Source organism: Copidosoma floridanum, unplaced genomic scaffold (genome assembly GCF_036245765.1).
Source record: "Copidosoma floridanum isolate Cflo_tuat_1 unplaced genomic scaffold, Cflo_Japanese_pri ptg000025l, whole genome shotgun sequence".
NCBI lineage: Eukaryota > Metazoa > Arthropoda > Insecta > Hymenoptera > Encyrtidae > Copidosoma > Copidosoma floridanum.
The window spans coordinates 883,818-1,027,996 of NW_028321902.1; the positions used below are offsets into that span (position 1 = coordinate 883,818).

General features: G+C 32.1%; 12 protein-coding genes, 1 long non-coding RNA gene and 2 pseudogenes across 16 annotated transcripts; 7 read left to right on the top strand and 8 right to left on the bottom strand.

Moving 5' to 3' along the window:
* Positions 1-8,980: 8,980 nt before the first annotated feature.
* LOC106645436 (mRNA cap guanine-N(7) methyltransferase-like) lies at positions 8,981-10,753 on the top strand. The gene is made up of 6 exons (XM_089595403.1): positions 8,981-9,299; positions 9,358-9,653; positions 9,762-9,943; positions 10,025-10,234; positions 10,458-10,609; positions 10,684-10,753. Exons 1-6 carry the CDS (start codon positions 9,110-9,112, stop codon positions 10,722-10,724), a joined length of 1,071 nt encoding a protein of 356 aa, XP_089451529.1. The 5' UTR covers positions 8,981-9,109; the 3' UTR covers positions 10,725-10,753.
* Positions 10,754-11,617: 864 nt separating this feature from the next.
* LOC149373886 (protein-lysine N-methyltransferase SMYD4-like) lies at positions 11,618-13,755 on the bottom strand (annotated as a pseudogene).
* Positions 13,756-15,259: 1,504 nt separating this feature from the next.
* LOC106645435 (uncharacterized) lies at positions 15,260-17,567 on the top strand. Its single transcript, XM_023391418.2, has 6 exons — positions 15,260-15,312; positions 15,755-16,088; positions 16,162-16,346; positions 16,752-17,087; positions 17,267-17,403; positions 17,473-17,567. The coding sequence occupies exons 1-6, from the start codon at positions 15,260-15,262 to the stop codon at positions 17,565-17,567; spliced, it is 1,140 nt and encodes a 379-aa protein (XP_023247186.2).
* Positions 17,568-27,066: 9,499 nt separating this feature from the next.
* Positions 27,067-29,044, bottom strand: LOC106645433 (glucose dehydrogenase [FAD, quinone]-like). The gene is made up of 3 exons (XM_089595437.1): positions 28,817-29,044; positions 28,437-28,754; positions 27,067-28,335 (listed from the first exon to the last, which is right to left on the bottom strand). The coding sequence occupies exons 1-3, from the start codon at positions 29,042-29,044 to the stop codon at positions 27,067-27,069; spliced, it is 1,815 nt and encodes a 604-aa protein (XP_089451563.1).
* Positions 29,045-36,517: 7,473 nt separating this feature from the next.
* On the top strand, positions 36,518-38,495 carry LOC106645434 (glucose dehydrogenase [FAD, quinone] pseudogene; annotated as a pseudogene).
* Positions 38,496-45,394: 6,899 nt separating this feature from the next.
* Positions 45,395-47,372, top strand: LOC149373887 (glucose dehydrogenase [FAD, quinone]-like). The gene is made up of 3 exons (XM_089595438.1): positions 45,395-45,622; positions 45,685-46,002; positions 46,104-47,372. Exons 1-3 carry the CDS (start codon positions 45,395-45,397, stop codon positions 47,370-47,372), a joined length of 1,815 nt encoding a protein of 604 aa, XP_089451564.1.
* A 2,552-nt stretch (positions 47,373-49,924) lies between these two features.
* Positions 49,925-56,317, bottom strand: LOC106645432 (uncharacterized). Of its 4 annotated transcripts, none has more exons than XM_014361292.2 (2): positions 56,185-56,317; positions 49,925-51,323 (listed from the first exon to the last, which is right to left on the bottom strand). In XM_014361292.2, the coding sequence occupies exon 2, from the start codon at positions 51,189-51,191 to the stop codon at positions 50,046-50,048; it is 1,146 nt and encodes a 381-aa protein (XP_014216778.2). In that variant the 5' UTR covers positions 51,192-51,323; positions 56,185-56,317; the 3' UTR covers positions 49,925-50,045. The 4 variants fall into 4 exon arrangements, with proteins under 4 accessions (XP_014216778.2, XP_089451436.1, XP_089451437.1 ...); XM_089595310.1 differs by lacking the exon at positions 56,185-56,317 and adding an exon at positions 55,853-55,942; XM_089595311.1 differs by lacking the exon at positions 56,185-56,317 and adding an exon at positions 53,398-53,468.
* A 2,218-nt stretch (positions 56,318-58,535) lies between these two features.
* Positions 58,536-62,000, bottom strand: LOC149373888 (uncharacterized). The gene is made up of 2 exons (XM_089595400.1): positions 61,969-62,000; positions 58,536-59,557 (listed from the first exon to the last, which is right to left on the bottom strand). The coding sequence occupies exon 2, from the start codon at positions 59,410-59,412 to the stop codon at positions 58,570-58,572; it is 843 nt and encodes a 280-aa protein (XP_089451526.1). The 5' UTR covers positions 59,413-59,557; positions 61,969-62,000; the 3' UTR covers positions 58,536-58,569.
* Positions 62,001-65,377: 3,377 nt separating this feature from the next.
* LOC149373889 (uncharacterized) lies at positions 65,378-71,198 on the bottom strand. Its single transcript, XM_089595320.1, has 2 exons — positions 71,057-71,198; positions 65,378-67,291 (listed from the first exon to the last, which is right to left on the bottom strand). The coding sequence occupies exon 2, from the start codon at positions 67,178-67,180 to the stop codon at positions 65,735-65,737; it is 1,446 nt and encodes a 481-aa protein (XP_089451446.1). The 5' UTR covers positions 67,181-67,291; positions 71,057-71,198; the 3' UTR covers positions 65,378-65,734.
* Positions 71,199-73,923: 2,725 nt separating this feature from the next.
* Positions 73,924-77,383, top strand: LOC106645430 (antichymotrypsin-2). Its single transcript, XM_089595439.1, has 7 exons — positions 73,924-74,046; positions 74,586-74,768; positions 75,613-75,823; positions 75,898-76,109; positions 76,192-76,371; positions 76,447-76,624; positions 77,241-77,383. The coding sequence occupies exons 1-7, from the start codon at positions 73,972-73,974 to the stop codon at positions 77,381-77,383; spliced, it is 1,182 nt and encodes a 393-aa protein (XP_089451565.1). The 5' UTR covers positions 73,924-73,971.
* Positions 77,384-85,291: 7,908 nt separating this feature from the next.
* LOC149373890 (uncharacterized) lies at positions 85,292-87,113 on the bottom strand. Its single transcript, XR_016293242.1, has 4 exons — positions 87,052-87,113; positions 86,883-86,980; positions 85,519-85,720; positions 85,292-85,433 (listed from the first exon to the last, which is right to left on the bottom strand). It is a non-coding gene; the product is annotated as an uncharacterized LOC149373890 (long non-coding RNA).
* A 1,748-nt stretch (positions 87,114-88,861) lies between these two features.
* On the top strand, positions 88,862-92,459 carry LOC106645429 (alaserpin). Its single transcript, XM_089595139.1, has 7 exons — positions 88,862-88,973; positions 89,608-89,799; positions 90,677-90,887; positions 90,952-91,169; positions 91,251-91,430; positions 91,511-91,646; positions 92,264-92,459. Exons 1-7 carry the CDS (start codon positions 88,914-88,916, stop codon positions 92,395-92,397), a joined length of 1,131 nt encoding a protein of 376 aa, XP_089451265.1. The 5' UTR covers positions 88,862-88,913; the 3' UTR covers positions 92,398-92,459.
* A 3,243-nt stretch (positions 92,460-95,702) lies between these two features.
* LOC106645428 (alaserpin-like) lies at positions 95,703-101,731 on the top strand. The gene is made up of 6 exons (XM_089595440.1): positions 95,703-95,819; positions 96,560-96,770; positions 96,854-97,047; positions 97,153-97,335; positions 97,412-97,547; positions 101,595-101,731. The coding sequence occupies exons 1-6, from the start codon at positions 95,703-95,705 to the stop codon at positions 101,729-101,731; spliced, it is 978 nt and encodes a 325-aa protein (XP_089451566.1).
* A 1,861-nt stretch (positions 101,732-103,592) lies between these two features.
* On the bottom strand, positions 103,593-108,565 carry LOC106645427 (glucose dehydrogenase [FAD, quinone]). Its single transcript, XM_089595441.1, has 6 exons — positions 108,354-108,565; positions 108,217-108,273; positions 107,797-107,950; positions 105,143-105,466; positions 103,804-105,077; positions 103,593-103,730 (listed from the first exon to the last, which is right to left on the bottom strand). Exons 1-6 carry the CDS (start codon positions 108,540-108,542, stop codon positions 103,593-103,595), a joined length of 2,136 nt encoding a protein of 711 aa, XP_089451567.1. The 5' UTR covers positions 108,543-108,565.
* Positions 108,566-111,358: 2,793 nt separating this feature from the next.
* Positions 111,359-114,730, bottom strand: LOC149373891 (uncharacterized). The gene is made up of 9 exons (XM_089595442.1): positions 114,644-114,730; positions 114,244-114,493; positions 113,974-114,169; positions 113,444-113,544; positions 112,868-113,368; positions 112,358-112,822; positions 112,211-112,293; positions 111,796-112,141; positions 111,359-111,603 (listed from the first exon to the last, which is right to left on the bottom strand). The coding sequence occupies exons 1-9, from the start codon at positions 114,728-114,730 to the stop codon at positions 111,359-111,361; spliced, it is 2,274 nt and encodes a 757-aa protein (XP_089451568.1).
* Between the last annotated feature and the right edge of the window lie 29,449 nt (positions 114,731-144,179).

Genomic DNA, 144,179 nt, shown 5'->3' on the forward strand with positions numbered 1-144,179 from the left:
CCTTGGCATTAAATACTTTTTTACGCATGTTAAGCGAGTTTTTAAGCATACAAATTGACGTTAAAGGCGTATGGCCCAACTGAGGAACACCACAGGTGTGACATTATCAGTGGGTAATAAAAACATGGTATATCATGGCTTCTTTTTTTTTAAGGAAATATGGTCCTGATTTGTTTAGTGTAGTTATATTAAAAAAAAAAACTTCTCTCCAGCTGGTTGGGGAAAACAAGCCTTGACGCATGCTTTTTTAAATTTTGCACGTTAGGTGTATTATTTGCAAAATATTTTATAGGTTTAGCTCTTTCTGGTTCTTATATTTTTGTAAAATTTCCTAATCTAACATTTTTTAAAAATATATATTAATTTATTTGTAAAAGTAGCGACACATGTTGGTAGTACATCATGAATAATTTTTTCCTCGATATCTCACACAAAGACGTAATACATCGAATAGTGACAACAAATTTTATTTTTCTTGATACATCGTCAGCCTCACAAAGTTGTCGGATAACAATTCAAAATCGGTCAAGTTTTTTCTCGTTTTTTAGGCGCAACATATACAGTTTGTATGGCACTCGAAGTTGTATATTGTCTTATACTCATACATAAAAAAGTTACTTACCAATAATGATTTAGCCAAGTACTACGTAAGAAATATACATTAAATAGATAAAAAAAATTACCTCACGTTTTTAGGCATGACTGATTCACACAAGTGCCCTGTATTTTTGCCAGAGTAAAAAATGTAACCGCCACTTATAAAGACATGTAAATCAACTATCTGAAAAGATGGTGCTTAGATTTGGTTTGTAGTTTCGTGTTCATACCAAAACCCGACAGTTTAAAATTTCGTCGAAGGGAAAAATGTTACCAGCCCCAGGATTTGCACAATTCTGATAAATTAAAGTTATTTTTTTTCTGAACTATCTTCATGTTTGAAAAATTAAAAACATTGAAAAACATTAATTAAATCATTTTTTTGCTATATCTTTTAGTTTGTATTAATGGTGTGTGTTACTGTATAAGTAGTAAGAAAAAATGCAAGTCTCATCGAAGTATAACTTTTTTATATCTTTAACTTTTATTCAAATTACAATCCTGATGTATACGTACAGGCAATAAATATTTGAAAATAATTTGAAAATTTATTTCTGGAGAGTATAGTAAAAAGTTGACATAATTACATCAAGTTGTAAATACAGCAGTTGTATATCTCAAAAAAATACAAACTTTTGATATTTTTGTATATTTTTTAAAAACTATTTTAATGCTCTGAAAAATGAAGGAAGTACTTTAGCAGGTCAAAAAATCAGTATTTTTGGCCACAGCTTATGTTTTAGATTTATGTATGGCCGCGGAAAATTTAAGATCCTGTGTTACATTTCGCAGAATACATATTTGAATTCAAAATGTGATTGTTACGGTCTGGACATTAATAATTCACACAAATAGCCAAAAACCGAAGTAATAGTGCTCATATTGAATAAAAAAAAAAATTTGTTTAAACTTTTACGATTATGATTATACTTTTCGTTTAGGTAAGAGTTTTTTTTTTAATGCACTACGTGGTACGGTTACATGGTATACTTAAGCTTATAGAACTTCTCCGCCTCGTACACATAGACGGCGGCGTGGTCAGAGTTAAAAGCTCGCACGTCGCCTTGTGTTTTGTCTTTTCGTTCAAACCTCTTGTGTAGCAGTTCGCTTTTTTTTTTTTTTTTTTTTTTCTATAGATAATGTGGTTTCAAGTAAATATTAAAAAGTTAGTATCAAACAAAACTTTTTGTTTAACGCTAATTAAAATTTAAGATTAAAAATGACTATAACAGAGAAACTATGCAATAATTATACAATCCCAATATATCATTGATTAACTGTCGTTATTTTTAATATTAAATTTAAAAAAATATCAGTTACTATAAATACACAAATTATTGCACAGTTAACTAGTTGCAAGTGCATACTAAAAAATGTGATCAGATATTTAACACTTTATTTGTAAATTCACATATGTTAATTATAAGAAATCGCTATGCTTAAAAATTTATCCAGGAGCAGAGGGATAAGATCTGATTTCACGTAAATAAAGAGGAAAAAAATGTTTATACATCCAAGTATGGAATGAAAATATTCACATAGTTGTTGCGCGCTTTTTAGGTAAGTCATTTGATAAAAAACGGCATATTTCAAAAGCTGATGTGGACAAAGACTCTTATTTAAGTTTATTCTTCCTTGGTAGGTGGGTAGGACAACTATAATTTTTGTATTAATAAAAAAAGTACCTTGTGCTTGCTCTGTTTGAGTGCAGGAGAGTTAGTTTTTTTAAAAAGGTCCTCTGTCCACTTTTTTGACGGAAAAATTACTAACAAATCGCAGAAATAGCTATATATTTTGGCAATTTCTCTGCCATTTTAACAAAACAGCTTTTTTACATTTTTGCAAATAGTGACAAATTTTAAAAAACATTTTTAACAAAATTTTTACCAGAGAGAGAAAAGTATTACACAAATACCTACAGTTTGAGCTCAACAAAAGTTTATAAGACCATTTAAGTAGCTGTAATTAAATGCAAAAAAATGGCCATTTTAAGCGTTTTTTATTTTTTATGAAAAAAGTTGTAGACCGATTGAGACGCATAACACCTCGTATTGTTTTTTTTTTTAAACGCTTCTACATACTATTATTTGTTTGTGACAATTAATTTTTCTCCCCACCGAAAATGGCAAAGAACGTGGTTTACGGACTTTTTTGACCTTCATCCCCGTATGTTCTGTTATAATTTACTTTGCCAAAATGTACTTTAGCTATTTCTGCTATTTTTTTATAATTATCACGTCATGAAAGTGGACGAAGGATGTTTTTAATAAATAAACTAACTCGCCTGCACTGTACTGCCCATGAGGTACGAGTTCTTTTTTTTCTGCTGAAGGTGCAGTGAACGTCAAAAAATGAAAAAAAATACACTTTTTTTAAAAAACGAAACTTTTTTTAATGACAAAATAATTATGGAGTTATAATTAAAGTACGCTGTGAGTAAATTAATATTTCTAACAGTACTAGTTATGGTTATCGTGTTTTGCACGATCTGAGTTATTGTGATTACTTTTATCCAGTGAGCATACCACACTTCTACAGAAAAACACAATGTCTTTGGGTAATAAAATTTAGTCACAAAGTACAACGCTTATTATATTGACTACTTTTACTGATTATATTTTGTATTTCTCTTACTGAGACTATTGCTTAAATTATTTACAATTTTTCTTCATCCATGACGGACTTTATTTCATAGAATGCTTGTACTAACTTTAATATTATACATATGTAAGGTTGTTATTTATGTGGCGATTTTTAATGGGCTACAAAGCATGTAGTGGTTGTGTCAGTGATTGAATCATGTTTGAGATGTTTTTTTTTGTTCTCTCATAACTAGTTGAGCATATTTTTTTTCGTTTACTAATTCGAGACTTGTGTATTTGTTTCATACTCGTAGTTTTGTAGATTAAATTTTGAATTGGAAATTTGCTGGTTTTTTGTTATTACTGCTGGTACAAACATGTATTTAGATTTGCTCAATTATTTCGGCGATTTATAGTTGATGACTACGGTAGATCTTTCGTAATCATACCGCAGGTGTATTTGCTTAGGATTTTGCGGCTTTTTTTATGAAACTGATGCATTTTGCTTTCGTGAATACTTAGTTATTTTTTTTCTTAGAAATACGTTACATGTGTGTCAATGTATATTTTTCATTTATTGTTTAGTTTTATTTTAGTCTCGTTTTATAAACCATAGTTTTGTTTCAGAACTTTCTGTGTCATTATGATTATCCGTCTGATAATCGATTAAGCCGAATTATACATTTTTTGTCTCTGATCGCGAAACTAGACCATTCTGTCTAACTTTTTTTGCTGTTAAGTTTATTAGTAGATGAAATTAGGATTTTCCATAAAAAGAGTAATTGATGGATTGCAGTTGAATACCCAATTAATCAAAATTTCCAAATGTAAGTTTATTTCTCATTGATTTAACTCGAATTGTCATGATAATAATCTCTTTTAAATTTGCACATGTTACATATCTGTTCAAACATACTTGTCTCAAGCAGTTTAATAAAATGTATTAGCATAGGTGGAGCCTGCTAGTAAAAGAAATATCAATGTATTTGACGAAAAATCGACTGTTTTTATTTGTAGTTAAATTTGGTGAAGTGAATTAAGGTGTAATACTAAATGAGGATGGGTAATGGAAATTACAAATCTGTATTAAACAATAAGATTAAATGTAGTTGTATATGTAATGAGTGCCTTAAAATTCAATCATCTTTTTGAAGAAAGTATTTTGTGAAAATGCAAGCACTAAAAAAGTAGTTATGAAACAACCGTAATATATGTACACTAGAGGCAGTGTAATTCGTGAATTGTATTACTTTAGTGCATGATTCCCTATCCTCTAACTGCTTCATATTCAAATGAGAGTGGAAGAAACGGGTTACATCGTTTGTATATCTGATAAAGTGTGATATTATGAGTCTATATATATATATGTATAAGGGAATAAGGTTAATTCCTATAAATTATATAATTCTAATAAAGTTATCGTTCGCCGAGCTACTGTCGGTAAGGATTTTTGTGAACTGCTACTGCAAGGCACAACACAAGGCGACGTGCGAGCTTTTAACTCTGAGCACGCCGCCGTCTATGTATACGAGTCGGAGAAGTTCTATAGGCTTAAGTATACCATGTAATCCTACCACGTAGTGCATTAAAAAAAAAAAAATCTCTTACCTAAGCGAAAAGTACAACTATATTCGTAGAAGTTTAAACGAATTTTTTTTGATTATTCAATATGAGCACTATTACTTCGGTTTTTGGATATTTGTGTGAATTATTAATGTCCAGACCATAAAAATCACATTTTAGGTTTAAATATGTATTCTAAAACGTAACACAACAAGATCTACAATTTTCTATGACCATACATAAATCTAAAACATTAGGTGTGGCCAAAAATACTGATTTTTTGGTCTGCTAAAGTATTTTCTTTATTTTTCAGAGCATCAAAATAGTTTTTAAAAAATATACAAAAATATCAAAAGTTTGTATTTTTTTGAGATATACAACTGCTGTATTTACAACTTGATGTAATTATGTCAACTTTTTACTATACTCTCCAGAAATAAATTTTCAAATTATTTTCAAATATTTATTGCCTTTACGTATACATCAGGATTGTAATTTGAATAAAGGTGAAAGATATAAAAAAGTTATACTTCAATGAGACTTGCATTTTTTCTTACTACTTATACAGTAACACACACCATTAATACAAACTAAAAGATATAGCAAAAAAATGATTTAATTAATGTTTTTCAATGTTTTTAATTTTTCAAACATGAAGATGGTTCAGAAAAAAAATAACTTTAATTTATCAGAATTGTGCAAATCCTGGGGCTGGTAACATTTTTCCCTTCGACGAAATTTTAAACTGTCGGGTTTTGGTATGAACATGAAACTACAAACCAAATCTAAGCACAATCTTTTGAGGTAGTTGATTTACATGTCTTTATAAGTGGCGGTTACATTTTTTACTCTGGCAAAAATACAGGGCACTTGTGTGAATCAGTCGTGCCTAAAAACGTGAGGTAATTCTTTTTATCTATTTAATGTATATTTCTTATGTAGTACTTGGCTAAATCATTATTGGTAAGTAACTTTTTTATGTATGAGTATAAGACAATATAGAACTACGAGTGCCATACAAACTGTATATGTTGCGCCTAAAAAACGAGAAAAAACTTGACCGATTTTGAATTGTTATCCGACAACTTTGTGAGGCTGACGATGTATCAAGAAAAATAAAATTTATTGTCACTATTCGATGTAACACGTCTTTGTGTGAGATATCGAGGAAAAAATTATTCATGATGTACTACTAACATGTGTCGCTACTTTTACAAATGAATTAATGTATGTTTTTAAAAAATTTTAGATTATAAAATTTTACAAAAATAGAAGAACCAGAAAGAGCTAAACCTATAAAATATTTCGCAAATAATACACCTAACGTGCAAGATTTAAAAAAGCATGCGTCAAGGCTTGTTTTCCCCAACCAGCTCGAGAGAAGTTTTTTTTTTAAATTTAACTACACTAAACAAATCAGGACCATATTTCCTTAAAAAAAAAGAAGCCATATACCATGTTTTTATTACCCACTGATAATGTCACACCTGCGGTGTTCCTCAGTTGGGCCATACGCGTTTAACGTCAATTTGTATGCTTAAAAACTCGCTTAACATGCGTAAAAAAGTATTTAATGCCAAGGACATTGATAAACATTCTCTTAAAGTAAAAATAAAAAAAAAAAGACAAAAGTCGGCAAGAGTTAGGTCCAGGTGTCTACGGATAGACACAAGGACGACTAACTCCTGCACCTTCAAGCTGGTCAAGACGACAGAGATACAGTTAACCGGTCCTCGAAACGAACACATCACGGGCGAAACGAAGAGCACCGAACGGTCACCCATCCAAGTACTAACCGCAGCAAATGATGCTTTACTTCGGAGACCGGCGGAACTGCATTTCTATAATCGAGCCACCGAGAAGGTATTTGTTCGCTGATATTTTTGAAAGTAACAACGCCTTGGCTATGCGTTGACGAAGCCTCTGTTTTTCTCTCTTCCCCCCCCCCTCCCACATCGTTTCTATCGTTATCTCTTCGGTTTGTCATCGATAATTAGATGTACACTGGCCGGACATTGATTCGTTACGCGCGAAATTTAGAAAGTTTTAGAAAATTTTCAGCACCACTGTCCCGTAAATACTACCAATTGTTTAATACAGATTTGTAATTTCCATTACCCATCCTTGTTTAGTATACCACATTGATTCACCTAAAAGAAATTCAACTACAAATAAAAAAAAAGTATATTTTTCGTTAAATACATTAGTATTGTTATTTACTAGAAGTCTAAGCTACGCCCAATATTTATACATATTTTATCAAACTATTCGAGACAGATTTGTTGTGATTTCCTTTACCAATTGTCGTTTATTAAAACACTGTTTACTTCACATATATTTTACGACAAGTAATAAAAACAGTAGATTTTTCGTCAAATACATTGATATTTCTTTTACTAGCAGGCTCCACCTATGCTAATACATTTTATTAAACTGTTTGAGACAAGTATATATGTTTGAACGGATACCTGACACACTTGTGACCCAATTTTATTACCCAAAGACATTGTGTTTTTCTGTAGAAGTGTGGTATGCTCACTGGATAAAAGTAATCACAATAACTCAGATCGTGCAAAACACGATAACCATAACTAGTACTGTTAGAAATATTAATTTACTCACAGCGAACTTTAATTATAACTCCATAATTATTTTGTCATTAAAATAAGTTAATAGTTTTTTTTTCTGTATTTTTTTTCATTTTTGGACATTCACTGCACCTTCAGCAGAAAAAAAAGAACTCGTACCTCATGGGCAGTACAGTGCAGGCGAGTTAGTTTATTTATTGAAAACATCCTCCGTCCACTTTCATGACGTGATAATTATAAAAAAATAGCAGAAATAGCTAAGTATATTTTGGCAAAGTAAATTATAACAGAACATACGGGGATGAAGGTCAAAAAAGTCCGTAAACCACGTTCTTTGCCATTTTCGGTGGGGAGAAAAAATTAATTGTCACAAACAAATAATAGTATGTAGAAGCGTTTAAAGAAAGAAACAATACGAGGTGTTATGCGTCTCAATCGGTCTGCAACTTTTTTCATAAAAAATAAAAAACGCTTAAAATGGCCATTTTTTTGCATTTAATTACAGCTACTTAAATGGTCTTATAAACTTTTGTTGAGCTCAAACTGTAGGTATTTGTGTAATACTTTTCTCTCTCTGGTAAAAATTTTGTTAAAAATGTTTTTTGAGTTTTGTCACTATTTGCAAAAATGTAAAAAAGCTGTTTTGTTAAAATGGCGGAGAAATTGCCAAAATATATAGCTTCTTCTGCGATTTGTCAGTAATTTTTCCGTCAAAAAAGTGGACAGGGGACCTTTTTAAGAAAACTAACTCTCCTGCACTCAGACAGAGCAAGCACGAGGTACTTATCTTCCGGGCTTCTTTTGATCCAATGCCAACCGTAAACTGCCACACTGTGTACCTTCATTGTTTACTTAAGAAGTGATCAGAATATGGTCAGCCATGTTAATTAAAAAAATAAAGTGCGCTATAGACATGTATGGGCAGTTGGGTACGTTTTTTGTGATCATTTTTGTGTGTCGTCTAAATATGATCTACATATTTATGAGGTATACCCAAATAGACTCACTTGAGGAATTTGATTAAATGAACGTCAAGAAATGCATCTAATAGATTTGTATTATTATTGTTATTAACAGTCTTGGACAATACAGATATATACATCCCAATGACTTACAGGTACACTGATTGGGTCGCTTAGAGCGCTCCAAACACCCTAATCAAACAATTCTTGTATTTCAAACGCTTCCTTATGGAAACCAATTTATTTGGTATTTATTTAGCTTTGGGGTACCTGATGGACGCCGATATGCCACTATTACATATTCGTTTTTGTGTATTTAATGAAATTTATGAATTGATAGCTGTGATTCGGTAGCAGTAGGCAATCACTATCGCTTCTGTAAGCATAATTACACGTATCAAATAAATGTCAGGTAAAATAATCATTTTAACGCATAAATTTAATTTTGTCAATTGTCGTAGACGCGCAGTGTGCTCCACTGCCATGTTGCACGATTTTTCAGTATAGGAACTAGGAACGAATTTAAACGGAATGTAGTATTGTATACGCAGCCTAATCCCCTCCCTCGAGTATCACTTTCGACAGCTTTCGACAGTTCCGACACTTCTGACGTATGCAAGTTTTTAGTTGGCTGTATCCAGCTGTATCCAGACTTATCTCTGCTGTATCCTGTTGAAAAGTCATCTGACTAACCTCTACTCATATTTATTAAGTATTAATGTAAGCAACTACTTAATGGTTGCACGCGATCAGTTACCTGACAAGTGCTAAAAATACAGGAATTGCCTACGCTAGTCGCAAACGACCAAATCTGATCATGACTGTGACTCGATCACAATCGCGATTACTGTCAAAAAGCAGGCAAACGAGAGCGACAAAAAAAAAACTTACAAGAGTAGTGGCTGAACACTACAATGCAAGAAAAGGTGCCAGTAATGTTGACAGAAATTGGAGTCATATCATAAAGTTGAGAAATTTTAATAATTGGATTAAGAGCATGTTGATAAGTAAGTATGTCTCACTGTATTTTTATAACCAAAATTGTCATTGTGCCTTTGGTTACAGGGAAGTATGTTGACAAAATTAAACGAAAAAAGGACAGAAGGGCTGCTAAAAAAGCACCAAATAGCATAGTGCCAGTTCAAAATAATGGGCAGTGTCAGCACAAAATCAAAGTCTTGGACTTGTGTTGTGGAAAGGGAGGAGATTTGCTCAAGTGGGAAAAGTCGAATGTCACTCATTTGGCGTGTGTTGATATTGCCGAAGAGTCGGTGAAGGAGTGCAATGATCGCTATGTGCAAATGTCTGAAAAACGTGAGCAATCTTTTACAGCTGAATTTATAGTGCATGACTGTACAAAGGTGATTTTTTACATTGTATTATACTGTTTGAAATGCACAATTGTTTGTATGATAATCAGATGTGAAATGTAAGTGCTATTCTCAGAACTATAATAATTGTGTTTTCAGGCTGGTCTTGCCAAAAAATTAATACACAAAAAAAAGCAATTTGACATGGTTAGTTGCCAGTTTGCTCTGCATTATGGCTTTGAATCTCGGAGGCAAGCCAAGAACTTGCTCAAAAATGCTAGCAGGAACTTGAGGTCTGGTGGCTACTTCATTGGTACAATGCCCAATGAGAGTGAATTACTGTAATTAACTTAATATGTTGTCAAACTCTTTTTTTTAGTATTATACAACTGAGAATAAATATATCTTCGATGTATTTTCAGGTCTAGATGGTATGCTACTAAGGAAAACAAATATGGCAATAATATTTACAATGTCGAGTTTTACTGTGAAAAATTGAATCCACCTTTTTATGGTGCCAAATATCATTTCTATTTGAAAGACTCAGTTAACTGTCCTGAATTTCTTGTTAATTCTACTACTTTACAACAATTAGCTTTGAAGTATGGTCTGAAATTCATAGTTTTTAAAAGGTAAATGTGCTCAAGTATTCTGTAGCAAGTAATTTTAAGTTATTCCTTAAAAACTTCAGAGAAGAATACTTTAGATTAGTATTTACTTATTTCAACTATACAAAAACCTTTATAATTTTGTACATTGTGTAACTGATTGAATGCAAAATACTGTATAAGCATAGTAAATTTCACCTGACATGCATACTACATTAAAAATTACCTTTTTTTTTTTTTTTTAAAGTTTCAGCGACTATTTTGATAAAATGAAGGAAGTAGGCAAACAGCTTATGTATAAAATGCAAGTGCCATACCCCCCGAATCACAATGATTGCAATTCAAGGAATTCTCGCAAAGGTTGCAGGACTCTTTCACAAGATGAGTGGGAAGTTATAAGTAAGTGTCTCTACGAACAATTAATCCATGCAAATTTTACAAACGTCTGATTAATGAGTTTTATTTTCTTTTAGCGCTTTATTCGGTTTTTGTGTTTCAAAAGAATAAGGATTAGCATGAACTGTGCATTTATAACATTTGAGTACAAGAAAAACTTAATAAATTTCAAGAATTGTATATATTTAATGCTGTAAATATGTTTAATAAGTGTGCAATGCAACTTAATTTGAAAACTGATTATAAATTTTATAACTTGAGTTACGAATAGATAAAAACAAATTATAAATTTGTTAATTATTTTTTATAGATATGATCTAGTAGGTTTAAGAACATTTGGAGTGTATTGAAAAATAAAGTTACAACTATGTTTAAAAGCCTTTTCTTTTGAGCTGTTGTATGATTAAAAAAAAAAAAATCAGTTACTCGTTTAAACTATTTCTTAATAACCGACATGTGTCCCATACTTTACAAGAGCGGACAAGCTGGGTCTCCAAAATAAAATTTGATGTTATAGTTTCAATGTATGATTTTACATTAAAATTATTAATATTAAAAATTTGTACTGACGTCATTTCTAGTCGATAGTAGATATCTCATATGCATGTCGCTTCTATTTGTTCTGCTGCAGAGCGTGGAAGTTATATAATCATCAAACTGTGGACGAACATTTAATTTCAAGTGCCCCTGGCATTTACAAATGGCACTGAAGTGGTATGCTTTTTTTGAAAGAGGCACGTAGGCGAATGATTTATTATATAACACAATATATTTATACTATAAATTCATACGCTTTATTTAGCGAATCCAGTTTTTTAACAATGAGTTAAACTCGTATTTTCATGCATTAAATACGTTACTAATATAATATGTATAACGTGTACGTGACGTTCAAAGGTTCATGCAATTGTTTATGATGTATTAATTATAATAATGAAATAATGCAAGTGTGCATTTAATTACAAAAAGCCGTAGAATGCAAAAATTGGCTTTAAAATAATTAAAAAAGCTTTATCTACAACATGACACAGAAAAAGTTTCTTCACTTTTACCATATTCTGCTTTATATGCAAGTGCCATTAGTGTCCTTATATTTGAAGTTTTACTCTTTGAGTTCTCATGCAACTCCTTTATTGTCCTTTGAAAATCTTGATGTGTGTGACTCGCAAGCGTTAGGGTGGGTATCCAATAATCCTTCTTGCTATCGATCAAGCGCATTACTGTCACATTTGGCGTACCACAAGGCTAAGAAAAATTATATGTCAAAATTAGTTTATCGCAAAATATTTTACAAGTGCTGCAGTATTTATCTTACCGATTGAGAGTCGGTGTAAGAATTTTGACATTCTCTGCAATTGCAATGAAAACCAAAGGCTGCTGCAACGTGATCTTTCGTGTAGAGAGGGTTTCTACAATAATATTGACCAAAGTAGTCAATAAATATCTAAAAGAACATGTTTCCATTAGATTCATGCGGTTACGTAAAGCAGCTAATAGGAGCCAACTTGTGAAGACAACAAGGAAATTATGAATTGAAACTCGTACTTGACTATTCTTTTTTATGAATTCTGCTGCATAGATACCTGCTTTTGAACCTTCTATGTAAAACTTATGTGCATTAGCACGCAAGCAATAATTGTTTATAAAACTGCCAACGATTGGCAAAGCAAAGCCTTTGGAGTATGCGTTCACCATACTTAAAACCATACTCGATGCGGTTGATGTATGGATCTTCTCAGCCAAAAACAAATTACTTTGAACCTATTCAAAACAAATGGTGTTTAATATGACTTACTGAATTTTATTGATGTTAACAAAATGTCATGCTTACCAAATACTTATTTGAATGAGCAATTTTTGTCAGTTTTAATAGTAAAGCTCCAATAAAAAACAGATCTTCATTTTTAACTAAATTGTCAAATTTTGCATCAACAAAATCTACTTTACTATTGGTGGAAATTGAATGACGGAATGCAAATATGTTGCACAGGCTCTTGAGAGGATAGTTATATCTTCTGAGACAAAGCTGCTAGATAAGGTGTAAATTAATCATGTTGTCAAGCTTAGTTGTAGAATAGCACCTTTTGAATTTGACTGAAATAGAAAATTATTTACAAATTTTGTGGTGTTAATAAAAAATTAGGATAAACAAAAAAAGTATTCACTTACTTTCATCGGCATCAATGATCTTCAATTCCGACTTGAGTTTATCTACACTGCCAGCCTCTTTGATCATCATTAAGAAAAGCCTAACAGCGAATCTTAAGGTATTAAATGTGTCGACATGAGGTATGATGGGACACTCCCACTCGTGATACTTTTCCCAAGCTTCTTTCTTACACTTTTCAGAACAGAACATGCTCCAATTGCAAAAATCGCAAGGTGTGCCTGTCGGTGCCAGGGCCAGACAATGAGAGCAGTAAAAAATTTTCTCAGTGTTGGGAAATACGGCGTATGGCTTCTCCACCATGATGACATTACAGGTTTGATGTCCCTGGAAGCCACCAAATGCCTACCGTGCTCTTGGATTTATTTCATCTTAACAGTATTAAACACATCCTGCTTTCCTTTTTGAATAAAATTCTCTTGGACTCGCTGTTGTCGTACATTTTTTCGCTCTGCACGTTAGCATCCAAGTCCATCTTTGTCGTTGCAATTAAATCAGCAAGAGACAGCTTCTTGCTGTCAGCATCATCTATCCTACCATGGCACTCGACTGCTTTCTTAAAGTTTTCATTAGCACCTGGCAAACCAGTTAAAGTCAAGCATCGAGCCTTACAGCAGTACAACTTGACCTCCAACGGTGCATTATCTGTGATTGCGAGGGCTCTGTCAATGTCTTCTATGCATCGGCTGACTTGCTCGTCGGTGTAAAAATGAAACAAAACAGTAAATCTGTTTGAATATGCAAGAGCTAATTCATGAGATCCTGGAGGTGCCAAGGCTACGCTTTGCGAGTAAAAATTCAGCACGCGTAAGTGCTGGTCGGGTGTGTGTTTTGATGTCTTTATTATATTATTGCCTTCGACTCTTGCTTTGGTGGACAACTCGCTATTCTTGGAGATGGTCGACTTGTGTAGTGGAATTTCGTATCCCTCCCAAACAAGAATCAGCAGCTGCTCACGAATCTGCTGTCTTTCGGTATCCATTATATTCTTGTACTTTTGAGGCGTAACTCGAGTACTACTGCAATGCTTTTTTTTATCTATCACTACGATGTTGACAACACCTTGAAGAGTAAGTAATAAACCGAGAATCCACAGAGGTGAATAACAAGCACTGTGGTGATGAAAAAATCAATAAGTATTTACCTGATCCTGTACCAACCTTTTGTGGCACCACGAAAATAAATTGTATTGAGAAAGGGGCTCTATTCAATCCTCGTCAAAATTACTTAAATCTTTTTTGTTCATACGAATGAATCTCTCTCTGGGATTTTACAGTGAATGCACGTGCAAGTACTTATAATTGTAAATTGTGGCAACCGAGAACGCGAAGTACGAGAACACGATATTCTTTACTTTAAAAGATTGAGCGGTGTTTGAACCTGCTACGACTTGTCTAGGAGGTGAGAGATAACGGTCGTATAAGGGTGTATTCCGCAAATGCTGCCAGCAGTTAAGTTACGTAGGTCGTGGTAACGCCGCATGGTCGGGCGGCGCTAGCATCAACCTGTACTAACTGTCGGTGGGTTCCGCATGTCAACAAACTCCGAAATATCAGATGGCATGGGAGCGAAAACAGTAAAAAATATCAAAGTTTGTTGACATGCGGAACCCACCGACAGTTAGTACAGGTTGACGCATGCGGCGTTACCACGACCTACGTAACTTAACTGCTGGCAGCATTTGCGGAATACACCCTAAAGGTGAATTCTCATGCAATCGGCAAGCCGCTCGTTCGTTCATTTCGAGACCGTGGGTGGCGTACGGCTGCCCAATTTTGGTTTCCGAACATACCTGTATTAACTCCGAGCGCAACTGGTGCGGCCCTCACTGCGCGGGTTGCATTCGATTTTCGATTTGCATTGCTTATTCGCTTATCGTTAGCTTTTCATTCTCCCAAATAAGTACAGTGTATCTGTCGATGGCGTTATAAACTCCTTGGTAAGCGGGTTATGAGGTTAAACGCTTCAGGATTTATTGGGTTGTGTTTTAAATGCTCCGAGATAGTATATATGTGCATACATGTTCAATAGCTGACAAAAGTAGTGGATTACTCATTTAACATTTATGTGAGTAAATTCGCAATAATGTTTCAAAATAATTAAGTAATGAGTTATGGGGTGCCCAGAAACAAGCTTATAACATTGAAAATAAAATATTTTTTATAGTTCTTATGGATTCATACATTTGAGGGGGGGGGGGGTAAAAAGCAGTTAATAAAAGTATAATTAGTCTGTCCTATGAGAAAAATCGAGTAAATATATTTACTATTGGGAAAAATTGAATTGGTTTACTTATCAGAAAAGATTGATTCAACGTTGAACATTGAAAAAATATAAGAAAATATTCTATTGTCTGTGGACTTCGGTACACACATACATAAATTATTTAGCTTTTGTTTTCCAGTTATTCGAATGTTTCTTATAATCATCAAAATTTCAAGTACAATTTATTAATCGAAATCGTAAAAAAAAAAAAAGATATAAAAATGGGCATTGACGATTCTGTTACCATCGATCTACTAACTCTAAAACGATCAAAGTACGTATTTACATATATACAATCTATTACTTATAAATCACAAGTTTTTATTCCAATGCACCAATTATAACCTGTGTTGTTTATAGTGTTAAGTCTTAAACTTACTATAATATATAAATTCCCATAAAATGTATGGATCTTAAGGGTATATATTTATAAAAAGGTTGACAGTACATAAATCACTAAACAAACTAATAAAATAAGCTTAAACCATAACACTACAAACAGTTAACCTAATAAAATACACACATCGTATCATCGTGTTGATTTCACGTATTTTTTATTTACAATCCATAAGTTGTGTAACACCCGTATTTAAAAGACAGTTCGTAAATATACGTATATAATAAAACTAGGGGAGATAAATCGAATCCGGGGAACCCCAGTTTTATGTGTTCACTCTCCCCCTTCCGCTTAACTACACGTCTCGCATACGCCGCAGTTATCTGGACGAGTTGCGTGATGCAGTGCCAGCTCCGAGATCGACGACACCACCGGATATCGGTTTGCCCCGATGGAGACGCACACCCCTCGACACGAGGATCTCAGCAGTGCCGAATATTCAACGAAACGTCGTTCTCTCTCGCCGCAAGCTAGGCGAGCCGTTGCGTGTCAACCTAAGCGACAAAATTGAAGATGAAACCGCTCTTGCCAAACCTTTCGACATGAGCGACCCCTACAACCGGGAGATATCGCTGCCGTACGATGGCTTGCATGACCCCCATTTGGCAAGGTTTTTCCTTGACTCCCCTGCTGTCCAAGAGACTCTGATCAAGGTGTTGGATAAGTCTTTTGATTTTATTTTCAATAAGCATTTGTTCGGTGATTACTTTGATGTTTTGTTTCGAGGCTGGGCTCTTGACGGAGGAACTGGACGTCAAGTGCACTTTGAAGGAGTACAACGATTACAGAGCTTATATAAGGAAGATGCATGGAAAGATGATGCAAAGGGAGCTGGAAAAGAGGGATGACATGCAAAAGGAAAAGCTGATGTTGGATGTTGCTCGCAAACTAACTTTGAAAGAAGTTGAAAGGTAGGGATTGCCTGGGTTGCAGTCGTTGGATCATTCCATAAAACTATCAAAAAATATCTCGTTTTTGGCACCCGTTTTTATGATTAAAATTTGTTTTTGAGGCGCACTTTCGAGATCTGTATACAATTTTTATATGTTAATCATGGAAAAACGGTGTCACCATTACTGAAACTCGTTTTCATGATTTTTCCCTCATATTACGTGGAATTGCGAGCCAAATAATCCCCATCTCAAGGGTGTGCCACAAAAAAAAACAGCTAACTTAAAAATCGGAGAAAAATCGGGGTATGTTTTTCACAATGTCATGCACTGAAAAGGAAAAATCTTATACCTCAAAAAAAAATTTTTTTTCAACTGGGGACAAATTCGGAATGTTTTTTTGCGGATTTAATGTATGTTTTTTAGATTGAAAAAGGAAGAAATCAGAGCTAGACTGCTGAATGAGCTGAAAGAACGTAGGGAGCAGAAAATCCAGGAATTGTTTGAAAAATGGAAACGCAGCAGTCAAAGACTGAAGTCCATGAGTAAGATTCAAAGGCAACGGCTTTTGGAGAAAATAGCTGAGGAGGGTGTTAAGAGGGAAATTTTTGAAGAAAAACGAGCAGCTATGGCCAAAAGGGAGCAGCAGCATGAGCTCAATGCTCTTAAACGTATGCACGAGCGTGATCTATTGTTGGCGAAGACGTTACAACAGAACAAAATAAAAAAACACAATTCTAAAATCGACGAAGCATTGGACAGGTAACGTATTTTTCTCTTGTAAGTTTTTCATTGAGCGAATTCCAAAACTAAAAAAATTCTCATTACAAAAATATATTACTGTATCAAATCTTGAAGAACCTTAGTGTCAACAAATTTTTAATATTTTTTACTATACCAATGAGCATTTCAGTCATTTTTCACGTTTTTCTGTAATATAGGTTTGGGAAAAAGAAAAAAGAGCAGGAGGAGGCGATCGAGAAAAGAGAGGTCCTAAAAAAATGCATCGAAGAAATTAAAAGTACATTTTTGGATGAGTATGAGAAGAAGTTGTCACGAAGCCGAAAAAAATTACAAGGTTAATATTTTAAAAATTGATGACAAAAAATTTATTATGAATGTATAAATATTATTTTTAACTTGACAGATATTTTTGTTGAGAAGAGAAAAGCTCTGGAAAAGTCACGCACAATGAAAAAGAAGAAACTGAAGAAAAGGAGCACCTGCTGTTGTGCAGTATGAATTATTTGAAAATGATGTTTTTAAAATTCTTCATTAAAATTACATGTTTTTGTATCTCTATAATATAAGAGATTTTCTATTAACAATGGAAAATTATTTGACTATGAGTAATTATAGGTATCTTTAAACAGGTTATTGTGATTTTTAAAATGCTTGTAAACATCCAAGTGAAATATATATAAAAAAAATATAACTGATTCTTATTTTCCATCTAAAAAAATTATAGAAATAATATGTAAGTAATTTAATTTTTTAATGTTTTTACAGTAAATAAAATACAAAATAAGTAATTACAAAGTTAATGCCCAAGCGTCAATGCTCCCATTACAAATTCTTCGCGTTACAGTAATAACATTTTGGCCTATTTTTTGCTCCTTTTGGCCACGAAAAAAATTGCTTAGATTCAATCTTGAAAACTTCTGAAGAAAAAACTGGCTACATCTTTTAAAAACAGTTTGCACTTTTTTCCTCTAAGTTATTAATTTATTGCAACTAAAAAAATTAAATAAAAAAACTAATTTTGGTGCAGGGTCCTACGATGAAAATACTAAAAGTACTAAAAGTAAAGGGTCAGGAGCTTAGGCGTGAGGTACTGTATTTATTAACAATTTGTTTTAGTTAATCAAGTTGCTTCTGTAGTTACTTCTTTTTTTTCTGCTTATGAATGTTTTAAAAATAATTCATTTATTTATGTTATTAAAAAATTTAAATTAGTATTTAATTAAACTTCACAGTTGGGTTATTGGGACTAAATCACTAAGAATATATGTACATACAGTATCAACGCTGCAGGGTTATAGAGTTGAAGCTGAAGGGTTATGGGATTGTAGTACGTTTAAATTTGCGGCTAGGCACGTGTCATTTTTTAGCTTTTTATATATATGTAGCTCTAGCATTACAGTTGATGTGCATGCACCATAATTATATTATATATACTTACGTGCACGTCAAAAGCTGTATAATGTGTTCTGAATGTGTATAGTTGACAGTTGTACTAACATAACCCGTACTTAGTAGATTCTTCTGCGTGCGTTTTCGTGGAAAATAAGTAAGTAGATGTTTGCAGTTATAATTTCAATCCAATGTGATAAATCGAGATTTCAAAGCTGCTTCTTTCGTCAAACGTTGGATCTTTTTTCCCCATCTTGTAAATCTATAGAAAAGAGATACATAAATGTTCCAACTATTGGAACGACTGTCCAGCTTTGAAATAAGTAAAAGACGTGTTTTTATTGTGTTTTTTTTACAAAATGAACAGCTGCCACTACACACAAGGAATCATCTTTACGTCAAGGCATGTAAAAAATCGTATAAGTACTTATGGTTCTATTTCTCAATTAATCAAGCGTGTGTTTGATTTGAGATTTGAGTATGTTTTGAAACATTTAGTAGCAGTTCGGGGTTAAAGCTCATGCCATTATCACACGTGCCCAAATCAGCTGTTTACAAACGGTGCTTTTGCTACAATCACACACTTAGGCCAGTTAATCTACGAAAAAGATGACATTAGTGTTAACAGAAAACAAAAAATACGTTGATATAGAAGAAAATGATTCAAGAAACATAGCGTTTTATTTTTTCGGTTATTCAGTGGCTGAGTTAACCTAAAAAATTCGTGAAAGTCCGAAAATCACTTTTTTCGCGTTTGAAAAAAAAGTTGACCTCCAATGCCTAAAAGTTAAATGACAAAGTTGTAGATCTTAAAAAAACCTATCGATTGACGTGCGTTGAATATAATTTGAATGCGTAGTTGCTGAGAAAACTTGAAAAAACCATCGAAAATCGTCTTTTTTTAATTTGTTAATTACTTTTTTTCTTTTGAGATTTTAAAGTTGGTATTCGGTCAAATTCTGAGTTTTTGGTTCACAAACTTTCAGTTGTTTTTTTAGCCAAAAATGTTAAAAATTTTTCGAAATATCGCATTTTTTCGAAAAAAAACACCTTTCGTAAAAACTTCAATAGACGTCAGGAAATAATGCTGGAGCGATTATTCAGGGCTTAATCTCTTCGTCTAGACTTATTCTATCATGCAATGTTTGTAGTAAGTAAAATTTTTTAATTTTTGATGCCGAAATCGGACTCCGAAAAAAGTACTTTTTTTTTCTATCGGTTTTTTACATTTTTTTTACGTATTTTGATAGTTGCACGTATATAACTAACTGCAATGCATTGTACTTATTTTTTTACGAATTTAAAAAAAAAAAATTTTATGATACGACCATGTGAAGCCAAGTTAGGTTTTTTTTTTAAAAAAAATCCCTATGTGACGGTGAAAAGCGTAGAACTCTGAAACTTACCCACTTTACTAACAAATACCCATTTTGCATTAAAAAAATTATTCGCAATCGTTAACTTTAGTGGAACGATGGGTATGATAACGTTACAGTTGAGCAGCTGCATGAGGGGAGAACATCTTTCTCTCACCACTCCGACTCCATTTTGGAGCCGTATCGGAGCGCCCGAGTAAGAGCAACCAGCCAGACACACCTCACACCAGCGGGCAGTCGATGCGCGACGCGCAAAAAGACTCAACTGTAACGTTATCATACCCATCGTCCCGCTAAAGTTAACGATTGCGAATAATTTTTTTAATGCAAAATGGGTATTTGTTAGTAAAGTGTGCAAGTTTCAGAGTTCTACGCTTTTCACCGTCGCATAGGGATTTTTTTTAAAAAAAAAACCTAACTTGGCTTCACATGGTCGTATCATAAAAATTTTTTTTTTTAAATTCGTAAAAAAATAAGTACAATGCATTGCAGTTAGTTATATACGTGCAACTATCAAAATACGTAAAAAAAATGTAAAAAACCGATAGAAAAAAAAAGTACTTTTTTCGGAGTCCGATTTTGGCATCAAAAATTAAAAAATTTTACTTACTACAAACATTGCATGATAGAATAAGTCTAGACGAAGAGATTAAGCCCTGAATAATCGCTCCAGCATTATTTCCTGACGTCTATTGAAGTTTTTACGAAAGGTGTTTTTTTTCGAAAAAATGCGATATTTCGAAAAATTTTTAATATTTTTGGCTAAAAAAACAACTGAAGGTTTGTGAACTAAAAACTCAGAATTTGACCAAATACCAACTTTAAAATCTCAAAAGAAAAAAAGTTATTAATAAATTAAAAAAGACGATTTTCGATGGTTTTTTCAAGTTTTCTCAGCAACTACGCATTCAAATTATATTCAACGCACGTCAATCGATAGGTTTTTTTAAGATCTACAACTTTGTCATTTAACTTTTAGGCATTGGAGGTCAGCTTTTTTTTCAAACGCGAAAAAAGTGATTTTCGGACTTTCACAAATTTTTTAGGTTAACTCAGCCACTGAATAACCGAAAAAACAAAACGCTATGTTTCTTGAATCATTTTCTTCTATATCAACGTATTTTTTGTTTTCTGTTAACACTAATGTCAAATTTAACATTGAGCCTTCGTAGAGTAATTGGCCTAGTACGCACTCTGGCGAGCGACCCTACAAGTGCAATGAGAGTACATGCCAAAAGTCTTTCGCGAGCCGGAGAGAAAAAACAGGTTTATTTGCATTCCGGTGAGTATCTTTACAAATGCGAAGAGTGTGGGCAAGACTTTGCTCAACTTCGTTATCTCAAAGCGCACGCGCGTGTGCATACAGGTGAGCGGCCTTACAAGTGCAAAGAACCCGGGTGTGAAAAGGCATTTGGACAAAGTGGTGATCTTAGGAAACACATCCGCACCCATACCAGTGAGCGTCCCTTCAAGTGCAGTAACCCGGGATGTCAATAGGCATTTTCCGACCAGAGTAATTTTAATCGACATATGCGCTCTCACCACTAATGGGCTACCTTTATTCATGCCACTGTTACATTAAATTTATCATTTATCTTTTATATTAAACATGTGTCATTGTAGCGGACAAAAAATAGTTATTTACGTAACAAGTGCGGAAAAGACGATTTCCTGCACGAGTAGTGATTGACTCACACGAGTGCCGGAGTTGATGGGAACGAGTACCAGTTGAGCACAAGGTACGAGTTACCGTCACCGGCCACGAGTGCGGGAAATCGTCCCGCACGAGTTGCGTACAAGTTTTTTCGCAATGTGTGAAGAAAATAGGTACAAAATAGGTTTGAATTTTGCGGGAAAATCGATTTTCCACACTAATACCAGTGCGGAAAACATCCATTTTCCGCACACTATTGCGAAAAAATTATTTTATCATCTAGTTGTTGAGAATCCTCGTTAATGTTCACACAATAGTTTTCGAAAAATGTATTGTTGAACATAGAAGTAAATCTCTATACCGTTTGTTTATTGAAAATTTATCATTTGTATAGTTAAAAAGCTTATTAAAATATATTTTACAATAATCGAGTCACTCCTATATTATTTACTTACTGATCAACTCAGAAACGTCAATTATGCACATTTTATTACTGGACGGTTATCTTCCTAAAGAGGACTTGAAAAAACACGTAAAAACTCTAATTAAGCATAACTTACTACCTATAGATAGTCAACTTAATTAACATTAATTAATTTACCATGAACCACATACCTTGATATCTTGGTACTCAATTTTTTGGAAAAATCACAGGAATTGGAGTCATTATTAAGCTGGTATGATTTGGATATCATCTACTTACACCTCATTTTTCAATTATCACCAATACAGAATAAAAAAAAAAACTTGATTCGTTTATGCTGAACATAAAGTTTTTAAATATTTTTACAAACTTATCAACAAGGAACACTCAATATTAACTAATTTTCGTAGATCACATTGAAAAAAAAAAAAAATTTTCTCTCATCTTTACTTTCTTGGAAGTTATTTAGTACCTTTTTTAAATACAGATAAGCAATAAAATACACCATTCGTGCAATTTACAAGACTGTTTATTTATTTCACAATGAGATTTGACATTTGATGTATTATTTCAATATTGTTAGGATTGTACATTATAACATAAAATTGTAACATAAAATTTATACACATTTTTATAAAGTTACTTTTGAACATTTACACCGTTGTTTGGTGAGAAACGACTGCGGCACTTCAAACATAGGTATAAAAGACCCTCTCCGGGTATGTACGTGCGGGTTGCTGGAGGTATACAGCAAAATTCGCATTTTTCCACTATGAGGCAATTATAAGAACATTCGTTGTTGTTCTTTTCTAAGCAACAATCGGTCTTTTCCTCACTACTTTCATTACTATCATCTTTTTCGTCCTTTTCCGCCACAGTGGTAGACATATTTCAAGAATTGTCTTCCTATAAAAAAAAAAAAAAAAAAAATTAAACTATTTTTATCGGTTCCTATCACTTTTTATCTACAGTTCTAATTTCTGTAGGGAGACAGACATTTGGATTCAGCGACGTTTTGTAACAATTATTCTTATTATTGTACAATACATGAGTAGTAGAGTAAAACTAACTAAATTTTATTTAATTATCATTTTTAAATTTTTTATTTTTTATAATACATTACACGTGTACGACACCTTATCTTGCACATGTATTATACCGTGTGTACATTATATTGTATAAAATATAGGCAGTTTTACTCTACTACTCGTATTGTAATACGGATTATCATAAAAAATTAATGAATAGCTTTTTTTTTTATTAGAGCATAGTAAATTTTTTCAAACCAGTTAAGTCTTGGTTTTTAAATTCTTAATAAAACAATAAGTAAAAATAATTATTTTGAGCCAGTGAATCAAATAAAAAAAAAAATTTACCTCAAAAACAGATCAAGTTGTGCTAAAGTTGACAGGGCGCGAGTATTTAACTATACGTCGAGTGTAAGTCAAAAATCAGGAATATGCCTTAGGTCTTTCAGTACCCTTTTGCCTTCTTGTGGTACCTTCTTTTGTCCTAGTCCGACCTTCAATAACACTATAATTAGTTGTTAAACTTGTGATGTATTCAAACGATCGAGCTTAAATAAGAGTCTAGTGGTGGATCGCGCAAACAACTTACAAATACTCGAGTGAAATGCATGATATTGTTTGCTCTTTCACGAGGACATGGGATTGGTTAGTTTTGTCATTTTTTTGACGAAATATTAAAGCACATTGAAAAACAATAGGTGACCTAGCGATAATATTAATCGTTTATTGATAATGAATAGCTATAGATAATACAAAATTAAATACTCACACTAAATGAAGTGATCCAAATTATAATAAACAACTGTGATTTTCTGCTTTAGCATTATGCAATTTCGAGTATGCGAGTACAATTTTAGCAAAGAATGAAAGTAATTAACTCAATGTTGAACCAACAAAAATATTCGCTTTCTCAATTATTGAACATCATTGAAATACTTACTTTTTGATCGAGCAGTTCTTACTATACTTTATATCAAGATTACAACTTAATTACTTTTACGATCTTTGGTTTTAAATAAAAGCAAAATATCCTAATGCACTGATATTTATGATATGAGCACTGATCATTCGTTTGTCAAAATATTTTATCTAATAATTATAATGCAATGTCGAAAGCTATGTTTGGCATTTAGATAAGTATGAAAAAAAAATTTCTTTCCTCACTACTTTTAAAAACCATCAATAACGTAAATGATCAGGCGTGTGTTCATGATTGCTGTAGTCCAAACTAAACAGCAATTTATGCTTTTGCGGCCCAAGGCACATTTCAATTCCCACAATTTTGTACTCTTGAAGTCATTAAAAAAGACTTCGTAAGTCATTCTAAGTCTCCAAGGGACTTCAGAGTGCGCAGCCACTCGCTTTCTAATGATACCTTGTAAAACGTATTTCACAAGTTAAACTGTTATGCTCTAAAAATGTTGTTACAAAACATATCAAATGTCAAACACTTAATTACACGTTTTATAACCAAGTTTGTGAATCCAAGCGAATGAATTGTGGAATCAATACAATTTATATTAATATTATGGATTAATATGTATTGGTATTTTAAAAAAGCGACGGAAAAGCTTATCATTTGGACGTTGCTATTCTTGTAATAATTAAGTTTTATTCTACAATTGATTAGAATCTGAAAAATGTGTATGCTGAAAATAATTATTTTTAAATTGGTTGGATTAACAAAAAAAAAAAAAAAATAGTAACTGAAAAGAACATTTTTATGATTGTTTTTCTCAAACAAGGCTATACATGCAGAGTAATCAAAAAAATATGCTACAATATAAAAAGAAGCATTGCTACTGAAAAATCTGCAACAGTCACCCGCTGATTTTACGTAAATGAAAAATTGCTTGCACCATTAGATGATTCAGTAAAAAATTTACTCGAAAACTTTCTAAATTTAATAGTTTTACAAATTAGATTGTTCATAATAACTTTACGACTAAGTTCAACATTTTGCAATGGACATTACTCCTTTGAAAGACGTGTAAAAGACGTAAGAAAAATATAGATTTAGTAGATGATAACTCACTAGGAGGTAAGTTTCATATTCTGTCGAAGCGGTGCACAGTGGAATGTTGAACGTAATTCTGCATCAAGACGGTTTTTAATGTATTAACGAAAATCTAAGGCAAAACAAATTGTATTTTCTTTATTTAATATGAGATGAATAAGGTATGCCTGCACTGAGAGAAAAAAAAATAGTAAAAATTGTAGAGAAATTCTAGCAAAAATTATAATTCTACATAGTAAATCGGATGCAAGCTGACAAAAAACAAAAAAAAAATTTTTTTAATTAAAGATTATTGTTTGAATAGTAAACATTGTAGTTTGAATAGTAAAAATTATGGTTAAGAAAGTAAAAATTACTGTGCTAGAGCAGTAAACCTTCACAGAATCGGTTAATAAATTTTACTTTTCCACATGGAAATTTTTACTGTTCTTACCACAAGTTTTACTTTTCAAACCATAACTTTAACTGCTAAAACATTAATCTCTACTGTTGAAAATAATAACTTTTTCGTTTTTTTCCAGCTTGCATTCGATTTACTGTGCAGAATGGTAATTTTTGTTGGAATTTCTCTATAAATATCATAACTTTTTTCTTTCAGTGTATTGTTCACCCAGCATATGCACCTACTTACATATTTTTTTATCAAATGAACAGGTAGAAAAAGTATAAAAAGTTATTTTTTGCTTTCAATTCGACATAGTGAGTATTTCACAGGTATCTCAGCAATAATACTATTTGAAAGATTTACAATTGTTGTATAAACATTTGATGATTTTACAAGCAGACCCAATACATTTTTTGTAGAAGCAATACACTTTTTTCAATTTTTAACGCGACAAGATTCAAGAAATTTATGCTTCTTTGTCTTGAATTATTTTTTCCCAGGATTTGATATATTACTGTCATGTATCACACACACGAAAGTAGAGATTTGCGGGTGTTTAAAATTTCAGGAAAACTATAGCAGCTCATACAAAAACAAGTAATACATCATGCCATTATATGCTATTATCGTTAAACGTCTTAATTGTAGATGCATCATTTTTTATTCATCACTTTTCTTATCAACTTAAAATTATCAGTCTTGAAATGTAATGGTATGCGTTTATGTATCTATTATTTTCCAAATTGTATTTTACAATTTTAATGAAATTGGTGTCAGCCACTTTATGATGATTTGTAACTCTCTGTATATGGTATTTTTCTTCATATTTTTTCTCTCAATTTACTTTTCTTCCAGTCTCGATCTCTGTGTTGCTTACTTAATAAATCAGGACTAACCTTTTGGTTTTCGAGTCATTTCTGTTTGTAGCATCTCTTTGGCATTCAGATCTGTAACTTATTAGTCATTATTTTGTTACAAGCATATCCCTCTATAACAGATTTGTATCTGTTTGAAAGTCAAAAAATATGTATAACTCAGTAAGTTTTTGTCTTTTTTTTCCGTACTTACATTTATAAAGCTCTTCTTCATTAACTATTTTTTTCATACACAATAACGTTTCTATTTAGGACTATGTGATTGTATTTGTCTTATGTTTTTTCACTTTTTTTTTTTTTTCTTACTGTTCCTTAATCCATATTCGTTTATCTCTTTTAGTATGTCATTTTGCTTACAGTACATTTTTTCTTAGTTTGTTTTTTGTACTTCTTACTGAATTGAAAATGAGATGTAACCTTGTTATCAGGATGTTTCACGTTTTTTTAGCCTTTCATTATTAATTCTTTTTCTTTTGAACCAAGATTATAGTTTTTTACAATACTCAATGATAGTAAATTTTTAATAAAATTTTAAAACAAATGAAAATTGCCAAAATGGCTGAAATTAGAATTGTAATATAATTTGACGAAAATTAAAGTTAGTAAACAGAAAGTTATCTTTTATGTTAAATAATGACAAGTTTACTCAAGTAAAAAAAAAGTTATAGACTAGAAATAAGGAAAGTTTTACGCATTTGTTTGCAAGTAGTTATAATAATTAAACACAAATCAGTGCAGTGATGGTTGTAGATTATATTGTTATTAAGAACATAGGTTATCAGATAATTTTGTGCATCTTATCTATTTTTTATTACTCATTAACATAATGCAGATAATGTGACACAAAACTCAATGCACTGCCAACCAATTATCTTTTATGAAATCACTTCCTTTCTCGCCGATCATGATGGCTGGTCCAAGGGTATTTCCCCTGGGAGTAAACGGTAAAATAGATGCGTCAATCACTCTCAATCCGGATATTCCATGAACACGCAATCTTGCATCCACAACCGAAGTTGGATCACTTACTTGTCCCATCTTACAAGTACCTACGGAATGGAGTCCAAGACCAGTAAACCGCTTAGCAAAACACTTGTAAAACTCATCCGAGTCATAATCGTACTTTTCACAACCAGGAGCTGGTATTGGTACGCGTTTGTATCCAGCTTTTTTAAAGGTTGACGTCTCGAGTACTTTATTAACTGTTCTGACTCCTTCAATCAATACTTTGAGATCATGTGGATCCTTTAGGTAATTACCGTATATTAACGGATGACTCCAGATAGGATTGGTCTTATTTAGTCTTAAAGATCCACTGCTTTTGGGAGTTAGCAGGCAAACAGAAAATTTAATTCTATTGTAATATGGCACAAAATTTGGTGTCTTAAAATCCGTTTTTCCGTGATAATACTTGGGAAATATTACTTGTACATCTGGTGCATTAATTCCTTTCGCCAATCGAGTCCGAATAAACAAATGAACATCAAACAATCTTGAATTGGCCATTACCCCCTCGTGAGTACTTAGCCAGTAGCTAATATCATTTTGAATTAAATCAAAAGTTAACGGCCCAGTGTAACCATGTGGAAATTCAACCACGACAGGATTAGTGTGAACATGATCATGAAGGTAAGATCCTACTGGTAGTTCTTTTATTACTGCGATACCAGCTTCTTTCAGCTCCGCCGCAGGACCTATCCCAGAGAGCATCAGCAGCTTTGGCGATTCTATGGTGCCACCCGAAACTATTACTTCCTTCGAAGCAAAAATTTTGTGTATCCTTCGAGAATTTCCAGTCACATACTCTACACCGATGGCTCTCTTTTCCTGTTTATCGATGATAATCTTAGTCACTCGTGTCATCAGCTTGATAACTAAGTTGGATCTTCTTCCACGGATAGGTCTGATAAAAGCACCATTAGCACTTTGACGGGCTCCGTTTATGCGAGTCAATTGGAGTCTCGATAACCCAAGCTGATCACCAGAATTATAGTCCGTTTCTGTGTAGTTTAGTTCTTTAAAGGCTTCAAAAATCGTGTCACCCACATTTTCCTTGCGTAGACCCCCAACTGTTAGATACCCTCCAGTTGAGTGAGCATCCGGATATTTTTCTAAAATCTGATAAAATACAAATCTTTTAATATTGGCTGATATTCATTACATTCTGTGTTGCCTACAAAAAACTTTCCAATAAGTATGTAATACAGCACATTACTTACTTCAGGATACCTGAGGTCTTCTGATTTTTTAAAGTGAGGCAAGACATCTTTCCAGCCCCAGCCTGGATTTCCGTGACTAGCAATTGTATCGTAGTCAAACTTGTTCCCTCGTACATACAACATACTATTAACGACACTCGAACCTCCTAAAGCTTTTCCACGAATCGTAAAACATCTTCTGTTATTGCTAGCTTCACATGCATTGTCCTCAGGTTGAGTGAAGTAAGAGTAGCTGATACTACTTGGATGTAGAATCTGTTCTTGTGCTGGTAAATCTGCTATTATTGGTTCCTCATCACCTGCTTCTAGTACCAAAATCTAGAATAATTTAAATTATTTAAGTTTTAGATTGACATAAACATTTTTTATGAATTAAATACCTTCCAATTTTTGATTTCGCTCAATCGATTTGCAACAACGCAACCAGCACTTCCAGCCCCGACGATGATAAAATCGTATTCTGAATCTATTTTTACATCGCGATTGACAAAATTACTATCGTATGAGTAGCCAAGATAATTGGTTAGAAAAGCTAAAAATTGTAATGCTGCCAAACTGCACGAGTTTGGTGCGCATATATTCTCATTTTGAGCGATGGACCACATCATTTTCACGTATACTTTGTAATTAACAGTCGTTCTGTATATTTATGGACGTGATGCTTTGTATTATAATTTCTTGTTATTGGAGTCATAATTTTTTAAGTGTGTCAAGTGTACTGAATAAATTTTTTTGTAAACAAAGAGGACTTCCTCTTTGATATGAAAAATAAATAAACACTTAAGACGTAGTACTTGAAGCATGACCGTTTCATGAAAACATGTATCTACAAAATATAATACTTTCTCTTTACTTTGAAATTTGTTTATATTAAAGTACAAAATGAAACGATACCATTTAAGCAAATTTTTTGAATCAGTTATGTACTTCCTTATAGTTACTCGTAGTTAATTTATTTATGACTGTTAAAGAAAACATTAATCGAAATGACATTGGCTCAAAATCTCATACATTAAGGTTTTTGATTAAAATATCTACAGCAGACGAAAATTCGGTTACTTTATTACAATTACAATGATAAACATTTCATGGAAAAGTATTAAAAAGATATATATGGGACTCTAAAGTTAGCCAATCACTGTGAAATTGTTCGAAATTGCTGTATAGATGTGTGTATGTACTTCATAGTACATTCGCGTTTCTCTACCACATGTGCTCACATCATCTCGTTGATTTTGACTTTATATATTTGATGGCTTTGTATCTTAAAAATTGTTTTGTCTGCTAATAAAGAATAATCAGTAGCCAAGTTAAAAGTTTGATATTGAATTAATCAAAATTAAAAGGTGTGTTCTATACGTAATTTGTATTCAAGAAGTCAAACAAAGAGTCTAAAAAAGAGTCACATGGCACAAGCTTAGTTTTAATGGTTACCTTGTACATCTACTTTTGTCAGATAATTTTTAACTTAACGACTATTGTTGTGTCTATTACTTTTCTCAATCGCAATTTTCATTACATTAATTTAAAATTTCCCTAAAAAGAGTAGATGTTTTCAAATGTTTCCGTGTTGATATATTTTATTTGAATAAGTACTACTTATATAAAACATATTTTTGATTACGATTACTCGTTTACTCCATATGATTAACTAAGTTTTTACAAGAAATAAGTACGCTTATTTAAAAACATTTATACCAGACATTGTTTTTGTGTTGCATTGAAATATTTTATTAGTTATGTTTCATTTGAGTTTCACAAATGTTGAATAATAATAACATAAACATAACAATAAAATAAGAATAACCAGACTTTAAAAAAGTACCACAAGATATATATTTATTATCTTTGGATAGATATTAATTATCTTTAGATTTTTTTATCGTTGAGGATGCAACGAGGTTTCCAAGTTCGTAATGTTTCATTTAACAATATTCTTGGCAGACGAAATTTCTGATTACTTGCCATTTTATTTCAATAAGATAATGGAATAAATCAATATAGGCTCTGATTTTTTATTTTTCGCAGCAAAACTTGAGATCTAATGTTATTTTAGTCACGCAAATAATTTTAAATATAATTTTGTTCTCCAAAGAATATATTGCTTTACATATCTTTGTGCCTTAGACTTTTATTGATAAATATAAATAATTTTTTGATCCATTATTAATAAAATGTGTTAACATACTAAATAAGTCCTTTAGTAATGAGGTAAAATAATTGGACAGATAAAAATTACAGGTTTTTTTTTCTCTCGAATCGTTGACATAACTCACTTACAAATGCGATAACATGTAGCGATAAAGATTTTTATCCAGTACAACTATATTTCAAGTATGCCATATTGCATATGAGGCTCTTTTACAGTCAAGCTTGAATCAGATGGCGCCAGGGCACGTCGCGGCTGTCATGGTTGTCGCACTTACACACCGTCAAATTTACAGTTGTGTATTGTGTCCATGAGCTTATCTGTGTGATGAGCAAAGCAGAAGACATAACCTTTGTAAGTGATTGCTGTTGTTTGCAGACAATTTTTGTTTGCATTTACGTTTAAAGATAGTAGGAAAAATGAAGTGTAGTGTAATATCCTGCGATAAGAAAGTGAAATTTAAATTTCCTTCTGATAGTGTGATAAAAAAAAAGTGGCTCGAAGCAATTGGGAGACCAATCATTAGTAAACAAATACATAAATAGCCTTGTAAATATAACCTGAAATGTACACTTACCTGTCCACGAGTTCTGCTTTTCTTCCACTGACTCTTGCTCCTTTCCCTTTTAAAAGCTTTTTCAATTCTGAAACTTTTAAGCTGTCATAATATTCTTTCTTGTCTTCCTTATTCATTTCAAAATTTCAAATATTGCGCTTTACCACTACACTTTAATTTCCTGTATACATACAATACTGAAAAGTAATGTTGTGTGAGTGAGACGGCCATGACAGCCACGACATACCCTGACCCTGACGCCATCTGATTCAAGCTTGAATGTAAAAGAGCCTCATATATTGCAAATATGTATATTAATGAATTTCTAAGACCAGACCTGTATGAATAGTTAAAAAAAGTATGGTCAACATTTACACATATATCTAAAGTTTAAATGTTTAGGTATTACCATATAAAAAAAAAGGTAACGTTGTTTAAAGATTATTCAACTAACATACGTTTTATTGCAGCTTATTAACAAGCAACTTGAGAAAAAAATTTTTTACCCTAAGTTTTTTGTGACAAAAAGTTGGGATGATTTGGTAATGTTGCAAGAATAGATAGGAAGAATTCACACAGGATTAAAGTAGACAAATTAGAAAAATATAATCACCATTATCTTAAAATATTTAATCGTGCAATTAAAAATAAAAATTTATTATTCCTGATTTAAAGGTAAACTTACGAAATAGAGGTATTATCATAAGTAACGTGTTTAACAGAATTATTGTGTTGCTAACTAGCTACAATTTTTTTTTTTTTTTTTCTTACTGGATAGGGCATCTTAAACAGGTGAGTATCTCTGTGTTTTTGAAATTCAACTACATTTCCATACTTTGCTCCACAATCACTGCATCGATACATAATACGGAGCCTATCTTTTTTATTGTTCTTGTTATTGGCATCTTTCGAGCTTGAATTTTTATCACTATTTATTTTCATGATGACTTACACTTCCAATTTTTTAAGGCAAGCACTCGTTCAAGTTTCAGTTGTTAAATTATTGTGGTAGGAAATAACTGAAACGTTACTGTAATTCGAAGACATAGACAATTAGTAAAAAACGTCAGATTTCCGTTTATAAAGTTAGAATCAGAACATAAATAGCTTCATCATGAGTTGTAGTCATGAATATAGACTTATATCATCTTTAACCTACTTTGAAGAAATATTTTACGTTTTTTGTGCAACGTTTTATTGTAAAATTACATGAACTGTGATTATTTTAAAAATATCATGAGAACACACATGTAAAATAACAAGCTAAAGACTCATTTTTTGTCGTTACTATATTTATAAGTAATTGAATTCAACAATAATAGACTTATGTTTTCACAGAAATCGACAATTCAACTTTCCAAAAAAGAAAGAAAAGTCTAAATAACTTATAAGCGAAATACATGCAATATATTTATATTTTGAATTAAATTACTAAATCAAAGATTAGTAAAAACCCATGACATCAAATTTTCATGTAGCTTTGAATAGCTATGATGAATAGTTGAATAGTTTTGACAGCCAAATATTAACTTTTTAAATAACTACACTGTTCATGAAATTTTTTTATTTCAAAATAACAGTTTACCTCGTAGTTTGTAACAAGTAGATTAAAATTCAATGCACTTACCGCTAAAAAAATTTTGTCTGGCTCTATAATCTATTAATATATACACTAAGTAGCAGTTGACACCTTATGTTTCAATACGCACGATTTACTTAAGTTTAAAACATCAGTTTTCAAAAGCTGCACACTTTTACGGGCTACGACTCGAAAGATATCGTTAATAGGTTTGTTAATATGTTTTAGATACATCTATAAGATAAATTAAAAAGACTATTTAGAATACTTTTTTGTCGATGCGCTATAAAAGTGATGACTTATACTGCTTATGAAAAAAATTATTAGTCATGCTAAGTAGCATAAAAAGCAGTTAATGCACGCTTGACGTAAAATTAAGAAATACGTTGTGCCCGTAGAAGTGGTGGTTTTCGAAATTCGACTGCAAATGCAGCCAGAATTCTTGAAAACACAATTTTTTCTTTATTATTTGAATGATTAATTATCAGCTATAAATATTAGATGATGAATAAGTATTCTTGTAAAGAATTTACAATATTTAAATAGTCGAAATTTTAAAATAAGTGAAAATTCTGTCGACGATTCAATTTTTTTTCATTAAAAATAGCTCTCTTTTAACTGATTTGAAAAATTAGTATTAAATTCAGAATCATTAAACCAATAATTTTTGATGCTCAGTTTTTGAAATTATTTGTTATGAAAAAAGATTTTTTTTAACTAACGTGCAGTTATCTCAAAAAAGTTAAGCTCATTTGTAGCAAAAAATAAGTATTTGGTGAAATTTTTAGTTATTTTCAGCTAACAATGTATAAAAACAAAAATAAATAAACAAATGAATAATCGCAAGAGATAGAATCTAATTTTTTTTTAATACATTAGGAAATGAGCTATGGCAAATTAAAGTAAGGCGTTTATGAGCTGATCTGCTTATGAATTGTGATTAATACGATAATAGATTATTGAATAAATATTTATTTGTATTGATTCATCTAAAAATAATACTATTGTAAATATATTTTCAAATTTATCTATTAAATCTAAGCCCTAGTTCAAAATATTTTATAATATTGATTCATAATTTTTTCAGTATTAACAAGGTTTTGGCTTTTTTGAATGTTTTGAATAATTTTATAATTTTAAAACACTTACGTCAAAAACTTTGTAATTAATTAGATCAATGTTACAATACTAATTGTTTATTTAATTTTTAATATTTAATAATTTAACAGACTTTTGATTGTTAAAGTTATCTTAATTCATAGCATCTAATACAAACAAGTAACCCAAAACTCTCGAGTGCATGCTCTTTTAATGAAAAAATAAATTTTCTATACTTCGAGTAATTAATCCAAGGAAAGTTAATACTCTGGGATCTCTGCATTGTTAATTATTAAAAATTTATTTCAATCTCAAACATACAATATGGATTAACCTAATACTCTAACATGTATATAAAATTTTTTTGCACCTTTGTACATGTATTTAAACTTTTAGTTATAAAATTAATTATCTATGATCAAAATGATGGATAGAAATAAACCTTAGACTGTATTATTTGTCAGCACTATTGATTGAAAATTAAGTCATCTACATCCGAATTAAATAATAATAAATGTTGAAAACTACAGATTGTATAAAACAACATCTGGTCAATAAATAATTAACATCTGTATAAAACTCATTCCAACGAAACAAATACCCTAGAGTATTTTTACACCAAATATATAATTTACTTAGTTTGATTCAAGACATTCAATCAGTAAGAATCAGTAAGGATGTAATATACTGGATGCTTTTATCATTAAAATTAATTCACTTAAAAATTAATTTCACAAAATTAATTTTTCAGAGGTGACCTAATAAGTTACCCATCCTGAAATTTTCATGCACCATGTCGTTGTACCTCAGTATTATTAAAAGCCTAATTAAGTTGGTATTATAACTAGTGCATAAAGTGATAATAAAAATTTATAGGTACATTACTTTTTTTATTTACACACATTTTTAAAATAATTTATATTTGTCAATAATACTCTTAGGCAAAACGATATTAAAAGCAGCCAATTTTTTTAAAGAACAATACTTTATTGAACATTATTTGCGTGACTAGAATAAAATTAGATTTCAAGTGTTGCTGTGAAAAATGAAAACTCAGAACCTGTATTGACTCATTCTCTTATCTAATTGAAACAAAATTGCAAGTAATCAAAAATTTTGTCTGCCAAGGATATTGTTAAATAAAACATTACGAACTTGGAAACCTCGTTGCATCCTTAATGATAAAAAAATCCAAAGATAATTAATATGCGTCCAAAAATAATTAATAGATATCTTGTAGTACTTTTTAGATTCTACTTATTTTTATTTTGTTGTTAATTTTATGTCATTAGTATTTAATATTTGTATAATTCAAATAAAACATAACTAATGAAATATTTCAACACCAAAACAACGTCTTGGTATGAATATTATTTGAATAAGCGTACGTCTTTTCCTGTGAAAACTTAGTAAAATCGTATACTGAGAGAAAAAAATGATAAAAATGATGGAGAAATTGTAGCAAAAATTACAAATCTACACAGTAAATCGAATGCAAGTTGGAAAAAAAAAAAGGTAATGTTATTTTTAACAGTTAAAATTATGTTATATAAAACAGTTTAAGAAATTACCTTACGAAAGTAGGTGTACAAGATAACCATTAAAATCAAGCTCATTCGCTTCGTGCAGCAATTTGAAACAACACCACCTGCAGGGGAAAATATATCGATGCTAACTAACAAGAATACACAGCATCAGATGGACAATGATAGATTACAAGTGTTTATTTCAACAATAATAAATATTTAACAACGAGAACAAGTTTTTTCAGTCTTAAGTAGTATATTAATAGCAAATAATACTTTTTTTTTTTTAATTTCATGAAAAAAAAGTTAATTTCTATTCTGAAATGGTTATAATGTATAAGTGAGCATAATAAATATCATATTTTAATGTGATGGTTTAAAAGTACTTCACAAAATAAATTGATATTTGAGAAGAATCGCAATACTTACTAACAAAATACAACCATAAAAGGAGAAAAAAATTTTTTTTTATTAAGGTACTATTAAATAGGTATTATTCGGCTTAAAACTATACTTAAAACCCAACAAAATTACGTCAGTTGTCAAATATACATTACTGTTGAAACAAACGCTTGTAACACATCATTGTCCATAAAATTCTGTGTATTCTTGTTAGTTAGCATTGACAACTTTTTCCCTGCAGGTGGCTTTGTTTTAAATTGCTGCACGAAGGCTTCGTGACGAAGCGAATTCCACATGGTTCATTTTTAAACACTTTTATTGACTTCATAGATAAAAATTACTTATGAAATACATCTTTTGATTTTGAATAGCTTAAAACTAAACCTATGTACTGATTCCGGAAAATTCCCCAGTAACTTACTAATGTTAGAATCCTATAAGAGAATTATAAGCATTTTTACACTAAATGATTATCCTTACAGTGTTTAAAAAAGTGATTACACGTTACATCACGTTTTTTTAGAGAATAATAAATAAATTGAACTATAAATAACTAATTAACAAAATAGGTTTATGTGATATTTTTTTGTTTTATAATTTGACATTCACAACACTCAAACTTAAGGAAAAGTTCTTTTTGTTGACAATGGAATTTATTCAGTACACTTAACACACTTGAAAAATTATGATTTCAATAATAAAAAATTATAATATAAAGCATCACGTCAATAAATATACAAAACGACTGTTAATTACAAAGTATTCGTTACAATGGTGTGGTCCATCGCTCAAAATGAGAACATATGCGCACCAAACTCGTGCAGTTTGGCAGCATTACAATTTTTAGCTTTTCTAACCAATTATCTTGGCTACTCATACGATAGTAATTTTGTCAATCGCGATGTAAAAATAGATTCAGAATACGATTTTATTATCGTCGGAGCTGGAAGTGCTGGTTGCGTTGTTGCAAATCGATTGAGCGAAATCAAAAATTGGAAGGTATTTAATTCATAAAAAATACTTATGTCAATCTAAAACTTAAATAATTAAAATTATTCTAGATTTTGGTACTAGAAGCAGGTGACGAGGAACCAACAATAGCAGATTTACCAGCACAAGAACAGATTCTATATCCAAGTAGTATCAGCTACTCTTACTACACTCAACCTGAGGACAACGCATGTGAAGCTAGCAATAACAGAAGATGTTTAACGATTCGTGGAAAAGCTTTAGGAGGTTCGAGTGTTATTAATGGAATGATGTATGTACGAGGGAATAAGTTTGATTACGATACAATTGCTAGTCACGGAAATCCAGGCTGGGGCTGGAAAGATGTCTTGCCTCACTTTAAAAAATCAGAAGACCTCAGGTATCCTGAAGTAAGTAATGTGCTGTATTACGTACTTATTAAAAAGTTTTTTGTAGGCTACACAGATTGTAATGAATATCAGCCAATATTAGAAGATTTGTATTTTATCAGATTTTAGAAAAATATCCGGATGCTCACTCAACTGGCGGGTATCTAACAGTTGGGGGTCTACGCAAGGAAAATGTGGGCGACACGATTTTTGAGGCCCTTAAAGAACTAAACTACACAGAAACGGACTACAATTCTGGTGATCAGCTTGGGTTGTCGAGACTCCAATTGACTCGCATAAACGGAGCCCGTCAAAGTGCTAATGGTGCTTTTATCAGACCTATCCGTGGAAGAAGATCCAAATTAGTTATCAAGCTGATGACACGAGTGACTAAGATTATCATCGATAAACAGGAAAAGAGAGCCATCGGTGTAGAGTATGTGACTGGAAATTCTCGAAGGATACACAAAATTTTTGCTTCGAAGGAAGTAATAGTTTCGGGTGGCACCATAGAATCGCCAAAGCTGCTGATGCTCTCTGGGATAGGTCCTGCGGCGGAGCTGAAAGAAGCTGGTATCGCAGTAATAAAAGAACTACCAGTGGGATCTTACCTTCATGATCATGTTTACACTGATCCTATCATGGTTGAATTCCCAAATGGTTACACTGGGCCATTAACGTTTGATTTAATTCAAAATGATATTAGCTACTGGCTAAGTACTCATGAGGGAGTAATGGCAAGTTCGAGATTATCAGATATTCATTTGTTTATTCGGACTCGATTGGCGAAAGAAATTGATGGACCAGATGTACAGGTTATGTTTCTGAAGTACTACGAAGGAAAAACAGATTTCAAGACACTGTTTCATGTGCCATACTATAATAGATTTAAAATTTCAATTTTCCTAGTAATTCCTAAAAGTAGTGGATCTTTGAGGCTAAATAAGACCAATCCTATCTGGAGTCATCCGTTAATATACGGTAATTACCTTAAGGATCCACATGATCTCAAAGTTTTAATTGAAGGAGTCAGAACAGTTAATAAAGTACTCGAGACGTCAACCTTTAAAAAAGCAGGATACAAACGCGTACCAATACCAGCTCCTGGTTGTGAAAAGTACGATTATGACTCGGATGAGTTTTACAAGTGTTTTGCTAAGCGATTTACCACCCCTGGGTGGCACTCTACAGGCACTTGCAAGATGGGACAAGTAAGTGATCCGACTTCGGTTGTGGATGCAAGATTGCGTGTTCATGGAATATCTGGATTGAGAGTGATTGACGCATCTATTTTACCGTTTACTCCCAGGGGAAATACCTATGCACCGGTTATAATGATCGGTGAGAAAGGAGGTAATCTTATAAAAGATGATTGGTTGGCAGTGAATTGAGAATTCTAAGATAATAGATCGTGATCAAGTTTAGATGTGACTGTCATTTACTTGTGAGATAAAGGAGGCTTTTTAATCAATGTGAATAACAGGTAACATGATAGTAAATCTCTAATTGAATCACGGTTTTCTGAAGATCAAAATCAGACTGCTGAGCCGATTTATGTTTTGTAATTACAACTGATTGAAGACAATTACGCAAGATCTTTGTTATTTACACACTAACAGTTTTTAAGAATTGGAAAAAGTTCTTAAAGTCTCACATAAAAAATAAATATCTATTAACTAGCACTGGTTTTTGTCTAATTATTTAACAAGCCCTTGTCCATCTGTTTTTTAGTGGATAAGCATAATAAAGGTAAACAAATGTAAAAAATCTTTTACTAGCCGGAGTTATTTAAGAGAAACTAAACGGGTTAGAGAAAGAATGGTAAGAAAAAAGTTCCAAAAGTACGTATAGCGAAATGAGGGGCAGTGATCTTGACTGCATCAAAAAAAGTCAGCTTACACGTGAAAAAATGTCTGACATAGTAACCTGACAATTTTACTACCGCAATCGAGATGACTATCTGGAAGACTATGTACTTAATTCAGATTTTTCTATAATACTGTTATGTACCTGTTACAACACGTCAGTGCTCGGGTTAACCGGGACTAATTAGGTCATGCTTTGAGTACGCGAGTATAAAAATTCTACGTGGTTACCAGTTTACTTCGATTTTTGACGTATACTCCAAGTAATCTGAAGTTTGACACCTATCTCGGTTGTAACACTTTAGAGGGAACATAACTTCTCGACTCCTTGAAAGCTTCGACTTTTCGACTCACTTTAGTGATGATGTGATGAATGGAAACTAATAAGAAGAGACTACAGACCGTCAACTTTCGGTGTTTGACGTTAAAGCAACCCTCTTATCATCTTTGTCACGAGCAGTCTCGTGTAGGATGAAAAACGCTGTTGTGACCAACAGTAAAGGATCGTGCGACTGCGAGCGTGTGTACACGAAATCATACATCATAAAACACCTTTGTTGATTACGTTCTTCTCTTGAAACTTTTGTTCAAATAAGTTGTTATGGTTTATTACTTAAAAATAATAATTTAATTTTAATTAAAAAAATTGAATTAAGCAGTAAATTAATACCATAATGTAAGTTATACCAACCAAAATAATAAATTAATTTATGTATCACAACTACATTAACCAAAGTAGCCTCTTGATAGCTTTGTAGGTAGCATGCCTGCCTTTAGATCTTTTTGGTTGAGATTTCAAAACCCGCTTTGGAAAAAATTTAACTGTATAAATAAGTACAGGACTTTTTTTCTGAGTGGAAGTTATGTTTATTCAAAGACTCAACCTTTTTTCACTGGTACGAATTCGCGAGTTACTATGTTAAGGTTGTGTCTATTATACAATTATAAGGTTATGTGGTGTTTCAAGGTTCAAGGGTGTGCCTCCATAAGTTTTATTTAGAAATTGGTGACAGAAACGGGATATGTTTTGTAGATTTCTTTACATATATAATATAGTTATTTTTGTAAGGCACTCCACAAATACTCCCCACTAGCCCCCCCCTCCCACAAAAAATAAGGAAAAATTAGATAAATTATTTTAACCTAACAAAATTGTTGCAAAATCCCCCACCGACCCCCCTACAATTTTTTGTCCCCCAATTACCCCCTACCATCCCCTCACAGGCCCGCCACATTTTCACACCAATTTTTTACTTCATTCATCGGAGAGAGCGAAGGCTATATCCCGCCCAACCTTTCTTTAAAATCATACATTAATTTAGATTGCTTTTAATATTTCCATCTTTAAATCATGGAAAAACTAGACTTTATTTATCATTTACAACGTATAGCTCGTACATATAAAAACTGTACATGATTTATAAGAAATATACTTAGAATACTAATAAAACATACTAAAAGTAATGATTAAAATTTTTTTATATCTATTTAACCCTACCCAGGAGGCAAATGGATGGTCTTTTTAATAGAATAAAATAGAAAAAATTAATAATCATTATAAGTAGTTTGTTAGTTTCTTATTTTTTTATTACTAGGTGTATTCGTTGTTTTTGATGGAAATTTTTATTTTATTAGTTCGCATTAAGTTCTCGGTGTGCTATTTCATTTTTTTATTAATATTATTGTACAACTATGTGAAATTTAAATTTATTACAAGTATTTTCATGACATGATAAAAACGCATGTATAAATTTAAGTTTTACCTAGTCATTGAATAATAGAAACCGTGAAAGTTTCTCCCTATTAATATGGCTCATGACTATGAACCATGTTAAAGGGCCCTAACGAACCACAGAGAGAGAGAGAGAGAGAGAGAGAGAGAGTACTCTACTTTTCCCTGTAATATAATATAAAATTAATTTTTATAATCAGAAGAGCCTGCCTGCCTCTTACCTAGTTACTTGCCACATACGTAATATAAAATAATTATTTAGATACTTAAATATTACTTTATAAAATGTATTCCTAGTAATGAAACTGGTACTATATTTTGTTATTAAAAATGTTTGTCATTATGGCTCGCGTTATGGTTTAACATTAATTTGTAAATTAAATATTTCTAACAAAATTTTATCATCATAAAAAAATGAAACATCATGTTATATGTGATTAATAAATAATAAATGCACTATGTGTCAAGCAAAATTTAAAAGTGCGGCACATTAACGACGTCACACAAAATATAAAGTATGGTAGGTCGGTCGTCAGTAAGCTGTTTGTCTTGTTAATACTTTACATATATCACTCGATGAAATCTGATACCACAATATTAAGTTAACCAATTTAAATTAGTTATTTAAATTAAATTTTCCGCCCTCGGGTGGTTTTGGGAGGCTGGTACTTCCTAGGGCGAAAAAGCAGTTTTCCGGAACTCGTTCGAAAAGTCTCCTTTACGAACCTCGTTACGTCCCTCGCCTTCGGCTCGGGCCGCAAACCTCTCGGTTCGCAAATAGAGACTTTTCAAACTCGTAGGAAAACTACCATTATTTGTTTGTAGAACGAATAGACGAGTCGAATCGACGAGTTCTTTGTTTTACTTAAAGTCGTTGATCCTAAATAATTCTTCAACTTATTAACTTATAAACTTACTTAACAGATTAGAAATCCTTGTCCTGGTTATGTGGCACAAGGTAAGAACGGTTCACAAAATTTTTTTTCAAGTCAGTAAATCACGATAAATGTTGCTAATGAATACATTGATTGCCAACTTTGGAAATCATGAGCGTAGTCATTTGTAGCTTTATTTAACTAATAAGTAGTAGAAGCGATGAACTGAGATATCAAATTATATTTAAAACTCGTCATCATAAATCTATTTGTTTTAATTAAGACTGAAGAGATCGGCACACCAGTGGACAAAACGTTGCAGTGGAAATACTATGTGTTTTACATTACCATTTGTCCTCAAAGATTAAAAATAATACATTTTATAGATCTATGTAACGGTTTGCTCTTAGCATTAATAAAATTGAGTTCTGTAAAAAATGTATTAATCATTATTATGTGTTAATAACCATACCTACAGTGACTTATGACGAATTTTGTAAATATTCTTGTTTCAACGTGCCCATACATACATACATAGTTTATAAGATAAGGGCTACCCATACGTTTGATGTATCGTTACAGTCAGTCTTATCTTATTCATATGATCTAAAAGTATTTAAAAAAATAATAATGATAAATAAAACCAGTGGACAGTGGGTGCTTGGGTACCCAAGTATGAAGTTATACTTCTATAAAATTATATGGCAATCAATATAATCATGAGTATAAAAATACCTTCTACGAAACAATATTGTGTTGGAAGATGGTGCAATCACCGTGGGAATTATTATACCTACGTTGATTGGGTATGATTTTAATTAATATTTAATGAGTTAACGATTGTAAGCCATATATTACGGCACAATACAATAAAAATAGTATATAGGCTGGCCAGTACAAGACTGTGCACTTTCATTGAATCTTCTGGTGATTTCAGAACAACTTCCTACTACCAATTACATCTATAATGTCACGCTCACATATATCACATACGATCCCACACTTATTCTTCGTCCATATTTAATACTCAAAATGTAATTTTATACAGAAAATTAAGAAAAACCATCCCGTAGTATAGCTTTCTTCAGTAGGGTAGTATTACATGTCAGTGAACGTCCCTTCACGACATTCATCACACATAGGTTTTTTTGACAGATATTATTCAAATGGCAAACGTATAATGAAATAGCATAAGAAATACCCACAAAAATTGCAGCTCGTTTGACTGTGCTATTATTTTATATACGTTATATTTAAAAAACTCGATATTTAAAATTTAAACTTATGAAAAAATAACGTTAAATGGCATTTATATGGTTTGTAGGAATTTCCCAATTTTTTGGTACAAAAAATTACTTTTAGATAAACCTTTCGAATTTTTAAATAGACCCACTAGTTGGTTTTCAAATGAATTTAGAAAGAGGGGATGAAGTGTGCGTAAAAGCATGTATGTGAGTACATCCACATAAGAAAACCAATTGCTAGCTTTACTGCACACATTAGCGTTCTTCTCATTTCTCTGAACGTTTCCGCCAGTACCTATGTGAAGAACGTCCTTAAGTTAAAAAAGCATTTAAATCACGAATGAAAAAAATTGTAAAAGAATAAAACACAATAACAATTAATTATTGTATTTGTACAGTACAAAAAAATGTTTTTTTAATTTTTTAAAATTTTGAAAAAATATGAAAAATAGTGTAAACAATAATTATTTTTTTTTAAAGAAACCAATTAGTAATATGTAAATAAATGTTTGTTTATACGTATGAAAGCGGCTCTACTAATATATACTAATTTCGAAATTTTTGAAACGTGTACCTAAAAAGTATAATTAATTAAGTAAATTATCTATTTATTTAATGTATAATTAAACCAAATGAATTATCACATGGTAAATAAAAATTTACATTAAAAATAAGCAACGAACTGTACGATAAAATAAAGTAGCCAAATATCTCATGTTGGGCATGCTCATAGCAGAGTGGGTAAGGGCCTCGAATAGTGTGCAGGAAGTCGAAGGTTTGAAAATCTTTGGAAATCGTTTTTTTTTTTTTTTAAATTGATTAAAAGAAAAAGAATTAAAATTTATAAAATTCAAAATATGTGGAGTGGTGATGTTATGTGGCGTCATGGGATGTAGAGGAAACCGGAAGTACCTCACGAGGGGTGGGGCGAAGGGGAGAATCCACTTCCGTCACACTTTTCCTCAAGGTCAAAATCTGAAATCGTTGATTTACCCCCGCGCATAACGCTCCGATTGAAGTATAACTTTAATAAAAGTTTTTTTAATGATGAATAAAAGCTTTTAGACACTTCGGAAGATTATATAAATTTTTTAATAAATAAAACATCAAACAACCTGTTAAAATTATGGAACTTCTGTGATCGGAGATATAAAGTATGTTCAAAACGTGATGGAAATTCATCTGATAAACGTGATTTTCTTGTCATTGTAATCGTAAACGTGTCTGTCCGGTACATGCACATCTTTATTTCTATTGGATACGCAGTTAGTTTTCAGTTGATAAGAAAGTTACCTGCAATTTCGTATGAACGGCTTCTTTAAAAAATGATTAAGAAAAAGTGAGTTGAATTTTGTTATAAAAATGCAATAGTGTAGAATAACTATTTTAAAGTAATAAATATTGCTTGTAAGTCTAGTATACATAAAAAAGATTTACGGGTAGTATTGACAAAAAAATGATTGGCATTTAACAACAAACCTCTTAGGTATAAAAATTGTAACAGTAATCAATTTCTTTAAACAATAAAATTTTATTTTGTATTATTCTGAGTAACTGAAATAAACGTAGATTTTAAGTGTAGCATTAAAAAAAAAATCGGAGCGTATATGCTGTTACATTTCCTTATCTGCGGTGAAATTGTGAATAATCGGAAATTTCGTCTGCCAAAAATATTGTTCAATTAAACATTACGAACTTGGAAACCTTGATGCACCCTCAATGATAAAAAAATTAAAGAAACGTTCTCTTTAGTACACAAAACAAAGTTTGTGAATAATAACGTAATTCGGAAATGGTTTCAGTAAATTGTTTATCCAAAACCAAATGACCTTTCATCCAAAGATAATTAATAGACATCCTGTACCACTTTTAGAGACTCTACTTGTTCTTATATTGCTATTATACTTATGATATTATTATTTATCATTTGTGAAACTTAAATAAAATATAACTAATAAAGTCTATAAATTTAATACCAAAACAAGGTACTGTTATAAACATTATTTAAATGAATGAAATTTTTTTCCTGTAAAAACTTAGTTAATCGTGAAAAATAAACGAGACATTTTCATCGGAAATATGCTTTTAACTAGTGGTAATTATTCATACAAAATACGTCAGTACGGGAGTATTTGAAAACATTTTTTTTTTGTTACTAAAATTTTAAATTAATTTAATAAAAATTGCGTTTTGAAGAAGCAGCAGACATAACAATGTTACATGTCCTTATTAACGTAATTAAAAAACCGATTGCACGTTTGCTCAATATTTTATAACTGTGCACTTAACTATATTGCATCAAATTTTAGTTAAATAACCTCTTTTTAAAAAGTCATATATTAAATAAACTACAAATATCCGATTTGAAAAATTGGTTTACGTAGTATTGTTTAATTTTACAATTTGAATAAACGACATTGAACTTGAGGAAAAATTCATTTTGTTGACAATGAAATTTATTGAGTACACTTGACACACTTAAAAAATTATGACTCCAATAACAAGAAATTATAATACAAAGCATCACGTCCATAAATATACAGAACGACTGTTAATTACAAAGTATACGTGAAAATGATGTGGTCCATCGCTCAAAATGAGAATATATGCGCACCAAACTCGTGCAGTTTGGCAGCATTACAATTTTTAGCTTTTCTAACCAATTATCTTGGCTACTCATACGATAGTAATTTTGTCAATCGCGATGTAAAAATAGATTCAGAATACGATTTTATTATCGTCGGAGCTGGAAGTGCTGGTTGCGTTGTTGCAAATCGTTTGAGCGAAATCAAAAATTGGAAGGTATTTAACTCATAAAAAATATTTATGTCAGTATAAAACTTAAATATTTTAAACTGGTCTAGATTTTGGTACTAGAAGCAGGTGATGAGGAACCAATAATAGCAGATTTACCAGCACAAGAACAGATTCTATATCCAAGTAGTATCAGCTACTCTTACTACACTCAACCTGAGGACAATGCATGTGAAGCTAGCAATAACAGAAGATGTTTTACGATTCGTGGAAAAGCTTTAGGAGGTTCGAGTGTTATTAATGGAATGATGTATGTACGAGGGAATAAGTTTGACTACGATACAATTGCCAGTCACGGAAATCCAGGCTGGGGCTGGAAAGATGTCTTGCCTCACTTTAAAAAATCAGAAGACCTAAGGTATCCTGAAGTAAGTAATGTGCTGTATTATGTACTTATTAAAAAGTTTTTTGTAGGCAACACAGAATGCAATGATTATCAGCCAATATTAAAAGATTTGTATTTTATCAGATTTTAGAAAAATATCCGGATGCTCACTCAACTGGCGGGTATCTAACAGTTGGGGGTCTACGCAAGGAAAATGTGGGCGACACGATTTTTGAAGCCCTTAAAGAACTAAACTTCACAGAAACGGACTATAATTCTGGTGATCAGCTTGGGTTATCGAGACTCCAATTGACTCGCATAAACGGAGCCCGTCAAAGTGCTAATGGTGCTTTTATCAGACCTATCCGTGGAAGAAGATCCAACTTAGTCATCAAGCTGATGACACGAGTGACTAAGATTATCATCGATAAACGGGAAAAGAGAGCCATCGGTGTAGAGTATGTGACTGGAAATTCTCGAAGGATACACAAAATTTTTGCTTCGAAGGAAGTAATAGTTTCGGGTGGTACCATAGAATCGCCAAAGCTGCTGATGCTCTCTGGGATAGGTCCTGCGGCGGAGCTGAAAGAAGCTGGTATCGCAGTAATAAAAGAACTACCAGTAGGATCTTACCTTCATGATCATGTTTACACTGATCCTGTCGTGGTTGAATTTCCAAATGGTTACACTGGGCCGTTAACTTTTGATTTAATTCAAAATGATATGAGCTACTGGCTGAGTACTCACGAGGGGGTAATGGCAAATTCAAGATTGTTTGATGTTCATTTGTTTATTCGGACTCGATTGGCGAAAGAAATTGATGGACCAGATGTACAAGTAATGTTTCCCAAGTATTACCACGGAAAAACGGATTTTAAGACACCAAATTTTGTGCCATATTACAATAGAATTAAATTTTCCGTTTGCCTGCTAACTCCCAAAAGCAGTGGATCTTTAAGACTAAATAAGACCAATCCTATCTGGAGTCATCCGTTAATATACGGTAATTACCTAAAGGATCCACATGATCTCAAAGTATTAATTGAAGGAGTCAGAACAGTTAATAAAGTACTCGAGACGTCAACCTTTAAAAAAGCAGGATACAAACGCGTACCAATACCAGCTCCTGGTTGTGAAAAGTACGATTATGACTCGGATGAGTTTTACAAGTGTTTTGCTAAGCGATTTACCACCCCTGGGTGGCACTCTACAGGCACTTGCAAGATGGGACAAGTAAGTGATCCAACTTCGGTTGTGGATGCAAGATTGCGTGTTCATGGAATATCCGGATTGAGAGTGATTGACGCATCTATTTTACCGTTTACTCCCAGGGGAAATACCCTTGGACCAGCCATCATGATCGGCGAAAAAGGAAGTGATTTTATAAAAGTTGATTGGTTGGCTGTGCATTGAGCTTTGTGTCATATGAACTGCATTATAATATAATGGATGACAAAAAATAATTAACCTTTTAGCACACCTGTATTGTTGATGAGAATTAAATTTACACGATCATAACTGAGCTGGTTTGTATGATAAGTGTATACACTTGATTACAAATAATTTAGTTAGATCCTAGTGTAGAATAAGTTTATGACAACTTTTAATAAAAAAAAAGTTACTATTGAGAGGGGATAATAGTAGTCCGCTCCTTAATTGTCACAGATTTTTGAAATATTTTTATAATGCTTTTGTTAGCTGTAATGTTATAACTTGTTTTAAAGTCTATTTATTTCACAAGTTTCCCTAAAACTTAGAGAAGTTAACTGTTGGAAAGAAATTAAATTGAAAAAAAGTAATAATAATTAATACAATTTGGTTACAAGAGATGTTGACTATCCTACGACAGTTTTAACACATTTATAGCACATTGTAAACTATATAATTATCACAGTATAACGAAATTTGCTATGCTGTGATCCAAAGTTTTTTACATTTTGTACATGCACATGAACAGCTACTGGAGACTGTAGTTGTATTCATCTTTTTAATAAATTTTTTTTTTTTTCTTTGTCAAAGTTGAATTAAATCATAAGTTCCGTTTAATTTAGTTTTCAAATATAGACAAGAAATTTCTATAACTAACAACTAATAATAATTTATAGAAATCTTTTTTTTGTGACTTGAAAATTTGATGCCTAATTGATAACACATCATAGATATTATAACCTATAACTCCTACAAGTTTTTATTTTAATTTATAACAGTTATTACTGTTTTTTTATCACAACCGGCAAAAATTATAACTTCGACACCCAATTTAAAGTTCCAATGTTTGCCGGTTGTGCATGGAGCGAATACTAGGGGAACCTGGGGTTGTATGAGTCACTGAATCAAATGGATCTTTATCATTATTTAAAGTCACACTACTAATAGTATTGGTTTTTTTTCTATTGCATATTATCATAAGTCGTTAATAAGCCTTTGAGATTTTTTCATTCAACGCTGCAAAAAAATACTATTTTTAATTATAAAGTACAAAAAAAAAGTAATCGTCACTAACTTCAAAGAGGAATACAAGGAATACAAGTATTAAAAAAGATTTTTTTCTAATTCATAAAATTTGATATCAATGAAGCAACTGTTACACTTTAATACAATGTTTTATAAATATTATATCACGTACGAGTTTGCAAAGGCTTCGATTTACGAACTGTGAGTTTTACGGCACGAGCCGAAGGCGAGGAACGAGTTTCGTATACTATTTTTCCGCCTGAGAACCCAAAATCAAGCGGTGAAGGTGCTATTTTGAGGTTAGACGGTGGAAAATATATTATACACTATTTAAGAAATATTGGTTGAGGGGGGGGGGGCTGTATGGGTCAATCAGATAAAGCGAAATACGATGAAACAAGCATAGCAGCAGGCGATTTCTATCTTTTTTCCGAGAGACACTTGTTCTGATATTCAGTGTTTTGATGCGGTAAGGTTTATTAATTAAAAACAAAGTGATGTTGAGGTTGTACAAAAGAAAAACAAATTGACAGTGCTGGTCTGCTGTGTCATTGCAAAAAGTAGAAAGTGCAATTTCAGCTGGGGAGACATATCGACGAGCAAAAAAAGAATATTGAAGGACAAACTAACAAAAAAGTCGTCAAGTTGTGTATAAACCAGGTTCGTATATTGTCGTTATGTTCGTTATGTGATGTCTTATGAACACACTTTCCTATCATTTAGTTCAATTGAAATTTTGAAATTAAACAACAATAAAAATTTTGATTTTTTTTATTAGGATTAGGCCATAAAGCCGTAAAGTGCTTAAGAGATTATCAGTAATAATAAAAAAAATATGATTTAGGAAAACTTTCTCCAATAAATATTGTACATCAATAATTGATCAGTTGTTAGGAAATGTAAATACTTATATTTAAAAACATATATAATATTTATTATTATAGAATTATTTCGCAACATTTTATTCATGTTTATTTTTCATTATTTCATCCTTACAACCTGTTCCTTGATAAAATGAGACACAAATAACAATTTATGATCACACTCAAGATGGCCATATATAATACATTGGCTCATTCATCGATATCAATAAATAAATTTAAGAAAATAAATAAGTTAAAAAATAAAGACTTTTATTCGTAAATTTTTTTTATTGCTTTTGGATATAAGTACTACCTAAATAAGTACTTACTTTTTGTGCTCCCACTGACGAATCGCCCCAAAATTGTTAAATAGGCGTAAGTTAGTATACTTCACTTCGGCTTCTCTGACTGTATTCTCTTGATTACAACAGTATTTTAGAAAATACTCTCTCGAACTTATATTTTCAGGAGAAAAAGTATATTACACCACTAAAGCAGAACAAAAAAGAACATGATAGAAAGAAGAATAAAAAAAAAAAATCACAAAAAAACGTCAACTTGAGAGGATTAAAATAAAGGTTAAACAAAAAATAACATCATTATAATTGTTAAAATCATGTTTTTTTAATCGTAAAAACTACAGCTGTCGTGCGTTATGTACAAAATAAAAGTACGGCTGCTCGGATGCGCCGAAAACAAAAAAAAATAAATAAAAATTTCATTAGTTCGCTCCGTTGCATTCGATAACGATAAAGACCGATGCAGTATTTTATGAAAATGCATGCATAGTCGCAGGTTGTTTACTTCCCAGGGACCTTGCGGAGCGTCGCCCGGACTTTTTGTCCTCGTGAGCCAGCACATGCCTCGCGAGTCGGTCTTTTTGATGAAATTTAGCAAAACACACCGCACACTCGAAGCGCTTGTCCCTCGCGTGGGTCCGCGTGTGGTACGTGAGGTGGTGCTTCATGCGAAATGTTTGCGAGCACACGGAGCACCCGTAAGGCTTCTCACCCGTGTGGATCCGCGTGTGCCTCGTGAGGTTGCTCTTGTCGCTGAAATGCTGGGAGCAGTACGAGCAGCCGTACGGCTTTTTGCTCACGTGGATGCGCTTGTGGGTGTTGAGGTTGCTCTTTTGGCTGAACGTCTCCAGACAGAGGGCGCACTTGAAGGGCCTCTCGCCCGTGTGGACGCGTATGTGCTTCGCCAGGGTTTCCTTGAGGCTGAACTTTTGCGAGCACAGGGCGCACTCGAAGGGCCTCACCGTCGTGTGGGTGCGCATGTGCCTCGTGAGGTTGTTCTTGTAGCCGAAGGAGTGACGGCACACCGGGCACTGGTACGGCTTCTCCTTCGTGTGGGAGCGCATGTGTTTCGCGAGGTTGCCCTTGCGATTGAATTTCCTCGCGCACACCGAGCAGTGGAAGAAACTTTTGCCCGTGTGGATGCGCATATGGTTCGCGAGGCTGCTCCTTTTGCCGAACATCTTGTGGCACACCGAGCACTCCAAGTTGGCGTCGTCCTCGTCCGAGTGGATCCTCATGTGGCTCGCCAGGTGATGCTTGTGCCTGAAGGCTTGGGGGCACAGGGCACACGGGAAGGGCTTCTCCCCGGTGTGGATCATCATGTGGACCTTCAGGTTGCTCGAGTTGTTGAACGCTCGGTGGCAAATGGCGCACTTGTCGTAGACAATGCCCGTGTGGATGCGCATGTGGGTCGTGAGGGTGCTCTTGTGGCTGTAGGATTGCAAACATTTGTAGCACTTGTAGGGCTTGTCGCCCGTGTGGACGCGCGTGTGCGTGTTCAGGTGGAATAGTGTGGTAAATGTTTTTCCGCACACGTCGCAAAGGTAGCAACTACCCGAGGAATTGCGGTCGATTTTTTCTTTGGGCTCGGGATCCGGCTCGCAGCTCGGGGACATGCTTGTCGGGTGGGTGATTAGCTACTAGTTGTGGCTTCAAAGAGTATTTTAAATCCTCAGTGGTAGTTTGATCCTCCCGACGAGACGGCAATTGTTTGGCGATTTGATAAGAGTTTTTTGATCGTGGTTTTTCTGTAAAAAACAAAAAAAAAAAAAAACAGACAAGAAATTTTAATTATGTTATCAGTGACTTGTAACTAGAGGTTTTTATTATTTTTTCTTTTAATTTCAGCATTTGTTACTAGATAGTATTTTTATTATTTTAGACAATCGTAGAAAAATCAATGGAGGACCAATTTTATATGTTTACTTTTAATTGTTACAAAATGTCACTGTGTAAATAAGCTGTTACAGTACTTCCTCGTTTATTTTCAAAATTTCAAGTTGCTTTCAACGCCTGATTTGACGAATGGCAACGTTTATATTTTAGGGCAATTGTTACCATGAAATGTCTTTTGTATTTGTTGATATTCAAATTGAATATCATCTTACTAATAATAAGTTACAAATAGTAAAAAGAATAAAATTTTTTTTTCCATAATCCTCAGTGAATTCTATTATGCCTTCTTGAATTTTTTCACATTTTCTTATTAATCTTTATATTCTCTCGTAAAGAGTAAAAAATATCATAAAATGCATTATTAGGACGTGTTAAGATTATCTTGGATAAAAAACTTGTAAAATTAACTAATTTCTTAAAATATAAATCATATACTTTACAATGGTGTTCTATAGATGTGAAATACAGTATTTGTCAACTATTTTAAAAATCACACATAAATACACACTTACGAAAGATAATTTTTTGTATACAAATATATGTTGACAAAACTAATCAAACTGTGTATGAAAAGTATGCCATAGCATAGTAAAATTTAAGGTTTCTATTCTAGATAAAATATAAAGGAATAAAAAAACAGATTAAAAAGAAAAAAATGGAGGCAATTTAAGTTATCTCAAACATTTATGAATACACATATAAAGACATGTCAATAACCAAAACAATGCTGAATTACAATGGCCTAGTCACCAGTGTTTCAATGCATCATAAATAATCGAATTTTGTTATAATTAAATCTTAATTGCAAGTGATTTCAATTATAAGCTCAATCAAATTAGTGATTAGAAAATGAAACAATAGGGAATCAAATTACGGTAATAATTTGAACGATTTTTAACTATTGAAAAAAAAAACTAATAATTAGCTAAAGGATGTTTAACTATTTATTAAATTTTATTGTTAATTAAAACAAACTCCACTTTTCCATTAAAATAAATTAACAATTAAATTTCATTTTTAATTAAAAATTGTGTAAAAATAAAATTTTTCTGACTACCGAAACATGAACTAATTAATAAATAAAGTTATTTGTGAATTGAAGAACGCATCAATGGATGGATTAATTTTATTTCTTCATTAAATACTTGCTAAATTGAGATTCAGTCGAATTTTTTAAAACCCTGAACTTTGTCTTAAGCCCCAAGTTAATTGCTAATGAATAATATTTTTCCTATAGTATTGGTAACCCTCGTAATGAAATAGGTACATTTATAACACGTATAAATTATATAATTTAGATGTATACCATACTTGAGATATTCCTATGAAATGTTTGATTTTTCAATAAAACAAGAATATGCAAAATATACGTACGTATTAACACGTTTTTTACTGATATCTGATGTGTTTAAAACAGTTTTAGAATTATTTGAAATAAAAATACCTATTATTCCCATGAAAGCAACCCAATGGTTTTTAAATATGTTTAATTAAAATTAATGATGAGTCAAGAAAAATGGCATGATTATCGTACAAACGAGCCAATCAAATAAAGCTATTTATGAAGGCTATAGAAACATGTGATGGTGTTTTTGAAAAAAGTAATACGTCATTGACGTACACAATGTCCTTTTAACGTGGGACATTCACATGTGTCAGCGTAAGCTTGTATGTTATAGAAACAACACAGCAATATACTCTCACGATTATATACCGATCTGTCACTGTACAATCACACGCGGACTAATAATAATGTTGCCACTACGTTTTTTTTTTTTTTTTTTTTTTTTTTTTTTTTTTTTTTTTTTTTTATAATCGGCAGTGGTTAATTTATTAAGAAAAAAAAAAAACTAAACTATTGTTAAATTGAAATGTATTATTTTTTCTTAAAAACAATTTACCTCCTTGTTGTAAAATTTATAATACCTAGATGGATGGTAATTGACGACGTTCGAGCACTTGCTGTATAAAATCTCTTTCAGAACTGCTTGTGACTTTTTTTTGTGATATTATTATATTAATGTCACTTTGTAAGCAACTTGAAATTTATTATCCATTATCAAATCGGTTGAGTTACAAAACGTTAGAATTTAATATCAATAAAATCCTAATGCAATACTTTTTGACGGACAAACGGGAAATGGTATACCCACTCGCTTAAAAAGCCAACTTATCCGTGCAATGGGTGAGAGAAAAGTGGAAGGAAATCACTGGGCAGTCGTAATGTTGGTCCCCAAAGTCCGATGGAGAGGGACAATGTCGAAAGCACCGAGTGGGGGAAAGGACTGCTGAGGTAGGAATTTGCGTAGGCAGGTTTAAAAACTGGATGGGAGAGTGAATGTCGTAACATGTTTTTGACCTCAATGTTGGGGGTGGCGTGGGAAGAACCTGAAAGTAATAAATTAAAAAAGGTAAGATGCCGTGTTATTGGAAAGGTGAGGCCCAGAGTTTGTAAAAAAATTGTAAAATGGTTGTAAGAGAAGGAAAAAAGAACATATGCACGTAAGGCGGTCTTTTGGAAAGAAAAAAAAAGACATGATCTACTTGCAAGTATGTCTCAATTCATCGTAAGAAAAAAAAAAAAAAAAAAAAAAAAAAAAAAATAAGGAAATACGAGTTGACGGTTGCAGGTCTCAATGCATATGAGAAACGAGTTTTTACGGGAACCTGAGTATGTGACCGACCAGTTGTTTGACTTGAATTTTCACGCGGTAGAAGCGTGAATGAACGGCGAGCTTGCTGTAGGTCTGGTCGTCACGAGGACAGGTAAGAGAACACAGGCGAGCTTAAGAGAGTCCATTCAACTTTTTCTTGGGAGGAAAGATGATGTGGGCAGGCGACTGCACACACGCTGTGTTAATACCTAAGAGGTGAAAGCGGCTACGTGACACTGTTTTTCGATGGGGATCATCACAATTAGAGGGATTTCAAGGTCTCGTTTGTAGAGGTGCATTTCACCGCGTATATATATGCGTTGCTGCCTACTGTTATTGGTATTTTACGTAGAAGCTGCAATACTCGGTGAGTAATGTCACCAAGAGTATAATTTTAAGCGCCCAGTGTAATGGATAGCGTTTGTTTTCCGATTTAAAAAAAATATACACATAGTAAAGTATGGTCTAGCCTTCAATAATTTTTTTAAATTTTAATAAGTAGTTTACATAAGAACAATCGGAGTACGTGAGTGAAAAATGTTATAGTCAAGATTTATGTGGTAAGATTTAAAAAAATATTTTTATCTAAGTATGTACAGTTTGTATGCAACTTAAAGTTTTCACACATCTAAAATGCAATAAAAATTTTAAAATTGTTAGAATGTTATGGAAGACTAAGAATAATAATGCATCAGATAAAATGATATTACATTGGACGAGTGAAAAAAGTACTTCAGGACTTCAGGCAACTCGTAGAACAATATAACAAAAATTACAGGAAAATAAGATAAAAATTTTAGGAACTGATATAAGATGATTGTCAAGTGAAACTAGATATTGTATTGTAGTAAAAAATTAGTAAGAGTTGTGCAATAAAATAGAAATAAGAGTATCTTGGTGGCCGATGACTTAAAGTGATCTTATTACAAATAATAACTACAGCAACAATATTAACGATAATAATAATGATAATAATAATAATAATTATTATTATACCAATGATGATGATGATGATTATTACAGTAAAAATATTTATAACAATAAATACAATAACAACATGAAGTGTAAGCGTTTAGTGTTAAGGTCTTTAACTAATATTATCAAAGTTACTTACAACTAAAAAAAATTGATTAAACATGTTTATTAAATAAATTAAATAAATTGTAACATATATTATGCAATAAAAATGTGTGCCTGCGTGTTCGTTAATACTCATCCAGTATAATTAGTAATTTTGGATGATAAATGATATCTTTCGAAAGCGAATTTGTTTAGGATAGTCAATACTTTTTTTGTATTATTTTTTTTTATTTGACTACATTTTTTTATTTCACGAGAAAAGTATCAAAAAATATGATTCTCTTCACAAGAGCCCACGCTAAAGTCATAATTGTTTAAAAGATTTTTTTGTCTTCTTAAGAAATAGGCTAATCTAAAACTTTAAGGGAGAGTATATCATAAATTAATAAATTTTCAAACATTCCCTTAAAATTCTGGTATGATAATTTCACATACGAACCACCTCAAAATTATTTAGTGATTTTTCGCAAAATTAACATATTTTGGTAAAACAAGAAAATTTAAGCTCGAAAATAAGTTTGAGGCTCATATAATTTAGATATAAATTTTCTTGTAAAATAATCCGTAAAATAAGTTTTTTTTAACTACAATGAAATTCTACATAATATAAAAAAATGTTATTAAAGACCTTATAACTGAATACTTACGCATACACGTTTTCTATTATCCGGCAACTTTGAAAGTAATAGTATATGAACAAGAACAATTTTCTTAATATTACCGCAATAGCCATCACTTATTTGTCATTGAGCAAAAATTTTTAAAAATCATTTCACAATTTTACTAAACAATTCTCTTTGAGCAGAGCCATATAGAAAAGCGCGCTCTAAAACTCCTTCCCAAGTTAACAGCACAGCTCCCAGGGGACAGTGCTAGTGGCATTGTTCAAAACCCGCGTAAAAGTATGGCTCGACAGGTCATCGCTTTGGTTTAAATGAAAAGATAAGCAGGTACGCGAATCACGTGCAAGTATTCCTACCTCAGACGATACCTGTAGCTATTCCCAGTGACGATGTATCCAGTAATATCGATGTTACGGCTCGTTTAACTCCAAAGGATGCGAAACAAATGTACGATTGTCTTTACACCTTGATGGCCGGTGAGCCTTTTGCGTCTGCTGCTCACTATACTAGAGAACAATGCGAGCACACCGAGTATATATGGCACGGGCGGAGATTAGGCGAGGGAGAGAGAGTCTGACAGCAACATCACGACGCCACACAAGTAAACGAGTCTCGACTCAGCTCCTTGGCCGTGGGCCTTATATTACATGTCCCGTGTGTACCCAAAATGCGGTATGGGTCCTCAGCGCGAAATTCAAAACTACAAGAAGTTATCCAACTGAGGCTTTCAAACTTCGATAACCCCGCAATCCAACACTTTTTATCCATTAGCTGGAGGACATTAATTGTTTTTTTTTTTTTTTTTTTTTTCCGTGAAATTATAATTGGATAAATATTTTATAGGACTTACACCTGATGATAAAAACGTTTTTGTAGTTCTTTTAGGTTTTAATATAATGGGATCCGCAAATTTATTAATAAATTATAAATGAACAATAATAATTCAACTAAGCTATTTCAAAAATTGAACAAAATCAACATAGTTTTGTCAATCGAAGTATACCACTAAGATAGTTTTTTGTATGTTTAAATCCAAAGAAAAGTTAAGAAATTGAAATTTTATTACACGATGATGCAAAATCAATAAAAAAAACTTTTTACTGCCAGTAACATTATATTGTTCAATAATGCTTATAGACGATGAAAAAAGAGAAAGTGTAATAATTAACATAATAAAACTTACTAAAGTGGATTAGGTCAAATGTTCTTAAAAATAGAAACATTATACTTGATAATAAAATATTTTTTAATCACAAAATCAATTATAATTTTATAAAATTTGTTGAAATTATTTCTGATAAAAATAATACAAATAACAAAAACTATTGTGTCAAAAACAAGGAAAACTTTAACAGAAATTTTTTTCTTTTATTTATAAATACAATTTAAATTTTAAAAAGCATTATGTATTTGAAACTTTTTGCAATATACTGCTTATTATTCGGTGAAAGTTTTCCAAAAATGCAAATTAACGTAATTTGTAGAGCCTTACTATCAATTTATTAAGCTTATCACACTGGCATTATTTTGTTCATTAGATAAAAGTCATTCGTTTTTTTAAAGCATCAAGATCAGCAGGAGCCCGATTCTTCTCGTCCCTTCCAGTTACGTACCTTGGAATATTTTACGAGGTTATTACGGTAAAAGAATCTTATATGGAAATGAACAATGGTGTTATTTCAGCTGGATAGATATAACTGGAGCAAATGCCAATATGGATAATAAGAGAGAAGGGAAATATTATTAAGGGAAGCACACTGCAGAATATAACAACTGCAATATTTCCAAAATAACAGAAAGAAATTTGTTCCTACCTCGGGAGTTTTTCGTGACATAGAAAAATAGTACTCGCTACTGATTTGCATCTGGCCAGGAGCAAGATAATTGTAGGTTAACAAAAAGTGAAAATAGTGCAGATCTCTCTCGCACAGGAACTAAGGGAAAAAATAAATGATTTTTTTTCCAGAATTATTGTCAAATATTTTATTTATCAATCGCAGATACACGTTTCAAAAATGTACATTACTTACATACTATGTATTCACCTAAAGTAGGGTTCAGTTAAAAAAAAATCCACTGGAATGGTGTCACAAGTGGGTTTCAATATCACAAAAACAGTTATCAAGTAAATAATATCAAACTTGAACAAATATTATACAAAGACTATACCATCACGTCCAAGGCTAGTATAAAATGTCTTTAAAATTTATGTTTCTCATATACAATTTTTTCGTAGTCGTTATTCAATGCTCACGTGTATGTTCCTTGCATTTTAAAAGTCACTAGCCAGTACGTGTATGCATGTATTTTTTTTTTGAGCTGAAAACACTGAAAGAAAAAAATGATAAAAATGATAGAGAAATTCTAGTAAAAATCACTATTTCGTACAGTAAATTGGATGAAAGTTGGAAAAAAAGGAAAAAATTATTACTTTTCACAGTAAATATTGTTGTTCTAACAGTAAAAATTATAGTTTGAATAGTTAGAATTATGGTTAGAACAGAAAACATTACCATACTGGAACAGTAAACCATAAAAGGATTGGATGGTAAATTTTACTTTTTACTATTTAAACCATAATTTTAACTGCTGAAACAATAATATTTAGTGTTGAAAATAACAATTTTCTTTTTTTTTGCCAACTTGCACCCGATTTACCGTACATCATGGAAATTTTTGCTGTAATTTCTCGACAATTTTTACCATTTTTTTCTTCCAGTGCACAAAACACCTCTTCCCCATCAAGGTTTTCTACACTCGTACAAACGCTTATTGCCAGCGTGTGTCATTTTGTGCTTTTCGAGTTCACTCCTTCGAGAAAAAGATTTCCCACATCCACGCACATGGCACTTGTAGGGAAAACCATCAGTGTGCGTCCGGTAATGGTTCAACAGGTGATTTCGCCGAGTAAAAGCCCGTCCGCATTCGGGTTTACTGCACTCGTAAGGCCGCACGCCCCCGTGGATGCGCATGTGCGCCGAGAGATTACATCGTTCTTTAAAAGCTTTTCTACACCCAGGCACATTGCACTGGAAGGGCCGCTCGCCGGTGTGTGCGAGAAAGTGTCTCCGGGGCCCGCTCGCCGAGGCAAACGTTTTTCCACACCCGGGTACTTTGCACTTGTAGCGCACGCCAGTGTGTACGCGCTTGTGGTTTCTCAGCACACTTGGTTGAGCGAAGGCTTTTTCGCAGCCGGGCTCGGGACACTTGTAGGGCCGCTCGCCGGTGTGTATGCGCAAGTGAACGTTCAAAGTACTTTTCGAAGCGAAAGCTTTTTCACACGTGGGTTCTTTGCACTTGTAGGGCCGCTCGCCGGTGTGCACGCGAAAGTGAATGATGAGGTTTTGTTTGTGAGCGAAATCTTGTCCACACTCGTCGCATGTGAAACGTAATTGTCCACTGTGTACGTACGAGTGTCTGTCGAGGAGGCATTTGTCGGCGAATTTTTTTCCACAATTGCCTTCGTCGCACACGTAGGGACGCTCGCCGGTGTGTTTACGCACGTGGATTGTGAGTTTGCTTTGGCGAGCGAAAGGTTTTTTACAGAATCGACACTCGAGAAGTCGTTTTTTCTTCTCCTCCATTGAAAGACTTTTTCTTATCAATTTCAATGTTAATACGGATAATTGGCGTGAATTCGTGTATAGTCCGTCCTGGTTTCGATGACTAGTAATTTTTAAAACTGGATTCTTGTGGGGAATGGACAACACTTTAGTGTGCCAATTTAGCCTGAAAATTTTAGTGAAAGATAATTTAACTTGAATGATAATTTTCTTTGATTGTGAGGCAGTTACACGTTGGAATCAGAGTTTGTAACCGCGTGTAAATGGGTAAAAAAAGGGGAATGTTCTCGTACTTATAGGAAAAGGTACCTTTGGGTATTTTCCTATCTCAAAAGATCGATTGTCACGTGTCTGAAGCTTTTTTATACTTTGTATGATTGGTTGAAACAGGTCTATAGAGTTTAGTAGGATTTTTCAAAGATCAATTGCATTTAATTGCAGAAAAAACAAAAATGAAATAAATTCCTCACATAGATGTAATCAAGAGTAACTCTACTTGATTTGCTTAATCTAAAAAAAAAAAAAAAAAAAAAAATCAGACAAAAAACTTTATTTGACCTTTCTATGAAATAAAATTACACATAATTATCGAATGTCCCTTATATTAATTATGCTACGTAGCATAAATTTTTAGTAAAAGAAATATTTTTAAATTTAAAAAAAAAATTGTGTAATTAATGGAAACATAAACGTTGCAAAGTTAAGATTTAGAGTGTTCATGCATACGTTTAAAAAAGACCAAAAATTAGCTAAATTGTAATCTTCCTTGTAGTATGGTGCGCTTATTAAATAATAAAACTGAGTATAAAAGTAGTCACATAAGTCAGATCATGCGAAACACGTTCAACATAACTAGTATAAATAAAAAATAAATTTATCAATACTTTAATTCTAAAAAGTATTGTGAAAATTCTAAAAGTAGTACATCACACACAGTGTTTTAACAATTAAGCTGTATAGGATTTAACTCACTAAGCGAAAAATAGAATCGTGTAAATGTTAACATACAGTTATTGAAGCTGACAAATTTAATTAAACATTACTGGTATGGCCATTGAGCAACTATAGGTTGGAACCTCGAACCCCAAAATTTTTTATAATTTTATAAATATTTAGTAGTTAAGAAATTTTCATGAAATTTTAACAAGTATAGAGAACTTATAACACTCATTTTATACGTTTCAATAATTTATAAAAACCTTGAAAAACTATTAGAGATATGGGTATTGGCTCAAAACAATAATAGTTTATTTTCAAGACGCATAATATTAATTCTAAGTCATTCAAATTTTGATGTTGTACAAATACAATCAATTTTTTTTTAGTTTTTGGATCTTATAAAAGTTGTAATGTTTAATGCAATTGGCATAATTAAAAGATCTTCCAAGATGTACAAGTGTAAGTTAACAATCATAAAAAACAATTTCAGTAAAAATAATTTTTACTGTTACATTGCATGGATTAAGAACGATCGAAGGTCACTAACTCCCTCTTGACAGATTGCTTTTAAACAATAGTATGGAAAAAGTTATAAATATAGCTATGACAATGACAAAAACCAGAATAATAATAATCACATGTAATGAAAATCTTACGGATATGTTTTTATTATTATTTATGAATGTTAGACACCGTCATAAAATAAGAAAATTGATCTTCGTTTCATTATAAGTATATTTTATGAAAAATAATCTTTCGTAAGATTTTTGTTTTTTAATTTAACTAAATAAACATATCTTATAATAGTTTACATTTATAAATGCATCTGATGTTTATTTAAAAAAAATATACTTTTGTACATATTTGATTTTTTCTTGAAATATAAATGTTTTGAAATTAAAAATAAACACTTTTGAAGATTACAGTGTTACTTAAACTGTTACGACTACATTTATGTGTGCCTATTTAAATTTTAATTATACAGTAACTTTTGTCTTTAGATAACTTCTTAGCTTAGCTTTGCGCACTCAATAATATTTTCTAATAAAAGATATTTTAATAAGTATTCTCTTAATTCATAAGTAGTGTTGACTGATCTATAAATTCTTCCCCTTAGTAGTACCAGAGATTATTTTCTGGTAGTACACCCATTTTTATTTTGCTAAAAAAATACTGTGTAACGTACTTAACTTATACACTATAGCCTTATAACCTTTATTTATATTTTACATCTATTTTTCATCTAAACTAAGGACAATCTAATAAAACTACAGACGATTTGTTTTTAAAATCCACGAATGTCATTTGACCCCTACAATCACGTGACCTCAGCTTGAACCAATCATATAACATCAAATACTTCATTCGAAGTTATTCTTTTTATGATGACTAATTAAGTACTAGTGAACTTGATTTATTTATTAAAATTTAAACAGTTTGATCCTTTTTTAAATCACGGAAAATAAGTCACGTGGTCAGTTTCAAAAAATTTCCCATCGACTAAAAAGGCTTCAATCACGTGACAATCAATCTTTTAAGACAGGATAATAGGGTTGCATGACTTACACAGTACACATCGTAAAAGCGCGCGCTGAGCCTCCTCTCCTGATTTGTAAATAACATAACCCTTACCCTTACCTGATAGTGCTAGGTGCGCTGTTCGAATACCCGCGTAAAAGTAGGATTACAGCTCTTAAGAAATCGCTTTGGTTTGAATAAAAAGGGTAGGTGCACTGATTACGTAAAAACTTCTACCTTACATCCTATCTGCAACTGTACCTGCTGAAGCGACACAATAGGGACGTTACGGCTTGTTGGACTCCGAATGATGCGTAACAAATGTACACTTGTCTTTACAACCTGTTGCTGCTTACAGGAAGCTAATACACGAGGAAGCACTCTATATGTATATGTATATTATGGCGTGGGAGAGCCTGACAGCATGGATTACACAATGCAGTAATGCCAATTTAAACGAGTCTGGACTCAGCTGGTCTCGGCTCATATGTAGTAGTGTAGAAATTATTTTTTGAAGACTGTGGTTAGACTAGGTCCACCGTGATATGCTAACTCTCAGCTTTATGCCGTGGGCCGTGGGCCTTATGTATACAATATATACATCTAAAATGCGGCATCAATTCTCAGCGCCAAAATTCAATAATTCGTAAAGTAGGTAACATTTTTTTGCGATTTATATCTGATTTTAAATCGTTTTATAGGTGCTGGTTTCGATTTTTTAAAAGTTTTCTCTGGGGTTCTGAAATATTTAATTTTTCAATTAATCAACTGACATAAAAATTTAATTCTAAATTAATTTTTTTTTCCTTTTTTTTTTCAATTGAGAATTAAATGTAATAATAAGTTCAAAGTTTTTTTGACGAATACTTTAATTAAATTATTTATTAAAAGTTTTTGCATTGAAAATAAAGCTGAATTTACAATTAATAAGTATTTTACTAAAATTAATCCAAATAAATAAAACACTGTCATTCTGTATTATAAGCTTTCAAATTCTAATAACCCTACAACCCATGTTAACTCATAAACTAGAGAAAAATTAGTCAATAATTGATTATTTCACTATTCTTTACTACAAAGTTAATTACGTGAAAATTTTTTGTGACTTTTATCTGATTTTAAATCGTTTTATAGGTGCTGATTTCAATTTTTTGGAATTTTCATAAGGTTCTAACATTTTTTATTTTTTAATTAAACAACTGGAATATAACTTTTGTTAGGAATTCAATATAATAATAAGTTAAGAGTTATTTTGACGAATAATATAATCAAATAAACAATTAAAAGTTTTTAAATTAAAAATTAAGTTAAACTTATAACTAATAAGTATTTTATTAAAATTACCTGTTAGTTTAAAGATGTTTAATGACTTTTTCAAAATACAGTGAAAGCATTTTTTTTTTTTTTTAGTAAGCTTTCTCTGATTTATACAAATCAATATAGCTAACAGTGAAAGCAATAGAACTTTTAACAATAATTATGCGAAGTGTCAGGAAATTATAAATTTTGTTTCAATATTTTTTGCTGAAAATATTTTTAGTAATGACAATCAAGCATAAATTCTTTGCTTTTTTGAAAAGCTTGTACAAGGTATTGAAATTTTATAAATAAAAATAATTTTTGTCAAAAAATATTGAAAAATTTATTAAAGTTTCTTGACCCTCTGAATAGTTCTGGTTAAAAATTTAATTGCCTTGTTTTCCTTCTTCTCGAATCTTGCAAACTGTACATAGTATAGTTAAAAAATTAATTTAATTGTTAATTAAAATTGATTTTAGAGAGTAAATACGTTATTTGAATTTTTTGTTAATGAGAAATTGAATTGATATAATTGTTAACTGAAATCTAAACTAATAAAACAACGAAATTTAATGCTTCATTATAGACTTTATTTTAATTGAGGTATCATTCAAATTTTTCAGAACTTATAATTATAATAATAATAATAATAATGATAACAATAACAATAGTAATAATAATAATAATAAAAAAATAATAATAATAATCAATAAGAAATTAAAATAAGAATAATATAAATAATAATCATAAATATGAATGTTTATGTAGAACAAACTATTCATCAGGATAATTATACTTATTAGTTGATTGAAGTCATGCCCTACCTCACGACTAGAGGATTTAATTAGTTTGAGTTTTGAGTTGATTTTGTTGATATTGAGTTTTCAACTGAAAATTCAAATGGAATATTAAAATTTAATAAAAATAGTTTAAGGTCAAATTTTTTTAAGAACAAAAAATGTACTAAGCCACGAAGTTTTTGTAATTTCTTAAACCAATTGATATTTTGTAAAAAATGTTTCAAATAATTGAAAAAAATACAAACAACAAAATCTCTATAGTACTTAGTTGGTTAAAAAAATATCAAGCATATGACACTTTCTTTTTATATATTTCTCATTCTGCTGATATAGACTTAAATTTTATTTTTTTTATAAAACCTTCAAACCGATTGATTAAGTTTACCCCACGAGTGATATTTAAATTATTATTTAAACGTCAATTTATAAAGCATCAAGATTTTTTCTATGGAATCGGAAGTCAACAGGAACTTCATTCATTTTATTTCTTATAGTTACTTACCCTAAAATATTTTATTGATGTGGAAGGTTGTTATGGTAAAATAAAGATGGATCGATATGTGCAATGGTTTTATTTTAGGAAAATTTCAATATATGTACATAATGAGAAAGAAAAATAAATATTTATGCACATAATATATACATGTTTTGTCTTCTCTTTTTTATCTTGTATTTTTTCCTGTTTTTTTTAAAAATAATTAATTGTGATATTGATGTACTCAAATTAATATTATTACCACGTACTAAACAAAATTGTGTTAACCCCTGTAGACAATTTTTATTTTATATTTAATTTTCGTGATTACTGTAAGGTTTCTTAGTTCTCTTAATTTTCCTAATTTTTGGACTTCCTTTTCATTTTTTTTTCTTTTTTCTCATATCCACATAATTATGCTATTACAATTACCTTAACTACACTTTGATAACAAATATTTGCTGTAATAGTGATCGAAACTGAATGAGTAAATAAAATATAACTATGTTTTCTAAGTTTACATTATACATGTTAACTATGATAATACAATGTTTATAATCACTTAAAGTAATACGTACAATATTTTATATCGCATTTAAGAAAACGAAAAAATAGTAATAACTGTGTGTAATGAAGGTTACATGTTCAAATAGTTATTAAACTATACCGTTGACAGTGACGTAGAAATAAGACTATAAATTTCCAAAAACTTGAAAAAATACACGAGGTCATGCGTTGCCATACAAAATTTCTTTTACGAAGTATAACATTAATTTATAACTCGGGTGGTAGTGCTATTAAGTATTTATTAATATAACTTTCAAATCTCATTTGAGAAAAATCATAAATTATAAGTAATAATAGCTTTTGTGATACAGTTATAAAATGACAAATACGTTGAACTAATATTTCGTGCACAATTAATTCTAAAATATTTCTACTAAAAAAAAAAAAAAAAAAAAAAATCAGTTGTTGCGAACACAAATGAGTCAATGGCAGAGATACATTGATGCAAATAACATTGAAATTTAACAAATGTTACATCGGACGAGTAGTAATTGATAGTGCCTTTAAAAAAATCGAAGAGTCAATTGTTACTACTTTTTTTCTTTACAAAGTTTTCTTTATGAAATTCAAGTCATGTATCTATTGATATTGAGTGCAAATGAGTAACATATGATTAAGTTATTCAGTCGACGCGTCTTCATATACTTGTCTACGATCATTGTACTTAAAGGGAGACTCGTTAACGAGTGCAAACGTGGGTTTCCGTAGATCACCACTCAAGGCCAAAGTTTCCAGGGTTTTGACATTAAAAGGAACGCCTGCCAGAGTGCGTGCGTATGTGCGTTACGAGCTTGTTTCGTTGAGAAAAAGCTTTTCCACACCCGGGTTCGCCGCACTTGTAGGGACGCTCGCCATTGTGCGCCCGTACATGAATCGAGAGATAATGTTGCCTCGTAAAAGCTTTCCCACACCCGGGCACATTACACTTGTAGGGTCGCAGACCCATGTGCGTGCCAATGTGACTCTTCAGATTGGATTTAATGGTAAAAGCTCTCCCACACCCGGGCTCGACGCACTTGTAGGGCCGATTTCCAGTATGCGTGCGCGAGTGAATCGAGAGTTTGTTTTTCTGAGCGAAAGATTTTCCACACCCCGGCACGGTGCACTTGTAGGGCCGCTTGCGAGTGTGCGTGCCAACGTGTGTCTTCAATGTACTCCGTAGAGCAAAAGTTTTCCCACACCCGGGCTCACTGCACTTGTAGGGCCGCTCGCCCGTGTGGACCCGCACGTGCATCGACAGATTGGTTTTTTGACTAAATGTTTTTCCACACCCGGGCTCAGCGCACTTGAAGGGCCGCTCGCCAGTGTGCGTCCGCACGTGGTTCACCAGATCATGCTTGCGACCAAAAGCCCTTGCACACCCGGGCTCGTCGCACCTGTAAGGGCGCACGCCGGTGTGCGTGCGTGTGTGAGCTTTCAAATTGCACTGGACAGTGAAAGCTAGCCCACACCCGGGTTCCTTGCACTTGTAGGGACGTTTACCGGTGTGGGTGCGCACGTGCATCGAGAGATTGTTCTGTTGAGTGAAGGCTTTTCCGCAGCCGGGCTCGGGACACTTGTAGGGCCGCTCGCCGGTGTGTACGCGCATGTGAATGTGTAGTGCACTATACGAAGCAAAAGCTTTTTCACACGTGGGTTCTTTGCACTTGTAGGGCCGCTCGCCAGTGTGTACACGCATGTGAAGAAGAAGTTTGTCCTTTAGGGCAAAATCTTGGCCGCATTCGTTGCACTTGAAACGAAATTGGGCAAAGTGCGAGTACATGTGCCTTTTGAGGTTACTTTTGTCGGCAAACTTTTTCCCGCAGCCATTTTCATTGCACTCGAAGGGCCGCTCGCCGGTGTGCGTGTTCATGTGTGTTGCGAGGTTACCTCGTTGGGCAAAAGCTTTTCCGCATCCGGGTTCAGTGCACTGAAAGGGTCGCTCGCCAGTGTGCACGCGCACGTGTATTTTGAGGTAACGAAGCAAGGTAAAACTTTGCTCACATTCGTTGCATTTGTAACGAAACTCGGTAACGTGCGAGTACCTGTGCTTTTTGAGGTTACTTTCGTCGGCAAACGTTTTTCCACAATTACTTTCGGTGCATGAATAGGGACGCTCGCCAGTGTGTTTTCGCTCGTGGATTGTGAGCTTGCTTAGGCGAACAAAAATTTTGTTACAAAATCGGCACTCGTTGAGTTTTTTAATCTTCATTGAAAAATTTTTCCTCGTCAATTCACGGATAGGCTAAATTCTGGTAAAAGACGGATTAAACCCGATTAACGGGATAAACTGGATTTTTGTTGGAAGCAAATGTCGTCTTGGCTGAAAAATTAAGTAAAAGATACTTAAATTTGAATAATACTATATTTTAATTGTAATACAGTAGCAATGGGAGGTGGGGTGTGTTTAAGTAGATGAAAATGGTCGAAAAGGTTGATTTGGTGCTGCTTTTACAATGAGTAATGCCAATTAATACAGATTCTACAAAATACTAGGCATAAAAATCCTAAAAAGCTAAGTATAAGTTTCAGAAGCTACATACATAACTTGTAAGGTCTATACTTTTTGTGCTATTTAAAAAAAAAAAAAATTGTTTTAACTTTACGAATTTTTTAAACAATAGTCCAAAAAAAATTTAGTTGTTCCTGAAGATGGATATTTAAAAGTTTAGGTTGATTATATATGAAAATACTTTTTTTCCTACATTATCTGTGAGTTTTCACTAAAACCGTAGATCTCTTACACTATTGGTGTTACAAGGGTGGACATCATGCAGCACAGTATGCGTGCACTTTCGAGAGGCTGCGCACTCTTGAAGTCATTACAAAACATTTCATAAGTCATTCTAAGTCTTTCAAAGACTTCGGATGTCTCAAAAAGACTTCAGACTTTTTACTGGGACTTTAAAAGTGCATGTAGCTTAAAGTCATTACAAAACATTTCATAAGTCATTCTAAGTTTTTCAAAGACTTCGGATGTCTCAAAAAGACTTCAGACTTTTTACTGGGACTTTAAAAGTGCATGTAGCTTAAAGTCATTACAAAACATTTCATAAGTCATTCTAAGTTTTTCAAAGACTTCGGATGTCTCAAAAAGACTTCAGACTTTTTACTGGGACTTTAAAAGTGCATGTAGCTTAAAATCATTACAAAACATTTCATAAGTCATTCTAAATCTTTCAAACACTTTAGAAATCTCAAAAAGACTTCAGACTTCTTACCGGGACTTTATGAGTACATAAATATTATTTAAAGTCATTAACAAAGTCTGTAAGTCATTCTAAGTCTTTCAAAGACTTCAGTAATTTTACCGGGACTCCAAGAGTACATATAGCTGAGGGTCTTTAAAAAAGGCTTTATGAGTCATTTTAAGGAGGCTTCATCACTGATTGTACAAGAACTTTGACAGATATATTATTAAAGTTGAGATCGCGCTAAATCCAATGGTATCTTTATTTTTATGGGTTGGTGATCAAAATCCGGAGATAATTCAATTCAAAGTTAACACTTTTCGAGCTGGCCTAACACAGTCTCTTATGGCCGAAGACCTGAAGCAAACTTTTGACTATCAATTAAACTACTAAAATGGGATGTACAACCAAAAAAATATACTTACCATAACCCTGACAGTTTCATCTTTAAGAAACCGGGTGACTTTATATGTTGGCGATGAAAAAATTGATAAAATAGCTAAAATACTATTTTGGTCTGTAATTACGTTTGGTGAGTGCAGTGACAAACACTGCCGGCCATATTGGTCTAGGGAGCGTGCACAATAAAAAAAATTTGAATTTGTAAAATAACATGAAAACTTTTATAATGATTTTTCAATTTTCATTTGTTGGGTAATAACGCAGTAAATTATGGCAATCATTAATATTAAATTATTCGACAGTTGACTGTATAAATATGTAGTAAACTGTATATAATAGCACATAGATTCAGTTGAAAATAAAACAAACTTCATTACCGATATACTACTAGTATAAAAGGAAGCTTTCGTCTAGTGACATCGCATCGATCGTCACTGAATTGACTACCGCAGTAGGCGATGGAGCCTCATTAAGTCTTTCAAAGACTTCAGAAGTCCCCAAAAGATTTCAGAGTGCACAGCGCTTCGAGCACTGTTTATGTATACGCACTATTATAGCAAGTATAAGGTATACTATCTTAAAAACTCCAGCTATTGGTGTTCACTATGAGCTAATTTTTTTTTAATTAAAAAAATTTTTTTTTAATTATTTTATTTTATTTTTTTTGCATATGGTCATGACTTTATTATTTACGCGGAGCCTTGCACTTTTTACGTTTACAAAATGAAGTTGGCTCAAGACAATACTCGTTTATTTTCAAGGCATCGCTTATGCTGTGTACTAAGGATTTGGTTTCACGTAACGCTACGAGGACGGTACGGTGAGAGAATCTACAAACTGGTTCAGGAGGCTTTACAAGTGCTTTTATTATGACGCTCATGGAGAAGACCTACCAAGGTACCAAGGACGAGAAACAGAATACCGATCGATGAAATCTTAATTTTTTTTTAGCAATAACAGGTATCTTTGTAAAAAAAATACTAGGCAAAGGTATATTAAAATCGGTTAAGGAAATTCTCAGCCATGATCAATTATTGTATCCGCACGCATTTATGCACTCACAAATACTGTTCCGTATTCTTATCTTACTATCACTTTTCGTTTAAAATTCAACAATTTTTTAAATTTTTCAACATGAAATATCATAAAACCGTGAGGAAAAGCAGTTTCTAACAATCAGTGTTAGAGAGAAAATTTATTTTTAAGAAATTGTCAAAATAAAAATAAAAAAAAATTAGCACAAAGGAGGTTTGGGAGTAATAATAAAATGCAGAGATCCCGATAACATTGATTTTTCTTGATAATCTAAAATATATTGAACTTCCATAAATTTTTACAATATTTTTTATAAGTCACTTTTATAAGAATTATACAAATGAAAATTACGTGATTAACATAGGCTCTTATGGGATGAAACCTCAACTTTGTGATTTACATAACAAAAAATTTTTGGAACATACATATGTATTGAAAAATTCAACGAGTTTCAAAATTGTTAGATACAAAATATTCTAAAACTGTGAAAAAATCAATTTCAATAAATAAAGTTTTTGAATAATTTACTTTTTTTAATTCTTAAAATATAAATAAAAATCAATTGATAAAATTACAATTTTATTTCACAGTGATGATAGATGTACAAAAATCAAAAGAATTGGACAAGGTTTGTTAAAATTGGTCAAGGGAATCCTTAGATGTGACTGATTACACACATACATACACTTTCACACAGGCGTATAGAAAGAGAGAGAGAGATTTCTGCCAGAGTACTTTACTTTGATTCTGAACTTTAGAAAACACATCTGATTTTATCGTTCGGATTAATAATAGTAACAACAACAAAAATAATAGTAATAATTACAACAATGATAGCACTATCATTTTTATAAAAATGAAAATAATCATGAAATAATAATTAATGTATTAAAAAATGTTTACCCTCTATAAAACTTACACAATGTGATGAAAAATAAAATTACACTAAATTTTATTACATTTGTCATGAAACGTATTACATTTTTATTTATTTTTTATTTATTTTATTAATTTTTATTTAACAAAATTTTATTTTTTATTTTAAAATAGTCAAATAGCTATAGTCCACAACAGTGTATACATTTACACATGTCCGTGACATTTATTTTAACAGCCATATTTAAGTACTTTTTTTTTTTTGTTCTTGGAATCTACAAGTTACGTAACTGAAAATAAAACTACTTAAGGATTTTCGTACTTAACACTTAAACCTGAGTTTATTTGTGCCAACTGAAGTTACTACATTGAAACAGTAACTCTCGTATTCATAAAATTGCGTGACTCATATTGTAAATGCGCGTGCTAAGCTTCCTTTTCCGGTTTTGCAAATAACCCGCTCTTTTACCTAATAGCGCTAGTGGCGTTCTTCAAAACCGGCATCAAAGTGGGAGAGTGCAGCACCAGGAAATCGTGTGGGTTAAGTGATAAGGTAAATACGAGGATAACAAAGAAACGCCTACCTGAACTCCTGCGGCTGCACCTGTCGAAGTGATATCCTGCACTGTTAGTTAATGACTACATAGCTGGACTCCAAAGGATGCAAGACATGTATATTTTAGCCGTCCCCACAGCTTGGTATACAGCTCACGAGGTGTACGTCGGCTGCTGACTGCTATAAGTATACTCACACTGTTGGAAGCGCCGATCGGACGCCGCAGCGAGCACGATACAGTACGGTCCAAAAGTGACAGCATGGCGACACGCGGGCTCTCGGCTCTCGGCGCACGACTCGCAGCTCAAAACGTTAACCTCGGCGCTAAATTCAAAAATCAAAACCCAACGACCCTATGAACTGAGTTTTCAAATGCGAATAATTATTTTATTAACAATTTATCTGATCATACAAAAAATAGTATTGTAAATCTTTTATCCGAGATAACGATAGTTTTATTAATTAGTGTTTCCATTGCTGCTGGTAAATTTAGAAACTTGGGTTAAGATGAGTTCGAGAGTAATAATAAAATGTAGAAATCACAATAGTATATATTTTTCTTGATAGTCTAAAATGTTTTGAACCTCCATAAATTTTTTAAATATTTTTTTCTTAAGTCACTTTTAAAAGAATTTTACAAATGAAAATTATGTGATTAACATATAAGCTTATGAGACTGAACCTCAATTTGGTCGTTTATATGAACAAAAGTTTTTGAAAAATGCAAAAGTGTTGAAAAAAAACTTACCTACGAATGAATTATTGTTTTAAAATTCATTTAGTAACATTTTAAGTTATTATAGTTCATTTTAAACATTTCTAACGTTAAATAAATGTGAAGAAAATAAATGACAGGCTGTCAGTTTAAGCCTAAATAAAGTATGTCAGGAAAGATTTAAAACAATTACAGCGTAATTAAACGTTAATAGTCGGAAACCAATTTCACTCTCCGTATTTTAATGCATGGTTGTCAAATTGATTCGCAGTGCATTTCTACACATGTTATTATGAACACGATAAAATTGGTTCCTGGTTATAAAAACCTCATGAGAAGATAAAATGCACATCAATTGTGAGTTTTCCTATTATCTGAACCCATATAACACCTACACGTTTTTTGAAGGCAATTTTAACCAAGGCGTCCAAATGGAGCCAAAATAGGGATACAATTTTTCTTGTTTGCGGGTACTTGTTAATGAAATTTAGAGCCTAGCCCATAAGAATTTATCAATCCTTGCAAGCTCGGGCTTGACCGCGCATACGGTTCTGGACACAGCTGCATATGGTGCTGGTGGATAACCCACTTAGCCCACAACTCTGGGTTCTCCATCTGAATGATAATTAGTGATTCAAGAGAAATATTTAGCATATAATTTTATTCTTACCAATTAATATGCTTTATAACTACTATCTGTTCTCAACCACGTGCAATAAGAGCATGATTAGTAACGAGTCTTAATTTTTGTTTTTCCAAAATAATATAATTTTATCTTTCGTCAATGCCCACATGTCATCGATATATTTTCAGGATTGTCAATATAATGCCGTCTAACAGTTTGAAGCATAGATTAAGTGAATTCTTAATTAAAATTTAATGACCGGAAACTAATTTAACTATTAATTAATGCAGACAAAACGATCTGGAAATAAAACTGACACCTTCGTCATCATTGTACGTTCCCTACTACTCGGTAGTCAAAATTGATGCTCAAATTAATTAGCTGGTTATTGTTTTGATTGAAACTAAATTATAACTTGCTTTACCTTTACTTAAAGCCCAGACTTGTAAATAAGAGTTTTGGTGAAAAGGATTTATCGATATGTAACACTAAACGAATCATTATTTTTCCGCCCTCGGGTGGTTTTGGGAGGCTGGTACTTCCTCGGTCAAAAAAGCAGTTTTCCGATACTCGTTCGAAAAGTCTCCTTCACGAACCTCGTTACGGACCTCGCCTTCGGCTTGGGCCGCAAACCTCTTGGTTCGCAAACAAAGACTTTTCAAACTCGTAGGAAAACTACTATATCGCAACAGTGTGTGGAAAATAGGTGTTTTCCACACTATTTTTAGTGTGAAAAATCAATTTTCCCGCATAGTGAGCCGATAAAGTGTGCGGCAAATATTTTCCGCACAGTGTGCGGAAAAGGTGTGTGGCAAAGATATTTCCCTTCACTGTGCGCGGAAAAGGTTTTTCCACCCACCGAAAAAAATTTTGCTACACACCAGAAATCTCTCGAAAAACGAACTAAGATACCGTCTATGTACAACTATCGTAACCCTATCCGGTGTAAGTTTCTACTCTCAAATAAAATTCCTTCTTAATGAGTTTTTTTTTTGATAATTCCATTAAACCATATCATATTAAAATGACGGATTGGCCCTATGTGGGGAGATTAGTTTTAGTCAGTAGGAGCACAAAGAAATCCAACGCTACATTTGGTTTCTCAACCGAGGGTGCCTTCTACAGGTTTTTTTTTCCTCGCCTCATCGAAAAAAAAAAAATTTATTTATACAATTGATATTATATGTTTGATGCACCGATGTGTTTTAGAAACAAACTGATTTTTCTTCGTACCTATGGCTCCCTATTTAAATAATTGATTATACATTAAGTTGAACCATCATTTCAAAAAGCTTGCATAAAAAAAAAATTTGAGGTTTAAGAATTTTTTAAATTTGGTGTTTTAACAAAACAGATTTATTTGTAAACTATAAAAATTAACAGCTACCAAATCTCGCATTGTGAAATAAAAAATCTAATGCTATTTCTAAAAATTTTTATCTCTTAGCACTATTACATCGATGCGCACACTTAACGGGTCTAGTGCCTATGTAGGCATAGGCGCGGTTGGTTGCTGGCGTTGATATGTCAGTCAGTTGTTCGGGGAAATCGCTGCCGTGAACGACACGTTCTCAGGGAAGAAGAAAATCATCCGCTGAGCAAGATGAGAGAGAAAGAAAAGAAAGCCATCGAAAGTTTGACCAAGCGAGCTGAGAAATTCACCACCGATTTACATAAGGTTCTCAGTCAATCGAATTTCGATAGTAATGTTTATATATTAAAGTTTATAACTTTATTTCATACGATTAGATAGTAAAAAAAAGAAGTATATTTTACAATTTCGGGCTTTTTTTTGAAAATTTTCACCCCAACAATTTTGCATCTACAAAAAAATACGAATCAGATGCTACATTTAACCCATGATCTAACAACAATAATATGGTTCATTCTCATCGTCCATTGCATCACTTTACATTAATTGTCTTACCTTTTGAAAATAGTTCATTTTAGAGGACATGTCAAAGTTGACAGCCGGAGAAACTAGGGGGTTTATGGGACACCTGGACAAACCAATTCACGTTTCAAAGGCATCTTATGGTGTCTTAAAGACAAAAAATTGCTTTGGTCAGTATTCATATTATAGGACTTCGTACCGATTGCAATCATTTGTACCGTAATGATTCGGTAAAAATACAGTCGCATTAACAAACTAATATCATTAACAAACTGAAAAAAGCTATATACAGTTGTATTATCTGTGAATACTTGTTGATGTAGAGCATAGCCAATGAATACTCTGGGAATTTCGTGAGCTCGGGCTTGAGTGCATACATGGTTTTGGCAATGGCTGCATACGGTGCCGATGGATCCTCCGCTCAGCAAATGCGCGAGACTCTCCACCTGCCTGAGGATGACTCCCACGCTTGTCTGGGATTTCAGAGCTATATTGATTGGCTTAAAGTAAGTTACTGGTTGAGATGAAAGTTTGGACTTACATCTTCTTAGTACCAACAATATTTGAACATGACAAGGAGAAACCGTGTATAAGTTTGTAAACAGTGCTCTAATATGAATGCCTTATTATTTACAATCTTTAAATAAAACCAAACAGCGTTAAGTCGCTTTTATACTTGTAAATTTTTATTATATTTTGACATTTTCATAAATTTATTTTCATAAATCACTAAAATAATTCTTTATTTTGCGAAAGCTGCAAGTTAAGATATTTGTTTCAATAATAATGACAATGATAACAATAATAGTAATAATAATAATAATAACCATAATAGTAACAATAATAATTTTACGGGGGATAATTGGTAAATTATAAAGATAAATTTTTTTTTGATGAAGGAAAAATAATTCAATACTTATAAAAAAGTTCAACAGCAGTTTTTAATGATACGTATTACTTTTTGTAACATATGACCTCAGTCAATTATTACTGATGACTTATAAGTTATTAAAAATTAATTTGGGAATTTTTTTAAACTTTATAGATAATGAAATGATCCTGTTGTCAATGACAAGAATAATAATTCGTCGGTCGGTTTATAAAGCTTATTAATTTAGTGACATCAAGCATCATCATTGAATTTGATTTGAAAATTAATACTTCATAATGTGTTTATTAAGAAATATTACATTAAATTAAGTACTGCACTTCTTCAACATGTATATACACATATTTTTGTACTTTTTACACTGATTTCACCGTTTTATTGCGTCTATTGTCGTGAACATTCCAATATTGAATTGTTCTATATAAATGTCATCAAAAATAAGTCATATTTTATTTCAACAGGATACAAAACAAGTTGATCTCAAAATTGCTTGCAAAATGTATCTTGCGGACAGTTTTAAAATCAAAAATAATTTTAAAAAATTTACTCGCAAGTATTTTCGATCTACATGTAAAATAGTGGATTTTAAAAAGAGTGTTAAATCTGCCAAAGTAATGAACGATTGGTGCGTCAAAAAAACAAATGGAAAAATTAAAGACATCGTACACTTAGGTTGGCATTGCCAAAACTTTTTTTTTAATCTATAAGTCTGACACCTATAAAATCTTCCCTATAATATTTTTTAGATGGGCTAGACACTGCGGACATGATCATGTTAAGTGTAGCGTATTTTAAAGCGGAGTTTTTATGCAAATTTAATTCAGTACTAACAGAACAGAAATTATTTAATATTGACAAACACACCGCCATCCAAGTTCCCATGATGTACATATGTGATGACTTTTTTTATCGAGAATTAGAAGAAGTTAATGCTAGAGTAGTTGCCCTGCCATATGTGGTAGGTATTTGTACTTAATTTTTTAAAATGTAATCTTTTGCACAGAGCAATCTAAACATTTTTATTTGTTCTTCCATTCAAGAATCAAGACTTTCACATGGTAATCATAGTACCCAACAAAATTAATGGCTTGGTGGAGCTTGAGAAAAATCTCGAGAAAGTTAAACTTGACTTTTGGAGTTTTACAAGGAATAAAAAAGTAATGGTTTTGTTACCAAAATTCAAAGTCGAATCAACGCTAAATCTAAATCATCATTTAATGGTATGATAACTTTATTGATATTTTTATATAAAATTTGAATATGAACTTTAGCAGTAAGTTTAATGTGCTCTATAGTCAGGAATGAGCGACGTGTTTACGGGACGAGCAAATTTTAAGGGTGTATGTGATGAAAATGTTCGTATTTCCCAAGTTATACAAAAAGCTTTTTTCGAAGTTTATGAAGAACGTAGTGAAGCTATCAAAATCCCATGTGATAGAAGCTGTGTACGTACTGTTTTCTGGGATTCTGGAGGTAAAAACTGTTTTCCTTAATAATTGCATTTATAAATTATTCTTTTTGAGATTTTTTTACCACGTGAATCTTTATCTTTTTAGCTTTTTTTTTAAATAATTTTATTCTTGACTGAAACAAAAGTTCTTTCCTTTTTTATTTATCTCTTGAGCTTTATTATGAGATATTTACTGCCTTCAGCTATTTTTCATTCTCGCTCAGTTATTTCTACATTACTAATTCATTCTTACCAAGTTGTATAGAGAAAAAATCTTGGAATCCTAACAGTTTCTTGTTTAAATTTTTTATTTCTATCATTAGCCGTTTTTCAGTTTTTGTGAAAAATTTTATGTATTTTTTGTCGGAAAAGAAGAAAAATCAATCATGTAAAGACATAGTTTAGTTGAAAGAAAAACACAATTAGAAACATGCAAAATTTATTTTTGTGTAGTTAGTTTAAAGGATTGATCAACCTAATACATCTACTTGTGGTAGCACAATAAAAATTTGCCTTTAATTTTTCAAAATTGGTGCACTAGAACATTGTAAAGCTTAAGATTATCAAAAACACTCTAGCGATGATTATTACAAAAAATCATTTATTTCAAAGCTAATGTTATTGGAATGTTTATTTTAGGAATCAAATTGAAGGCTATCAGAACTTTACGTAGACTACAATCACGGCCTATTGAGTTTGTTGCTGACCGACCTTTCTTTTTTAAGATTATGTATAGAAACTTAACACTTTTTTCTGGTCACGTCTCCAATCCCTTAAACTAATAAAAGTTTTTCACTTCATCATAAAAATATTTCATAATAAATCACATATACAACAGAATATTATCCAAAATTCATGTTTTTAATTAAATGTTCTTCTTCATGGCAACGAAAATTTTTATTGACTATGGTTATTGACACTGATATTATTATTATTTTTCTAATGTAAAACAGAAGTTTTCTACGTATCTGCTACATTGAAAGAAGATCTTAAGGTTCTATAATTTCATAAAACTGTGTTATCTCATGTATGTGGCACATTCTGTAATAGATTTTGGAAAGACTGAAATACTTTATATAAATAAAAGTATTTGAAAATAACACGAAAACGATATTTATTTATTTTAGTACAAAATTTATCTCAGCTACTATAGTGTACATAAATATTTATATAATAAACTTTATACTTGATGTACTAGCTTTCCATAGTAAAAAAAGTCACATCAATTGAGTCATCAACGATTTCGTAAGTCTTCGTACGCGCATTATGGAAAAAAGACGTTATTACCACACCCGTTTATTGACAAATACTACTTAAAAATTACAGATATTTATATTTATTTTACATAAGTTTTATGCCACAAATGTTTTCTACACAAGTTTTTTTGACTTAATTGAATTCTACACACCTTCATTTCCGACACGATCGAGCACTTTGTAATTCTTCATCGTGTTAATACACGGAAAAATATTTTTTTTTGAGAATAACATTAAATCATATAGTACCTAGCATATTTATGTACAATATTTTGTACGTGTAGAGATTTTTGTGCAAAGCTTATTTAGTACGAAACTAATTTATACATTTTTATTCATTAGTATTAAAAAATATTGTATGAAACCATATTTTAAATAACCCACTGCGACGTATCGAGGGTAGTGCCATTATTTTTGGGATGTGGATATCTGATAATTAGGTATGGTTTTAATAAATATTTTAATACTTTATAAATGAAAAATTACCGATGCAAAAAATCTCGTAAAAAGGTTTTTTTTAAAGAATAAAAATGAACAATTCACTTTCGTTACATATTTTTTTATGGTGAAACTTTTGAAATTGTTAATGTACTCTCGTGTTAACGCACCTACAAAAGTATAACGACAAAAAAAAATTTATATCATTGGCACATTTTGAAAAAAAACTCAGTAGAATGTGTGTACCTTTTTTTTTTTAAATTATAGTGCTCTACGTCCGGCTCCTTTAATAAGGGCACCAATATGGACACTTAGCACTTTGGAGAAGGAAGGGAAGAGGTGCTCCTTTAATAAGGGCACCAATATAGACACTTAGCACTTTGGAGAAGGAAGGGAAAAGAGGGATGAGAGGCCACCCATTACTGGGAGGGGGTAGGGGGAATTAGGAAATTTTTGCTGCGAGAAGGTCGCCTAAACTCTCCTCGAGGAGCATTGCGTGGTAAAGAAAAAGCACATGTGAAAAATTACAGGTACTTGCCCGTAAAGTCGCACTGGCCGGGAATCGAACCACGGCCTCCCCCGCGTGCCAACTCCACGACCTAACCGACTGAGCCACCACGCGCTCTCAATGTATATACCTTAACCACTTAATTTTGACTTAAGGGCAGTCCTGAGATAGTTAAAATTTTCTACCTTATCGGTAAGGTTACTCGAATTGCATAGCTTTATAACATTGTTTATTGAGCAGCTAGCTGTTTTATCGAAATAATAAGAGTAGACGCACATTCTTGACACATCAAAGAACAAATCAAGCCCACATTTGGCAAAATTGACTGAGAATTCAAGGCAAAAAGTGAAAAATCAGATTACATCTTATCAATACAAGATCTGATTTTTAACATTTTCCATTTTTTTGGAATTCAATTACTTCTAAACTCAAGTTACACGTATAAGATACCCTAAACTTCTTATAGTTTATTATCTGTGTTTGAAACTATAAAAACAAGCATAGTATTAAGGGCCACTCATAAAATTTCATGTATTGTTTTTATAAAAAAAAGAAATCATTTACTTTTTTTAAACATGATTCAGTATTAAATCAAATTAAATTAGTTGCATTCTATAAAAATTTTGAAAATTTATTTTTGTAAAATTAATATTTAGTATCAATCCATGTATGGTTTAATTTAAATTCACCTTTAGTTCCTTAAAATATGGTCATTAAGGCAGTTTCAACGTTAAGATCATCAAAAATACTTAGATAATCATTATTTCAGAACTTATTATTTGTTATTTTTACTACTGTATATGGAACACTCTGTCGTTTGAATTTTTTGTGTCAGCGAGGATGGAAGTTCGTAGGTCGGGTTTCCTGTCACCCATGCAGTTTATTATTGACTGACCATTTCTTTTCAAGATTATGCACAAAGATTCAACACTGTTTTCTGGTCATATCGTTAATCCTCTAAACTAACCGAATTGTTCTAGTTGTCTCACAAAAATAACTAACATGGCAATTGAAGTTCAAAATTAATATCGAAAAATATTGTGATAATTGCTAATGTAATTGCTGTTACGAAACAATATAGTACTTTAAAAATTCAAACTGGAGAGCATTGATTTATTGTACAAGTGTTCCTGATTTATTTTTGCTTCAAAGATAAAAAGCCTCTCGTCGTGGCACATACAGAAGAGGCCACTACGTGGATTGTGTAACGTCTGTGACCGATTTGTTTTTTTTCGAAGAGTAAGACTCAAGAATCTTGAATACCTGTTCACACTTTTATTGCCCAAAACACCACTGCATCTTAACACTGCTATGAATCAGAGATTAAAAAGAAAATCGCTGGTACATATGGCCTAGAAACATCATAAAATAATTGTTAGAAAGATACACGAAAAAGTTGTTTCTATGCAAAAAAAAGTTATTCAACAGAAAGTAAATTGTAACCTCTAAAATAATTGTACTTAAATCAGAAAAAAGTTAAGTATAGTAATAACAATAGTACTGAAAATACCAGTAAAAATATACACAAGGAGAGTACTGTTGAAAATCTTTCTTATGCCATTTAAAAAAAAATATCAGGTTGTTACACGTGTAGAAGAAATTGCTCAAAATCACACAATCATGGTAAGTTACAATTTTTATTATTTATTATTTCATTTTATTTATTATAAGTACAATCATTTACATATTTTACAATAACTATATTATACGCCTTATAATTATTGTACACGTGCTTATGCTATATCAATTAAAATATTAAAATTATCTTGAACCTATGAGTATTAAATTTCTGTACATTATATTATGTTGAGTACATTTCTGTTATGTTTATTCCTTATTTCTACATTTTTCTGTATCGACGTGATTCAATAATGTTTTAAATCTCATACACTTAATTATTATGTGTCACTTTCAAAACAAATACATCATTGACAGGCATTTATTAATAGTAACAAATTCAATAAGAAAAAGTTTATTTAAGTGCAAATTACGTAAATTGGAGCGCCTTGTTGTGGCTATCAAGAGCTATGAACGCAATTTTAGCGGTGAAGAAGATGACCAACATGTGCCAATAAGAGTTTACCGTAGATAGTACATCTGTATGTATATTAAATATCAGACAGAAATCATCGATTACATGTATATTCTGCATACAACATACATTTATTCTATGATAACTTTCATTGGCTAAAAGTTATTTTCTCTTGCATTTTATAAGGCCAACTCACCAGCCTTACATAATAAGTGAAGGGGGGAAGGAATATGTGTCCAGCTATACACTACGTGCAACTGTGCAAGTTTTAGTAAAAATTATGTAGTTTTAGGACATTTCAGGTATTTATGTATTATTGGCCAATAATTGGTAAATATAACGAAAATCGTAACAAAAAGGTCAAGTTTCACAGCTCCTTTGACAAATAAATGAATTTTGTGATAAAATAAGTAAACGAAATAACGTAAAAAAACCAATGCGACTGGCATACAATTTCATACACACAAACATAAGATAGTAGTGAAATAACTCGGCTAGTCAAGGTGCACGCGAAAATCATGTCACCTGAACGCAGAAATCAACCCTCGCATACAAAACCAAAATCCGCATAAACCTATTGTAACGAGAGACGGAAGAGATAAACACATATTTGACCACCAATTCCATTTTCTCTGACACGGAAAATTTCGACTAAGGATAGATGAAAAATAAACGCCTCGAACGATTAAATGAGATATCGCCCGAAAGCCAAAGGTGACTCAAGCCCCATGATTTGACTACAGTTTATTGGCACGCCCACCAACACGTGTAAGAAGTAAAAGTTAGAAACGTGCTAAGAGTAACCTATTTTTTTAACGACAAGCAGAGTTCTCATCTGGAAAGCCCAAGGGATAAAGATCGCAGTAGTAAACCCTTTGGATGCCTACTACGGAAGACGCATCCAACGAACTTGGTGGACTTTTAGCTATCTCAACCTATAGTTTATCAATTGTAGGAAATAACATGCTCTGATCCCTTGGTGCTTAATATCTACCTTAGTACAATTCTGTCTTAATCCGACAGATTCTACAAACTCCTAGAGGTGGTATGCATAATGTTTCCAGATCCTAGGTGTAAGGTAATCAGGCGTAAGGTAAGGACAGGCGGTATTATTTTGACTTGCGGTCAAGGGTATACGGGACAGTTAGGTTTGAAAGAGGATGTGTTGAAAAGTCATGATTTTCACGAGCACCCAAATTGACAAATATAATGTCATTGCCATATCCGGAGGTGGTATGCACAATGTTTGTTTGACAGAAGAAGGCAACGTTGCAACATTTGGATGCAACGATGAAGAGGCCCTGGGCCGGAACACTGAGGAGAATAGAAAATATGTCCTCGATAACGTTTAATTACTGGCGCGAGCCATCCAAATAATTGCAGGAGATTCCCACAGGGTAGCTTTGCTAGAAGACGACAGAGTTTTCTGCTGGGAATTTTTTTAGGTGCATAATGAGTAATTTATCTTATCAAAAAAATTAGTAAACTTTCTCAAAGACAGTCACAACGTGTATCGCTACAAGTTGTGGTTAAAGAGAATTATACGACTAACCGATGAAAAATTTATCAAAACTGCTTCAAGATCGGATCACTTGGTTTTACTCGAAGGCCAGAGAAGAGTTTACATATGTGGGTGCTATGCATAAAAAAGAACTTTAACCATTACCTGCAACAAAAACAGACTAAGAGAGTTACCAGAAAGAAAAACAGATAGATACAGAAGGTGAGGAAAAAACAAGTTACTAACTCCTTGCCAAATTCATTACGTAATAAATAAAAAAACTGGAGTAAAGTGGATATGTTGAAAATTTCACTTACATTCTTGATGTAAAATATTTATCGAACTAAAATTTGTAATTTGAATATTGATTGAAGAATTCATCAAGAATTATCTAGTATCAAATATTTTCGTGTTACTTGATAACTCTGGAAAAGTTTTCACACACGAATGTTGTGAGAAAGTGAGATTTAAAAAATCGTTATTTCGCAGTTTCCTTAAATAAGTTTACTGCTTGGAATTCACGTGAAATCGTTGGATCTACAAACAACAATAAATAATCGACATCGAAATTCTAGCCGAAGGACCGAGAGTGGCGAGTGGCACTACTTCTTCAGAAAACCCCATATTTCCATCGAATGTGGAAAACCGTTTACCACAACTTGCCACCTTACAAGACACGTGAGAAAACATACGGGAGTGAAATCGTTCCAGAGCTCGTTTTGCAGAAAGACGTTTAGAAAAGCTGAAATTATTAAAGAGCAAAAACGCGTTAAAAAAAATGATGTCCTTGCAAATACTCAAAATGTAAAAAATATTTTACCCAATTCATCAAAATCGCGTCAAGATAGGATCACTTGGTCTTACGCGACGACAATAGAAAAGTATTCACATGCGGTTGTGGTGAACAGGGAAAACTCTAACGATGTCCTGAAACAAAAACAGACTAGGAGAGTTACCAAGAAGGAAAACGGATAGATGCAGAGGCCGAGGGAAAAATAAGTTACTTACTCGTTGACAAATTAATAACGTAATAAAGAAAGAAATCAACATCGAAAACACATGGGATAGTAGCTACGCCAAATTTACTAAAGATAAAGATTTTAATGATGTGGTTGTTTTTGGTTCAAAAACTGCCGTAATTTTATGATGTTAAATATTTTACCTGAACATAATATTAAATATTTTTAAAATTATAATAGATAATTTTGTAATTTTTTTGGAAATTTATCAAGATTCATCCAGTAACAAATCTTTTTGTGTTATTGATAACAAATGTGGAAAAACGTTTGCCACAACTTGCCACCTTACAAGACACGTGAGAAAACATACGCGAGTGAAATCGTTCCAGAGCTCGTTTTGCAGAAAGACGTTTAGAAAAGCTGAAATTGTTAAAGAGCAAAAACGCATTAAAAAAAATGATGTCCTTGCAAATACTCAAAATGTAAAAAATATTTTACCCAATTCATTAAAATTGCGTCAAGATAGGATCACTTGGTCTTAAGCGACGACAATAGAAAAGTATTCACATGCGGTTGTGGTGAACAGGGAAAACTCTAACGATGTCCTGTAACAAAAACAGACTAGGAGAGTTACCAAGAAGGAAAACGGATAGATGCAGAGGCCGAGGGAAAAATAAGTTACTTACTCGTTGACAAATTAATAACGTAATAAAGAAAGAAATCAACATCGAAAACACATGGGATAGTAGCTACGCCAAATTTACTAAAGATAAAGATTTTAATGATGTGGTTGTTTTTAATTCAAAAACTGCCGTAATTTTATGATGTTAAATATTTTACCTGAACATAATATTAAATATTTTTAAAATTATAATAGATAATTTTGTAATTTTTTTGGAAATTTATCAAGATTCATCCAGTAACAAATCTTTTTGTGTTACTTGATAACAAATGTGGAAAAACGTTTGCCACAACTTGCCACCTTACAAGACACGTGAGAAAACGTACGCGAGTGAAATCGTTCCAGAGCTCGTTTTGCAGAAAGACGTTTAGAAAAGCTGAAATTGTTAAAGAGCAAAAACGCATTAAAAAAAATGATGTCCTTGCAAATACTCAAAATGTAAAAAATATTTTACCCAATTCATTAAAATTGCGTCAAGATAGGACCACTTGGTCTTAAGCGACGACAATAGAAAAGTATTCACATGCGGTTGTGGTGAACAGGGAAAACTCTAACGATGTCCTGTAACAAAAACAGACTAGGAGAGTTACCAAGAAGGAAAACGGATAGATGCAGAGGCCGAGGGAAAAATAAGTTACTTACTCGTTGACAAATTAATAACGTAATAAAGAAAGAAATCAACATCGAAAACACAGGGGATAGTAGCTACGACAAATTTACTAAAGATAAAGATTTTAATGATCGATTTATTTATGACCAATGTCTGTTTGTCAGAATGCATTTTTCCATACTAGCAATCTCTTGAAGCATATGCAAATCTACGTGAAACACACCTTTTCTACGATTTACGTTATCTTTACTACTAGCAACGAAAATAGGTTTAATACTGAATAACAAATAGCCAATAATATATTTGGTCCTGACATATACCTTGAATTATGCACTTACCTCTCACTATAGGCACTTGGATCGTTTTTCTGATCCTCTTCCACGGACCGCACATAGTGTTAGTATAGCTAAGCACACATTTTTTCTCCCTTCATGAGGTGAATATACGTGCACACATATTGGTCTTTCTATTATTTTCCTTCAACGTTCAAATTAGGTGCGTTAGCTCTCTAAGTTGACTATGGGTGCTACAATTAGTGCAAAAGTAGCAATGCATTCTCGGCTAATTGAAATTCTAAATTGGATAGCTTTGGAGTAGTTAACATATAACTAAGAACAGTACAATCGATTTAAAGAGAAAGCTAAGGAAAAGTTTCATCTTCGTGCTACAGTCTTAAAAAAAAAAAAAAAAATTAATTTGACGCTTTTCCTCACTGAAATAATTATGTGCTTTCACCACTTGAAACTTGAAGAACCTCAACATCTTTTACACGTAATTTGAATTTATCGTCATCGCCTTTAGTGCCAAGCTGTCTTTTGGATGGCATTCCTCAGGCATAAGGTTTTTCTAAAAAAATATTGTCGAAATTATAATTAAATCCATTAGTATTCACTTCATGGACTATTATTAGTAAAACATTTGGAGTATTCACCAGTTTTTGCAACAGCAGACTTGGCAGTACCAGCTGTAATGTTTATGGATTTCGTATTATTTAAAGTTTTGTGGAATCTTCTCTCACAGTACCAAGTACTAGTATTCCATACTCTTTCTCCTCAAAGACATAAACTGGCCCTTTGTCGTCTGAAGCAACCGCAAGATGCTGCCCTGAGGTAACTTGAAACCATTTGTGTCTACTGAAAATATCCAAAAGTTTAGGGTCAATCAGTTGTAGAAATTATTAGTAAGAAAAACACCATACAATACAAACTTGATTTATTTAGATTTATCGATACGAAAATAAAAATTTTGAAAAAAAAAAGATTCTTTCATTTTTCGCTTTAATTATTATTGTTTTAAAGTAGTATGTGTGTTAAAAAATCTCAAATAAGTACTGCGAAGATGTCTGCGAAAAAAATAAGTTTGAACCAATTACCGTGACTGTAAATGGATGAATGGAATATTGGGTTTATGTGTAAGTGCATTAATAATTTTATTTTTATTGTATTTAAAACGCGAAAAAACTAGCAGTACCAGCTATAACATTAACTAAAGTATGGATTAAAATATTTGAAAATTTTATATGTACTTTAATTAATAAAACCAAACTAAATATTTTTGTATATTTTTGATTTAATCTCATTTTTTGTATAAAATTCAACTACTACTTTTTTATTCAAATTTCATCTATTCAAGAGTATAGATTACAAAATAGATTATTATCTTACGTTTTTTTTACTTATCATTGTTTTACAATATTTTACGTTAGAAAATGTAATATATTGTAAGGTTTAACGTTAAAAAAGTACTTAGTTGTAAATTAATTACAATAGATGTGAGTAATTATAAGTATATAAACGTGTTTATATATAATTAGTCATGTCTCTTTAGCTTTTGTAAAAATTGTAAAAATTATGACAAAGAATTAAATGATTAAAAAATTATTTAAAAAACTACTTGAGTTAATCTTTATTGCCAAATTTATTGTGTATTACTTAATTAATTTTTTCAGCGTGAAAAAATTGTTTTGACACTTCTCCTACTATCCATTAATCTATATTATTAGTTTCATAATTTTTTAATTAGTTGGTGGCGAACCTTATTTTCCTACCAAAAACACGGTGTATGTCGAAATGTTAAAAAAAACCAGGACAAACCCAAGGGGTTACTATGTTCCAGGACTTGCCTTGGCGACATGTGCCACCGTATTCCAAAGCTACTTTTTCTTTCTCGACTTAATGTTTCTTTGAATAATAATAAATGTACATATACGCACTTTTTTTATTATACGAAGCAAGTTCAACTTCCAACATAAACTGAGAATTAGTAGTAAATTTGGCAAAAAAACGAACCACTTACCATTATTCCCTGGAGGTTCTAGCGTCCATCTTGAAATTCAAGCACGTTCAACAGGCAACGCTTGACGCGTAGAATTTCTAGTTTTTTCACCAGCAACACTGAGGAAAAAAGCAAGATAAACGTAGATTAATGCTTGAAAAAAATTCAAAAATTCCAAACGTGTACTTACTTTTCGTCCAAGTCGAAAGATATTCGACGACGCAGGAGATTGATAGTTGACGTCGACGTGGCTTCGAAGGCTTTAAAAGATTTACTGATGCCTACTGGAAGTTCGATTGGGCTCCCAAAGCTATTTTCGGCGATGCCGGTTATAAGTGAAAATTTATCAATTATCGTTAGTGAGACGACTCGATGTCACGGTCTCCCTCGCACTCGTTACAACTTTCTACACGTCACCCAACTGACAAAGCCGTCGATTAGTTTGTTGGAGCTATGCGATTGGATAGTGCCCCAAACCACGCCTAATTTCATGACTACAGTGAAAACGTTTTCGAGCTTTTCAAATTACCACGTCACATCGCTCATACATCAGCAACACGTTCGTTATGTACAATGGAGGGAGGGTAAGAAGTGCCCTGAGGGGCCTAACTGCTTGACTAAAAAGGAGAAATTTAATTTTCGACGTAAAAAAGGGTTTGAAGGCTTTCAAAAATCTAATGCTACTTACTAAGCTTATCAGCCCCTCAGTTCTGAACTGTTAACCTCGGAAATATACGTATACATGAGTGCGTCTATTAAAGCCCGCCAGGAAGGCTGAGCACGGTACTTTTCACATACATTTGAAAAATAGTACTACAAATTAAAAGATTAGGTCATACCCATAGACGATTTTATTTAAGTTGAATAAATAAATCGCAGAACTGCACTTATTCGGTTAGAATTTCCGTCCATATTTGGTGATAAGAATATTAATGTAAAGACATTGGGAACGTTGTAAGACATTACTTTCCATATTTTTTTAGGTATAATTCTTTTATTTGAAAGTATCGTTGAGCACATTTCGACGCCCCGGGCGAAGACTATGCCCTAATTGGCCCTGGACGAAAACTATGCCCTTCCGACGTCCCGGGCGAAGACTATGCCCTTTTTTCTAATCCGGACGAAAACTATGCCCTTTTTTCGCGCCCCGACGAAGACTATGCCCTTTTTTTCTAGTCTGGTCGAGAACTATGCCATTTTTCTGAGGCTAAAAATACGTCTTTTTCTCGCGTCCAAACGAAAACTAAATTAAAAAACACCCCAATATTATTTACTAACCCCTCTACTAGCTACTAGTACGCTGAAAGAAGCTCACGAATACGAAGCTTCTGAAAACGATTTAACATTTTCAGATTTCTCGATTATTGTGTATAAATTTGTATCGATGTAAGTTTTATCTTCACATCGAGATTCACATGTACGTGAATCTACAGACGCCTGTGTAAAAAAACAACATGTTATCATTATTCTTAGCAGGTCTAACGGCTTAAGTATTTGGAGATTTGATAAGTGTTTGAAAAAAGGGGTTTTGAGGCTTTTTTTAAAAAGATTCCGTAAATTGTATGTAACAATAACTGTAATTAGTTTAAATTTGCTAATTTATTCATGTGTTAAAAAACACTTTGTAATTCAAATATGCATGTCTTACAAACATTAATTCATGAAAAAAAGTTTACTTTTTTCTCAATCTTCTTACGAATATTATATTCTATTATATCACGAATTGTACAAATTTAATTAAGTTTTTAACTTCAAGTTACAATAATTATATTAGTTACTTATTACAATCAACAAAAATCTAGAAAAAAGGCCATATTGAGAAATAGGAAATCTAATATTATCTGTCATCGTTATTTTATAGATTCTCACCTCCCTACGATGCATTACAACATCTGAACGCGCACTACTGGCACACCTATGCACGATATACACATATAGGTGGGGTTAGTTGCCAGCGACATTATCGTTGATGTGTCAATTAGTTTCTCGGGTAGATTACTACGGTGAACAACACGTTTTCAAAGTAGAAACAAAAAAAATATTGTAGTTAAAATGACATCTAAAGATACTGTGATTTGGGGAGCTGATAAATTGTCCATGGACATCCACAAGGTTTGTCGTTAGTTGCCCATCTAAATACATTTAATATGGGGCTTACAACTTTATTTTGCACCGATTTGTTGGACAAAAAGTTTTATTTTATTTTCAAATATTCACTTATGTATTTATATCCTTCCATATCTTATCAAACGATTTATCTTCGTATCTTCGTCGTATCTTCTCTGTCAGTAATATTTGGTTTTCATGAAACTTCATAATATTTCGTAAAAATTCAAAGCAAACTATTTTTTTTCAGAAATTAAAATTTTCCATACTTGTAAAAACGTATTTTATTATTGAATATTTTTAATCAACCAACTACGATGAGTCAGAAAAACCATATTTTTTAAATAAGCTTTTGCTTTACATGGCCTACATTCAACAGTTATCTTCTATTCCTTAATTCAGTATTTACCATCTTTTTCATCGTCTACTGTATTGGTAGACATAAACTATTCATAATATTTTATAACAGAGGATGTACATCATTATATCCAAATAAATATACAAAGTTAACTCAGTTGCACGATAATAAATCGGTAAACCCCGTTTTGCGATCAATAGGGACAAATTAATCAGTCCCAAGTATCTGTATGTAATTCTATTAATTGTCTATTGATGAATTGTCTTTTATTAAAAAATTTAGATTATAGCCAATGAATACTTTGGGAATTTCGTGAGCTCGGGATTGAGCACATATATGGTTCTGGCAATGGCTGCATACGGTGCCGATGGAACCTCCGCTCAGCAAATACGCCAGACTCTTTTTCTGCCTAAGGAATATAAGGATGACATGCAATTCCAACTGGGGTTTCAAAGCCTCATTGACTTGCTCAATGTAAGTTCCTATTGGTAATGAAAGTAGCTCTTAAAAATTATATCTATGTCCATGACTTAGTTTTTGATAATAATTCAAAGACTCTCAGTACCAACAATACTTTTACGTGAAAAAGAGGAATCACGTAAAAATATTTGGAAAAAAATTAATTTTTATTGGAAATTTCATAATTTAGTTGAACAGCGTTCAGTTCCTCTGACTCTCAAAAATTCTGACATCATGTCAATTTTAATTAATTCGTTTTCTGATTCGATTAAAATGACTGTGTATAGTTGTGAAAGCTATACACGAATATGTTTATTCTTACAACAATAACTAGTTATGTTGCAGATATCACAAACAAGTTTTTAAGAGTTTTTAACAAAAAAAAAAGATATTTACTTTTTTTTTGTAACAGAATTTTGTATTCAAATGGCTTACGTCAGTACCTTAAATCATTCATATTACTTTTTACAGTCAACAAGTCTAGTTAATTTTATCGATGATGTATAAATTATTAAAAAATTGTTTAACGCTTTTCTGGAAGTTTTAAAAGATAAAAAATAATCTAATGAAGCTGATAAAAATAATGTTATTTCCATTAATTGTTTATTAAGAATATGGATTTGGTGAGTGTCACGAATATTATTAAAAAAAATATATTTTCAACGTCTTTATATTGATGACTATTCGAATTTTCACATGATATTAATTAAAGAACTTATAATAATATTCTCAACTGCATTACACTTCCGTGTATGTATAATTTCTTATTGTAATTTTTTTCACTAATATCACATTCACCTCAAGTTCATTGTTATGGTATACATTGTCTGATAATGTGTGATTTTGTAGTAGATAAGTGCTGTTTATAATTTATCGTATTCTGTTTTAACAGATAGCGCAAAGAGTCGACCTAAACTTTGCTAACAAAATTTATGTTGCTAAGCATCTTGATATTAAAAATTATTTTAAAAAAATTACTGGCACGTATTTTCGATCGATGAGTGAGACAATCGATTTTAAAATGAAAGTAGAGTCTGCCAAAGCAATCAACGATTGGTGCATTGAAAAAACGAATGGAAATATAAAAGAAATCGTGAAGCCTGGTTGGTATTTCTGCGACTTTTCAAATAATTTTTAACTTTTTTTATAATAAATAAAAATTTTCAGATGATCTTGACGAAGACATGAGAATGTTGCTATTAAATGCCGCGTATTTTAAAGGAGAATGGTCGCATAAATTTAATCCAGAAATGACACAAAAGAGATCTTTTCATATTGACAGACGTACTGTTATCCAAGTTCCTACGATGTGTGTTATACGCAAATATTTTCGATACCGAAAATTACAAAATTTTAAAGCTACAGCGGTTTCTCTTCCTTATGTGGTAGATAGTATACATTTATTCAATTTTCTAAATTAATTTTTTTTTAAATGTAATTAAAAGCTTAAATTTTCGTTTATATAGAATGAAGATTTTTACATGGTTATCATACTACCTGATGAAATTGAAGGCTTCGCAGAAATTGGGAAAAATCTTGAAAAAGTATATTTTAATCCATCGATCGTAGATCATAAACTCTTAAATATTTCGTTACCAAAATTCAAAATTAAATCAACGCTAGACCTGAATGGTTACCTAAAGAAGGTATGCTAACTATCTGCGACATATTTATATTAAATGTGAATATGGTCTTTGAAAGTGAATTTAACTACGTTGTTCTATAGTTAGGGATGAGCGACGTATTTACGAAAAAAGCAAATTTTAAGGGTATGTGTGACGAGGATGCTCACATTTCCCAAGTACTACAAAAATCTTTTATCGAAGTTGAAGAAGAAGGCACCGTAGCTGCTGCAACCACTGGTGAGATACATTTAACATTTTTGTGCAGTTTTATTTACAAACGATCGTATAAAAAAATTATCTGTTTTAAGAGTTTTTAACCACTCGAGTCTTTATTTTTGGAGCTTATTTTCATAATTGTAATTCTGACTTAAAAAAACATTTTTTTTTTTTTTTTTTATGTATCCATTTTTTACGTTTTGTCTCTTTAACGTTTATAATTCCACTTCTCTGTTACACCATATTTTTTACCCTAGCAAATTTACGGAATAAATACTTATAAGTTAGTAACAGTATTCAAATTCTTTACAACTAAGAAAGCTCCGAGAGTTACTTGTAAAGTTTTATGAATTGTTTTTCAAAAACAAAACCACAGTCCATTATTTTAGACACACTTTAGTAGAAATCAGATAAAATAAAATGCTTACTGACAAAACTGTCGAAAGATTTAATTTTGTAACACTATATTCCAGAAATTTATTAGTCGTTTTTGATTTAATAAAAAATGGTCTTTGGTTTTCAAAACATTGTTACTTTTACATTTTAAAATTCATAATCATCAGAAATACTTAGCAATAGTTATTTTGAAAATTTTGTTATTATTGCTGCTAATGCCGTTTGAAATTTTATTTTTGCAGCTGGAAGTGGTAAGGTAGTAATATGTAAGCCACCAGAACATATTGAGTTTACTGTCGACAGACCTTTCCTTTTCAAGATAATGTATAAAAATTTAACACTTTTTTCTGGTCATGTCGTTAATCCTCTAATCTAATCTAGGATTTTTACTTTCCTTGCAATAATGACTAATATCACAATCAAACCTTAGGATTAACATACAACAACAATATCATCGAATGCATTGTGTTGCATTTTTTATTGCAATGATTTTTTTGAGGAATGTTGTTGTTAATTTGTGTAATAATTATTATTGTTGAGAAGCAAGAGAGGTAAACTTCTGGTATTTTAAGGACTATAAAACTTTGCATGAATAAACGTACAACGAAATAACAGAAATAAGTTGGTTATTTATCATTCCTGAATTCTGATTTATTATTCCTGATACCTAAACTAATATTGTTCATATATTACGTACATTGGTAAATCGGACAAAAAAATTGTCTAATATCAATGTAACATAAATCAAAATGTAAATGATTCCATCAGCCTTTGCACTGGTCTCGTATAAAATTGGCACATACCTAGCTGCTTGTTTTATTTGGCAACATTATTAGATCTCTTTTAGTAGTTAAGGTCACCTATTAAAATCATTGATTTAACACTAAATTTATTTATATTTTAAAAAGCTAACAAATTAAAAGATTTTTCAAACTTTAAAGTTACATAAAATAGTTTCTACTGTAATACTATAAAAATGAACGGCTACTAGTTTCGACACTCTAAAAAAAAAAAAAAAAAATAAAAATTGTGATTTTCCAGTTATACTATAAAGCAATAAACCTAGAAAAATATTGGCACACAAAACGCACAAGAGAAAGAGCCCCCTAGTATCTCAAAATGATAAGTATTTATTCAGGAAATTTGAATAATCAGTTAGTCTACGATACAAATGATAGATATAAGATCCCCAGCCTATCTGGTGACGACACCTATACCCACCTAAGCGTATGTAAGCCAGGATAATTTCTAGCAACTTTATTAACGGTAAGTCAAGTGTCAGTCTCTTGCTTGGCCAGATTGTTGTAGTGAGCGAAAAAATATATTTAGTAGAGGAGATGGCATCCAAAGAAAAGACAATAGATGTAAACGTGATCAAAGAAGCTGAGAAATTTGTTACAAATTTCCACAAGGTTTGTTGTCAGTGACTCATCGACATGTATTTAATAAGATTTATAAATTCATTTTGTATCGATTAATTGAGAATTCTGTTTTCGAGTGTCTTCTTTGTACACAATAGCTTTTACAACACTATTTAAAAATAAAAAATTCTAAATTCTCTTACACGTAGAAAAATATTAAATCAAAACAATTTTTGATCGAGATGAAAAAATCAATATTTTTCCCCTAGGCAATTTCCATAGGATATGTGTCCAAAATTATTAATAACTATTCATCCCATTTTTAAGACTAACAGTAGACTTTTCCAGATAATATCTGGACTAGTTAGACTTTTTAGTATTATATTACTTGAATTGAGTTTCACGGAAAAGTGTGTTTGAAATTCAAAGTTTACTAATTATATTAAACATTTTTATAACTACCATAGATTTGAGTTTCACTCGAGAAATTTTGTGTTATTATTCTGGAGAAGATAAGAGATTATAATGAAAAATACAATTTATCGAGACACAATTACTCTGAAGCCTAGATAAGAAAACTCATTGTAGTGAAGTTAATTCATGAAATAAGCCCTCTGAGACATTTTTTTATGGAATAAAAATTCGCCTTTAAATTCTTAAAACACGTACGTTAGACAATTTCAGTTTAAGATCATTACAAATAGTTAGTCAACATTTTAAGAATTCTTTTATTTTTCCGTTAATGTCATTTAAATTCTTGCTTCAGCAACAAGTTGCATACTTTGCTGTGCTGAATTTATACCACCATCGCCTCCAGCTATCCCATTAATGGTCGACCAACTTTTCTTTTTAAATATTATGTATAAAAATTTAACACTATTCTGGGTCATACCATAACTCCTTTGAAATAATAAGATTTATGAAAAATAAAAATTCCCTGAACGTTAAAATAATACGAGACTATTTCTCTACCACAGTAATTTTTATACCCTTCTTTTATCGGTGTTTGACAATATACTCATCAAAGTAAGAAAAAAAAAGAAATATTATATAATGCTATTAGGTTAAAATGCCTACACAGCAATAAAAACAAGCCATTTCCAAATGTCACAGTTTCTACAAGAGTTCCTCCACTTACTTCCATACGAGTTCCACATTGTCGAAAACCGTGAGGTTTAGGTGTATACTTTTTTTTAGTTTGTTCAAAATGTGCCGAGGAATATAAAGATACTTTTTTTTAGACCAAAATAAAAAAACTCTGACAAATGTGTTTAATAAAAACTTTGTTCAAACAATTCCTGACCACATTGGCACTTGGCAAACTGTACTTTCTCATACAGGAGCACATTTCATATAAAACGGAAGGTAAAATGTTCATCCGAATAAAATTCCCTGGTAGATTAAGGATATCCCCAGCACTACCTAGCATATGCGGTTCTCTCTCTCCACGCGTCACTCTCGAGCTGCGCCACTGCACAGTTCAGTTCACCCTCAGTACGACGCTTAAGCATATTCGATTCGGGCCATACTCGTAGCCGTGCCACTCGACATATGAAACCAAAAATTTTGAATTAGGTTATTTCTATCTTTTGTAACTAAGAGTAGCGAGTCATTTGCCTGACGAGTAGTGAGCAGTACGTTATCAGAGTACAAAAAGAAATATTGTGGACGAGATGGCATCCAAAGAAAAAACAACAGCTGTTGAAGTGACCAAAGGAGCTGAGAAATTTATTACGAATTTCCACAAGGTTTGTTGTTAGTGGCTTATCTTCGTGTATTTAATAAGATTTATAAATTCATTTTTTACCGATTTATGAATAATTTTTTTTAAATTTTATCTACTCAATATATTCAATAATGTATAGGAATACTTTCACATCTAATCAGAAAATCTTTGAGTGTCTTCTTTATACACATTACTTTTTTTAACGTTTTTAATTTATGATAAAAAATTGAAAATACTTTCACTTATAAAAAAATATTTAATAACAACAATTCTTGTAGTACAAAATTAATTGTCATTTTTTACTCAAGCAATTTCTGTAGGATGAGTCCAAAAATTTTTAAAATTACTCATCCCATTTTTAAGACAAACGGTGGACTTTCCCAGATAATGGCCACAGAGTCATCGTACGTAAATAAATCAATAAAAGAAAGTCTAGCGATCTATTATAAGAAATCAGGAAACCTTAAAAGTCTGCACAATTGTATTATTTGTAGGTACTTAACTTATTGCATTTATTAAAAAATTTAGAGCCTAGCCGGAAAGGAATCAGGAAACTTTGTGAGCTCGGGCTTAAGCGCCCATATGGTTATGGCAATGGCTGCATACGGCGCCGATGGATCCTCCGCTCAGCAAATGCGCAAAAACCTCCACTTGCCTGAGGATGACGCCGATGCCCATCTGGGATTTCAAAGCCTAGTTGATATGATGAATGTAAGTCTTCTTTGGTAATAATAGTGGTTTTTACAAATTATATCAATGTCCATGACTTAGACTTCGATGATAATTCAAAGACTCTCAGTACCAGCAATACTATTACATGGAAAAGAGGAATCCTGTACGAATATTTGGAAAAAAGTCATAAAAAATTCTTTTTTATTAAAAATTTCATAATTTAATTCAACAGCGTTTAATTGCTCTGACTATTAAAAATTCTGACATCATGTCGATTTTAATTAATTTGCTTCCTGATTCGATTAAAATGACTGTGTAGTTGTGAAAGCTATTCCCGAATATGTTTAATTTAATAGTAGTAACTAACTAATATGTTGGAAATGTTGCAATCAAGCTAGTACGAATTTTAAAAAGAGACTTTTGCTTCCATTCATAATTGATTTTTGTCTTCAAATGCCATACGCAAGTGTCTTGTATTATAACAATAACTTTTTGTAGTCAACATGTACAGTTAATTTTCATCGACAATTAATATGTTGTAAAAAGTCATTTAGTGATTTCCTAAAAATTAAAAAAAATAATAAAAAATTTTACAAAGCTAAAAACAAAGATAAGAGCTTACACACAAATACACTCATAATATTAATTTCGAATGATGTATACAATTTTTCAAAGGTTTTTATTTCTGTACGTAAATATGTATACTTTAAAAAAATTTTTTTTTTTAACATCAGAGTTACCTTTAGTTGATACTAATTAATCGTATTCTTTTTCAACAGGAGACGCAACAAGTTGACCTGAAAGTTGCTAACAAAATTTATGTTGCTGATGATCTTGGTATCAAAGATGATTTTAGAAATATTACTGACACGTATTTTCGATCGAAAAGTGAGACGATCGATTTTAAAATGGGAGTAGAGTCTGCCAAAGCAATCAACGATTGGTGCATTGAAAAAACGAATGGAAAAATTAAGAATATCGTGAACTCAGGTTGGCATTACGGTGATACTTTCAAAATCTCTCGGTCAACACTTTTTTTACTGTTGTTCACTTATTGTAATGAAAATTCTTAGATAATCTTGACAACACCGTGGAAATGATACTTTTGAATGCCGTGTATTTCAAAGGAGACTGGTTACATAAATTTGATCCACAATGGAAAGAAAATAAATCTTTTCATATTGACAAGGATACTATCATCAATCTTCCTATGATGTATGTGTGCAAACAATTTTTCTACAAAGAATTAGACGGAGTTGATGCTAAAGTGATTGCTCTTCCTTATATGGTAGATAAATACTTATTAAATGATGAAAATAATTTTTTTAACGAAAATTAAAGAATCATTTTTGTTTTTGTTTTTTGTTTCAAGAATAAAGATTTTCACATGGTAATCATAGTACCCAACAAAATTGATGGTTTGGAAAAGCTTGAGAAAAATCTCGAGAAAGTAAATTTTGACTCATGGTGTTTCACTGATGTTACAAGAGTAAGGGTATCTTTGCCAAAATTTAAAATTGAATCATCGCTAGACCTGAAAGACCACTTAATTGAGGTACAACAACAATCTATGACATCTTTATATCAAATTTGAATACGAACCTTGGCAGTAAGATTTATTTGTTTTTTAGTTAGGAATAAACGATGTATTTACGAATCAAGCAAATTTTAAAGGTATTTGTGATAAAAAAGTTCGTATTCACAAAGTAATACAAAAAGCTTTTATCGAAATTAACGAAGAAGGCAGCGAAGCTGCTGCAGTCACTGGTAAGCAAAAGCAGTTATTTTCATCCGTCCGTATTTTAATCCATCTTTCTTTAAATAATCGAAAAGATCATTTTTGACTCTTTTAAGTTCATATTTTCGCATATTTAATTTTGTACTATCATCTTGCTAGAATTAATTTAAAGGGTCTTTGGAATTTGAAATTTAAAAATTATATTAAAAACCTTTGTAACTAATATTGGATTGAGTTCCACTCGTGAAATTTTCTATGTTATTGTACTGACTAAAAGGTAACAGCTTCTTGTAAAAGACATAATTTATTAAGACTCAATTTGTCTACAACCTAGATAATAACATTCATTTTTGTGACGTTAATTGATACAACAAGCTTGCACTAAGGCTTTTTTCATTCAATGAAAACTCGCCTTTAAATACTGATTACATGGTCTTTAGGAAAATTTCATTTTAAGATCATCACATATACTTAATCAATATTTAAGCGATTTGTTCCGTTAATATCATTTGAATTCATGTTTCAGACATGGGGTTAATTTTTTGCTGTGCTAGAATTGAACTTCCATCTCCACCGCCTATTGAATTTATTGTGGACCGACCTTTCTTTTACAAGATTATGTATAAAAATTCAACACTTTTTTCTGGTCATATCATAAATCCTTTAAAAAAATTAGAATTGTAACAAGTAAAAAGTCCTTGAATGGTGTAGTGATACCAGGAAAAAAAAAACTAAATTCTCAAGAGAAGCTGTTAGATTTAGGTTCCTCCATAGCAATGTTATGGTCAATTATAATTTTAAAATTTTTAAAATTCAAACAGTGCCCATGTCAAGTGATTGTTGTAGATGATTCACTAATTTAATGGCAGTAAGACATTAAGAGAAATATTGCATTCTAATCAGTACTTATGGTGTATACAAAATATCTTATAAATGTACAAAGCGACCTAAGGTAAAAGTTCGTAATGAAAAAGAAAAAAAATATACGTTAATGGGAATGTATACTGTGACCGTTGCTTTTTCTGTTACATCCGAAATGAATTGTTTACATCATCTTTTAAGACACCGTTAACCGAATATTGTATGGCACCGCTTTTATCGATACATTTTGTATAGAGAGAAACTAATGTCAGTAAAAATGAAAAAAGCTTATGACATAAGTGCTTTCACTATCATATATACATTAAAGTGACCTATATTATCTAATTTTAATTTTTCAATTTTTCCGATCGTATCACGCACTCCTCTTGAGCTGAAAAAATTGTGTTTTTTAAATTCAAGCAATATATAATGAAGTTTAGTGGCTTGAAATATCTACAAAAAAATTTGAATGTGATAAGAAAATTAAACAATGTTTAAAAATCAAATTCCTTATTCTCTAAATGACAAATCATCATCTGCCTGGTGATGGCCATGCTTGAAATCCTCGGTACACTGAGAGAAAAAAATAAATAAATTTTACCGTGATTTTCCCTATGAAAATTACCGTCGAGACGGTAATCGTGAGACAAAGTGACATTACCGAACGTTTTGACTTAACTTAGTCAATTTTTACGGTGACGCACACAGTAAAAATCGTCGGGCGCCCAACAAAATGTTTTCCCACTGCTCACATATATAGATATATTATTGCTATGTGGCGTCATATGATTAACTCTTCCATACTCAAAGATGAAAATATGAAATGATTAAACAAAAATTACACACGTACCTCATAGTGTCTTTGTAACAACAGTATCGATTGGGGGCTATGGAGACGATTTTTGGTTTTTAATATATAGTTTCGGCAATGGCTCGATCCTCTGCTCAGCAAATGCGCCAGACTCTTTTTTTGCCTGAGGATGACTCCCACGCTTGCCTGGGATTTCAAATTCTAGTTGATATGATCAATGTGAGTCACTGTTTGTTATCATTTAAGTTGGACATTACATATGTTAAATTACAAAACAAATTAATTTTTGTTGACTCAACGAGGACAATTGTATGAAAAAAAAATCTGAATGTTTTTTAAGTCAATTAGTTTTTATATTTTTTTTAGAATTTTATTGAAAATATGAGTTTTGAAATTATTTGATAAATAATTTTTCTTTACTGTAATAACTAATTGCACTGAAGACAAGTCATGGACATAAGAGAATTTGATTTCGAGCACTTTTAGTTTATCAGTAAAATTAATTATGGCTTTAAAAATTCTTGTTTTGCTTTCGATGTATTACATTTGGATGATTTTTTATCTTTCGAAATAATAATGTAAGAAATAACTTAGTAATACACGTAAAAATATTGTTTTTTTTTCAAGGTTCGAAAAATTGAATTTTTTATTACTGTTTGCCCAGAATTTCGTTAAAAACCGATTTCAGTTGTTTTTCAAAAGATTTTCTAATCACAAGTCGTATTCTGGCTTGTAAAAGTTTTTTTTGTAAAATGCAAAATACTCGTTGATTTTTTAAAACAAAAATTAATACAAAATACAATTACGGTACTTGAGAAAACATTAAAATTTTACTGGAATATCCATCACAAATTTTTAAATAACATCTTAGTATGGCAGTTACATGTAATCAATCATTGACTGTATTTTGTTGATGACAGATTACACAAAAAGTCGACTTAAAATTTTCAACAAAATTTATGTTGCCTACAATCTTGGAATGAGACAAATTTTTAAGAAAATCACTGGCACATACTTTCGGTCAGAAAGTGAAACAATCGATTTTAATAAAACTGAAGAGCCTGCCGAAGTAATCAATAGTTGGTGTATAAAAAAAAACAAATGAAATAATTAAAAATATCGTACAGTCAGGTTAGCATTACTGAAATTTTCTTTGAATTTTTCAGTCCAACATTTATTACGTCTGAACTACTTTTACATAAAAATTCTTTTGGAAAAAGTTGAAAGAAATCTTGAGACAGCAGACCTTGATTATAAGAATTTTAGAAGTATCAAAAAGTTAATCTTTCATTGCCAAAGTTTAAAATCGAATAATTAACTTTTTTTTCATTTATTTTTATTAACATTTAATTTAATAATAACTTTTTTAATAGTCATAAGTATCTGGCTTCACAGTTAGGTATGAGCAACATATTTACCGAAAAACCCAATTTCAATGGTATATGTAACGAAAAAATTTATGTTTCGCAAGTAATACAAAAAGCTTTCATCGAAGTTAATGAAAAAGGCAGTGAAGCAGCAGCAGTTACAAGTGAGATATAGTTTTTTCAATGCTATGGATTTTTGTTGTTTTTTAATTATGTTTTTGAACCAACAATGTGCGTTTTTAACTTAAAAATGAAATATTTTTGCAACATGCATAAGGATGAAAAAAGTATCTGTCTCCACTGTAGCACCTTTGAAATCAAAGGTAGACAGGACTTATGTTTTTTTCTTTATGGTTCATCACAAAATCTAAACACTTCAATAGTGCAATGGGTGTAGGGATTGCTGATGATAAAATTGAGAAATGAGAATTCAGGTGGTAAACGTGGAATTGATATTTCAAATAACTGATTGAAAATTATAAATAATTTGATAGCATTACCACTTGAGTCATTATTTTTTCAAACACTTTAAGTCGAAAGTGAATTTGGCGAGGTTTTGATTAAAGATAAAGCTAATTTTTTTCTATAATCTTCGGTCCCATGAAATGAAAAAATTATAAAAACAAGTCACTCAGTGAATTCATTCTCAACATGTGTTCTTACGAGAGGCTGTTGCACTGAAATCAGATGTGATATGTTGTTGTTCCAAATATACTTGTTATCTAATCATAAAATCAGCAACTCAGAAAAGAAATAATAATTTGTTCAATAGTACCAAAAAGATAGAATCTCCAGGAAATGGTGTAAATTATCTTGTTGACACATAGACACACAATTCTAAATACTTTCTTAAAAATATGTATGTTGGCAAAATCTCAAAGTCTCTAAGATTTCTACAACATTTCTACGAGAATCCTCTTTGAATTATGTCACTTAATTTATTTTAAGATTTAAAATCATTAAAAATACATTGGAAATCGTTACTATGGATATTTTTTATTTTTTTTTTGGCTAATACAATTGGAATTTTGTTTCAGTAATGACGTTGTCTGCACGCAGTATATCTTTTTCACCACCGCCCGTTGAACTTCCTGTCGACAGACCTTTTCTATTCAAGATTATGTACAACAACATGACACTTTTTTCTGGTCACATCATGAATCCTTTAAACTAATTCAGATATTTTGGTATAAAATATTTTATTGCAGTCGTCAGATTTTCTGCTATATAATAATTTTAATTTAGCTCGTTATTCATACCTTTATCGAAAACAAAAAAATTGTACACTAAAGAACATCTGTGATGTTTATTTAATTTTGATAAAAGATGATATTCTGTACATGGTAGCTTTTTATGAAATTTTTTGAAAGAGTGGTACACCTTATAAGAATAAATTTACCATTTTATATTGTAAAAACAGTATACTACAATATTATTTTAAACGTACCTACAAAAATTATAGATAAAACAGCAAGTTCTGAATATATAATTTTAGATAATAATTCATCCATATCACAGTACATTTTTCTAATAATAAAGTTAAAACATATCTCATGCAATAAGTACTTTGTGAATAATGTTTCGACCTTGAAGATTACTACTCCGAGTTCAAAGCTAAACTCATAACACAATCAGTTGTCCAAACTTTTATTTTAGAATCAGTTGATCAAATACCGTTACTTAAATTGTTTAATACAAATAAGTAAAAATAAGAACAAATACATAAATTCATACTGTGCAAAAAATTCTTCAATCAATTTGCATATTCAATTGCTTAAAATTGATTATTCCAAAATAATAAATCACTGACAACATATCACAAAATATAAAAGGCTTTGGTGCTGTTACGTAATAAAAAATGAATAGTGTTACTCTTAAATTGGCAGTAAGCATTATTTATCATTATGAGTTATTTTTCCTGGTCTCTTTTTACCGAGCTTTTTACTTTTATATATAAAAAGTAGAATCCTCCCAAGAAAATCTGGCAAAAATTGTACTTATATATTCCAAAGAAACTTTTGATTGGATTTGCCCCTTTCCCCTCTTCTCTCACATGTGCACGCACTTGAGGTGGTTCTTTCATGACTCCCAAGTCAAAGGTGCGACTATTATCAAGTTAACACTTATAAATTCTGCTTCAATTTCAAACGAATTTTCGTAAATATCGTTTATTGAGTCAAATTAAGTACTGATTCAAAATTGTAGACCATGATATCTGATATGAAAGTTTGTAGAAATGATTATGTAAAATTTGCTCGTAACCTCAAAATACTAGCAGCTGATGCTTGCCTATGCTTTTTATTTTCTTTTAATATCTTTTCATTGAGTCCGTAAACACACATATTTCGCGATGGTAGTATGTTCAGTATTGTGTAAGTTTTATTGTATCAGTGTTTTACTTAATTAAGTTTAGTAAATAAATAACTAGACTACAACTTTCAGTAAAAGAATTATTAGTTGCCGTAAGAGCTTATGTTTGGAATTTATTTTTCATTTATCATTTTTTTGCGTTTATATTCGGCAGCCTACTCTAAAATTTTGAGGGTTGTAACTTATAATTGATTCCTCAAGATTTCATGACTTAGCAAACTATTCTTAGATGGCACTACTGGTACTAAGACTCTAGCCAATGAGATGTGAGAACGAATTATGCAAGAAAGTATACATACACATGTAATTTGCAGTGCACAGTGCATAAACCAATTCACATTTCATTGGCTAGAGTCTAAGTACTGGTTACGCCGTCTGAGATTAGTTTTTTAGGTCGCCATCCCCATAAGAGTACTTACGATATTCCCAGAAAATTATGGATTTTACATAAAGAGTGGGAAATAATGAATAAAATTAAAACAAATCTTAAACCATGCAACAACATTTTCACTATGAATCACGAATATCTTGCATAAAATGTGTTTGTTATGTACTTTTCAAAACCATATGTAACACCCAATGACTTTTTCAGATAGTAATGTTATTATTAATTTACATTTTTCATTTACTTTTTTATTGTGTTACATTTTTGTGAACTATTAGTTTCATTTGTAACCGTAATTGAGTCTTATGATATCCGAAATCTTTTCACCAATTGCTATTGCCGGAATATTGGTATGAGCTCTGACGATATTGGGCATTACAGAGTTATCCGCAACTCTTAGATTTTTTATACCTTTCACCTGTAATCAATAAACGTGAAAATACAACTTGACATTGGACAAAAATAAAAGCTTTTACAATTTGACAGCTTACTTGTAATTTTGAGTTAACAACAGAAGATGTATCATTCTCATATCCCATTTTACAAGTGCCCGAGTGATGCCAGAAAGTCAGTGTATATGTCCTCAAAGCGCATTCCCAGTAAGCATCCGAATTAGGTTCGTATTTCTCGCAACCAGGCACTACTCGATCATTTAGTTGTGAACCATATCGTTGCATGGCTCTAGTCTTGCTTAATTCGATTGCTAATCGTATCCCTTTTATCGAAATGCGAACATCATCTGGATCAGAGAAGTAATTAGGTATGATTCTTGGCTTATCTTTTGGATTTGCACTTCGCAACAATATTTTGCCACGACTCTTTGGCTTAAGCAGTATTGGCCATATCAACCAAGAATGACGGCCGAACTTATCGGCGAAGTAATCAGTCCAATATTTATTATGTACTCCAAAAATGGTGTGAAGCAATGGATCAGATACAAAACTAGTAGAGGCAAATACTATCTCCACGTTAGGACTGTCAGTTTCATCCTTTAAATTTTCTACATTAACAAGTGCTATACTTTCTGCTCCACTTAAGGTCGTAAATGGGCCCATTCTTTTATTGAAATAATCTGATATCGCTGGATTTTTTGGTTTTAAAAACTCAGTCGTAACAATTCCAACAGTTTCATTAATAGTGCAAAATAGTGCAGTATTACCCACATGATCCATGAGATTCTTACCTACTGGTAAGTCTTGCAAGACATTAATACCAAATGTTTCCAAGTGTTCCTTAGGCCCAATTCCAGAAAGCATAAGTAACTTCGGAGAAGCTATGGCACCAGCTGACAGAATAACTTCTTTCTTCGCCGTAACTTTGATCTTTCTTCCATGTTTAGTGAATTCCACACCATAGGCTGTTTTCGTCTGAGGGTCAATCAAGACTTTGTTCACGTGACTGTTTATGCTGACTATCAAGTTTTTTCTATTTTTAGCTGGATGTAAGTAGGCTCGATTGCTGCTCATCCTTTCCCCATTTATTTGATTAGTTTGCATGTAATGAAATCCTGTTTGCGTTGGGCCATTGTAGTCACCTGAAGAAAAACCCATTTCCTTGCCAGCCTCAATAAAAGCTTCAGCTAATACGCTACGGTAGTTTGGATGCGTTATATGAACTGGACCACCCGAACCATGATAGGAGCCATTGTATTCGATCCAGTCGTTGTTAAAATTCTCCATTTTTTTAAAATATGGCAGCATTCCTTCGTAAGACCAGCTATTGTCACCCGTCAATTCAGCCCATTCGTTGTAATCGTGTTTGTTACCTATGAAAACGAGTATATAATTTATTTTTGATATTTAGTTAAAATCATATCAAATCATACGTTACCTCGGACAGCTATCATGACATTTATTGTACTCGTTCCTCCCAGTACTCTTCCCATTGCTACCTTACATTGTCGATTTTTTATTCCGAGGCAGTAATCATTTGAAGGCTCAGTTTTGTAATCCCAATTGACATTTTTGTCAAGCTGTAAGTACAAAGCCGATAGCGGCACGTCCATGATTAATTTTTCATGGCCACCCGCTTCTATTAGTAGAACTTTTAATTCTGGAATTTCACTTAGTCTCGAAGCTATGGTGGCACCAGCACTGCCAGCCCCAACAATGATGAAATCGTACTCTCCTCCATTTTTCGGTGTGTTATCTCGTACTTCGTGAAATGAAAATTGAACCGATTGCTTCACAAATTTACCAATGCCGACCGTAGATCCAAAAATATTTTTTAAACTATTGAGTATATTTTCAAACCCAGGGAAAAACCCAAAAGCTGGACTGACTACAGCCACAGATACGATAAATAATATTAGAAGCCAACGTGCCATTGCGTTGAATTACGTTACAAAAAAATGTGATGTACGCTAAAGTTTCTTATTTTTTCAATATTAAATTCATGTGGTTCAGCTGTATGATGCACATCTCGTTCTGTAAGTCTCACTAATTTTAGCAAAAAATCGAATGTGATCTGTATTTTTTATATTCACGCGAGAAACGAATTTATCAGTGGTGCAAATTAAAATATGTGCTCAATTCAAAAGAAATGAATGTGTTCGTTTCGATATCAGTTAAAAAAATTAATATTCATTATTATAAGCATATCTGTATCAAATTAAGTATGAGTTTATTTAGCTGATTATATTACATATTTTTTTACTGTATGATTAACCAGTATTATGTTAAGGTTGGTGATTTCGTTAAAAATCAGGTTTCAAAAGAAAGGGTATTCTTAGTATCATTTATCTGTTTTAATTTTTTACAAGCCTCAAAGTAATCAAATACGTGATAAGTCATAAAAATTTCAACAACAGCATTTGTATTGTTTTCATACTTACATTTTACATTTTTATGTTTTTTTCTTTTATACTGGCAAAATTAACCGAATTTAAATAAATTTGCATTACTTAAAATAGCGTAATTTTTTGTTCTGAAAAAGTTTAATCTTTCGTTGATGTAAAAAATACCGACTTATTTAGCAATTTCATGAAACGTAGCGTAAATCACAAAAAAATACAACACCTAATACTGACTGTTTCGATAAAGACAGAAATAACATATGTAATTACTTCTTATACTCAAACAAAGTAAACATTACAATTTTTTTAACCAACTTCTTTTTAAAAAATTTTTCAAGTCGATCTGAGCAAGTTACGGCAGAATCACCTATATATACATAAAGTAAATCATAAATTGCAAGTTTTATAAAAGTATTTATAATATTTTCAGTGTATCAGTGTATAAATTTGTAAGATTCTATAAAAGTATTAAAATAAAAATTTTGTGGGTTTGTTCGTTCGTTTCCTTCATGTCTTGCTTCAGTAACTTCTCCATTTATAATAGCTCATATACCCTAGAATGTTGTAAAAGAATGGCAGGGTATTCTTGATCTTTTTAAAAAAATACAAAGACAGAACATTGAAATTAAACTCGTCGGAAAAATCAGGAGAGAAATGTATGATTGTAACAAGCAGGTGTTAAAACATCACGAAACATTATGAAGGTAATTTTTTTTTGTAAGGTTCTTTGTTTTATTAATCAAAACTCTTTACTCTTTAAGAAAATAAGTTATCACATTATCAATTAGCTTAGTTTGAATCAACGTTAACAAAATACTTTTAATAGTTTCATGAATGTTATTAGGAGAAGTTTCATTAAAGAAAAACATGTGACAACGGACTACTGACTTCATCATTAATTAAAGATATATATATGTATGTATATATATATATATATATATATATATATATATATATATATATATATATATATATATATATATATATAAATTAACAAAGCAAGTCGATGACTAAAAAGGAACAACAATGCTTTCTTCATGGGTAACTCAAAAGTAAATATTTGAACATTAATAAATGATGTTTTTTGTTAATATCCTGATTTTTCTTTTACAGAAAAAATGTATGCCTGAAGTAGAAAGAAAGTTCGATGTATCTATTAAACCATTTAATTATCATGTAAAGTCTTGCATATAATTATTTTTGCTGGAGCTTTTTTTTGTAGCAACAATGTCTTAGCTGTGTCGAATAAAGTAAAGCCTGTGAAACAATACGTAACAAAAAAATCAAGAGAAAATTTTATTAGACACTCTTTTACCATTTCTACTATACTGTATCATGGGTATTTTTTCAGCGGACTCTTAAACTATAAGTATCTGTATTAGGTACAGGATAAAGAAATTGTACTTAGAAATAACAGATCGTCAACTGTATAAGCGTATTAACTAACATAATATGAAACGTCTAAATTTTAATTTTTTGTTTGTATTTAGGTGATTGAAACTATAAAGTCTCAAACTGCTTGGGTTGATTATTCGTAAAAACATAGATGAAATCGAAAAATGAAATCATTTATTATTTCTTTTTCTACATTCTCTTTTGTCAGCTGTCACCATAAATCATCTGATATTTTCAATGTTGATCAAAGTCTATTCATGAACAATTGGCTGATTTTTTAGAGGGACAAATATACACAAGACATTGTCTGAGTCGAACCACGCCTCAACCTTATCCACATCATACTTTTCTGGAATGTTGGAGCTGAAGACGGTTTCTAAGAAAGCGTTTTTGTCCACGTCGTCTTTAACATTCTTCATGCCCGTGACAATAATGGATTTACCTTTGACCTTAAAATTGAACATATTTGTCTTATTAATGTATTTTTTCTAATAAAAAAAGGTACATACATATAAGTTACATACTATCATGAGATATCTGACAGGTACAGATTTTTTTCATGACTATTGTTTAATCAAAATTTTTCACAAAGCAGAAAATGAGTACAGTTAGCACATACTTTTTTAAACACAATTTAAGCATTTAATGCAGGAAATATTGGATATTTAAAAAGTAGAACAAGACAAAAACTTAAACAAAGCACTTTTATACTTACGATGGCGTTGAGTGTATCCTTTAAAAATTCTGTGATATCAATTTGCTTCAGAATGTCCTACAAATACGCCTATTTATTGAATTTTTAAGAAATCTCAAGAATATTGAATTTATGTGTATCGTTGCTCATGGCCTTACCTTATCATTTTTGGTTAGGATGTGAGGATCTTTGATTGGTTTAATTTCTAACTGTCTTGCCTCTTCAGACGTGTTGCTTGGAGACTTAATCTGATGACCCGCGGCCAGACCCGTGCCATCATCACGTCTATCAGGCCGATCTACTGGTTCTGATTCCCAATCGTTATCAGAGTTATTGTTTTCGGTCATTTTGATTTAAAAATTAGGGTTACTTAGCTATCTCGATTCGTCAAAAAAAAAAGAAGCTCAAATTTTGCTTAAATTGCTTTATTAGAGCCCTATTGTCTTCCAGTCTCGTGGCGGAGAATATGGAATAACTTTTTTTAGGTACGTAAACGGACTGCCTTAACAACGGGGCAACTGATGCTTTAAAGAAGATATTAGTTGCGTTCACGAAAGGCTCGGTTAATTGAGTCAGTTATGGTCACGCGATCATTTATCACGAGTGCAACGGATACAAGATGGTGCTACTGTCTATTTGATAAATTTCTATTGCTGAAAAGAAAGTTAGTTTTTTGCTTCGACTAAACTGACGAAACTATTACCGAACCTTTTGCGAACACAACCCATAGGATATTGGGAGTCCCAAAACGTCACGTGACTTTCGCAATATAAATATATGTTTGCAATACACACAGTGTGTTTACGGTAGGGAGTACTAGAGAGACTTTTAATACTGACTATTCAAATGATAACAACTCACCTCATGTGATAAACTAACGTATCGTTACCTATACTGCATATAATAGATTTCTTTATTTATCTATTAGGAAGCGCTCGAGTCCTAGCTGCAACTTAGCAAGTTTGGCTCAGATGGCGCCATTGAGCCAAGACTTCAGCCAATAAGATTGAGGATCATTTTCTGTATATCAATATACATGATTTTTACCCTTAGCTTACTGTCCCCTACGTGCAAAAATATCATTCTGCCTATGTGCTTCCGATCTAACTTTAAATGTTGTAACATGTAATTTATGGTACCGTTAGATGATACAAAAAATTCAGTATTATTTATTTTAACATTTAAAAACTATTTTTTTACTTAATATGTGCCTCTCATTCTTCTCATCGGCTGGAATCTCTCCTCCCTTCTGCCCTTTCAAGTTCGAACAATGTCAGTCGCTATCCCTATAGGTAAAGTCACCAAGACATGAGGTACTCAATACGGCTTAGTATATCTTTATTTTATGTGAATGCGTGAGCATCGTAATATATAAATGTACGAAACACACGCCAGTATCTCATGTGACAGCGAGCGCCGCAAGGCGCAGAGTAGCTTCTATTATAAATTAGCGGTGTGAATTCGAGTGCGTATGATGAGGAAAGGATTTTTCCTATATCCTTGCTAACATTATAATTGATAATTTTTCTCACAACCACATAATTTTATACCAAATATTAATTTGTAAAAATTACTCAACGTAGTTAAGTAAATCCAAGTAAAATTGCTATGGAATACAAATTAATCAAGTTAATAAGCGAGTTTTGCTGAGTCTAGTTGCATTCTTTGTTTCAACAAAATATTAATTGATGTGATTATATTTTTGAGCTGAAAATAAAAATATTTATCGACGCCTAAATCACTTCTCTAGTCTTTTTTCAAATCTTCATAGCATATTTTTAGCAAAAACGCATTATGTAATACATAGCTAAAACTTAATAATATCTACTCAACCAATGTGGTACAGTTTACTCAACTCACCTTATTCATATTTGTCAAAATTGTACTTAAGAAGTTAAGTAAATTTTCCTCAAGTCCATGTGATAATCTTACTCAACGTACTATACTTAACTACATTGAGTAACTATTACCCAACATTTAGTAGATCTTACTCAATAATTTTCCCAGTGTTAAGAGTGTAAAATAAACTTTATACTATTTAAGGTATTAATATTTCAAATCTCTGGCACCTACGTTGGTTTATTTTATGGAATACTAGCAGCCCCCCGTCTCGGCTTCGCCCGAGACTTACTAAATAAAACACCGTAGTGTGTTGACATGTAATGTGAAACATTTTTAGTTAGAAAATTTTACACATATTCCCGATACATCTCAGAACAAAAATCTTCTTATTAAAAAGATTTTTTTCGGAATCCATATAGTTTTATTTGGTCAAATAATAAGGTGTAAAAATTCAAAAAAATAATTATGCTGAAAAGTACCGTGCGTTCTTTAAGCCATAAAATAATCGGTGTCCATAAGAAGCCGTTGATCTACAGTTTCTCCCGTGTAATTCACGAAAACGGCTATTTTTTAAAGCTGTTAAGATTTTAAACCCCCAAAAAATGTATATTAAAAAAAAAATTTTTTTTCTCATATCTCACAATTTTATTACCAGAGCAACAAAGTCCTGGACCTTAAACCGTACATTTTTATTGCCACAAAAACAGAAATACATTTTCTACTAATTTAAGGAGGCTTGGGCGATTTTAAATTAAATGCTGGCTAGGTCTGAAATTCAGAGATTATATAGATAAAGTTTGCTAGATTTTTTTAGGAAAACAAAATAGGTAGGTCAACACATTTATTTTCGAGAAAATCGCTTGTGAAAATTCGTCAGTTTAACACGTAACCTTACGGAACCCGAAATTCAATAGACTACCGTACCGCAATAAAAAGCTGTGGGCCCACACATTAAATTGGTACATGTACTTGAAAGTATAAAGAATCTATTGTTTAAAAAAAAGAATAGGATCAACACGTTAAATTTTGAGAAAATAGCGAGGAAAACATCGAACATGAGAATTGTTTTGTTCAGTTACTGTGAGTGCGCATGCGCCATAAAAGTTGCAACAGTGCATCAATAAGATGGCGCGCCATTTAAATAGACAGTATACATGAACGCGAGTAATGGTACGTTACGTATACTAGTAATTGAAAAATAATTAATGAAAACTGAAAATAAAATGATATAGATATTAAATAATAACTAATCAAATATAATTAACTTTGTTAGAATCATTTATTTACTGTTCTACAGCATTTGTAACAAACAATATATACACTATTTTCTCTTGTGTAGCTGATCAAAAATATTCTGGATGATTCTTTTGTTGGTGGTAACTCGTGGTTTATTGTTCACATTTTCCCCTAGTAGGAATGTCAAACCGTCTAATCCTCCTGTTTCAATTGCTTTGAGGAGCATTGTTTGATCAATACCAGCCTTAGAAATTTTTGTTTTCATAGCTGGTTTTATGTTCGTTAAATCAGTCATTGAGTTCTTATTGTCTTTGATTTTTTGTAATCTAGCTTTAGTATTTAATATAAATTCAATACTTTTTGTATTTTTAACAATTTCAGATGTGTCAATACAAATCTTATGAATAAGTTTTTGTAAAACTAAAACATCATTCAACGCATTATGTGCGCTCATAACATCACTTTTATCCAAAAAGTCATTGGCTAAATCGACTTGTTTAAATGATCCTTTTTTTGTCTTACGCTCAGTCAATATACTTTTAAATAAAGGCAAAGTATCACAGACTCCTTTCACAAATAGTAATAATTCCTTCAAAAGATTTAAGGATTTTGCTAAAGCAAGTATTCTTGGTACATCAAATTTATCTCCATTGTGAGCTACCAAGATGCATGGTTTTTTTTTCAGTTTCAGGAAGTATAGAAAACTAATAAAAGCTTCCCTAGGTGAAGTTGTTATCACAGCAAACCCATCGACAAACATTTGATCATTACGAATCTGTATCCCAGTAACTTCAGAAGCTTTAACTGACATGGATTTTCTTGGCATTACGTAAATATTGAATGAACTGTTGCCACTGGTTGCTGCAATCTAAAGTAAATAGCAACATTGTTAAATATTGATTTGAAATAAACGTTATTTCAGGGAAAAAAAAATAACCTGAACTATTTCATCAGTCATAGCTAAACCAGTTGTTTCAATGTCGAATACAACAACCTCACAATTGGTCTTATCAACGGTATCTGAAAGAAATAAAGTACAAAAAGTGCAATGCAACGTGCATATAAAAAAAAAAAATTTGAATACCAGTAAGTGGAACTTCGTCTATTAAATCCGATGTATTCAAATATCCACAACCAGATTGGTATGAAACACCTTCGCGATTTTCTTTTTGGCAATTTCTTGATGTTCTTTCTTTCTTCAAAACAAGACGTCTCCTTTTAAAAGAAATTGTTTTTTTCTTCTCGACTTCATAAGTCAGAGTATCTTCTTTTCTTTTACGAAACTTCTTCGTATAATTACCGGGAGATAAATTCAATTTTTCATTGAGTTTTACAATAAAAGTAACTCCAAGATTTTTTTGCGACACAGCTATTGCTACGCGAAAACAATGCGATTCCGACCCGCCGTAAAATAAAGATTTCGAATGTTTTGTTATGACCGTGTTATTAAAAGACTCGTTTACCTGACTAGATGCGCACGGTGCTATTTGTTGAGCATTATTTACATACGGTTCAACTATTTTTTCCAATCGTTCTCTTAAATTCAGATCTGATAAACATTTGCCATCTTTAAAATACTTATATACGTGCGTACCTTCCTCTTGAATAGTACAATATGAACCACACCTTTGGTGTTCTCCGAAAGCATGTGGAATAATATTTTCTAAAGCAATTTTCACCTTTAGCTCATCTCCTTTATTTTGTTTAATTGCTATAGTAAAAGTTTTTGAAAAATATTCTCTGAGTGACGCATTTAATTTCATTTCATACAATTTAGAATTAAAAGTTTTTGCAACATGGTTCAAGTCAGACCATTTTGTAATTGTGTAAGGTGACAGCCGCCTCAGAGCTGCAATGGCAGATGAGTCATCATCACCGATTAGTGTCGTGATTTGGCATCGTTTTTTGACTAGATCTTCATTTTTCAATACTAGCTCTACAACCATATCTGCCTCCATTGCTTTCGAAGAAGCATTGTGATTCTTCTTGCAATCATGACTTTTGGACTCATTTACTTTACACTGTTTACAGTATATATTGCGACAAGTAAAAGCTATAACTTTTTTATTAAAAAATCCAATTAACGACGAGTGACCTGCATAGTTATGTTATTGTTTAATAAATCAGTACTTGAAAGCACGAGAATTTTAGAAAAAGTTTGCTTTTATACCACTAAAACTATTATTTTGGCGGGATCTTTTTGTCCATGCAGCATCGTAGGAAGCAGTTAATTTCGTGATTACTTCATTTTCATCTTTAACTGTCAAACCACTACGAAGGGAAAAAAATGATGAATGATGGGCAGGTACAGGTTTAATAACAAGTACAAAATCAACATTATACACAGTTATGTTTTTGTATACTATCATATATTATACATCAAAATATAGTAAACGGAGTTTTGCAAATAATTTTCTTGTAAATAGTGTAAAAAGTATTTAAAAAATCATATTGATAAGTATTCAATAAATATTAAAAAAATAATTTGTGTATAAATAGAAATGTACAAAATTAATCACATATAATAACAGTGATCGAAGATTTTGCATAAAATGTTAGTGTAAATATTGTATGAATAATGTGTAATAAATCTAGTTTGTAAATAAAATAATAAGTCGATTATTTACAAGTGTAAGGGTGTACAAAAATTCTCACTGGAATGACGAAGCTCAACGATTGTTTTAGTACGAGAGGACTTACTTATTACTTTTGTGTGCAATGGTTGCCAATTTTTCATCTTCTAGGGCTGCAACGGTTGACTCCTTTGCTAAAGATTCAATTTTTTTACCTACGTATCTTTCACTACGTTTCAAGGATTTAGCATCATGAGTGTGACAATTCAAGGCTGATAAATAAGTGTTGATCTTCGTTGCACCAAGACCTGCATCAAGCATTCCTATAAATTTAAATACGCTGTTAAAAAATAGTGAATTTCAATATTGAGTATTGCATCTAACGTTGTATGCTCACCAATGGCTGATTTTAAGTTAGTATCATAGTGACCACGGTTTGATCTCTTTCCAGTGTCTACTTCCACAATAATATCACAAAAATGGCATTTTATGTACCATTTGCTGACTATTCCTTGGAACTTTTCATGCTGCAAATGTCGAAGGGACAACGGCTTGTCACAAGACTTACACCATAAATTTTCTGCCACTGTCTTCTTTTCAATAATTACTCGACCTTCTAAGATTGTTTTCGACTGTTCATCAGAAACCTGTATACAAAAACACGAATTTAACAAGTTTTTATTTTGTAATTAAAATGTTTAATCGAAAAATATTTTGCATTTTCCAATGTTTACAAATTGTACAATAACCTCACTTTTCGAATGTATACGCCTTCCCTGTTTCCCGGCTGTATTTACCAATAGTTTTGCTATGTTCTCTTTTTCTTTTCTTTTAATGAACTTTCCTTTCTTCTTACCCACAACTCCATGTTCTCTCTGAGACATTTTCACTTAATATGTGCTGACAAAAATATACGAGGACGATGACAGATCGGACAGGTTTCAGTCCAACACAAGTGTAGATATAACAGCAGAATAGACAAGAGTGCGGTGTTGCCAGTTTAACAGTGGCAGGGCCGTCAACTGTATACACGGTACCTCGGGAAAACTAATAAATTTTTTAATATCGATTTTCCCAATGACTTTTCCGCGTATTATTGCTATTTTGTTCACACATGTGTATAATCAAAATGATAAAAAAAAAAAATATTACAAAGAATCATTTGTATGACAAGTACCCCACAGGGGCCCCTCAATAGATACGACACCAAACGCCCAAGCCTCCTTAAAAATCTGAAGTAGGATCTTTAAAGATTTCAGAGATTGCTGTGAGGGTACAATAAAAAGCTGATCTCTCACGTAATGGACTCTTAAGTTGTCGATTTTGACGCTGCTGTTTTAATCTCGATAAATTTTCTGCGTCAGTTTCTTGACGCCTCAAATTGCATTCATTAGATACATTTGAAGTTTTCTTTCCAATATACCCTTTTGCGACTATTGGCATGCTTACGACTTTTATGACCCCTAAAGGCTATTTTCAGTCAACTTTGTTAATTTTAATACATTTGTTGGCAAGGAAGTTCGACGTCCGATGGCCCTAAAAAAGACCGGTGAGCTTCTTAATTTAACTCTTTCTTGACTGCAGTTAACAGCAATTGTGACTGCCTGGATACCTCAGGGTGATCTTCTCTGGCCTGCTGTTGAAGATCCAGACTGATCGGGAGAAAAATTACAAAGTCCGAAGCTTTGGAGCTAGTTGTTGGGATCTTTCCCAACTTCTTTCGGTATAACGTCGAAGACGTTGGTGTCGAAAGCACCTTTTTTATTTGCAGATTCAGTTGTTTTGGTGATCTTAGATAGGGAGATCGGTTAGTGATACTGGTCCAGTGGAGGCTGTCCCGTTGGCTCAAGTTTTTTTTTCCTTTATAGCTGTTATAGGTTTGCCCAGCGCAGACCTTGGAGAGGATCAGTGATTCCTGGTTGAATGCTTAGAGTCGAGAGGGTAATATAGAGTCGTCGGTCACCGGGTTTCCCAGCCTTGCGAAGAATAACTCCGCAGGTGACGTCTGCCAGTGAATAGCTGACTTGGTTTAATAGTGCCCGTCTTTAGTTAATATAGTCTTTTAGTTGACGAATCACTTCCGGAAATGGTAATAAAAATGTATTTGTTGGCAAGGTAGTTTACACTAAGGTGGCCCCTAAAAAGAACCGATGAAATTGATGGTTAAGTAGGGAACGTAAATACTTATAATGGCCCTAAAAAGCGCCAGTGGTGAAACTTTCAGGCTATTCTTTATTATTATTCCTGATGATGAAGAGCTGGCTACGGGTTGCTTGATTCTTACCCTGGGAGTCTCGATGTACAGAGACTGTGATAGAGGGAGGTACGCCGCTGACCAAAGAATATCTCGTCTCGGGTCGTTCCCCGGATAACCAACTGCTCAATTGCTCATCTTTAGACGGGAACATGTGGGTAAGCGCGTTGGGGACGCGACTACCAAGAAGGTAGCCGTTGTGGCTTCCCGTGCCCCTCAGAGCTGTTTTCCCTTGCTTACATTTGTAGCCACAAATTTTCTAACTACACCAGGTGGGATGGTGGGACTGCCACACAACTCTGAAGAGTTGGTGCAGATTGTGCTCTGGCTAGATATGTCTCCTGGCATTGTGGCGTGGACGGCATCGGTTGGAATTAATTTTTTTTTTTTTTTGATCGCACTCGCCGAGATTCAGGGTGAAGGGACACTTAAGTCCCTTCCCCTTTAGAGAAGAGTGTCGTCCGTAACCGGGATACCCAGCTGCAGGACTATCACTTGCAATCGTTACACAGCTTGTTGAGCTGCCGAAGCTCGGCTATTCCACTATTGATACGCTCCGGCTTATTATAACCACACTTATTTAATTATGTTGCAGGTAGCTTCGATTTTATGTCGACGCCACCTAGCGGATTTTACTGAACTAAAGTGAAAAGCTGGCGTATTTTTGCAAAACTTTGAGCTCATTTATTGCTATTGTTATTAAATTTTTTGAGATAAAAACTATACTAAAACCATCTAGGAAGTATCATGAATCAGTGTGCAAAATTTCAGCAAAATCGGTTCAGTAGTTTTCGCGGTTAGCGATTACAACGGTTTTAGCGACTTTGCTTTATATATTAGTAAGATTTGTCGTTGTACGTAGAGAACTATCAAAAAAGTTAAGGTAGGAAAAGAAAAAATATGAGGATTTTCTTAGATTTTAGAAAACCGCTTGAAAAGTAAAAATTTTGTTTATTCTAAAATCTATGGGTCACTTCGTTAAAATTTTTATAATAAATAATGATGATCCGCTTGAATCACTTGCACTTCTGTAACTAATGTTTCTAAAATTATTTACAACATACGTCTTCAAGACCTAAAAATTTACAACTAGATAAACTACAGTAGTCTAATATGCAAAAGCATTTTTTTAAACATCAAAATAGTAACAAAGGGTATTTTCTTCAGTTTTGTTTAGTATGTGCTGTACCAAATGAGTAGGTATTTTGGTGCTTATTTTTATCTTGCGGTCAATATCATACTTTGATTTTTTTGGTTCCTTTTTACCAGAGAAAAAAGCTACGTTCTCGTCAAAACATCGCTATACTAGCATCAAATATAAAAAAAAGTACACACACCTACTTGTGATTCCATACAAAACCCAAAAGAGAGCGGTCGATCAATGACATGACGTACTTACAAATGGGTCAGTGCTTGATTCCAACAACAGATTATAGGAAAAATAAACGTGGAACAAAAACACGAGCTGGACATAAACGAGCAATTATAAATATATTATAAGCAGAGCTGCGCAGTAAAAGGTGGTAAAATTCAAACGTCATACTCATTGAACGCGTCAGTACTGACACGCGATATAGATGAAATCAAGTATTATTCTTTGGCTTGACTTTACATGTATAGTGTCGCTTTTTTGTTTTACGCCAGAAAGAACAGATGAGCTATCGAAAAATTTGAACATTGAAAGGGGGAAGCTTGAAGAAACGTTTCTAAAAGCGGAGAGGCCGTTAATATTGTATATCAACCGCAGGAAAAGAGCTTAAGTGCTTTGGCACTTAGGGGATCCTATGCGTATAGAGTAAAGCCTTATTATTGTATTTGGTACTGTTTGTACGGACAATTAGGTGGTAATTTTTTAACTAAATTTTACTTGTACTTATAGTTTCAAGCTAAAAAAAATTGTTCGACGTTAGAGGTAAATCAGACAGGTTCACAAATATTCGATTAGTACAGTATATGCACTTTGCAAACAATAGAAAGCTTACTAACACATCAAATCGTATACGGTGTACTTGATGAAAAAGCATTATGGAGTAATAAAAAATGATGCATCTAATATTACTGTTACTGTTGATTTGATCCTCATTCCAAAATTATTTTGCTTTTTATGTACTTACAACACACAGATACAAATTGATAAACAAAAGACGTTATCACATAATGTAGACTACTGAAAATCCACCTCAAAGAAATATCTTCCTTGAAGCTACCGACCAAAGACTATATATATACTCTAAGGCGTAAATTTATGCATAATTATTAGTTTTCTTGTGACATCTACGGTCGTAGAAGGGCCGTCAAGCCTATGACGCGTTGCTTTCAAATTTGGTCGTGTATTGATTTCTTTGCTACCTGTCCTACGCTGATTGGCTTCTGTTTTGTTTGTATTTGGAAAAACAAATAAAAAGAGGGGAAGTTCGGAAGGGGTTGACAGTGTCGATGGGCGTGTATTTCCTCCCACTTCATGGCCAGGAAATTTTGGTGGTAGGAAATGGGATTCAAAGCACTTCAAGGCACAGCCCTACCACGTCACTGTCTCGCAGTGCGTCAGCTAGACAACACCTCAATTAAAAGTGATCACCGCATTCTACGATTCCGATTCAGACTGACAAAGAAGTTAAGCGCTCAACTCGATATTCATCCGTAAAAAGTGTCCTGTGAAACTCGAGAAACCAAAACTCTCAGCATCCAAAGATTGTCCATTCCAGCCGTGCCCAACTTTATCTAAGGAAGTTCTAGAAGTCATTGTTTGCATCACCAGAATAAAGTTATCAAGTAAGTGCATACCTAAGTCCTCTCTCTTGCAGAACTACATTTATCGCGCTCTTGTTACAACCATCTTGTTTCCTTCTAAATAATGTAATTTTGAATACTAAGAGAGCATATCACTGCACAATAATAACTAAATGCCATCTTTAGACTAATACAAGAAAGTGAATAATTTTTAAATATTTTAATAAAAGAAGAGTTGACATCTGGTGCGCATCTAACCAGGGGAAGCACAAAAAGTCTTGCGGGCTTGTCGACATGTGCTACCGCGTATGAAAACTGACATTTTTTTATTGTCATTTTTTCCTATTATAATTTTTTTTTTCAAGTTGCTTTAACAAAAAGAGAAACAAAAATTTCGTTTTGTTTCTGATAAGCGTGTGTCAAAAAAAGCATTTGAATGAACTCTTACTATTAATGCTGTATTGACAAAGAAAAGCTTAAATTGTGTCATGTGTGAGGACAGTTAACGCAGTATTTTGTATATTGAAGTAATAACTTATGGTAAATATTTTTTAAACATAATCAATCTTCTTTTTGTTGACAAAACTAATGGCAAATTTTTGCAAAAACAGCGCTGACTTTTCTCAACTTAAATTGACGTAGCGCAATAAGCATAACCAAGATTTTTATATTAAAAAGTTTTTTTGTATTAAAAAAAAAAATTTTTGTTATTTGCATTCCAATAATGTCGTTAAAAACTTTTTAAAAAGTTTTTCCACTATTTTAGATTAATCATCAAATAGAAATTTAAAAAAAGACACTTTGTACTAAAAAACTTAGGATTAAAATTTACAATAGTTTTCTGTTTAAAAAATTTAATAATCCAATTTTACTCACATTTATGTAATTTTCGGCTTAAAGCGCTCATGACATTATAAAACTTATTTAGTGCGCTCCATTCTTTTTATTTAAGGTATTTTCCAAAACCTGTTGAATTGAAATTACGAGCAAAATAATGATAAAAATTAAAAAATAGTTAGTCATAAGTAGTTTTACTATTTTTATTGTATCTGTGGCCTAGAAAGTTGAACAGGCTCTTCTCAAAACAAATGTCAATAGAGCAATGGGCAAGAACTTGAAGTTTCTGTATATGACGTTTGAGAAACAGTAGGTATGATAAATAATAGTTAAAGAACGCTCCAAAAATAAAAAATTTCATTAAATTTGTCTAATTTTCGCTTAGCTTCGATTTCAAATGGCTTACGACTATTAACTCACATCACTTATTGACATCATAAAAAAAAAAGAATTTCAAAATTGTTTTTTAATTTTTATTGTCCTTTTCAACAACTTTTCACGATATGCTAACGCATAAATATGGTAAAAAATGGCAAAAAATGCCTAGAAATTAATTAAAAATTTAAAGGTAATGTATATGAAAAATTATGTGCCGCAACCTAATGTATACTATCAAAGCATTTTTGTTTTTTAAAGATTTCTTCAACAAAATCTACATGTTTCCGTATCAATTTTTATTCCTATTCGAAACGCGTCTTCCACGTTTTTTTGTATCTTATGTAATTCAAATCATGGAATAATAATAGTAATGAACATTTGTTTTACTATTTGTTACTAGTTGTTCTTACGTCAAATAGTATCGCTTTTATTAACTCGTATAAAGTACACATATGTTATGATCTCTTCAATTATATGAGGAAACATTTAAATTCTTCTTATACATTTTTAGCTCAAAATGATGAAGCTGATAACCAGCCTCGTTATAATATTGGCCGGTGTTTTATTCATGCCATGCGATGCAACAAAAAACATGGAAAGTCAAGTTTCGGTAATTTTGGCTGTACAAAATATCTATAAGACCACCAGCATAGGAATCATTTATAGGAGCAATGAAGGTGAGCGAAAGTAAAGCGCTTATTAAAACGATATTAATTTTTAATTACAAAAATTTTTTTCTTGAATCTACAGATATACATTCGGTGGTTAACATGGTTAAAGAATTTTCGCGTAAAATGGTATATTCCGTAGCTTCAACTATATCAGATCTTCCAGCGAAGTACCCAAAATTAAGAAATTACTCAAAAACCCTTTTTGTGGTGTTTTTAAATACTGACAATGATTTCGAAAAATTTACACACTTCTCGAAGGATCACAATCTATCGCCTCACGTATGGCTGTTGTTATTACGGCCTGCCGTTACTGAAGAGATTCATAGCACTTGTCGATATCCACAAAAGAATTACCTTCACTTGAATTTAAAAAGTGAAGTTCTGATAAAATGTGGAAATAATAAATACCTTTGGGAATGGTTCGCTGTCGGCTCCCAGAATGAATTACAAGTTAATAAATTATTCGAGTGGAGCAAGGAGAAAGGATTAACTACCCTCGATAAGCGATCTTTAGTTCAGAGACGAAGGAATTTAAGCGGGGCGTCGGTTAAAATGACTGATGAGGTAAAAAATTAGTTCAACAAAACTTTGGTATATTTTGAATTAACACAACCATTTCATAAGAATTAATTAATTATATTTTGGTATGATTTGTAGCCTTCAACTTTTAGTTTTAAAATAGTTAAAGATTTTGCACTAAGCACAGGATTATCATATACGTATGAGAACTTTTCCCATATCAAAAGGGAATCAAACAAAAGTATCAAAAGCACGTCAATTAATTCCACCAAATTTTTAAATGAAAGTATAATTTTTCCTTCTAAGTTTTTAACCAACAAAAATCTAGATAAGTTTGATATAACATTTGAAATCATGGATTACCGAGACACAATATGGTATAAATTACCAGGAACCCAGGAGGTTCCATGGAAAGCTTACTTCGAGGTAAAAAATTTCGATTGTAAAATATTCATGACTTGATTTCTTTATAACTTTTTATATTATTTTTGTTAAACAGGTTTTCAACAAGCGGCTTTGGATTTTTTTGATCATACTCGTAGCTATTTCATCAATTCTATTTAGCATAATTTTAGTATTACATAATGATAGAAGAGGATTTGTTCATAAACTGTCGGACAGTTTTTTGAACGTATGGAGAATGTTTGTCCATCAGGAATTCACAGGTAAACTGTTATGAAAGGTTCCTTTTAAATATATAGCAAAAAGATTAATATTAGGAAAGGTTAATGTGAGGTAATTGACGCATTTTTCACTATTAACCCATTCGATTTTTTTTTTATTGTTCAGATCACCGTTTTTACTAATATTTTATTTTCTGTTTACCGTGAGGCACATATCATTGCATCTTCTGATGTTTTTTTTTCAAATAATATATAATGTCAAACTCCTTCCTGAATGTAGTTTTTCAATGTAGTTACGAATACATGCACTACTGTTGAATTATTTATACTTAATTATACGTTATTTTATCATTTGCACATATGTAACAGATCGATATGGATACAATTAGTGTTATAGAATCTAAATGTATGACTCTCAGTGGTGTATTTAGTTATTATATAATGTTGTATTCAATTATTATTCAAAACATCATTTAAAAGTAATAAGAATCATAAATCGTTATATTTAAAAATCATTATCAAGCTTTGTTTATTAATATTTTTTCAATGAGCGAATGCTTGGCATATCTATGTTTAGCTCTACACGAAAAGCATACAGTATCAAACCAAACCTTGTTAAAATTATTATTGCGTCTTTTAAAAAGTTTAAGTTATCAATGGCAGCGATTAACTTTTTTCTGATACAAAGCATTTTAATTTTAGAAAAATAAGTCAAATGTACTGATTTTAATGTACTCAGCATTGGCTGCATTGGCAGCGTTGAATACGTATGACTTTAAGATTTATATGAGTAAATATACAAAAGATTTTTCAAGTTTGTTTCCCGATTTTTAATAGCAATTTTTATGGTCGCAATATTATGTGTCACGAGAGATTACTGCAGTATACTCTAATCTTCCATTCTTTTAAGTTTCAAGGAGTTTTGTTATTATTTTCTCAAGGACGTTGGCTAGCTAATGTATTTTTGGGTAGGTAACTACATTTCTGATACCTTGAATAAAATAGACAAGCACAGTAGAATACCAACCTATGGAGTAATTTTAAAAGGAATTTTAATCATTTTAATGTTTTAATCTTTTAAAAGTGTTATATTATGCATGGATCAAAACTTTACATGAATACACCTTAAATAGTTTTTTACCAGTCCTGTGACTGTCGTTTTGTAGACATGCATTTTTTACGTTATAGTTTTTAATGATGATTCGGCAGCTGTCTCATAAAAGTCTATGTTAAACACAATTTTTCATCGTGTTATTTCTCAATATTTGATAGTATGACACATAAACGCTAAAGAAAAGTATAAGTGGATTCGGAATAGTCTAAATCTTACTATTCTTGATTTTCATGAGATTCTGTTATTATTTTATATGAGTAGGCAACGTTCATAATTAGCAATAAAATGTATAAGTATATCGTGCTTAAAAAATTTCAACAGTCAATGAGAATAATCAAAGTATTTTGAATGTGGATAATTTTAAAAACTGTCTAAGTTCTATCCATCGATTACATAATAAATCATTCAATTTTTTTAAATGATAGGTGTTTTCTTTAAATTTCGAAAATTTCAAAAATTTCTATGAATAATTATTCTGTAAACTGTACCTATATAGGTACATAAAATTACCACATACATATGTAGACAAACTAGGATGTCTAGGAAGGGCTGAGCTCTTTCCCCGTAACATCACATCACCATCTAATGCAACGTATTTGCCACATGAGGATCAATGTATGCTAACTAGGGTGCTTACGTTAAAAATTTCCGATCGAAGTTTTTCAATATTTCACTGGCTCATATCTTCTTAAAAATTTATACTTCATCTATTTTATTTTTAAGTTTTTGCGCCGTTTGGTGATGCCGAAAAAAAGAAAGAAAGAGAGAGCAAGCGATAGCTATACTAGACGGACAGATATTCGCGACCCCTACAGCGTAAAGACCTCGTGTTGTAGGAGCCACGAATATCTGTTTGTCTTATGTACATAAGAAACTTTGCTTCAAAGAAGATTTTTCGAGTTGAAACATTTTTATTATTTAAATGAGTTTAACATTTATCTGAAATATGAAGTAATAATCCTCATTCTTCCAACCAAAGTGATTTTTTAACCATTACAAATCCAAGTGCAAGATTTCAATATATTTTACAATTAATTTTTATACCTAAAAACTAAAAGGTTTGAGTCCCTCAAGCCTGGTGCTTGCTCGATTAAGTATGGAAACTACTCTTTCCTACCTCGGCCGTTTCGATTTTTGCCCTCGATAGAAAAACCAGTGTTTAACACACAAGTACCATCCATCTAGAGCTATATTAGGTCCCTTGAGCCTGCTTCGGAAGAACATCGAGCAGCAAAATAGCCCCAGGGGTGATGCCATTTTTGTGACGAAACTACTATTTCTGTTCCATAGGGAGCAAAGTAAGTAGCAGACACACTGGATTTTTCGCTGTTTTTAAGAAAAACAATATTTTTGCAACTTCTGTACTGAGACCAATTGCGCTCTTCAAGCACCCAAATCGTACTTGGTGACCTAGGTGCACAATGCACTGAATTTTTTCGTGGATTTTTATTACACATGTTTTTTTTTCTTATGTTTGGAAAAATTTACCCTCCAAAGTTTTACTTACATATTTGAAAAATACGTATCAAGCTCTATTGTGTACATGAGAATAAACTTTTTATTGAAAATAATAGTGGTTTCGTCACACAAGCTTTATCACAACAGGGGTATTTTGTGGACCGTAGGATAGCCCCAGTTGCAGGGTGGTAATAGCGAATGCTATTTTGTCTACATTATCATGAGACGGACGCAAGGATATCCAATATATAAGATGTGTGTAGTATACTTTTTTTCTTGATCTTCCTTAAAAGTCCCCAGAAGCGCGAAAAGTACTGACTTGAAAGTACTTGAAAAAATTATTTGAATTTGAGGAAAACCATAATACTCACTCACGAAATTCAAACGTTTGGGTGTTTACTTTACTTTTATAAATGCAAACATTTAGATTTTGCATGATTTTTGAGAAATTTTTAAATTATTGATAATAATTCAAGTTCGCAAAATTTATGACTTCGTCTCTGTATAACCATAATACACTATAAAATATAATGGAGAACTGTAGTTATTAAAGAGCTTATACAATAGGATTGCCTGACTATACTTAGATTCTTTTAAAATTTACAGATGTACAATTCAATTCCGTATCATCAAAGATGGCCAGACTATCTCTATATCTGACAACATTTATTATTATATCAATGTACGCAGGCTGTTTCACAAGCTTCGCTACAGTTTCAATACCACACATTCCATTTAAAAATGCGAGGGGATTTCTAGAGGACAAAACTTACCAATTGATCATTAAAAAAAACTCTGACACATTGACGCTTTTCTCGGTAATTTAATGAAGTTTCAACCAAACAAAAAATTTCCATGAAATCTTAAAACTTCATCTTATGACATTGTTTTAGAGCACGGAGAACAATATAAATGATGAGCTAAAATTGTTTTTGAAGGATAAGAATAGTCTACCAATAACTTATGAAGATGCTTTACAGCAGGTAATTTACAATATTCAGTTTGTGTTACTAATTTTTTTTAATATTTAACAATGTATCATCTTTAAGAATAGCATCAAAAGTTGTTTTTGACACATATACTAATTTGTAAATTTTATCCAAAATGGTGTCAAAAGTATTTGTCAAAGGATAGTTTTTTACATTCTACTAAAGAACATTATTTTTGGCTCCAAGAAAAATTTTACAAAAGTCATTAAAAATGGTAGTTTTCCTACGAGTTTGAAAAGTCTCTGTTTGCGAACCGAGAGGTTTGCGGCCCGAGCCGAAGGCGAGGTCCGTAACGAGGTTCGTAAAGGAGACTTTTCGAACGAGTTCCGGAAAACTGCTTTTTCGCTCGAGGAAGTACCAGCCTCCCAAAACCACCCGAGGGCGGAAAATATCTTAAACATTTAACTCAAAAAATAATACTACGAAGACGTTATTGTATGTTACAACAAAAGTTACTGCAGCCTATTATACCAATAAATCAATATGCGTGTAATAGTGTATGTGTGTGTGATTGTGTACGCGTCCGCGTGAGTGAAAGTGCTAATCTATTTACAGGCAGGCATACTAAATTAGAGCAATTTTAAAAAGTTCTTGAAAGCTTAAAAGATTAAATAAATTTAATTTATTATACCTCAGTGCACGAATAATTTCAAGTGTTTTTTAAATTTTAGGTATGCAATGAAAGGGTAGTTTACTATACATTCGACACATCACGATATCCAGTAATTTTTAAGGACCGTTGCAAAATCTTAGCTATGCCACTACGCAATATTAGAAAAAAAGGTATTGCTCTCAACAAAGAAGATCCACTTCTTGAATTTTTAAATCATCAGTAAGTATTAAAAATTTAGAAAAAATTATTGTCTCGGAAAATTAACAAAATTTTTTTTCAGCATTCTGAAGTACAGAGAGAGTGGATTAATATTTCGGAAGAGAAAAGAAAGTCTTGACACTGATCGCATTTTAAAAAAAGTTTCATTTGCATCATTCGGTATGACTGAGGTCGCGCCATTGTTTGTATTTTTAATGAGTGGATTTGTTCTTAGCTTTATCATATTTTTGTATGAAAAATGTCACAGACGTATTGTACTGTATTTTATAAGAAAACCATGTAGGAGGATCAAGAAAATTAGGAAACCAAAAAAAACGAACCGTTTGTACAACGATGGAAAGCCTTTTTCAATTTATTCTCAGTACAGGGAGCGACAGCCACGCCCCTTGTGGCCTTACACCCCATAAAAAATTACCGTAATACGGTAAATCACAAAATAGTACATAACATCCACTACAGCACAAAGTACAAATATAAGCGCTCAAAGTGAATGCTCGGTTGTAGTCCGAGTCGTATATATTTTTTTTCTTACCAAGGGTGTTTACTTAATCACTTTGTATCCGGAGAAAGCAAGAAACTTTTCTGCCCGTGGGTCCAAAGTGATCATAAGGGCGCAAAGCGGTCAATGAAGTTAGTACCTATGAAATGAAAATAAATGTCAAGATGGTGTACTTTTGATAGGAACATTTTGTAACAAACTTAATGAATAAGCTGTTAATAAGATGTACACAAGTAAAAATTAACAAAAAGTAATCACAAATAGAAAATCAGAATTCTCGTACCATCAGTGCAAAGAAAAAAAATCTCGCCTTAAGATCAGCAGTTTTAGTATAATAGTACCCAACGTACAGACAGTGTTTTTCTTTGCAAAGACCTTCCTAAAATTTTGGTAATTTTTTTGTAGTAATTAAAAGAGTGTCATGACTTTTTTTTAAAATTTTGATACGAAGCGAAACATCGCGATAACTTTCTCAAAATTTATTCTTGAAATGCGGGACTGTAACCTAAAACTTTGAATAGAATACCTATAATTGTTATATTGTTCATAATTAAACTGATCAGATAATTGCTATGTAAATCAATGAAATGATTTAACTTATGAGCTAAGAATTAGAAAAATGTACTGTCAATAAACAATGGCAAAATATATTGAATTCTTTATTGTTCGTTTAATTGTTGTCATACTTTGAAATGTTGTTTTAAAGATAGACTGTTTTTGTATTTTACTAGAAATTACGGCGTTAACTATGAAATTACTAGCGGCCCTCCGTCTCGGCTTCGCCCGAGACTTACTAAATAGAATACCGTAGTGTGTTGACATGTAATGTGAAACGTTTTCAGTTAAAAATTTTACATATATTCCTGACACTTCTCAGAACAAAAATCTTTTTACTAAAAATATACTTGTTCGGAATCCATACAATTAATGTAGTCAAATAATAAGCTGTAAGAATTAAAAAAAATAAAATTATTCTGAAAAGAACCATGCATTTCTTATGCCATTAAATAATCGTTGGCCATAAGGGGCCGTTGATTTGCAGTTTCTTCCGTATAATTTACAAAAAGGGCTATTTTTCAAAGCTGTTAAGATTAAAAACTCACAAATAATTAACTTAAAAAAAAATTTGTTTTCTCTAACTCACAATTTTATTACTACAAAAATAAAGTCCTGGAGCTAAATCTTTACATTTTTCATCGCCAGAAAAATATAAATGCATTTTCTACTTATTCAAAAATCTGAAAGATTCAAGAGATAACTGTGAGGGTACAATGAAAAGCTGATCTCTTACGTAATAGATTCTTTATTTGGCGATTTTGACGCTGCTGTTCCAATCTCAATAAATTTTTTGCGTCAGGTTCTTGACGCCCAAGTAAAATTGTATTTATTAGATACATTTGAAGTTTTCCTTCCAATTTACCCTCTTGCGACTTTTGGCATGCTTAAGACTTTTGTGACCCCTAAAGGCTAGTTTCTGTCAACTTTATTAAGTTTTAATATATTTTTTATCAATGTAGTTCGACGTCCGATGGCCCCGAAAATGACCGGTGAGCTTCTCAAGTACCGTTGGAGACTATTCCGTTGGCTCAAGTTTTTTTCCCTTCATAGCTGTTAGGTTCGCCCAGCGCAAACCTTGGAGAGGATCGATGATTCCTGGTTAAATGCTTAGAGTTGAGAGGGTAACATAGGGTCGTCGGTCACTGAGATTCCCAGCCTTACGAAGAACAAATCTGCTTGTGACGACTGCCAGTAAATGACCGACTTGGTTTAATAGTGGCCGTCTTTATTTAACATAGTCTTTTAGTTGACAAATCGCTTCCAAAAATGGTAGAAAAAATGTATTTGTTGGCAAAGTAGTTTAAACTTAGGTGGCTCTTACAAGAACCGATGAGATTTATGGTTTAGTAGGGAACGTAAATACTGATAATAGCCCTGAAAAGGGCCAGTGGTGAAACTTCGAGCTATTCCTTATGATTGTTCTTGATGAAGAGCTGGCTACAGGTAGCTTGACTCTGACTCTCGAAGTTTCTGTCTACGGAGACCGTGATGGAGAGAGGTACGCCGCTGACCAAAGAATATCTTATCTTCGGGTCGTTCCCTGGATAATAAACCGCTCATCGTTAATCGGGAAAATTGGTCTAGAGAGTACCTTCTCTGTGGGTATGCCGTTGGGAACGACCACTAAAAAAGAAACTGATGTGGCTGCTCCTGCTCCTCAGGGCTATTTTCTCTGGATTAAATTTATAGTTTTTTTTTTTTTTTATTCATCATCGCTCTTAGGCTCAGACATGGCATTCTTTTACACAAGCATAGTGTTAATTAGCCACCGGTGCACCTGAGTTATGAGCAGATGTGTATATACATATATCAACATCTGGATCAACTCCTATGTCACACCTATGATCACGTTGACGAAGCGTCAGAGAAACAGTTCATCGACCTTCAAGAATCAAGAGCACAGGCAAAATGGTGAGACCCGAACGGTGACCAAGCGGTCATCCATCCGAGTTCTAACCGCGCCAAATGCAGCTTAACCTCGGAGATCGATGGAACTGCAACTCTACCGTTGCGCCACCACGACCACTGTACATTTATAGTTGAAAATTTTCTGACGGCACCAGGTCAAATGGTTGAGCGGCTACAAAACGGCCAAAGTGTTGAAGCACGTTGTGCTCTGGCCATACACGTTTCCTGGTATGTCGCCAGAGATGTCATCGAGGATAATTTTTTATTGGTGGCACTCGTCGATCCTGGAGGTTCTGGGTGGATGTAGACCTAAGTCACTTGCCCGATGGGGAAGAGTGTCGTCGATTACTGGTATACCCAGCTGCACGGTTATCATCTACATTCTCGATGCAACTCGATGATCTACTGGTAGGCGAATCGCCGAATACTTAAATCTGTAAGACTAGACGAATAGAAAATCCCCTGAAATAAAAAGTTGATGTTCGAAGGGTCGTTTTTGATATTATACGTAATTCAATGCGTAGATTACGATAAAAACACTTAGAACATTGAAAACTCTTTTGGGAGCCGTAAAAACAGCGTTTAAAACTTATTTTGCTAATATCTCGTAAACGGTAGAAGATCGAACGAAAATAAAAATACCAGCGGAAAATTTCCTACCGATTTGGTATTTTACTTTTGTTCGGTCTTGCTGAAAATTTCGCGGTAAAAATTATTGAAGGTATTTTTTCCTCAATGCTATAGGAGAAAGTGAGACAGGAGATACACTGTACGTGTGTCGAAGCCGATCAGCCGGAGAGTCGTGGAGAAGGGGGAGAGGATCAGAGCTCTATAGCTATAGCTATATATGTATGCTTGAGGCGTCTTTAGATCGACTGACGGCCGAAATTTGATTTTTGGCTTTTCAGTGTGAAAATTTCCAAGTCCTACGATTGCATTGATAACGGAAAAAAAAATTGTTCCCTCCAAATTTTTTTTTTTTACGTTTTCAACAATTTTGTATCAAATGAACATAATCAATTTTCTTTTTTTTTTTTTTTTTTTTTTTTAATATATTTGCTTATCGCTATGAGGTAATTACTTAAAAAATTACCCTGAAATTGTTGCGTGAAAGTGTACTATATAACTTACAAAACTGTAATAAAAGAATTAGTATGTAAAACTGTTTTATTTATTAACAAATTAATTTGTATCAAAAATACATCCAACATGAATACACTATATTAATTGGAGTCAATCACTTTCAAAATTATAGACGCTATCATCTACTGTATGAGGAATGTTATTATGGTGAGGGGAATCGGTATCGTAATCTTGATAATTGACAACTGCCTCAATCGTATCATCAAACAAGTCATATTTATGGATTTGTTGCCTAATGGTAGAGGCATTCTCGCAACTATCTCCGTTACACATTTTGCATACTCGTGTACAGAGCAAACCTGCTTTTTTACACGTGCATTGTTACGACTGACAATTTGAACGACAAGCGCAGGAAATCTGTTAAGGAAAAAAAGTATATTGTTTATCTAGACACAGATAATGAATAAAGAAATAATATACCATTGCAATGCTTACCTGACGCAAGAGTTCGTCGGGAGCAGGCGTTTGCGTGGTCAATACGGGGAATAAGATATTTTTTGCGTTTTTCCACCCCCATTGTGTGGGCTCCATTGACTTTCCTAGCCAAGCTTGCACTTGTAAATAAACACGTTTCACATGCTGTTTGAGAGCATCCCATTTGAGCTGCAGTGGTAAGTATTTTTTTTTTTTTCAAATTCGTCGATTTCACCTTCATTCAAAATACACTTGTGGAATATATTGGTGTCACAAGACAATTTATAAAAGAGTACAATTTTTCTGCCTTTTCCCTTATCGATATCAATTTCCATACCCAACCGTTTCTTCAGTCGATCGAAAAAAATAGAGCAACTGACCGTTTCTTCGCCAATAACACAATTAATTTCATCCATATCGAATCAAAAGCGACCGCTAGTTTTCATACAGTGACAAACCTTGTCCACTATTGTATCAATTTTTTTCGAATCATTGCAAAGTTGTGACAAACCACTTGCTATTTTCGAAGACAAAAACTTGTTCTTACATTTTTTGTAAAATCGACACTCTTGATTGGGATCACGACTGAGAAATCGTGTCAGGATCCTCCTGTCCTCTGCAACATCACTTTTGGCTCTTAAACGTGAGTAATATGACAAGCAGTCATCTGTGACTATTTGTACACAGTCTTGCTTTCCATATGCAGGTTGTGCACAAATGAAGCAGTTGTTTACGAAGTCGAAGCCTTCTTCTTGCACCATAAAGTCATCATGGTCTATCACATCCTCCATTGACATTTGTGACGTACCAGAGCTATCGCAGTTTGATGCTTCAATCACTGTTTCACTGCTGATCGTTTTCCTCTTTTTAGATGGTGGGACATGTCGTTTTCTTGCCCAAACCAGTCTGCAGTTTTCGTGCACAGTTATACATGTATTTCCTGTAAAATTATTAATAAACATAAAAAAGGCTTTTGTCATGTCTACGGCCTTATCACTGGTACACTAGATAATTGTTTTTTATTTTACCTTCCCACTTCTGCCAGTCATTCTCTTGTCTGGATTTGCTTTTCTTGATAAAATTGTTGACTTGCTTTTCTTTAATCACGGTTGTTTTATCAGCAGGTAAGAGAGGCTTATCGCATAACAGACACATTTCTGCATCCATCGTGGAATCCATGCTTCTAAGATTAAAGTTACAGAAAGACCATGTATTTTATCGTTTAAAAACGAAACTATTTGAGATGAAACAAAAAACACGACACATTAACAGCATAAATAGTTTAAAACTATAATTCTAACTATATTAAAACCAAGAAGTATAATTATTACTATTTGAATAAAACGTTCATAGCACCTATACATACATCAATAAGTATAACAGAGTGAGGATGAAATTGACGACTGATAAGTAAACATTCATGGTGTACACAGTGCTCAATCCATAGATGGTTACAATAATAATAGACAGATAAGTATAAGTAAGGTCACTCCAGAGATTAAAACTTCAACAAATCATCTAATATTGGTGTGCACTCTTTCCTGAATTTATATTTATATATACGGAATTTGATATATACCTGTTCTTCAATGCAATAACTTTTGAGTGGTTTTTGGCGCAAACAATGTTACTTTATTTTATTCAAACGTTACCGTCTAACGAGATTAAAAGTATATAACGACTCCGACTATTTTCATTAGTGTATATATCTATATACATGCGAGGAGCAGCCGACGATCGTTGGAGCACACAACTACTTATTCCCGCGCTCTCTCTCACTTTCTCCTATACTTAGCATTAAGAAAAAAATACCTTCAATAATGTTTACCTCGAAATTTTCAGCGAGACCGAACAAAAGTAAAATACCAAATCGTTAGGAAATTTTCCGCTCTACACCCTGTTATTTTTTTTTTGTTCGATCTTTTACCATTTATGAGATATTAGCAAAATAATTTTTAAACGCTGTTTTTACGGCTCCCAAGAGAGTTTTCAATGTTCTAAGTGTTTTTATCGTAATCTACGCATTGAATTACGTATAATATCAAAAACGAGCCTTCGAGCATCAACTTTTTATTTTAGGGGATTTTCTATTTGTCTCAGACGCTTCGGCCCATTATAACTACATATATTTAATTTTGTTGCAGGTAGCTTCGAGCTTATGTCGACGCCACCTAGTGGATCCTACTAAACTGAAATGAAAAGCAGGTGGATTTTTGCAAAACCTTGAGCTTATTTATTGCTATTGTTATTAACTGTTTTAAGATAAGAACCATACTAAAACCGTCTAGGAAGTGTTAAGAATTGGTACGTAAAATTTCAGCAAAATCGGTTCAGTAGTTCTCGCGGTTAGCGATTACAACGGTTTTAGCGACTTTGCTTTATATGTTAGTAAGATATTTTGGATCATGTTAAAACAATAAAAAAAATAATGGTGCTTATTCTACCAAGGCAAGCACAACTAGTTCCACGGGTCTGGTGATAACCCTGTTGACATGCCGCTCCAAATGCGAAGATAATCATAGCAACTAACTTTTTTACGTTACATTTGTGGGTAAACTATCAAACCGTAATAAAACTATTTTATCAAACTCCAGGAATTTTCAATCCAAATCATAAGGGGCTGACATTACAGTTAGTTTTTCGTTTATTATGTGCCAAGAAATATGAAAATCATCATTCGGAGAAAAAATAAAATTTTTTTCATTTTGAAAATTAAAACTGTCTCTAACAATCAATTGCTAACAAAAAAAGTCAAACACCTTTGCTTACCGAATTCAGGGATCCAAGTGCATCAAATAGAAAAAAATGTATCCATAGACCTTTATTAGCCACGGATATTTATTAGCAAAACCTACACATGCGTGCCTAAACGTGTGGAAGCTGCATGCGAGAAAAAACTAGGCACTTAAACAATGATGCTAGAATATTAATGTAATATTGACGTTTGTCTGAATTACAATTGATTAAGGCACAGTAAAACAAACGGTAAACCTTGCTATGAGCTGGTACTACTAGATTAAATGAAAAAGTAGACTTATAATGTACTGTATGAATATATATATATACTTATATACTTTATAGGTAACTTAAAAGTAAATATTTTAACATTTAAAAATGGTGGTTTTTGTTAATATTCTAATTTTTTATTTTTTTTTTAATTATGTCTTGAGTAGATAGAAAGTTTGATGTATTTCTTTAACTATTTAATTACTATGTAAAGTCTTGCAAATAAAAATTTTTGCTGGAGCTTTTTTTTGTAGCAACAATGTCTTAGCTGCATCGAATGAAGTAAAGCCTGTGATCAAAATTTTCATCTTTCCATTAATGTGATTAAAACTATAAAGTCTCAAACTGCTTGGGTTGATTATTCGTAAAAAAATAGATAAAATCAAAGAATAACATCATTTATTATTTCTATTTCTACATTTTTTTTGTCAGCTGTCACCATGAATCATCTGATATTTTTAATGTTGATCAAAGTCTATTCATGAACAATTGGCTGATTTTTTAGAGGGACAAATATACACAAGAAATTGTCTGAGTCAAACCACGCGTCAACCTTATCCACATCATACTTTTCTGGAATGTTAAAGCTGAAGGTAGTTTCTGAGAAAGCGTTTTTGTCCACGCCATCTTTAACATTCTTGATGCCCGTTACAATAACGGATTTACCTTTGACCTAAAAATTGAACATATTTTTCTTATTAATATATTTTTTCTAATAAAAAAGGTACATACATATAAGTTACATAGTACTATGAGACGTCTGACAGGTAGAGATTTTTTTTAATGCCTATAATGTTTGATCGAAATTGTTGACAAAGCAGAAAATAAGTACAGTTAGCAGATACTTTTTCAACTTAATTTAGGCATGTAACGCGAGAAATATTGAACATTTAATCAGTCAAACAAGACAAAGACTTAAAAAAAGCACTTTCATACTTACGACGGCGTTACGTGTATCCTTTAAAAATTCTGTGATATCTATTTGCTTCAGAATGTCCTACAAATACGCATTTTTATTAAATTTTTAAGAAATCTCAAGAATATAGAATATATGTGTATCGTTGCTCATGGCCTTACCTTATTATTTTTGGTTAGGAAGTGAAAATCTTTGATTGATTTAATTTCTAACTATCTCGCCTCTTCAGACGTGTTGCTTAGAAACATAATCTGATGACCCGCGGTCAGACCCGTGCCATCATCACGTCTATCGGGTGGACCTATTGGTTTCGATTCCCAATCGTAATAAGGATTATTGTTTTCGGTCATTTTAATTAAAAAATTAGGGTTACTTTGCTTTCTCGATTCGTAAAAAAAAATAAGCTCGAATTTTGGTTCAAATTGCTTTATTAGAATCCTCTTGTCTTCTGGTCTCGTGGCGGAGAATATGGAATAAATTTTTTTAGGTACGTAAACGGAGTGCCGTAACAACGTAGCAACTGATGCTTCAAAGAAGATATTAGTTGCGTTCAGGAAAGGCTCGGTTAATTGAGTCAGTTATGGTCACGTGATCATTTATCATGAGTGCAACGGATACAAGATGGTGCTACTGTCAATTTGATAAATTTCTATTGCTGAAAAGAAAGTTAGTTTTTCGCTTCGACTAAACTGACAAAACTATTACCGAACCTTTTGCGAACACAACCCTTAGAATATTGGGAGTTCCAAAACGTCACGTGACTTTCGCAATATAAATATATGTTTGCAATACACACAGTGTGTTTACGGTAGGGAGTACTAGAGAGACTTTTAATACTGACTGTTCAAATGATAACAACTCACCTTATGTGATAAACTAACGTATCGTTACCTATACTGCATATAATAAATTTCTTTATTTATCTATCTGGAAGCGCTCAAGTCCTAGCTGCAACTTAGCAAGTTTGGCTTAGATAGCGCCATTGAGCCACGACTTCCAGAAAAATCAAGAAACGGGCTCAAAAAAAAAAGTAACAACTGAAAAACATGTAAAAGTAAATACATTGATGTCACTATACCCGAATAATAATTTTATACTGATTTTATTTCTTATACTGACTCAACATAACCTCAATACACGCAAGAAATGAAAATATGCTACTTTGTTTAAAAAATTATTGTAAATCGTTTAAAAAAAATTAACATATGACATATTTTTCCAGATACAATCATTAATCCCAGAACAAACCACTGTAGAATTGGAATTTATATTATTTTCCTGTTTCATAACCTCAAAAATAATTTAAACTTATGTTAGGAAAAAAAGGAAATTTTCTTCTATATTTAAAAATTATTGCCTTACTTTGAAAAAATTTGTGGTAAACAATACCTATTTATGCAGCAAAGAAGAGAACTATATCTACAACAATAGTGAAAGTGACGTCGATAAATTAGAATCATTTAACGAGTGTGATGAGAGTGATGATGAAATGTGTATATAATAAAAACGCTGGATAATTAGATAATCAAAAACCTGTACCATGCGTGAGCATCGTAATATATAGATGTACGAAATACACGCCAGTAACTCATGTGACAGCGAGCGCCGCAAGCCGCAGAATAGCCTCCGTTTTAAGAAAGCGGTGTGAATTCGAGTGCGTATGATGAGGAAAGGATTGTTCCTATATCCTTGCTAACATTAGTATTGATAATTTTTTTTTTTTCTTTTCTCCTTAATGTATAGGCATACTTCAAAACGACATAATTCTGTACCAAATATTATTTTGTAAAAATTACTAAACGTAATTGAGTAAATCTGAGTAAAATTGCTATGGAATACAAATTAATCAAGTTAATAAGCGAGTTTTGCTAAGTCTAGTTGCATTCTTTGTTTCAACAAAATATTAATTAATATGATTATATCGTTGTGCTGCAAATAAAAATATTTATCGACGCACAAATTAATTTTCTAGTCTTTTTTCAAATCTTAATCGCATATTTTTAGCAAAAACGTATTTTTAGTATTGCGGGGCTTAATATTTTATTTATATAATTAAAAATAAAACATAATTATTGATTTAATCGTGAATTTAAATTTTAAATAATTGAAAGTATACTGTGTTAAGAAAGTTTCGGCAAAAAATAAAAATTTTCGATAACGCTGAAAAAATTATATTTTTTATTAAACATTATATGTCTGTACGATTTTTTTAAATATTTATTTCCAGACGTTTTTTCGAGAAAAAAAACTTTGAACTCCACATATTAACAGAGGCTTTTATAGGGGTCAGTAAGTAATTCAATTGTATTCAAACAAAGGTTTTAATAAATCAAAACTATTTCCTAAATAGTACAATATTTTTTTAAAAAACGTAATTTTTTAATCTTACCTAATAGTTTTTATTTTTTTCTGAAACACCCCTTGGTCTATACTTGGAGCCTTAAAGTAATCAAATACGTGATGAATTCTAAAAACGCGATAACAGCATTCTTTTTTTTTCACTCTTACAATTTGTACATATAAATTTTCTTCGTTTATATAAATAAGGATGAACCTAATTTGAATAAATTTAAACTTATAAAAACAAAGTAATTTTTTGTTTCGAACAAATTTAAATGTTTGTTAATTAGGTAAATACAGACTTATTCAGTAGTTTAAGAAAACGTCACTTAAACCACAAAAAAGTACATTATCTCATACTAATCATTTAGATTAAGACAGAAATAATATTTGTAATTACTTCTTACATTTAAATAAATTCAACATCAGAAATTCTTAATAATTATTAGAAAATATAAAATATTTATTCAACAAGTTAGTTAAGGGTTAAGCACAAGATTAATAATTACAGACTTTTCTAGTTTTTATTTGATTTCTTACGTACGTGAAAAAATAACAACATGCAAGAATATATTTTAAGACGATTTCCATCGTATTTTCTCTTGTTTACAGTCCATTACATGCAACGCTTATTAAAGAAGCTAAATGTTAAATTTAATCAATACACATGATGTAACATTTGCTTAAGGAATAATGAATAACATTCTTTAAAGATACTACGAAAATTAATCTTGACAAAAAATTACTTGGACTTTGTTGTTTCGGATAATAATGTAATATTTCTAGTACAATCAAACATAAGCACTACATATATTTAGAAGCGTAATTTACGAACACGTTTTTCTCGAACATCTACCAAAAACTCTCTCTTCCTCGATATACTCCAGCATGTTAGGAAAATTCATGGATACAACATTTTTTACACATCTTATTATATAAAGTTCGTTGGATTCAAATGCTTTTATGATATCATATTTCAATTTAAATCACACTCTCTAAAAATCTTTAGTATTGTGATCTGCCTTCAATAGAATGTTGATCGCATCATAATATTGAACAATTTTTGTCATTGGATCGTGTGCTGAAATCATGCTCTTCAAAAAAAATTACATCAGAAAAATAATTTTATTGATAAAAAATTAGTAGTACCATGCTGACACGTATTTTTTTCACAAATCCTGAGCGTTTCTTAGGATATCATTTGGTTTTACTTGCTATATAATTGCGTTGAAATTTAAAGCGACGTTTTACACTATTTCAAATGTCACATAAAAAAATAGAGGAAAGGAAAAATTAGTCAATTATGCATTTCCGATTAAGAAGTACCTGGAAATTTTTTCTTATAGGCTCAACTGCATAAATCACTACTTTCGAGTCATCAGTATGGAAATTTCCGAAATTTGCAACATTCAAACAACAATTTTTAAAGAATTTTTCGAAAAGCTGTAAAGATCTACCCTCAACAAAAGCCTTGTTACAACCAGGAGATCCAACGTACATAAGACCCTCAAATTAACGATGAAGTAGTTTTAATTTAAATATGCTGTCATTAGGAGTGAGCTCGAGAGTTCAATCAACGAACGTGATCGGACCAAGTTTACTTAAACATATACAATGAACCATATACAAAAAAAATCAGTTCTTTGTCAGCTTATCTACGTATGAAAAACTCAAGATCAATATATAGCTGGAACACTCATAAAAATAATAGCAGAAGAGGCCAAATATATCCAAAACTTGCAATCGCAGGGGAAAAAAGGCGCTTGGACGCGAGTTTGAGTAGATTGGCCGTTATATTAAAAGGGTAGGAGTAAAAGTAGCTCATATTTGCTACGAATAGATACGTGGTCCTATCTGTCAGGTTGTGATTGGATGGAGCACTGGGCTCCAAAATTATATTGTTCCGGTGTGGTGGTGGTAGTCATGATGTTGGAAATGGCTTAATATATTATTTATTTCATACTAAGGTATTAATATTTCAAATCTCTGGCACCTACGTTGGTTTATTTTATAGAATATTTGTCGTTGTACGTAGAGAACTATCAAAAAAGTTAAGGTAGGAAAAGAAAAAATATGAGAATTTTCTTAGATTTTAGAAAACCGCTTGAAAAGTAAAAATTTTGTTTATTCTAAAATCTATGGGTCACTTCGTTAAAATTTTTATAATAAATAATGATGATCCGCTTGAATCACTTGCACTTCTGTAACTAATGTTTCTAAAATTATTTACAACATACGTCTTCAAGACCTAAAAATTTACAACTAGATAAACTACAGTAGTCTAATATGCAAAAGCATTTTTTTAAACATCAAAATAGTAACAAAGGGTATTTTCTTCAGTTTTGTTTAGTATGTGCTGTACCAAATGAGTAGGTATTTTGGTGCTTATTTTTATCTTGCGGTCAATATCATACTTTGATTTTTTTGGTTCCTTTTTACCAGAGAAAAAAGCTACGTTCTCGTCAAAACATCGCTATACTAGCATCAAATATAAAAAAAAGTACACACACCTACTTGTGATTCCATACAAAACCCAAAAGAGAGCGGTCGATCAATGACATGACGTACTTACAAATGGGTCAGTGCTTGATTCCAACAACAGATTATAGGAAAAATAAACGTGGAACAAAAACACGAGCTGGACATAAACGAGCAATTATAAATATATTATAAGCAGAGCTGCGCAGTAAAAGGTGGTAAAATTCAAACGTCATACTCATTGAACGCGTCAGTACTGACACGCGATATAGATGAAATCAAGTATTATTCTTTGGCTTGACTTTACATGTATAGTGTCGCTTTTTTGTTTTACGCCAGAAAGAACAGATGAGCTATCGAAAAATTTGAACATTGAAAGGGGGAAGCTTGAAGAAACGTTTCTAAAAGCGGAGAGGCCGTTAATATTGTATATCAACCGCAGGAAAAGAGCTTAAGTGCTTTGGCACTTAGGGGATCCTATGCGTATAGAGTAAAGCCTTATTATTGTATTTGGTACTGTTTGTACGGACAATTAGGTGGTAATTTTTTAACTAAATTTTACTTGTACTTATAGTTTCAAGCTAAAAAAAATTGTTCGACGTTAGAGGTAAATCAGACAGGTTCACAAATATTCGATTAGTACAGTATATGCACTTTGCAAACAATAGAAAGCTTACTAACACATCAAATCGTATACGGTGTACTTGATGAAAAAGCATTATGGAGTAATAAAAAATGATGCATCTAATATTACTGTTACTGTTGATTTGATCCTCATTCCAAAATTATTTTGCTTTTTATGTACTTACAACACACAGATACAAATTGATAAACAAAAGACGTTATCACATAATGTAGACTACTGAAAATCCACCTCAAAGAAATATCTTCCTTGAAGCTACCGACCAAAGACTATATATATACTCTAAGGCGTAAATTTATGCATAATTATTAGTTTTCTTGTGACATCTACGGTCGTAGAAGGGCCGTCAAGCCTATGACGCGTTGCTTTCAAATTTGGTCGTGTATTGATTTCTTTGCTACCTGTCCTACGCTGATTGGCTTCTGTTTTGTTTGTATTTGGAAAAACAAATAAAAAGAGGGGAAGTTCGGAAGGGGTTGACAGTGTCGATGGGCGTGTATTTCCTCCCACTTCATGGCCAGGAAATTTTGGTGGTAGGAAATGGGATTCAAAGCACTTCAAGGCACAGCCCTACCACGTCACTGTCTCGCAGTGCGTCAGCTAGACAACACCTCAATTAAAAGTGATCACCGCATTCTACGATTCCGATTCAGACTGACAAAGAAGTTAAGCGCTCAACTCGATATTCATCCGTAAAAAGTGTCCTGTGAAACTCGAGAAACCAAAACTCTCAGCATCCAAAGATTGTCCATTCCAGCCGTGCCCAACTTTATCTAAGGAAGTTCTAGAAGTCATTGTTTGCATCACCAGAATAAAGTTATCAAGTAAGTGCATACCTAAGTCCTCTCTCTTGCAGAACTACATTTATCGCGCTCTTGTTACAACCATCTTGTTTCCTTCTAAATAATGTAATTTTGAATACTAAGAGAGCATATCACTGCACAATAATAACTAAATGCCATCTTTAGACTAATACAAGAAAGTGAATAATTTTTAAATATTTTAATAAAAGAAGAGTTGACATCTGGTGCGCATCTAACCAGGGGAAGCACAAAAAGTCTTGCGGGCTTGTCGACATGTGCTACCGCGTATGAAAACTGACATTTTTTTATTGTCATTTTTTCCTATTATAATTTTTTTTTTCAAGTTGCTTTAACAAAAAGAGAAACAAAAATTTCGTTTTGTTTCTGATAAGCGTGTGTCAAAAAAAGCATTTGAATGAACTCTTACTATTAATGCTGTATTGACAAAGAAAAGCTTAAATTGTGTCATGTGTGAGGACAGTTAACGCAGTATTTTGTATATTGAAGTAATAACTTATGGTAAATATTTTTTAAACATAATCAATCTTCTTTTTGTTGACAAAACTAATGGCAAATTTTTGCAAAAACAGCGCTGACTTTTCTCAACTTAAATTGACGTAGCGCAATAAGCATAACCAAGATTTTTATATTAAAAAGTTTTTTTGTATTAAAAAAAAAAATTTTTGTTATTTGCATTCCAATAATGTCGTTAAAAACTTTTTAAAAAGTTTTTCCACTATTTTAGATTAATCATCAAATAGAAATTTAAAAAAAGACACTTTGTACTAAAAAACTTAGGATTAAAATTTACAATAGTTTTCTGTTTAAAAAATTTAATAATCCAATTTTACTCACATTTATGTAATTTTCGGCTTAAAGCGCTCATGACATTATAAAACTTATTTAGTGCGCTCCATTCTTTTTATTTAAGGTATTTTCCAAAACCTGTTGAATTGAAATTACGAGCAAAATAATGATAAAAATTAAAAAATAGTTAGTCATAAGTAGTTTTACTATTTTTATTGTATCTGTGGCCTAGAAAGTTGAACAGGCTCTTCTCAAAACAAATGTCAATAGAGCAATGGGCAAGAACTTGAAGTTTCTGTATATGACGTTTGAGAAACAGTAGGTATGATAAATAATAGTTAAAGAACGCTCCAAAAATAAAAAATTTCATTAAATTTGTCTAATTTTCGCTTAGCTTCGATTTCAAATGGCTTACGACTATTAACTCACATCACTTATTGACATCATAAAAAAAAAAGAATTTCAAAATTGTTTTTTAATTTTTATTGTCCTTTTCAACAACTTTTCACGATATGCTAACGCATAAATATGGTAAAAAATGGCAAAAAATGCCTAGAAATTAATTAAAAATTTAAAGGTAATGTATATGAAAAATTATGTGCCGCAACCTAATGTATACTATCAAAGCATTTTTGTTTTTTAAAGATTTCTTCAACAAAATCTACATGTTTCCGTATCAATTTTTATTCCTATTCGAAACGCGTCTTCCACGTTTTTTTGTATCTTATGTAATTCAAATCATGGAATAATAATAGTAATGAACATTTGTTTTACTATTTGTTACTAGTTGTTCTTACGTCAAATAGTATCGCTTTTATTAACTCGTATAAAGTACACATATGTTATGATCTCTTCAATTATATGAGGAAACATTTAAATTCTTCTTATACATTTTTAGCTCAAAATGATGAAGCTGATAACCAGCCTCGTTATAATATTGGCCGGTGTTTTATTCATGCCATGCGATGCAACAAAAAACATGGAAAGTCAAGTTTCGGTAATTTTGGCTGTACAAAATATCTATAAGACCACCAGCATAGGAATCATTTATAGGAGCAATGAAGGTGAGCGAAAGTAAAGCGCTTATTAAAACGATATTAATTTTTAATTACAAAAATTTTTTTCTTGAATCTACAGATATACATTCGGTGGTTAACATGGTTAAAGAATTTTCGCGTAAAATGGTATATTCCGTAGCTTCAACTATATCAGATCTTCCAGCGAAGTACCCAAAATTAAGAAATTACTCAAAAACCCTTTTTGTGGTGTTTTTAAATACTGACAATGATTTCGAAAAATTTACACACTTCTCGAAGGATCACAATCTATCGCCTCACGTATGGCTGTTGTTATTACGGCCTGCCGTTACTGAAGAGATTCATAGCACTTGTCGATATCCACAAAAGAATTACCTTCACTTGAATTTAAAAAGTGAAGTTCTGATAAAATGTGGAAATAATAAATACCTTTGGGAATGGTTCGCTGTCGGCTCCCAGAATGAATTACAAGTTAATAAATTATTCGAGTGGAGCAAGGAGAAAGGATTAACTACCCTCGATAAGCGATCTTTAGTTCAGAGACGAAGGAATTTAAGCGGGGCGTCGGTTAAAATGACTGATGAGGTAAAAAATTAGTTCAACAAAACTTTGGTATATTTTGAATTAACACAACCATTTCATAAGAATTAATTAATTATATTTTGGTATGATTTGTAGCCTTCAACTTTTAGTTTTAAAATAGTTAAAGATTTTGCACTAAGCACAGGATTATCATATACGTATGAGAACTTTTCCCATATCAAAAGGGAATCAAACAAAAGTATCAAAAGCACGTCAATTAATTCCACCAAATTTTTAAATGAAAGTATAATTTTTCCTTCTAAGTTTTTAACCAACAAAAATCTAGATAAGTTTGATATAACATTTGAAATCATGGATTACCGAGACACAATATGGTATAAATTACCAGGAACCCAGGAGGTTCCATGGAAAGCTTACTTCGAGGTAAAAAATTTCGATTGTAAAATATTCATGACTTGATTTCTTTATAACTTTTTATATTATTTTTGTTAAACAGGTTTTCAACAAGCGGCTTTGGATTTTTTTGATCATACTCGTAGCTATTTCATCAATTCTATTTAGCATAATTTTAGTATTACATAATGATAGAAGAGGATTTGTTCATAAACTGTCGGACAGTTTTTTGAACGTATGGAGAATGTTTGTCCATCAGGAATTCACAGGTAAACTGTTATGAAAGGTTCCTTTTAAATATATAGCAAAAAGATTAATATTAGGAAAGGTTAATGTGAGGTAATTGACGCATTTTTCACTATTAACCCATTCGATTTTTTTTTTATTGTTCAGATCACCGTTTTTACTAATATTTTATTTTCTGTTTACCGTGAGGCACA

What these genes read in the sequence shown, in the direction of transcription:
- LOC149373887 (XM_089595438.1), top strand. Translation starts at nt 45,395, where the DNA reads ATGATGTGGTCCATCGCTCAAAATGAGAATATATGCGCACCAAACTCG. An exon ending in GCGAAATCAAAAATTGGAAG is followed by an intron (nt 45,623 to 45,684) that starts GTATTTAACTCA and finishes AAACTGGTCTAG; the next exon opens with ATTTTGGTACTAGAAGCAGG. An exon ending in AAGACCTAAGGTATCCTGAA is followed by an intron (nt 46,003 to 46,103) that starts GTAAGTAATGTG and finishes GTATTTTATCAG; the next exon opens with ATTTTAGAAAAATATCCGGA.
- LOC149373888 (XM_089595400.1), bottom strand. Translation starts at nt 59,412, where the DNA reads ATGGAGGAGAAGAAAAAACGACTTCTCGAGTGTCGATTCTGTAAAAAA.
- LOC106645429 (XM_089595139.1), top strand. Translation starts at nt 88,914, where the DNA reads ATGACATCTAAAGATACTGTGATTTGGGGAGCTGATAAATTGTCCATG. An exon ending in GCCTCATTGACTTGCTCAAT is followed by an intron (nt 89,800 to 90,676) that starts GTAAGTTCCTAT and finishes CTGTTTTAACAG; the next exon opens with ATAGCGCAAAGAGTCGACCT. An exon ending in AAAAGAAATCGTGAAGCCTG is followed by an intron (nt 90,888 to 90,951) that starts GTTGGTATTTCT and finishes AAAAATTTTCAG; the next exon opens with ATGATCTTGACGAAGACATG.
- LOC106645430 (XM_089595439.1), top strand. Translation starts at nt 73,972, where the DNA reads ATGAGAGAGAAAGAAAAGAAAGCCATCGAAAGTTTGACCAAGCGAGCT. An exon ending in GCTATATTGATTGGCTTAAA is followed by an intron (nt 74,769 to 75,612) that starts GTAAGTTACTGG and finishes TTATTTCAACAG; the next exon opens with GATACAAAACAAGTTGATCT. An exon ending in TAGTTGCCCTGCCATATGTG is followed by an intron (nt 76,110 to 76,191) that starts GTAGGTATTTGT and finishes CTTCCATTCAAG; the next exon opens with AATCAAGACTTTCACATGGT.
- LOC106645428 (XM_089595440.1), top strand. Translation starts at nt 95,703, where the DNA reads ATGGCTGCATACGGCGCCGATGGATCCTCCGCTCAGCAAATGCGCAAA. An exon ending in GCCTAGTTGATATGATGAAT is followed by an intron (nt 95,820 to 96,559) that starts GTAAGTCTTCTT and finishes CTTTTTCAACAG; the next exon opens with GAGACGCAACAAGTTGACCT. An exon ending in TAAGAATATCGTGAACTCAG is followed by an intron (nt 96,771 to 96,853) that starts GTTGGCATTACG and finishes GAAAATTCTTAG; the next exon opens with ATAATCTTGACAACACCGTG.
- LOC106645436 (XM_089595403.1), top strand. Translation starts at nt 9,110, where the DNA reads ATGACTGTGACTCGATCACAATCGCGATTACTGTCAAAAAGCAGGCAA. An exon ending in GATTAAGAGCATGTTGATAA is followed by an intron (nt 9,300 to 9,357) that starts GTAAGTATGTCT and finishes CTTTGGTTACAG; the next exon opens with GGAAGTATGTTGACAAAATT. An exon ending in AAATTCATAGTTTTTAAAAG is followed by an intron (nt 10,235 to 10,457) that starts GTAAATGTGCTC and finishes TTTTTTTTAAAG; the next exon opens with TTTCAGCGACTATTTTGATA.
- LOC106645435 (XM_023391418.2), top strand. Translation starts at nt 15,260, where the DNA reads ATGGGCATTGACGATTCTGTTACCATCGATCTACTAACTCTAAAACGA. An exon ending in TCCAAGAGACTCTGATCAAG is followed by an intron (nt 16,089 to 16,161) that starts GTGTTGGATAAG and finishes TTTTGTTTCGAG; the next exon opens with GCTGGGCTCTTGACGGAGGA. An exon ending in ACTTTGAAAGAAGTTGAAAG is followed by an intron (nt 16,347 to 16,751) that starts GTAGGGATTGCC and finishes TATGTTTTTTAG; the next exon opens with ATTGAAAAAGGAAGAAATCA.
- LOC106645427 (XM_089595441.1), bottom strand. Translation starts at nt 108,542, where the DNA reads ATGACCGAAAACAATAACTCTGATAACGATTGGGAATCAGAACCAGTA. An exon ending in TGTCATGATAGCTGTCCGAG is followed by an intron (nt 105,078 to 105,142) that starts GTAACGTATGAT and finishes TCGTTTTCATAG; the next exon opens with GTAACAAACACGATTACAAC. An exon ending in TTGTTAACTCAAAATTACAA is followed by an intron (nt 103,731 to 103,803) that starts GTAAGCTGTCAA and finishes TATTGATTACAG; the next exon opens with GTGAAAGGTATAAAAAATCT.
- LOC149373891 (XM_089595442.1), bottom strand. Translation starts at nt 114,730, where the DNA reads ATGTCTCAGAGAGAACATGGAGTTGTGGGTAAGAAGAAAGGAAAGTTC. An exon ending in TAACTTAAAATCAGCCATTG is followed by an intron (nt 114,170 to 114,243) that starts GTGAGCATACAA and finishes TTAAATTTATAG; the next exon opens with GAATGCTTGATGCAGGTCTT. An exon ending in TTGTACTATTCAAGAGGAAG is followed by an intron (nt 112,823 to 112,867) that starts GTACGCACGTAT and finishes AATGTTTATCAG; the next exon opens with ATCTGAATTTAAGAGAACGA.
- LOC106645433 (XM_089595437.1), bottom strand. Translation starts at nt 29,044, where the DNA reads ATGATGTGGTCCATCGCTCAAAATGAGAATATATGCGCACCAAACTCG. An exon ending in GCGAAATCAAAAATTGGAAG is followed by an intron (nt 28,755 to 28,816) that starts GTATTTAATTCA and finishes AAATTATTCTAG; the next exon opens with ATTTTGGTACTAGAAGCAGG. An exon ending in AAGACCTCAGGTATCCTGAA is followed by an intron (nt 28,336 to 28,436) that starts GTAAGTAATGTG and finishes GTATTTTATCAG; the next exon opens with ATTTTAGAAAAATATCCGGA.
- LOC149373889 (XM_089595320.1), bottom strand. Translation starts at nt 67,180, where the DNA reads ATGAAGATTAAAAAACTCAACGAGTGCCGATTTTGTAACAAAATTTTT.
- LOC106645432 (XM_014361292.2), bottom strand. Translation starts at nt 51,191, where the DNA reads ATGTCCCCGAGCTGCGAGCCGGATCCCGAGCCCAAAGAAAAAATCGAC.